The sequence below is a fragment of the Rosa chinensis genome, chromosome 5, assembly GCF_002994745.2.
Source record: "Rosa chinensis cultivar Old Blush chromosome 5, RchiOBHm-V2, whole genome shotgun sequence".
Classification (NCBI taxonomy): domain Eukaryota; kingdom Viridiplantae; phylum Streptophyta; class Magnoliopsida; order Rosales; family Rosaceae; genus Rosa; species Rosa chinensis.
The window spans coordinates 16102889-16246288 of record NC_037092.1 but is presented as its reverse complement, the minus strand read 5'-3'; the positions used below and the strand labels follow the sequence as shown (position 1 = coordinate 16246288).

At 38.8% G+C, this 143400-nt stretch overlaps 9 protein-coding genes, 2 long non-coding RNA genes and 1 other non-coding gene across 23 annotated transcripts; 7 read left to right on the top strand and 5 right to left on the bottom strand.

The window, feature by feature from the left end:
• Positions 1–22418: 22418 nt before the first annotated feature.
• Positions 22419–24812, bottom strand: LOC112168329 (transcription initiation factor TFIID subunit 11). Of its 5 annotated transcripts, none has more exons than XM_024305452.2 (5): positions 24391–24812; positions 23966–24053; positions 23724–23823; positions 23422–23583; positions 22419–22663 (listed from the first exon to the last, which is right to left on the bottom strand). In XM_024305452.2, exons 1-4 carry the CDS (start codon positions 24783–24785, stop codon positions 23456–23458), a joined length of 711 nt encoding a protein of 236 aa, XP_024161220.1. In that variant the 5' UTR covers positions 24786–24812; the 3' UTR covers positions 22419–22663; positions 23422–23455. The 5 variants fall into 5 exon arrangements, with proteins under 5 accessions (XP_024161220.1, XP_024161222.1, XP_024161221.1 ...); XM_024305454.2 differs by having other exon boundaries at positions 22419–22658; XM_024305453.2 differs by lacking the exon at positions 22419–22663 and adding an exon at positions 22769–23230.
• An 8991-nt stretch (positions 24813–33803) lies between these two features.
• On the top strand, positions 33804–38081 carry LOC112168304 (leucine-rich repeat receptor-like serine/threonine-protein kinase BAM3). The gene is made up of 2 exons (XM_024305425.2): positions 33804–36609; positions 37417–38081. The coding sequence occupies exons 1-2, from the start codon at positions 33999–34001 to the stop codon at positions 37752–37754; spliced, it is 2949 nt and encodes a 982-aa protein (XP_024161193.1). The 5' UTR covers positions 33804–33998; the 3' UTR covers positions 37755–38081.
• Positions 38082–45230: 7149 nt separating this feature from the next.
• LOC112168569 lies at positions 45231–45381 on the top strand. The gene has a single exon (XR_002924330.1). It is a non-coding gene; the product is annotated as a small nucleolar RNA snoR135 (small nucleolar RNA).
• Positions 45382–64663: 19282 nt separating this feature from the next.
• On the top strand, positions 64664–66750 carry LOC112203273 (palmitoyl-monogalactosyldiacylglycerol delta-7 desaturase, chloroplastic). The gene is made up of 5 exons (XM_024344262.2): positions 64664–64951; positions 65059–65199; positions 65408–65551; positions 65885–65991; positions 66366–66750. The coding sequence occupies exons 1-5, from the start codon at positions 64664–64666 to the stop codon at positions 66637–66639; spliced, it is 954 nt and encodes a 317-aa protein (XP_024200030.1). The 3' UTR covers positions 66640–66750.
• Positions 66751–79215: 12465 nt separating this feature from the next.
• Positions 79216–83542, bottom strand: LOC112203272 (pre-mRNA-splicing factor ATP-dependent RNA helicase DEAH7). Its single transcript, XM_040505740.1, has 3 exons — positions 83480–83542; positions 82796–82942; positions 79216–82620 (listed from the first exon to the last, which is right to left on the bottom strand). Exons 1-3 carry the CDS (start codon positions 83540–83542, stop codon positions 79390–79392), a joined length of 3441 nt encoding a protein of 1146 aa, XP_040361674.1. The 3' UTR covers positions 79216–79389.
• Positions 82606–85370, top strand: LOC112164716 (methyltransferase N6AMT1). 2 transcript variants are annotated; one of them, XR_002922461.2, is made up of 4 exons: positions 82606–83154; positions 83527–83629; positions 83735–84635; positions 84761–85370. XR_002922461.2 is itself a non-coding variant. In XM_024301010.2 (3 exons), the coding sequence occupies exon 3, from the start codon at positions 83747–83749 to the stop codon at positions 84506–84508; it is 762 nt and encodes a 253-aa protein (XP_024156778.1). In that variant the 5' UTR covers positions 82606–83154; positions 83527–83629; positions 83735–83746; the 3' UTR covers positions 84509–84662. The 2 variants fall into 2 exon arrangements, 1 of the variants encoding a protein (XP_024156778.1); XM_024301010.2 differs by lacking the exon at positions 84761–85370 and having other exon boundaries at positions 83735–84662.
• Positions 85371–85392: 22 nt separating this feature from the next.
• On the bottom strand, positions 85393–89448 carry LOC112164715 (transcription factor GTE1). 4 transcript variants are annotated; one of them, XM_024301009.2, is made up of 9 exons: positions 89297–89448; positions 88947–89051; positions 88518–88715; positions 87603–87680; positions 86996–87211; positions 86775–86873; positions 86553–86611; positions 85859–86009; positions 85393–85734 (listed from the first exon to the last, which is right to left on the bottom strand). In XM_024301009.2, exons 2-9 carry the CDS (start codon positions 89049–89051, stop codon positions 85546–85548), a joined length of 1095 nt encoding a protein of 364 aa, XP_024156777.1. In that variant the 5' UTR covers positions 89297–89448; the 3' UTR covers positions 85393–85545. The 4 variants fall into 4 exon arrangements, with proteins under 4 accessions (XP_024156777.1, XP_024156776.1, XP_040362592.1 ...); XM_024301008.2 differs by having other exon boundaries at positions 88947–89057; positions 89297–89447; XM_040506658.1 differs by lacking the exon at positions 87603–87680 and having other exon boundaries at positions 88947–89057.
• Positions 89449–90118: 670 nt separating this feature from the next.
• Positions 90119–91733, bottom strand: LOC112164719 (plasma membrane-associated cation-binding protein 1). Its single transcript, XM_024301013.2, has 5 exons — positions 91574–91733; positions 91263–91405; positions 91054–91143; positions 90868–90952; positions 90119–90736 (listed from the first exon to the last, which is right to left on the bottom strand). The coding sequence occupies exons 2-5, from the start codon at positions 91374–91376 to the stop codon at positions 90381–90383; spliced, it is 645 nt and encodes a 214-aa protein (XP_024156781.1). The 5' UTR covers positions 91377–91405; positions 91574–91733; the 3' UTR covers positions 90119–90380.
• Positions 91734–94902: 3169 nt separating this feature from the next.
• Positions 94903–100918, bottom strand: LOC112201691 (DNA replication licensing factor MCM6). Of its 3 annotated transcripts, none has more exons than XM_024342602.2 (17): positions 100603–100918; positions 100365–100487; positions 100097–100259; positions 99787–99980; positions 99492–99687; positions 99330–99407; positions 98640–98869; positions 98445–98559; positions 97347–97421; positions 97116–97256; positions 96705–96908; positions 96452–96613; positions 96315–96370; positions 96025–96197; positions 95816–95941; positions 95405–95535; positions 94903–95284 (listed from the first exon to the last, which is right to left on the bottom strand). In XM_024342602.2, exons 1-17 carry the CDS (start codon positions 100827–100829, stop codon positions 95147–95149), a joined length of 2532 nt encoding a protein of 843 aa, XP_024198370.1. In that variant the 5' UTR covers positions 100830–100918; the 3' UTR covers positions 94903–95146. The 3 variants fall into 3 exon arrangements, with proteins under 3 accessions (XP_024198370.1, XP_040375565.1, XP_040375566.1); XM_040519631.1 differs by having other exon boundaries at positions 95816–95938; XM_040519632.1 differs by having other exon boundaries at positions 96046–96197.
• Positions 100919–102689: 1771 nt separating this feature from the next.
• Positions 102690–112679, top strand: LOC112202747. Its single transcript, XR_002937558.2, has 4 exons — positions 102690–102832; positions 103005–103066; positions 103836–103899; positions 112516–112679. It is a non-coding gene; the product is annotated as an uncharacterized LOC112202747 (long non-coding RNA).
• A 943-nt stretch (positions 112680–113622) lies between these two features.
• On the top strand, positions 113623–115926 carry LOC121053069. Of its 2 annotated transcripts, none has more exons than XR_005810640.1 (4): positions 113623–113840; positions 113961–114043; positions 114864–114930; positions 115626–115926. It is a non-coding gene; the product is annotated as an uncharacterized LOC121053069 (long non-coding RNA). The 2 variants fall into 2 exon arrangements; XR_005810641.1 differs by having other exon boundaries at positions 114864–114935.
• Positions 115927–135255: 19329 nt separating this feature from the next.
• On the top strand, positions 135256–136738 carry LOC112201459 (probable purine permease 4). The gene has a single exon (XM_024342333.2). It carries the CDS (start codon positions 135415–135417, stop codon positions 136507–136509), a length of 1095 nt encoding a protein of 364 aa, XP_024198101.1. The 5' UTR covers positions 135256–135414; the 3' UTR covers positions 136510–136738.
• Positions 136739–143400: the final 6662 nt, after the last annotated feature.

Genomic DNA, 143400 nt, shown 5'->3' with positions numbered 1-143400 from the left:
GGTTTTTCCCAGATAAGCTGGAGAATTTAAAATTGTTTTCTTGACAGCTAAAATCTCTTTTTCCCCTGTGGGATAATTCAGTTCTGCAGGGCTGAACTTGCCACTACAAAATTTGCAGATCTTTTCAATGTTAGTTCCAGGCGCTCTCGCCAGAACAACACCGGACCAGTAATTATCACTCGCATCTGTCTGGAGGATAATTTCATCATTCTCTTCTGGTTGTTGAAGAGGAGGGAGGTTTTTGCAGAGGTCTTTTATCTGCTTCACAATCTTTTCATCATCTTCTGTGAAGTTCCATTTTCTTTTGGAACTTGTCTTGGGAGATAACATTGCTGTTAACCCTGAGATTCTAGGGATGAAATCTCTTCCATAATTTATGACACCAAGGAATCTCTCTAGACTCTTAGCATCAGGGATTTTGTCTGGGAACTTCCAGATCTTTTCAAGGATGTGAGGTTGGAGCTTTATGACTCCATTCTTGATGTTTAATCCTAGGAAATCAACTTCATCGAGGATAAAGAAGATTTTCTTCTCGCCTAGGATAATTCCATGCTGGACTATCAGCTTTGCTACCTCGTGGAGGTGCTTCATGTGTTCTTCTCTGTTTTTGGAGAAGACCAGGATGTCATCTATATAGACGACGCAGAACTCCGCTACATGCTTGAAGATGTTGTCCATCTTTCTTTGAAAGATTGAGGGAGCTTGCTTGAGACCAAAAGGCATTACTAGCCACTCGTAATGACCTTGTGGTGTTCCAAATGCAGTGAGAGGTACACTCTCAGGATGCATCTTGACCTGCCAGAAACCCGACTTTGCATCGAATTTCGAAAAGACTTTAGCTCCTCTGAGCTGGTTGATCAGGACTCTGACTTGAGCAATTTGATATCCGTCTTTGACAGTCTTCTTATTGACATCTCTATAGTCAATAACCATTCTAGCTTTTCCTCTTAGATTCTCTGCATGATTTCTCACGTAGAATGCTGGAGCATGATGAGGGCTAGTGGAAGGTTGAATTAATCTCTTCTTCAGGAGATCTTCAATATCACTTCTGAATTCTTTTTGATCTTCCTCTTTGTACTGAGGAATGGCTTTGACATGGCAGATAGCATTCATGTCATGCAATCTCAATTCACAGACCACTGGGTCTTTTTCCCAAAACTTCTGAGGATTTGTATCCACATTCTGCTCGAGTAGTTTCTTGATTTTGTCAAGAGTGGGAGTTTGTTGAGACTCAAGCTTGTTCTGAAAGTGCTTGAGGTTGTGCTCATGGATGAAACTAGCTTCTTCATCTTCACTAGCTTCTTCTTCTTCTTCTGAAGATTCATCAACAAGCAGTTCTTCTTGTTGTTTGATTTGGAGTATGGGTTGAAATTTGGGTTTGTAGGGGGTAAGATCACCACTATTCTGTTGCGATCTCTGATACTGAGTAGTAAAACCGGGACCGACTACACTGAATGCATGTGTGAGGCGGTCAGCCCAGAACACCCGTTCTCCTTTTCTGAAGCCTATCGCTTCTTCATCCTGAATGAATCGTTGTTGGAGAATAAAATCATTGCCCAACAAGAAATCAGATCCTTGGCCTTCAGATTGCCAAACATTCTGGATGATAAATGTTCCTCCACCAATGGTGATATGAACATTTTTTGCTACTTTCTTCATGGTGAGATGGCTTCCATCGAATGTAACACCAGTAGCTGACTTTTTCTTGTCTTCGTTCCAGAGTTCTTCTGGAATTGCAAATCTCTTTGCAACAGTAAAACCTGATCCATTATCTACAAAAGCATGTAGATGATATTTCCTGTGATCAGGGAACTTGAGTCCGATCTCTATGTAGTTGCTGTATCTACTTGTAGAGACGACTTTCGATTGGTGAGGCTCATTTTCTTGAGCTTGTTCCGTTGGAATGAATGGTTTACATTCTTCTGGAACATTTTCCTGAGTGGGTGATTTGTCATCATCATCCCAGTCTGTAGGAGTTATTTCCTTGCTGTCTGGATTACTGAACCAGGGGGGAGGATCATATCTGACTTTGTAATCAAACTTGCCGGAAGGTTGGCCAAGTAGATCCCATGTATCAGTATCCGCAGCTATCTCTTGTCTTTCTAAGAGATGAACATTTCCTGGTATTTCAACCAGTTCAATATCTTCATCGATTGTTTCTTCACCGATGATTTCTTCCTTTATTTCTGAGGAAGATGGTTGTTCCATAGTCATTTCTTGGACTACAGTTGTTGCAACATTCTTTGTTTGTTCCATGGTTTCCTGGAACAGAGTTTCAACTTCTTTCGCTTTTTCTCAGCAAAATACTCTTCATATTCTTGCTCAACCCATTGGCTGACAAGACCATTCTTGGTTTTTCTTCTTGCTTCAGCTATGAAGCATTCTTTGTGATAAGTCTTCTTAGACTCTTCGCAGAACATAGGGAGACCATTCTTCTCGTGACATAAACAGTAGTCACAGACGAATGAACCAGGGTTGACCTGATAAGAAGACATGAAGGATTCTGTCTTGCTTTCTTCCCAGTTTTTGACTTTCAAAACGTTCATTTGTCTGGGTTCGAAGTACTCTACTTCAGAATCAGACTTCTCTGATGAACTTTCTTCTTCTTCGGACCAGGCAGAATAGACTGACCTATCGTCATCTTCATCATCAGAATAGGCTATTTCGTAGCCTTTCATGTTTGCTACCTCTACTATTTGCTCATATTCTTCAAAGAGAGCTTTAGTAGATCTGTTACCCTTTTCCGGGCATTCATTGGCATAGTGCCCTTCAGCTTTACACAACCAACATCTGCAAGCTTTCTTGCTAGGTTGTTTATGCTGCTGAGTATTCTTCTTTTTCTTGAAGAATTTCTTTTTTGGATCTTCATCCTGTTGCTTCTTGTAATTGGAGCTTTTCTTGAATCTCCAATTCTTTCTCTGATTACTCTTTTTGAATTTTTTCGAGTAATATTTTTCTTTTTTCTTCTTTCTGTGGAATTCGGATTTATGACATCCCCAGTTTGTGGGCATATCCAGTATTCCGTAACAGAAATTTTCAACTCCTTTGAGTTGCTTCTTGGCCATCTTAGCTCTAAGATTGGCTTTGCATTGCTCCTTCAGTAGTTGCCGGATTCTGTCGGCAATTCCTCCAACTGAAAATCGTTCAATTGGTTTCTCAGCTATACTTTCTCTCACAGCTGTTCTCCATGGTTCAGGGAACTTTCTGTGCAACAGATTAACTAGATCAGTATTCTCTAGTTCACCAATTGTACAGTAATATTCCTGAAATTCATTCAGGTATTCTTCGAAATATCTCATGTCACAGATTTTGAGAGCATAGATATTCGACTTTGCCGTTTCTTTGGCTTTCTCACTCAGATTTGAGAGATCTCCACAGAATTGATCGTACAGGGGTACTGCAAAATCATACGGAGACTTTGAATTTTTTATCTCTTCAAGCCAGTCTCTTCCTCTGGTAGTTTCCTTGAAAGATAGGTAGTACTTTTTTGCCACTCCAGTGAGAGTAGTTTCATAGTACACCTGCAAATCTGGTGCTTCAAATTTGCCAAGGGTAAGTGCAGAGGCCATCATTAGGCTATCTACCCATTGGTCAATGGTTTTTCTTTTGTCTAGACTCTTGTCTAGATTCAACCAGATGCCATAGTTCGTGATCGGAACTCTTGGCAGATTGTCCTCGGGGACGAATCTTTGAGAATTTCTTTCTCCTTTTTTCCCCGTGGGGGCTTTCTGAACTGGGAGTTTCATTTCCCTTGTTTCTTTTTTTATGAAAGTTCTGGAGCTTTCTCCATCTTCCATTTCAATATCTTGATAAGGAAAGACTTTTCTTGTCTTTCTGAATTTGAATTCTTTCATTTTTTCGATTAGTTTTTCTAATCGTTCAGGATTTTCACAATTCTCAGCTTCTTCATAAAGATCATAGAGTCTTTTGGCTCTAAACATATGGACTGGTCTGTTTAGATCAGCTTCCAGATCTTCTTCTGATATCGGCTCTTCTACAGTGGGTTTTGTACCACTGATACTTGCTTCTCTGGTGCTATAGCTTCTTCTCAGAAGATTGCTGTTTATCCTGAGGTTCTCAGGACAGACATCACTTTTTCTGTGATTGTCGAAGTTGAGGCTGATTTCTCCAGTTCTTCTACTCTCGTAGATTTTTGCTTTTGCTCTTTCCGGTTGCTTTTTTGGACCGGATAATTTCCATTCAAGAGGAAATGTTACTTCATTCCAAGTAACTTTGTGGATCTGCTGTGAATGGTTCTTCTGATTGGTGAGGAATCCAGTAGTAAGACCTGGGATATTTGTTATCCGTGTCTTAGGGGCTACTGTAGTACTCATCAATTTATAGTATATCCTGTATACTATTGCTAATTCTTGCATATCTTCTTTCATGGATATGCCATTTGTCTTGACTCTCAGTCTGAGACAATGAGCTGCATCTTTCAAGCTGGTGGTGAAGTTGGGGAAGCAATTGAAATATGCCACTTGATCACATAAAGATGCTTCGAGTGTTCCCAACAGACTAGCTTGGAAGTCTGTTAACCTGTTGTCCTGTAGCACACAGAGGACTGAACAGTTTATACCTTCTCGAGCAAGCAGATTTATGCCTACTTGGACTGCTCCAATATGCATAAATTGATATTTTTTCGCTTGTGCTCTGGCAACTTCTGCTAGAGTGATCAGTAGAAGATCAGTCTCTCCACCGGCGGTTGCTGGGGTTGTAATCTCCAGTAGTTTAAAATAATGGCTGTCCATTAAATCAAACTTTCCTCTTTTGTAGATCTGTTTGAAATCTAGCTTTGGGATTGAGGAATTTTTTACTTCTTGTTCAATCTCATTGAACTCAAATTCTTCGGCATTTAGAAGTTGAACTCCTTTCTTTTTTCCAAAGATGCTTAACATCTTTATTTCTCTTTTTTCCGGGTTTTCATACCGGATACTAGTCTGACTAGTAGATGGTTCCAGAAAAATCATGTTTGGAACACGATTTGTGTCTGGTTTTTCTAATGGTTTGAATCCATTAGTCTTCTTTTTTACTGTAGGCAATTTCTTGTCCTTCAGTATAGAATCCAGCGTTTTTTGCTGTTCTTTGATTTTTCTACTAACACTTGTTAGTTTTTCTTCTTCCGTTTTTGGAAGCTCTTTGATATAATCCAGTTTGTTTTCCAATCTTTCCAATTGGTGGATTATGGCAGGAAATTTTTCTAGAGTCGACTGACATCTAGATATTTCTAGTAATAACTTCTGATATTTCTCATCAGAAGATTTCAGTAGAGAATTTATTTTCTCTAGTAACAATTCTGACATTGTCCCCATTAAGGAGGGGTTCTCCTTGAGCTATTTTATAAGCTCTGATACCAGTGATGTGCGGATCTAACCAATGCTCAAATAATCAAGAGGTTTTTGTTCCTCTTTCAGAACATCTAAGAGATTTTCTATCTCTTCTTCTATTTGATAGATTCTAGTCTGTAGTCTATAGATAATATCCCAGTAATTGGGAGATTCTCTATCAAGGCTGTCCCGATAGGTTTTTAATTTTCTCAGTTTTTCTCTCTCTTTCTGCAGTTCTTTAGTAGTATGTTTGCATATAGCAACAAGCTCAAGTCTGTCTACAATTGAAATTATGAATAGTAAATTGTACTGTTTACCTTTCGAATTTAGAGGATGACTGTCAGCTTCATACATATATTCAAATGAAACAAACTCTGATGGGCCCACCACGTTTCTAAAACAACATATATAGATTTATGAAAGAGACATATGCAGATGCAGACTCTAACAGACCAAAACAACAAAGGGGTACTAATGGTAGAGATTTTGAAAAGACGGGTAGGTAGGAAAGAAAGTGAGAAAAAGTTGTGTAAAAGAGAACAAAAATAATACACTGGGGTGTATGAGAAGTATTTTCCCAAATTTGGGGTGTATGAGCATTAACCCATTACCCATAAAACAAATACAATGTCATCTGAATCACGTAATGAGTTACTTTATTACGTACTTAAGACTCATGATCCCATTTACTTAGTTGAAAAAGATAGTATGATTGTTCATTTCATTCAACAAGTCTCTTTCAGCACTGTAATCCTCCTTTGTAATCCAAGGCAGCCATTACTTCCATAACATCATCACCTTTCAGTTTGATTTTCTAATTTTATATGCATCCCACGCCTTTCTCCTCTTTAATTTCTTCATATATTTTCTCTTTATTTTTAATTTAAAAAAAAACAAACAAACAAACAAATGAGAGCATTTTTAGCAGATTCTCTATTTCGATTCTTCAATTATTTTAGAGAATATGTTTACCTTTTTATCAATTTTAGCAGTTGCATCAGACGCTTACATTGCTCTCTATTTTGACTTTTAGTTATCTCGCTCATAAATATAAAGAGTCAGATGAGGCTCTATATTATTATTATTGTTAATTCAAAACATGTTAAAGTAAATTGAGATTGGAATTGGTCCACTCATTTCATTTCATAGTCCCTTTATATAGGGAGAGAATTACAACGGAAATATCAATTACAATGATGACATTAAATGCTGATTGATCCGTAATTGTGCTGATTGATGGTAATCGTTGATTCCTTGATTCCCTCTCCGTCAATTGCTTTGACGAAGACACATAATATGTTTTTCCTTTAACACTCCCCCTTGTGCCAAGTCAAAGACGAAATGGTGCATGAGTTGTTGCCTCACTAAAAACATTACCAAGTAACAATAAAAATCATGTGGGACAAAAAATACACCTTAGTTGAAGGAAAAGAGCACAACGCACCTTTTACATTTGAGGATGACATGTGTGTGTTAGACTCCCCGAGAAGTCTACACCTCCCCTTGATCCTTACATTAATCAAGGGAGCTTGGAAAGTGTTACACCCCACACCTGTTATACCCTTTTTACTGAGTTACATGAAATTCATTATGGTTACCGTCGCGGTTATAATTTTAACGTTTAGGGGGTGGTTAAAAATTGACTTTTTATGAGTTAATAATTTGAGAAATTTTCCTTCATGAAAGTTGTAGAGGGCGTTAAAACGAGCGCGTGCATATGTGGTACGTAAAAATCGGAGTTCGTATGCAAAAGTTATGAGGGAATTACGAAAATTACTGTTCATGGTAAATTTTGAATATATATGGAAAGTTACCCGGGTAGGTTTCCAAAACTGGAAACCCACCCCTCTTTCTCTCTCCTCTCCCCCGATTCTCCTCCCTTTCCCTTCGGGTTCTCCTCTTCCCCTCCGATTCTTCACTTTCCGGCCATCATCCGGCGTGCAACCGGTCACCACAGGGGCGCCTCAACCCGCTCTTGATGTCAGTGACCTAGGATTGGGGAGTTTCAGCCGTGAAAGTCCGGATCGAAGCAAGAAGTGCTCCGGTCGCAGTTTTGGGATTTTGCCGATTTCCGACCATTCCGGCCACCTCCGGCCACCAGATTCACATCGAAGGTTTGGTTTTTGATGGAGATTATTTCCCCTAAGGTAGTTCATTCCAATTTGCATTGTAGAGGTCGAATTGACAATTTGTTCATTTCTAGGGTTCTTGAAGTTTCTGGGCTTTCCTTCACCGGCTTGATTCGACCACGTCGAGGTAAAATTGGTTGATGTTGTAGTTGAGAAGTTGGTTGGGCTTGTGGTGTAGATGCTAGTGCCGGAGTTTGGTGGTCATCGGAGGAGGTCGCCGCCACTGTAGGTAGCGTGTGGTGGCGCGTAGACTTGTGTTTTAATTGTCATTTTAATCCCATATACCCTATAATGATTGTAGAATGTAATGTATGAAGTTTGGTGGGAATCGGAGGATTTACAAATTGAGTTTAATTGATTAATTATTGATTATCGCGAATTCGATCGCCGAATTCCTTTCGAATTCACTCTAGGTATTGCATCAATGACAGATTAATGTTGGAGCATTAAAGATGGATGTTGTAGAGAGTTGAGGAGTCGGATTTTTTGGAAGGGGGATGTTATGAATTTCCAATTATAAGTATCGTAAAATAAAAATTCCGTCCTGTGGATTATATATATATTTATGATTGTTTTTCGTACAGGACGAGAGGAGTCTCCATACGAGGAGAATCACGAGCGATGTCAGGATTGACCGCTTATTGTGAGTGGACCTTTGATTTTAATTGATGCATGCAAATTAAATTCCGCAAGTTTTGAGTTATTGATTTATCAACTTATTTATCGAGCATTTTATTTTGGTTTGGATTATTGAATGTTTTATTGGTTTGAACTTTTGAATTAAGATTCGTTATGCTCGATTTGAGGATTTTGTTTTATGCGGATTCGGAAATTTATACTATTGATTTTATATTTATATTCAGCTCTTGGAGCTTTTTAAGAGATTTACGAAATAAGAATTCGAGGAAGCAAAACTTTATACTTCTTTATACCCTACTTATTTTAGAACTTGAGATGATCTTGGCGTGCGGGGTCACGTCTTTATACACTTGGATTCTTATTTCGTGAGATATGTGGGGAAACTATACAGATTTATTGGCTTTCTACGATCTTCTTCCTCACCATACGCGGGTCATGTGAATAGGTCTCCTCCTCACTTACTTTGTGTTTGTGAGTGGCAGTGAGGTAGCTTTCTCCTCCTCACGTGGGTGGTAGTCGAGGTGATATTCTCCTCCTCACACAATCTATGTGTGAATGGAAGTTGAGGTTATTAGTTCTCCTCCTCGCACAATCTATGTGTGAGTGGCAGTCGAGGGTAGGTTGAGCCTGAGGGGCTCCATTCCCGTATGGTGAACCCATTTTCCCCATGTTCTTTTGTTGTTGTTCTTGACTAGCGGGGCTAGTCGGTCGTTTCTTAATTATTGCATGCATCGGGAGTTTTTAAAGAAATAAATGTGGGAAAGTATAAAATCTTTTTTGTTTAAAGTTATTTATTTTTGTCCACTCACGCTAACGTTTTTATATACTTTTCCCTGGGCCCTTCGGTTTCAAATGCCCAGATTGCAGTGTTGTTGCTCGGTGTTCGAGTGTGAGCCATAGTGACCGCACCTGCTTCCGCCATCACATTCTGTAGGTTACCTGGTTAACCTACTATATTCCTCGTCTTTTTATATTCCTAGAATGCTCTGATTACTAAGGGATATGTGACCCAACTTATATGTATTATATTTGAGGTCTATGACCTAACTTTGGTGATTGTAGTAACTTGTACCCTTTGGAGATTATGTACGATGATATTAGCTTTGGGATGATTGTTTGAATTTGGGAGCAGGGTGGCTCCAGGAGTTGTGGTTGGATAATTAGAAGTGAGTTTTGGTTTTCCGCAGGTTTTTGGGTTAACCATTTTTTAAGGGAGGTTATGCCGAAATTTTTTGGTAAATCTCCTTTAAAGATGGGTCCCGCAGGGCCACTTCGGATTCCAGGGTGGAATTCGGGGTGGGTCTTGTAAGAAAGTCTTTGCATTCCTATTCTTTTCACATATTTCTCAAATGTGGCCTTAGGCAATGATTTGGTGAACAAATTTGCCACATTCTCCTCAGACCTTACTTGATTCATTTGAATCTTGAGGAGGGCCTGTTGTTGCTGATTGTAGAAAAACTTTGGCGATATGTGTTTTGTGTTATCACCCTTGATATAACCTAGCTTCATCTGTTCAATGTAAGCTGCATTATCTTCATAAATGCAAGTAGGCTCTTCAGTTGTAGAACTTAAACCACTAGTCCCTCGAATATGTGTAATGATAGCTCTTAACCATATACACTCATGAACCGCCTCATCTAGAGCAATAATCTCTGAGTGGTTCAAGGAGGTAGCCGCAAGGGTTTGTTTGGTTGATCTCTAAGATATTGTTGTGTTCCCAATGGTAAATACATAACTAGTTTGGAAACGACCTTTATGTGGGTCAGAGAGGTACCCAGCATCAGCAAAACCAACCAAAACATCATTTGGCTTTTCGGTGTAATGAGTAGCATTTTCGCCATCAACATTTTCTTTAGGGATTGCAGTTCCTTCTGCGGTCCCTCTTGTCTCTCTGTAGGAAAAGAACAGTCTCAAGTCAATGGTTCCTTTTAGGTATCAGAAAATGTTCTTGATACCATTACAGTGACGTTGCATTGGCGCTGAGCTAAATCTAGCTAACAAGTTCACTGAAAATGCAATGTCTGGTCGAGTACATTGGGCTAAGTACAATAATGTGTCTATTGCACTTAGATAGAGAATTTCAGCTCCCAACACCTCATCGTCATCTTCCTTTGGACGAAATGGATCTTTCTTTGCATCCAAACTTCTACCGATCATGGGAGTGTTAGCAGGATGCGCTTTGTCCATGTTAAATAGGCTGACTTTTGGACATACTCAGACTGGTGGATTAGTATTCCACAAAATCGATGTTCTAGTTCAAGGCCTAGACAAAATCGAGTTTTCCCAAGATCCTTCATATCAAATTTGGATTTCAAGTATCTCACAGTTTCTCTTATTTCATCAAGAGTGCCAATTATGTTCGTATCATCGACATATACAGCTACAATTGCAAATTCGGAACTTGTTTTCTTTATGAATATGCAAGGACACAATTCATCGTTCTTATATCCCTTCCCAATCAAGTAGTCACTTAGACGGGTATACCACATCCGCCCGGATTGTTTTAATCCGTAATGTGAGCGTTTCAACCTGATTGCAAACGCACTTTGTGGTTTAGAGTCACTTGACTTGGGTAATGTAAGGCCATCAGGTACTTTCATATTATCTCTTAATCAAGATCTCCATAGAGATATGCAGTAACCACATCCATGAGCTGCATTTCCAGTCCTTCTGAAACTACCAAGCTAACTAAGTAGCGGAACGTTATAACGTCCATTACGGGAGAGTATGTGTTACACCCCATATCTGAGATACCCTTTTTACTGAATAACATGAAATTCCTTATGGTTACCGTTCGCGGTTATAATTTTAACGTTTAGGGGGTGGTTAAAAATTGACTTTTTGTGAGTTAATAATTTGAGAAAATTTCCTTCATGAAAGTTGTAGAGGGCGTTAAACCGAGCGCGTGCATATGTGGTACGTAAAAATCGGAGTTCGTATGCAAAAGTTATGAGTGAATTAAGAAAATTACTGTTCATGGTAATTTTTGGATAAAAATAGAAACTTACCAGGGTAGGTTTCCAAAACCAGAAACCCACCCCCCCCTTCTCTCTCTCTCCCCGACTCTTCCTCCCCTCTCGGCCGAATTTCTTCCCCTTCGATTTCTTCCTCTTCCGGCCGACTCCGGACGTAATCCGGCCACCCCCAAGCTCGGTTTCTTCCCCCGGTCACGTCTGTGGAGGTATCTTTGGACGATTTGGCCGGAAAAGCTCGGATCGAAGGAATTCCTCCCCGGTTGCAGTTTTGGGATTTTGCCGATTTCCGGCCATTCCGGCCTCCTCCGGCCGCCATATTCCCATCAAAGGTACGGTTTTTGATGGTGATTATTTTCCCTAAGGTGGTTCGTTCCAATTTGCATTGTAGAAGCCGAATTGACAATTTTCCATTCTAGGGTTCTTGGAGCTTCGGGGCTTTCCTTCACCGGCTCGATTCGGCCATTTAGAGGTAAAATTGATCAATGTTGTAGTTGAGAAGTTGTTTGGGTCTGTTGAGATGATGTTGTTGCCGGAATTTGGTGGTCATCGGAGAAGGTCGCCGCCGGCGCGTGGTCCCCACGCGCCGCCACTGTAGGTAGCGCGTGGAGGGGCGTAAAGCGGTGTTTTAATTGTCGTTTTAACCCCTTATACTCTATAACGATCATAGTTTGTAATGTATGAAGTTTGGTGGAAATCGGAGGATTTACAAATTGAGTTTAAATGATTAATTATTGATTATCGCGAATTCGATCGCCGAATTCCTTTCGAATTCACTCTAGGTATTGCATCAATGACAGATTATTGTTGGAGCATTAAGGATGGATGTGGTAGAGAGTTGAGGAGTCGGATATTAGGAAGGGGGATGTTATGAATTTCCAATTATAAGTATCGTGAAATTAAAATTCCGTCATGTGGATTATATATATATTTATGATTGTTATTCGTACAGGACGAGAGGAGTCTCCATACGAGGAGAATCACGAGCGACGTCAGGATTGACCGCTTATTGTGAGTAGACCTTTGATTTTAATTGATGCATGCAAATTAAATTCCGCAAGTTTTAAGTTATTGATTTAACAACTATTTATCGAGCATTTTATTTTGGTTTGGATTATTGAATGTTTTATTGGTTTGAACTTTTGAATTAAGATTCGTTATGCTCGATTTGAGGATTTTGTTTTATGCGGATTCGGAAATTTATACTATTGATTTTATATTTATATTCAGCTCTTGGAGCTTTTTAAGAGATTTACGAAATAAGAATTCGAGGAAGCAAAACTTTATACTTCTTTATACCCTACTTATATTGGAACTTGAGATGATCTTGGCGTGCGGGGTCACGTCTTTATACACTTGGATTCTTATTTCGTGAGATAAGTGGGGAAATTATACAGATTTACTGGCTTTGGACGATCTCCTTCCTCACCATACGCGGGTCATGTGAATAGGTCTCCTCCTCACTTACTTTGTGTTTGTGAGTGGCAGTGAGGTAGCTTTCTCCTCCTCACGTGGGTGGTAGTCGAGGTGATATTCTCCTCCTCACACAATCTATGTGTGAATGGAAGTTGAGGTTATTAGTTCTCCTCCTCGCACAATCTATGTGTGAGTGGCAGTCGAGGGTAGGTTGAGCCTGAGGGGCTCCATTCCCGTATGGTGAACCCATTTTCCCCATGTTCTTTTGTTGTTGTTCTTGACTAGCGGGGCTAGTCGGTCTTTTATTTCTTATTGCATGCATCGGGAGTTTTATTGAGATAATTGTGGAAAAGTATAAAACCCTTTTTCTTTCAATTACTTATTTTTGTCCACTCACGCTAACGTTTTTATATACTTTTCCCTGGGCCCTTCGGTTTCAAATGCCCAGATTGCAGTGTTGTTGCTCGGTGTACGAGTGTGAGCCATAGTGACCACACCTGCTTCCGCCATCACCTTCTGTAGGTTACCTGGTTAACCTACTGTATTCCTTGTCTGTTTATATTCCTAGAATGCTCTGATTACTAAGGGATATGTGACCCAACTTATATGTATTATATTTGATGCCTATGACCTAACTTTGGTGATTGTAGTAACTTATACCCTTTTGAGATTATGTACGATGATATTAGCTTTGGGATGATTTTTTGAATTTGGGAGCAGGGTGGCTCCAGGAGTCGTGGTTGGATGATTAGAAGTGAATTTTGGTTTTTCCACAGGTTTTTGGGTTAACCATTTTTAAGGGAGGTTATGCCGAAATTTTTTGTAAATCTCCTTTAAAGGTGGGTCCCGCAGGGCCACTTCGGATTCCAGGGTGGAATTCGGGGTGGGTCCTGTCAGTATGTCTCCTCGTAGTCAATTCCAGGGCGTTGTGAGAAACCTTACGCCACAAGGTGAACCTTGTACCTCAGGACTTCATTCTTCTCATTACGCTTTCTGATAAAAACTCATTTATGTCCTACAGGTTTTACACTTGGTGGGGTTAGCACTACCAGACTAAATACCTGTCTCTTTGCCAGAGAATCTAGTTCTGCCTGGATTGTTTCTTTCCATTTAGGTCAATCTGCTCTTTGTTGACATTCTGCAATAGAGCGTGGTTCGATATCATCGTGCTCTATGATTTCTTGAGCAACAGTGTATGCAAATACATCATCAATGTGTATGGAAGATCTTTCCATCAACTCATACACTCTCTCATAATCCATTGAGATTTCTTTGTTCTCTGGAATCATTTCAAACATCGGAGCGTCCTCTAGTATTGATTCATGGACATAACTATAATCAGAGACAATCTCATGAGAGGAATTCTCTGCATTAATGATTAATGGATCGGTTTGTGCCTTACTCGCCCTCTTCTTCCTTGGGTGAGTGTCAATCGAACTAAGTGTCCTCCCCCTCTTCCTTTGGGGAGCCACGGCCTCAACCACACTTCCATTAAGTGTGATTGCAGTACCTCTATCTGCGGCATTGTGCCCCTTGTTGGGGACTTCTAACCTTGTAGGCACATTTGCAGCTGGTCTATGTGGTCTCGTCACTTTTGCGATATCAGTAAATGCATTAGGCATCGAATCTGCAACGTTCTGAAGATCGATTATTCTTTTCACTTCACTTTCACATTGTGAAGTGCGGGGATCAAAATGAGACAGAGTGGGGACAAACCACGACAATTCCTGTCGTTCCCTTGGAAAATATTTTTTCCTATCTCCCCCTAACGACGGGAAGACTGTCTCATCAAAGTGACATTCCGCAAATCTAGCGGTAAAGAGATCGCCTGTCAAGGGTTCCAAGTAGCGGATAATAGTTGGGGATTTGTATCCAACATAAATACTTAATCATCTCTGAAGACCAATTTTAGTGCGTTGTGGGGGCGCAATAGGCACATATACTGCGCAACCAAATATGCGTAAGTGTAAAATGTCAAACTCATATCCAGTTACCAACTAGTACGCAGAAAATGGTTGGCTAGCAGTGGGTATGAAACGAATAAGTAAAACTACGTGCAATATTGCATAACCCCATACAGATATAGGCAGCTTAGTGCGCATAACCAGTGCCCTAGCCACCATCTGTAGCCTTTTGATGGTGGCTTCTGTGAGACTATTTTGTGTATGCACATGGGGTATATGATGCTCTACATCGATCCCAATAGACATGCAAAAATTATTAAATGATTCTGATGTAAACTCTCCAGCGTTATCAAGCTTTATAGACTTGATAGGGTGATCAGGGTAGTGAGCCCTTAAACATATAATCTGTGCTAGGAGTTTTGCAAATGCAGCATTTCTTATGGACAATAAAGCGACATGTGACCAGCGTGTCGAAGCATCCACCATAACCATAAAGTACTTGAATGGTCCGCATTCTGGATGGATAGGTCCACAGATATCTCCTTGTATCCTTTGTAAGAACGGAATGTTTTTTTTTTTGTGTCTTTAGCATAGGAAAGTCTCAATCCTGTTTTTGCTAAAGAGCAGGCTTTACAAAACGAGTGATGTGCCTTTGAAATAATCAATGAGGCATAATGGGAGGGAGGTAGTGCTTCTGGTACTTCAGAAGGCAATTGCTGCATTTGAGTAGTACTAGGCCCGATACCTTGCAATGTGGCGGATTTTTCTCCCATTTTATTTTTCACTCGAAAGAAGGGATGTCCATATGAGTTCTATAAAATACTGATCATCATGTCACGACCGGGGTGCCCTAAGCGGTCATGCCAAAGCATGTATGAGTCAGTGTCCCACATTTCATTGTTGGTGACAGCATAGGATTCAATGATCCAAATCGTAGTGAGGTACAATCCACTAGATTGACTCATAGGTTTCTCTAAAATGCGTGTCCTTTCACATTCATTAGAGGTAATATTCAGTTTCATTCTCACAGTGTGTTTCTACATGATAACCGTTGGCACGAATATCTTTGAAACTTAACAAGGTTCGATTAGCTCTTGGTGCATACAGAGCATCTGTGACATTAAATATATCTCATATTCTTTAGAGTATTTCTATGTTAGGTAGAATGATAATCTTTTCATTTAAATAATTTTTGTTGTTGTTTTGCTAGATGTATTGCTTTATATCTTCATAGTGCTATTTCGAACCATGTAAATATGTGTAGTAAATAAAAGTCGAACAAATTCATTGCTTCAGAATAAGATCTGAAATTTATTAACAAGCCAACGGTAATCAAATCAAGGTTTTGTTCAGAAATCTAATTTATCAACTCTTTCCTATTTGACTGAAGGGTTCATCAGTGCCCTTTGCACCTTGTGTCCATGACCACTAGGGCCAACACCACCATCTCTACGCTATACATTGGGAGGGACTCCCACGTCTCTTACCACGTGGTGCATTGTTCCCACGTGGGTAGGGATCAGCACGTCCAAACCCCTATGCATTGGGGTTATTTCCACCTTTTATTTTTCCATAATTAGCCTCAGGAATTTTCTTTGTTCAGTGGGCTTGGCATTATGCCTCTCAGCCACTTGCAGTAGGTTGATCAGCTTATTGAAGGTTGTGATTCTTTTGTTGTCATACTCTTGCCTATATTGGTTCGCTAATATAAGTGCTGAAGTGGGAAAAGTGGAAAGAGTCTTCTGGATCATATCATCTTTTGTGAGTTCATTTCCACAAAAATTTAGAAGTGCTTTTAGGCGCATCATGTCATTGTTGAAGTCATTGGCCCTTTTGTAGTCCAGCAAGCGGATTTCATTCCACGGAACGGTCAGTTCTGGGAGCAATGTATCGTGAATGTTCCCAAAACGTCTCTTAAGGGCATCCCACAGTTCTTTGGTGTCTTGAACTGAAGGTACTCCCAGCGTAGGCCAAGATCAATATGTCGCCTCAGAAACATTAAGGCATTTGTTTTCACCTTATTAGACAGTACATCGTCTTTGGGGTTGGTAATGGTGGTAGTATAGTCTTTTGCCACAAAGGCAGTTTCTACATCGGAAACCCAACAGTGGTACTCAAGTCCTTCTGAGTCCAAAATGTCAAATTCAGGTCGAGTTGGATCAGCCATCTACATAAACAAGAGGGAAGATATAAATTATGCAATCATAAAGATATCCACGTAAATTATTTTCCAAAAATATGAATTAGATTTCAAAACCAAGATTCGTAATGGTCACATTTTTTTCGATGCTACGTGAAAATGCTTTATCACGGTAAGTATGTATTTATAATGTGCATGAATTTTCATTATCATGGCAAAACGCAATTTTTGTATAACATTCTAAATAAGGAATAATCATAGCACGTAATAAAGAATAAAACATAACATATATAAAAATAAATTACATGACATGCTCAAAATTCACAAATATACAACAAAATATATGTTACATAAATCATGCGTAAAAATAAAATATAAACAATAGCATAATATAAAGGCATGCTTAGGAATAATTATATAAGTGTTAATAAAATAAAAACATGCTCAAAATTTCATAAATAATAAAAATATAATCAATTATAAACCGTAGCATAACTAAAACATGCTTAAACATAATCAAGTAAAACATAAATAACAAGGCATGCTTAAAAGGATCAAAATTATCTAACTAAACATGCTCAAAAGTTCTAATTATAAATAATTAAATATATCAGAATATGAAATTAAATAAATAAAAGAAAACATACTTGGTTTAGAGAAAATAAAACAATGCTAGCGCACGAGCGTGTTGATACAAGCGTGCGTAGTGATGTTTTTGGGCTACTTGCATGCGCCACAAAAACCTTGTTTTTTTTTCTTTGCTTTTCTTTTTTTTTCTCTGGGCCGTAGGCCTGCTTTTTTTTTTTTTTGGGCAGCAAAGGCCTGTTTTTTTTTTTTTTTGGGCCAAGTCCTTCCTTTAGCCCGGGTCAATTTTTTTTCTTTCTCTTTTTTTTTTTCCACGTCTTCCTCCTTCTGCTATTCTTCTTTATGATTCTCTCTCTCTTTTTTTTTTTTTTTTCCTGGTTTGCAAGTGGGTGTTGGTGTGGAGGCGCTGCTGATCTGCAGGTAGCTCTGGCAGAGTGTGCAAGGCTGGAGACGGCTCGGTGGTGCAGGGCTGCTGGCCGGTTTGGATCGGTGCTGCAGGTGAGGCTGATTCGGCTGTGCAGCGATGGAATTTGGTTGAGGCCGGCTGGGTTCGCGTTGGTGGGCAGGCTAGAGGGCACATGCGGGCTCCGACGTGCAGGGCAGATCAAGTGCAGGGAGGTCTGGTCATAGGTGTGGGCGATGCAGCAACAGGAGATCGGTGATCTGTGGCTGCATGGATCGGTGATCCGTGATTGGATCAAAGGCGGTGCGTGCAGGTGTGGGGGCTAGGGAGCAGCGTCGATGGGACTGGTGGTCGGGCTGAGCGAGGAGCCAAGTTGGAGGCCCGTGGGACTAGTGGTCAGGTTGGTCGGTGAGGTGGATGGGAAAGAAGAAATCTTTTTTTTTTTTTTTTTTTGAGAGGCGGCAGAAAAGAAGAAACAGTTCTTTTTCTTCTAGGTTTTTTTTTTTTTTTTTTTTTTCTACAGGAAGAAGAAAGAAACTAGAAAATTAAGGTTTTTTCTTTGGCTATTGGCTCTGAGCGTGCTAATAACGTGTAAAAGTAAATTGAGATTAGAATTGGTCTACTTATTTCATTTCATAGTCCCTTGATATAGAGAGAGAATTACAACGGAAATATCAATTACAATAATGACATTAAATGCTGATTGATCAGTAATTGTGTTGATTGATGGTAATCGCTGATTTCTTGATTCCCTCTCCGTCAGTCGCTTTGACGAAGGCACATAATATGTTTTTCCTTTAACAAAACATTCAATTTTAGTCATTCTATGTAATTTATAAATATATTAAACTAGTGTTTCTTCATTTAATAAATAATATAAATTCAGATCTAGCTAAAATAGATGAACAACTAAATCAGTTGAACGCGCCCCACGCGCTGGTGTCTTTTTGAGAAGTGGATGTTCCGTCCGGCTGCACGTCCTTGTGGCGCTGTTGTTGGACGGGCCTGTGAGGTTACGGTGTGTACTGGCGGGGTTCTAAGGCTTAGGCGCGGCTCGGGAAAGGTGGATGCAAGGTGTATTTTGGGTTGGGCAGATCTACTCCGATCTGATCTTCTTTGGTCATGGGTGAGCACAAGGATAGAGTGGCGAGGATGGGTTGCTGGCCGGCGGCGAGATCTGGGGTCACAGTCTCCTTTATTGATCGGGTTTCTGCCTGAGTTGATTGGGTTGGTTGGATCGGGGCTTCGATCTCCTGGCAGAGGCGATCCCGAAAGTGATCTGTCGTGGCTTAAGGTCCAGCCTCTAATGGCAGTGGAGATCGTTGGTGGGCGGCGTGGAAATACCGGATTGATGACACCGGTTAGTTGGCGACGGAATTGGTGGCGGGATTGGAAGCCTGCAACTCGTTGGCGGCGGAGTTGGTGCTGGGATTGGAGGATTGCAACTCTAGAATTCCTTGGGGAGGTTGGAGGTTGGGCCGGGCTTAGGGCTTTGGGTCCTTGCTGGTGGGCTGTTGGGTTGAGTTGTTTGATTATTAGTTGTTATTTTGTTGTTTGGTATTGTTTTGTTGCTTGCTTACTGTTTATAATAAGTCACTGCCATAAGTTAGTAGGATGAGATGGGCTTTGTGCAAGTTTTTGCACCTGGTGTGCCTTGTCTGCTCTAGGTAGACTGTTAGTTCCTTGCATTAGCAAATGGCTGCAACCTTCTAGTGGCAGTAACGTGTCTGCTTTAGGTAGGAGGCGAGTTCCTTGCTTGGTCAAATGGTCGCTTCCTCCTAGTGGCAGAGTGAAACTAAGTGTCACTGGATGTATTTTCCAGTGGCAACATGATAGGAAAGCTGTGAGAATAGAAATTATGCTATGTTGTATTCAAGTTGCAGATCGTGTTATCTTTCCGCTGTGTCACAGCTGGGAAGCAAATAGAACCGTCTGGAGCGCGTTCTTTGCTAGTTGGTGCATAGTTGAATACAATTGTTTAGTAGAGACTCATATTATTATTTCAGGATGTACTTTAGGTGCATATTGTAATAAGAGATTTAGGCTCAATGTCCCCCCCCCCCCCTTGTATTCGACGGTTTCATTAATCAAGACTTGAGGGCGGCCGCATCAGCTCTTTATTCAAAAAAAAAAAGATTAACAATTCTCTCAAGATGAGGAGAGCGCTGCTAGGATTTCTTGGCGGCGTTCTAGCATTTTTGGGTGGAGGGGTTGGACATTCCAATCTCTCTGTTCACACTATGGGTGATGGCAACAGTGGAAGAGTTCTTCAAAGTCAAGAGGAAGGATTGATAGGATTTTGCTTCCTCTTTATCTCTCTAGTTGCTATTGATAGCAAAGGAAGGTTGTGTTCTTCTTGTGGTGGCGGCCCCGATCGTGTTGGAGGTCAGGCGTTAGCCTTTGGTGGTACGTGCGTTTTGGCTGTCGGTGGAGGATGGCTTCCAGATCGAGCAGCGATCAAGTTTGGTGATCAGGATTCGATCCTTGGATCCTCGGTGGCAGTGGTTTTATCAGCTACCAATGTTGATGGGTTTGAAAACCAGATTAAGATGGTGTCAGGTAGTGCTGATGTCGGTGGAGCTGCTAACATAGTTTGGTGGGCTGTGGCTATCGGACGACAGGTCTCTAATGTCAGTGATGTAGATCTGGGCCGGCTTGTTGGAAGGCATGGTGATGGTCTTGTCGTTGGTGGTGGCGCCCATTACTAATAGCAGCAGCAACATGGTGCTGGGGTGCCCAATTTGTTAGTGGTCATAGTTTTTTCCAATTGGGGCTCTAAGTCTTGTTAGGATTTGGAGGTTAGGGCTGGCTTTGGTCCATTAGGGCTTAGTTTTGTTTTGGATTTTTCTTTTTTTATTTTAATTTCCTTTAATTGGTATTCAATGACTGACATCTTTTGATTTCTTTCCTTTTAGGGAAGGAGTTGACGGACTCTCACTTTTGAGATTTGTCGCCAAAGATGTTCACTTCACTTGTGCCTCTTTTGATTACTCAAGGTGATGTTGAACAATTTGTGGATGAGCATTAGTATCCTAAAATGTGGTATTGTTTAAGTAATGGTTTTTCTGTCGGTCCTATAGGGGTAAATCGTTATGTATAATCTCGCTAATTAATAAAAGAGTTGACAAATTTCTCAACAAAAAAAAAAAAAAAAACACTGATGCAGACTTATTTCTAAAGTGGCTAATCAAAATCGCTTTCGCTCAAATTTAACTAAAAAATTGATAGCATTGCTAAAAATGCTTTGAAACAGTCACTCTACGTGTTTTTATTTTAAAATTTTTTTTTTTTCTTTGTATTAGCCAAAAAATAATTTATTCAAACTCTGATGTGCATATAACATCTAGAGCATGTGTTGAAAACTATAGAGTGAAAAGAACTTTTCCTTGGGTGAAGCGGAGGGCAGGGATGTCCATTTCAGCATCTAGATTGAAAACTCGTGACCGGTCTTTTCTATTGGGAATGTCATCTAATCGTACAAACTCATGTGTTTGAACAATAAAGCTCATGTGTTTTCCGTTCTCCATGAAACCTAATTTCATTCCAAAAATGTGCATACAAACATGGAAAACAAATCGTATATCATATATTCCTACTTTCTTTTTACCTTTTCAGGCTTGCAGTTAGTAAACTTTCAAGCCCAGAAAAGACTTTTACATCGGTTGTTAGAAGCTAGAAGCTAGAGGCAATCATTGGATAAAATACTTTTAACGATTACTTGTATAATAAACACAATCATTTCCATTGGCTAAACGAATATCAACCTCACACTCGAGTAATGAACAAAAAACATGGAACACAAACAACATTCAGCTATTTAGAAATGCAACCTGGCATAGTTTAAGGTCGAAAGCCCCTGCCTAACAAAAGAAAAATGTGATTAGGCAATCACTAATTTCCCTATATAAAATTATGTGCATCAAAATTATCATGCATTATTGGGAGAGTACTCATAGTGTTAGAGAAGCTGGAAATAGCATAAGGAATATCAATTGGGTTTAATATGATTATAATAAGGAGCTAACCATCTCTGATCCCAAGTCTTGGTAGCACCGTTGGATCATCGTATAATTGTGAATAGACGATTCCAAAAGGCGATCCATGAGGATCTGACCGTTGGATCTTCATATAATTTTGAGAGGATGATCTTAACGGCGATCCGTGAGAATCCAACTGTTAGATCATCGTATAATTGTGAAAAGATGATTCTAAAAGGCTATCCGTGAGAATCCGACCTTTGGATCATCGTATAATTGTGAAAAGATGATTCCAAAAGGCGATCCGTGAAAATCTGACCGTTGGATCATCGTATAATTGTGAAAAGAAGATTCCAAAAGGCGATCCGTGAGAATCTGACAGTTGGATCATCATATAGTTTTGAAAAGACGATTCCAAAAGGCGATCCGTGAGAATCCGACCGTTAGATCATCGTATAATTGTGAAAAAACGATTCAAAAGGCGATCCGTGAGGATGGTTCAGTTACGATCCGAATTTTATTATTTTACATTTAATCGCCAAGTTGTGAAAATTGTTTTACGGAAATAAATATTTCTCTACGGCGAGTATTTAAATTTTTTTTTTATGGAAATTAAATTTTTTTTTAAAAAAAAAAAAAAAAAAAAAAAACCTGCCCACATTAAAAATGGGTAAATGGGTGGGTATGGGTTTAATGGGTGGATAAATACCCACACCTGATAATTATTTGATGGGTATTACCCGTGAATTATTATTGGGTGGATAATACCCAGCGGGTAATACCCAATGGGTACAAATGCCATCCCTACGATAGAGATGGAGCACAATGATCTTACAAGAGGGAATTACTGGCAAACAAATCCTAGGGTCAATCTTATCCGACCAGGCGGTTCCTATTCAGTATCATTAGAAACTCATTCCCTCGTGTAAAAAAGCTTCAAGTACCAGCAGCAATTGATATTCAGAATACGCTCACAGGATCCATAGAATACCCCACTCATACCCCACTCAAGAATAATCTTGTACACATAAAGTACGAAATGAACATAACTATGCAACTTGCAGTGATTTTAGCTCTTCATGTCCCCCAGAGACGGTCGAACAAAGTGCTCCTCAAGTGGTGCCTCTCTCCCTGGGTCTATATCCCATATCCAAGTTACAGATAAGCCGACCTAGAAATAATGCCAGAAGAAAGACTTATTGAGAATAGAAGTATAACAGCCAATCAATCAATTTCTTACAGAACTCATGAAACAGTTTCGAGCCACAAAAGCTAATTGCAGAAGGTAACATACATACTAATAGCTTAAAATAAAATAACGCGTTTAGCAATGTTCACCAAATATCATAGTCAAAGCATTGTAAGAATGGACTCTATCTTCAGAATATTTGATTTGTTACAGCTAACTAACAATAATACTAATAGGTGTCCCTGCTTCAACTGTCACGTATACTCCAGGGGATCAGGACCTTTTGCTCTTGAATCCTGACCCAAGTCATAATACTTCACTTATAGGCAGGAAGCGAGGATGAACAACAATGTTCAACTCAGGACTGATATTTTAAAGTCTTCCCAGTCGTCAATCATGAATGCTCAAACCAATTCCACATGTTTTGCTCATAGGCTAATGATTCAAAGTCTTCCCAATAATGCCACCTGACATGGATAAGCCTTCAAATGGGATGGGGGGAGTCTAATGAAGGACTTTACGAGAAGAACAATGACTACACGGTCTACACTGAACACGAGAGGAAAAGCCTATTAGTAATGCAGGTTCTTAATTCTTAAAAAATAATTTGAAGGGTTTGGTGTTCTCAATTAAATCATTTAGAAAGGTTGAGGACAAAAAACACCACTAAACCTAAAGCAGTACAAAGCTAAATTGCTATGCATGTAATCTGAGTATCTAACAAGGTTTTGGTTAGTAACCTGTCAATTAGTACAGAATTTTGATCTGGTCCATCTACCGGAAGAGCCTTGAGACTGATCTCTTGGGAACTTTGCCTTCCAGCTTTAATCTTCGATAGGATTCTCTAATGTGGCATGGTCGAATTGGTCCAGATTCTCTCCTCTCTGACATAACCATTCTGGCTGCAAAAGAATAAAAACAAAATGTCCTTTGGTAAGACATAAAAACCCGAGTCATTCAAGTTCCTGTTACACTAATATTCTGGTTCATCACAATGCTGCAGTTATTAACTGAAACTGAAATGTGAGAAAAGCCATCATACCTGTTTCAACAAGTTCACCAACAAACATCTTTGCTATCCCTGAAACTACAATAGTCATTGGCACTGATATTTTCGGGGTTCCACTGATGCTTGCTAGCAACTGCACACAAATAATGTACAGAAACATTAGTGCAAAAGAAAATGATAACCACTCTCAAAAAGTCCACAGCCAATCAATTCCAAGCATACAGCTTATTAACTCCAGAAATCTTCCACAAGGTAAAATAAAAAAAGACTCGTACCCTTTTCATGTTGGATTTCTGAAACCCAGCTCTCCGAAAAGACTCATATCTACTCATCTGCTCCTCCGAGAATCGTGATAAAATAGCCCTAAAAGAGTATTCAGATACAGTAGTCAGTTTAAACGCGAAACACTAGTCATACATTACCAGCACACAATGCTAAAGAAAGCAAGCATACAAACCCCAGTCAAATCAAGCTGGTCATGAAAAACCCAATTAGCAAAACACAATGCATACATATTCTAGTCTACTAATCTACTAACCATCCATTCTTTATCTCAATTTTCCTTTTCAAATAGGATTTGAAAACTAAAAGATCAGTTCCTGAACTGAAGTAATCAAATTTAGGTTGATTTCATGAACAAAAGCTTAAATTCCCAAATGGGGTTCACAAAAAGTACCAAGAAAGAGAGAAAGCTGCTTACTGCATCTTCGCCATTTTCACAGGGTCGCCGGTCGCCGGATACTTCCCCAGCTCCACATCGACGTTGTCTTCGTCTTCGTCATCATCCTCCTCTTTGTTCTGCTGGCTCTGCTTCGTGGCCCGAGCCGAGGAGGCTGGAGTTGGCTTTGCTGAGCTTTTCTTGGTTAGGGTTTTGGTTGCGGGAGTTACAGTGGCCACGGTGGTTGTGGTGGTGGTTGCTGCTGCTGCGGCGGTTGATGGTGTGGATGAGGATGGTGGGTCTTCAGGGGGGAGACCCTCGTCATAGTCTTCGTCGAGGGCGGCGCGTATGGCGTCGAAGGCGGCCGGAGAATCGGGCGGTGAGTCGTCTTGCTCCTCGAACGCGGCTTCGAATGGGTCCTTGGATTGCTGCTTCATTCTTCTTCTCTGGCTTATTTCATTCGGAAGAGGAAGACTTAAAAATAGGTTTCCCCCAAAATCTAAAGTGTCCAGGCCCAACACAAAAGAAAAAAAGAGGCCCAAATGGGATTCTGGTTTGTTGTTTGTGAGGGTGTGGGCTTTTAGTTAGAGGAATGGCTTGATTGTCTCGGAGGGTTATTGTGTGATCAAGAATGTGTGAACATTCTTGAGCTGCACAGGATTGGGATTGTTTTGTAAGTTCTATTAAGTACGGTTTGGGATTGTTTTTCAGATACAAGATGTGTTTTTGAATTAATGAAATAATAGACTCAGGTGGAATAGAATGTCCATCGGGGGAGTTTTAAAAACATTTTGAAAGTGGTTTTGAAAAGAACTTGCCAAGTGTTTCTTCGTTTAAAAGAGTTCTCAAGCTTTTCAAAAGCAAGTTCAAATTGACTCTTAATAATTTAGTTATATAGGTAGGCATAGCTACACACGGGCTGCGGCCCGCCCTAAGTTTTGGAATAAATTTATAGCTTAATTTTATTTTAAAAATTAAATATTAAAAAGTAGTACAACCCAAATTTCTAAGCTTAACCCATATGTTAGCTCAGTGGTTTAAGCACTCACTATCTAAGATCTATGTTATGGATTCGAGTCACAATGGAAATAGGAGTGAAATCATTTTATCCTCTTTAAAAAAAGTATAAAAAACAATTAAAATGTTTTAATTAGGTGCATTTGAAAAACTTTTTGGACCTGTTTGGATAGAGTGATTTTGGACTTGAGGATTTGGATTTTGAAAGCCCAAATACAAATTAGCTCATTAGGCTCAAATTTTTCATTAAGGATTTGGATTTAATGAAACCAGCCCACTGATTGAAATGCAAATTCTAAATAACTAGGGTATCCTAGTTATTTGAAATCTCATCCTCTCTTGCTTCCGAAACACCACGGCTCCATTTCAAAACAGGTGGAGCTCGCTCTCTCTCCATTCGTGTTCTCTACGAATCACAGAGGTTGGGCTAGAGTTGATGTGAGCTATATTTGGTGAAGATGGTCTCTCTTTATTCTCTTAATTTAATCACTCTCTCTCCGCACAGCATTTTCTGCATACAAGTATAATGCAGTTGTTTGCTCAAAATTTATGTAGTCTAGTAACTTTCAGCAACTTGATTTGGTGTTTACATGTACATATTTGTGATTAATTTCTGATTCATAATCTATGATATATGTTAGCTTTTTGGAAATTTCTGATTAGCTTCTCATATATACTGATCAAATGGATAGAACCAAACATGGGTACTTGGAAATTTTGAACTGTTTAGCTCGCTGGGTTTTCATGCACATGATACTGCACTGAACAATTATGTAGACCTGCTACGTACAGTAACAAACAATCCCAAGAACTCGCTACTACATTGAGTAGTCCCACGTAAGTATTGTATGATTGCTACTGCGCACATCAAATATTGACATATATAATTGTTACTACACCGAGTAATACGACATATAAGTAACTGCATCATGCAATAGAGTAGAAATGGTTTGAGTTTAATGGTATGATCCTTTACTCACTAACTGGTTCTGAAGGCTGTGATTACATCTTACTAGATGGTTTTATTGTTGCACTTAACTGAGGTGTTCATTTCCTTGTGTGTAACTTGCAGTTAGGGCTTGACCATATCCTTACAACTGGTGTTATCAGGTACATAGTCCATTATCCATTTCTCTTAGAAAGAAGTCCACTGTTCTATCTTTATTTGATTATTTCACTCTTGAGTCGTGCACGCGCGACTAACATGAAATAAGCTTCATGGCATTAGCTGATTGCTTTGTATTGTTTTAGCTTTTGTAAATTTTTTTCTGTTCTGTGAACTTTTTCTCCACAGTATGTATTTGTTTTAGCTCTGTTTAGTTTGTTATGCCGCAGATAAAACTCAATATTAAGCCATCAAACTAGCTAGCTAGTTTCGTTTGTACTTAATCAGTTTGTTACTTCTCTTTGATTGATACCAACCCAACAGATAAATCTCAAAATGGGAGTTTTATACTGTGGATAATATGGATCATCTTTGCTCCACCATACTGTCCTTTGATGTCTGTGTAGCACTTGCATTCATCATTCATCATTCATCATCCAGGCAATTTCTTTTTCACCATGTACTGGGTTTTGTGTTCTTATTTTGTATCTAGCCTTTTTTTATTTCTATTCTCTGTCAAAGCTCTGGAAACTGAGATTGAATTTTTTAACAATACATATACAGTTGCTATATTTACATATAGATATAACTTCATACAAACAATATAGAAACTCCCCAGATGGGGTACTTGCAATCAATCTCCATTACAGGATAAGTTATGATCAGGAAAAGGTTACATATAGAAGAGACTCGAGTCTTTTGCAGTTTCCTATTGGCCATGACATATCTATGGTGCTTATAATTGACGTGTTAATGGATCCTAATACATGTGTTAGGCGTCTTTCAGATGTTGACAACCTTGTTTGCTAATCAAGTCAACAATGCCTTTTTGGATATATGTGTTTTATTTGGAGATTTGTATATCATATGAACAAATCTTTATGTATATGACATATATCACATCGTATATAATATATGATGTATGTTTTATAACAAAAATATATTGTTAATGGTCATATCGTATTCTTTTTTTATTATTTGTTTTCAGGGCAATCAATTGGAGCATGACAATCTGGATTTTGTATGAGATGAAATTATGAGATAAAACACTTACTATTATTATTGTTATATATTTTTTTAAGAATATAAGATGAAACACTTCGGATTTGTATAGTTGAGGGTATGAGATGGAATTATGCAAATGAAATACGTATTATTATTATTATTATTATTATTATTATTTTAGAATATGAGATGAAACACTTCGGATTTATATTGTTTTTGGAATTATGGAGCATGACAAATTGACAATTACCTCCACAGAAATTAAAAGCTAAAGAAAATCTTCCTTCATTAGATTAGCATTTACATAAGTAGCTTTCTTTATTAGCTTTGAATTGTTATATTCAAATTCTCATGATTCAATTATTACCCAAACAGATGAATTTTAAATCTTAGGATTTCAATTACTCAAATTTGAAATACTTAAGATTTGAAATCCAAATCCAAATCCAAATTCCATTTTCAAACGGGCCCCAATGTATTTGTATTTGAGAAAGAAAAAAAATGAGTTTTTTAATAAATAAATAAAAGCTTACATTCTTTAATAATATGATTCTAAATAATAGTGGGATCTACTTTGTTAGTGAAATGGGATGTATAATGCAGAGAGTGTGAGAATGTGGAGTGTTGTCATATATTAGACTAGATGCCAAACACACTCTATGGGTGTGGATAACTACGTAAGCAATTATTTCACAAAATGTGGAGAAATTAAAACAGCTCTACCTTTTATTTTTTTATTTTTTTTTTGTTTAATTTCTTTATATTTACTTTTATTTTGTGAATTGAGGTTTTTGTCCTTCTCGAATATTTCAGTTCAATTTTAATATTTAAGGGATAATTTGTTAAAATATTTATATTTTGATTGACAAGCTCTATTTTCTTAATAATAATATAGATAAATATAACTTTACATAAGTATTATAACGATCTCTCCACTTAATTTCAATTACTTTTTGTTTAGATGTGCAGATTTCTTCATCGTACATAGATTTACCAATCGTAAGAATTAATGCAAGGTGAGATGTTAATCACAACATAGTTGTCATGTGGTTCATATTTAGCCAAGGACATAATTAGCACTTAACTAATTAGGTTCATGGGACTTGCTAGCTCCTATCATCATCAAACATATCGTCGAGCAATATGTATTGCACTTTAGAGGTAGTCCATTGGTTTTTCGATTAAAGTTAAAGGGATGATATATCTAAAGCCACTTTTATACAGATATGGTCATTCAAAGGCAGATCTCGTGATGCAATTTTGCATTAACATTCATACATATCCTTTCCATGAAGAATTGCCCATGCATGATCCCATTAATTGTTAAAATTGGGTGCCTAATAAGGCAAAATTATCCAAAGAAATCTAAATATTTAGAGCATGTGGTGCTCTTTCATTTAGACTCCAGCATGTGGTGTTCTTTCTTATTGCAATGAGTCATGGAGCCAACAGAATCAGTCATTAATATATAAAAAATAAAAATAAAAAATCCTAGGAGAGTATTTCTCTCAACCTAGTCTTCGACGGTACCCTAGCCTCCTTCCCTAGCCTCTAGCCTCTTGCCATCGCTTCCTCCTCTCCATGGCCTCCATAGATGCCGTCATAGCAACCTTTACTGCTCCTCTTGCTCTCGCAGTGAGTGGTAGCGCCCCAGATCTCGGAAAGATTGGCGGTGGTGCTGTGTGCAGGTCCTCCCAATGTTTTCTACTTGACAAACCTTTGATCAAGAATGACAATGATGTGCCTCTTGTCACTCTGAAGAAGAAGACGAGTACACCGCCGGAAGTAAGAACAAGAGCCAACGTCCCAGTAACTGCAATTGGAGGTTCGGTTTCTAGCTCTAGAGATAAGGGCAAAGGAAAGCCTTATGCTTTCCTGGTCTCTTGCCTACCACTTGAAATTGGGTCTTCTATTACTTTCTTCTTAGTTTACTCTAGTTGTACACCAATTAAGGTCTCTAGGCGACTAAGTTTACTTTTCAAAGAGGGATTAGTAGTGAGGTTTTGATTTCTTGTTGTTTAGGCTTAATAAGTGAGCGTATGTAACGGGAAATCGTCAGATAGCTCCGAGAAACCAGCAAAGAAGTCTAGGGTTGGAAATCGCAGGGGAAAGGTCGCAGCCTATCCAGCGGCGCCCCGGGATCGATTGTGGTTCCCTGCTGCATCGACAAGGGGCGAGTGTTGCCGGATGGGTTATTGGGGTCTCTGGCCTCTCAATCTTGCTTTCAATCAGATGGTCTGGGCTGTGGACGATTCTTCTCTTTTCTCAGGTGGCAACGCTAGGGTGGATGACTGGTAATGGGCGATCGACGGCGGCGTAGGGGTGGAGCAGGTGGCCAATGGCCGGATCATGGCGGCGGCATGCCATGGATAGTACGGCATTGGGTGCTTCTTTGCCGTGGGATGCTAGGCGGAGATTGCAGTGGTGGTCTCGAGTTCTTAAGCTGAAGGACGCAGACGCTCGGAGCTCTAGGCTTCTCCGGCGACGTGAGCTCGAAAGGGTAACCTTGTGGTGGTGGTGGTCTGTCGGCGAGGCTACTGGGGAGAAGAATGAGGATTGTGGCTACTATTTTTATTTTTGTTTTGGTTTTAAATTTTTTTTTTTGTTAGGGTTTTGGTTAGGTTTTCTTGGTCATAAGCATGTCCCTACTCTGTTGAGCTAGGGTTGGGTCAATTTGAGGTGTCATGGATGTGGCGTCATTCCTGGGGACAAATGTGTTTAATTTTGGTGTTATCTTATGGACAATGTGCTGACGAGCGATCCTTGCACGTGGTCTAGTATCTTTGGGAACGGTGTGGAAGAGGGCGTTGGTTTTGGTGATTGTCAATGGGGTGGTATCAAGATTCTCGGGATTTCTTGTAGCCCGAGAGATTAGGCGTTATAGGTGGTTAGGGGTTGGGCCCTTTCGTCTCATAGAGGTCTTTCTTGATGACGGACCCATAACTGATTTAGGTTTTAGGGAGGAGAGTGGGGAGTTCATGTCCACCACCGGTCATTCCAGTATGATGTAATTTTGGTTATTATCAATAAAGGTTTCTTATTTTTGAAAAAAAAAAAAAGAGCATATGTAATCTATGCACCGACGGTGTAAGTGACCAAACCCTTATAAAATAATCTCAACCCTTGATATTTATTATCAACTTTATTTTTAATAAACAAAAAGTGTATTTAATGCAATCTAACCATTCATTTATGTTGGTGCAAGTGCACGGCGGTGCTCTAAATAATCTCCCGTGTTAACAATGAAGGTCACCTGTCTTTTGCTTGGCGGCTTGTGTCATTTAGTTTTTTTGGTATGAGACAGCATCTAATATACATGCCTTCTGACCATAAATAAGTAATGAAGTTATCTATTTTCTCAAAAAACACAATCAGTCATTATTTTCATATATGCTTTCCTCTTTGCATGTCTTGACTAGTTTCAACTTGATATCGTATACGTGTCATGGTTATCTAACATGCTATTATAGCCTTAGTTAGAGCTTCAGGGTTCGAAATTAACATCCATCTTCGTTCCCCCTCTTCTTTTTCGTTAATCAAGCTCAGGCCGCATTTAGTAGTTTATGGTTTAGATTAAAATTAAGTGGGTCCATATAGATACATGATTAGATTTACAGGAGTTTTTTTTTAATTTTTTTTTTATAAGAATAAAAAACTATTTAAAGAAAGAAGCTTTTTAGGCGACCAAAGTTTACAACTTCAAAAATTAAGGTTCCTGAAGCCTCACTCTAAGACATAGGAGAACTAACATCATGTCCTAAATTTACAATAGCATCAGCTATAAGGTTTGCTTCCCTATAGATATGCTTAAAGGTAATTTGAGAAAAGAAAGTTGCAATGGTTCTAATGTCTTCAATCAATTTGAGTAGCCTCCACGGTGGAATCACCATTCCAGTAAATTAGATTTACAGACGTTAATAAGGGTCTGATAACATGTTTTCTTACCTACTTGTTCCACTGATATTTGCAAGCTTGAATGTAAAGATGTTACAAACTTACAATAAGCAATTGTCTATCAAAAATTTTGTGAACATCTTCAAGAATCGAGTTGACGTTAATTTTGGTGGCTTCAGGAGTTCAGGGTGTCATTATATCTGCAAGCAAAAACTCTGATCCAGATCATTAACGTGGGTAGCTAAAAGGGAGCAGGGAAGATTCCTCTGGTAGCTGATGATGATGGACCATATATATGTATCTATAGTTGCATAAACCAGCAGCATCATCAACATGTGTAGAAGCCATGAATCAATCACCGTACGTATTGGCTCAGAAAAGTCACCATTGTGTGGGAGGCTTAATGAGTATTCATTTTATTCTTTGTATTTCTTATTCTCAAAACTGATTCTACATGTCATTCTGACCTAGCCAGTTAGCTAGCTATAGCTCCTTCTGCTCTTTATGGCGACACTGTCCATTATTGTGTTTCCTTTAAACCAAAGCAACCTCACGATTTCATTCCTTGCTTGAATCATCATCTTCGTGTATATTTTATATATACATATGGCTTTGAGCGCGCCTTAGCTAGAGTCCTTGATTTCAGGTGAAAATTAAAATGAAGAGTCATAAGCTTCCTAAAATGGGGTACGTGCTCTAGCTGCTCGTCAACTTTCGGGCCGCCATGGCCATACTCCAACACAAAACCAAGCTTTCACTTCATTCATAATTGTGCTTCCTGTGGATATATAGTTCTGACGCATTGACCAAATAAAAATAAAGAAGAAGATTCAAGGTCCACAAACAAAGAAAGAAGACAGAGATTAAAGTACTATGATCGATGAATCCCAACAACACTACTTCAAATCAATCCACATATGCTTTTTCTTTTCTCACGTTCTGATATAAAGTAAAAGGGAGAAGAGGGCTCACTCTCTAGAATAGTTTAGCTGGTACTTATATCTATTCCTATCAAAATAACAGAGGAAGAATGAAGATGGTCTAAAAGACCCAATTCATGTGTCCACTTTAAAAGCAAAGAATAATGGAGTTCTATGATTTCTATCTGCACAACCCAAGTTGATTCTTGCATCATAATTATTGATCATCATTAAACTCATAAAGCCCGCCTCATTAATGTTCATTGCAGCCATCTAAGTCCAAATTTGTTGTATATAATACAAAGATAATTTAATACATGGAGGACTATCTACTTCTAGCTAGCTAGCTACATTCTCAATCCCATCTTCGTTTTCTTCTCATGCTGCAACGTGATCTTATAATGGAACCGAGGTTATTGTTTAGAGATCATCTGAGGGCCGGATCCAAGGAGTGCTAGTGTAGGCAACCGTTCCTCTCGAATAAATGTGTCTATTGAAGTACTAAGTAGCTCATGTGTTTTTGCTATTTTTTAAGGGTACGTATGAGTGCAAGATATTCCTTAAGATGTCTGAAAGACTTGGTGTTCGACAAATTGTCTCATAAAAACCAAGGCATGCAAGGACAACTTGCCAAGCAAAGACAGCTAGATTTAGGCTTCTTTATCCCTCCCGGAAGAAAAATTTTGAATCGAAAAAGTAGACTTAATGGGTCATGGTTTAGTCACTGACAGATGAATACCATGTTTACACTGATAGACTGATTTTTTTGCATCAATGAGCCTCAAAGGTCCCTTAAAAATGAATAACTACGAACACGAGACCACATTGATGTGAAGAAAAATGGAGAACGTAGCTACTTTCCTGTTCCTGAAACATAAAGCATTAGCTTTACTGAGTTAAACAGCTCTGCTATCTGAATCCATATGGAAGGAATATACATAGCATACACATGAAGTTAAGATATCCCATCAAAGAACAAAGTGAGACCTAAAGAAAAGCCAGGATAAAAGGTTCATCGATCAGTCATCACAAGTCGAATTTATACTATTTCCCTCTCCTCCTCCTTTTTTCTTCTCAGTCCTTTTTATTTTTTATTTTTGGGTCAGATTATATCGCTGTCCCGAAATTAATTTATATATATGACTCCATCATTTAAAGGGTTAATTATAGCTCAAACAAAGGTCAGTGGCAATCTATATCGAATTAGTCAGCTTATCCCTCCAATCAATTTAATTATGAGTTCACTTGATGAAGTTATTTGCTGCTCACAATATTTACTTTTAAGTTTTCACTTGGGTCATTGACCTACTTTAGTATTGAATATTCTATTTCTGGGTTCTGTTCCTCAATCAGATTCAATAATAAGCAAAGTAAAGTAAGGTCAAATATGTCATTCGGCTCCAAAGGTAAAAGGAATTTTAAATATTGGTTGATCAAACGGTCTGTTGTTATGAATCTTTATATGCAAAATGCAAATGCAAGTGCTGCTTTTGCTTTTCCTTTTTATAAAGTTGAAGATGAAACCAAAAATACTGTCACAGAGCCAAAAATATTACTAGCCAAAGTTGAACAGCATCCAAGGCCTTCTCTTTCTCTATATGTCTTCGTGTATGTGAGTGAAATCAAAGTACATAAACCAAATGAAAACAATCTGTTTCTGTAAAACTCATCTTCTCTAATCCATAACCCTTCCAAGAGCCAGTTCTAAAATGAAGTCTGTCTTCCTCTCCTCTCTTCTTGTGTTCTTCATTTGCTTCCGTTGTGTTTGTTCACATAATCAGTCTCCTAGGAAACAAGCTTCAATCTTGGTTTCTCTCAAGCAAGGTTTTGAAGCCTCAGATCCTTCTCTAAGTAGCTGGAATGTATCAAACTATATGTTCCTTTGCTCTTGGGCTGGTATCAAATGTGACAACCTCAGCAGATCAGTAGTTTCCTTAGACATATCAAATTACAACCTCTCCGGTTCACTTTCTCCTGCGATCACAGAACTCAGAACCCTTGTCAATCTCTCGGTGTCTGGGAATGATTTTTCAGGTAGTTTCCCAGCCGGAATTCACAAGCTTCCAAGGCTTCAATACCTCAACATATCCAACAATGGCTTTGGTGGAAGCTTGGACTGGGAATTTGGTCTGCTAAAGGAGCTCATATTGCTTGATGCTTACAACAATGATTTCAATGGTTCACTCCCATTAGGTGTCACTCAACTTCCCAAGCTGAAGCGCTTAGACTTCGGAGGAAATTACTTTAGTGGAAGCATCCCTCCCAGCTATGGAAATATGTCACAGCTGAATTATCTCTCAGTTGCAGGAAATGATCTGAGTGGTTTCATACCAAGTGAGCTTGGCAATCTTACTAGCCTCAATCAGCTGTTCTTGGGGTATTACAACGATTTCGACGGTGGAATCCCACCCGAGATTGGTAAGCTGACCAATCTGTTCCATTTAGACCTTGCAAACTGTGGCTTGGAGGGCTCAATGCCACCTGAACTGGGAAATCTGAAGAAGCTAGACACCTTGTTCTTGCAAACCAATCAGCTCAGCGGTTCCATTCCTGCTCAGCTTGGGAATTTGAGTAGCTTGAGGTCTCTTGATCTCTCAAACAATGCACTAACAGGAGACATTCCCGTCGAGTTCTCAGCCCTCCGCGAGCTTACTCTCTTGAACTTGTTCATCAACAAGTTTCACGGAGAGATCCCTCATGAAATAGCTGAGCTACCCAACTTGGAGGTCTTGAAGCTATGGCAAAACAATTTCACTGGAGCAATTCCTTCAAAGCTTGGTCAGAATGGTAAAATGATTGAGCTTGATCTGTCTACTAATAAGCTCACTGGGGAAATCCCAAAATCTCTTTGTTTTGGAAGGAAGCTGAAGATCTTGATTTTGCTCAACAATTTTCTCTTTGGGCCTCTACCGGATGATCTTGGTCACTGTGACACTCTAGTAAGAGTTAGGCTGGGGCAGAATTACCTGAGTGGATCAATTCCAAGAGGGTTTCTTTACTTGCCTGAGCTCGCTCTTATGGAGCTGCAGAACAATTATCTTACCGGTCGACTTGATATGCAGGGAAAAAGCCAAGTGCCCTCAAAGCTTTCACAGCTGAATCTCTCAAGTAATCGCTTATCGGGGTCACCTCCTGCATCTATTGGAAACTTTTCTAGCTTGCAGATTCTTTTGCTAAGTGGAAACAGATTTACTGGAGAAATTCCATCTGACATAGGCCGGTTGAGAAATGTTCTCAAGTTGGATATGAGCAGAAACAATTTTTCGGGCAGCATCCCTCCCGAAATTGGAAATTGTACCTTGCTGACTTATCTAGATTTGAGCCAAAACCAACTTTCTGGTCCAATTCCACCTCAAGTTGTTCAAATTCACATACTGAATTACTTCAACGTGTCATGGAACCACTTAAACCAGAGCCTACCTAAGGAACTTGGGTCCTTGAAGAGTCTAACCTCTGCTGATTTTTCCCACAATAATTTCTCAGGTTCAGTACCACAAACAGGTCAATACTTATTCTTTAACTCCACATCTTTTATAGGCAACCCTGATTTATGTGACTCTTCAGTCAATCCTTGCAACTACTCTTCGAACTCACCATTAGAGTCTCACAACCAAAATGGCACAAGGTCTCAAGTCCTTGGGAAATTCAAGCTTGTCTTTGCATTAGGCCTCTTGTTGTGTTCATTTGTGTTTGCAACCTTTGCAATCATAAAGACCAGAAAGGTGAGGAAGAATTCGAACACATGGAAGCTCACCGCCTTCCAGAAGCTAGAATTTGGAAGCGAACACATCTTGGAGTGCATCAAGGACAGCAATGTTATAGGGAGAGGTGGTGCTGGTATTGTATATAGAGGAACAATGTTGAGCGGCGAGCAAGTAGCTGTGAAGAAGCTGTTGGGGATTAACAAAGGCTCTTCTCATGATAATGGCCTCTCTGCAGAAATTCAGACGCTTGGGAAAATCAGGCACCGGAACATTGTCCGGTTGCTAGCATTCTGCTCAAACAAAGAGACCAATTTGCTTGTTTATGAGTACATGCCGAATGGGAGCTTGGGTGAAGTTTTGCATGGGAAGAGAGGTGGATATCTAAAATGGGAGACTAGGCTTAACATAGCCATTGAAGCAGCAAAAGGGCTTTGTTACTTGCACCATGATTGTTCCCCTTTGATTCTTCATAGGGATGTTAAGTCCAACAACATTTTGCTCAACTCGGAGTTCGAGGCTCATGTAGCAGATTTTGGGCTTGCCAAGTTCTTGCAGGACACTGGAACATCAGAATGCATGTCTGCAATTGCTGGCTCATATGGTTACATTGCTCCAGGTACATTATGTTTCAGACATTTCTCATGAATAATTTTCTTCATTTAATTTAATAATAACCTGCTAAGTAGGCCTGTTTAGCTCAATACACCTACTTGAAGCAGCACTTAGATAAAGTAATGAAGCATATTCCAATTGTTTCTTCTGACTAGGTGAAATAAGTCAGCTAGCTAGCTTCAACAATGACAGGTTGAATTAGTGATTGGTTCAAATTGGTTTGTTTCTTCAGTTTGGTATTCAAATAGAGAATAGATATATAGAACATACCTTTTTTTTTTAACTGCTACATGATTTGTAGCATATCATATTCTTTACTTTGGACTAAAGTAGTAAGTGGTAGAGCCATGCCAAGATTGGTAAAAGCTCCACTGACATAGGAATTTTCATCTTTTGCTTTTTCTATTGCTCTCCCACACACAGTAATGCGCTATGAGCTTTTGCATGTCTTGAAACCATAAACCCATTTTCTTCAGCCCAATCACACCAAAACCTTTTTGACCAAAACCCAGAAATCCCAACAACAAAATCCAGGAAACACCCGAGACTGTGCATACCCATTAAGAATCTTGATTGGGATCTAAGCTTTACTTTCCCTAAACCCTAGAAAGGGTTACAAACAACTGTAAAGAATTTGGCCATATAGGACATAAACCCCAATTACCTTTTGCTTTTATCCACACATTCTTGCTTTACTCAGGTCATGGAGTTTTACTCCAATGTTACAAATCAATTTCACTTTTGTCTCCAATTTATGTGTATTATATGCAAGTTTGAAATGAGCTAAATGTCATTGTACTTTATAAAACAGAGTATGCATACACATTGAGAGTTGATGCGAAGAGCGATGTGTATAGCTTCGGGGTGGTGCTATTGGAACTGATCACAGGGAGGAGGCCAGTTGGAGGTTTCGGAGAAGAGGGCATGGACATTGTTCAATGGACTAAGGTACAGACTGACTCGCGCAAAGAAGGGGTGATCAAGATCCTAGATCAACGGCTAGGAAGTGTTCCGTTGGACGAAGCAATGCAGGTGTTCTTTGTAGCAGTGTTATGTGTTCAAGAGCACAGTGTGGAGAGACCAACCATGAGAGAAGTTGTTCAAATGCTTGCACAAGCTAAGCAACCAAACACATTTCACATGCAATGAAAGAATGACATCATGGATTGATTTTGGTGATGACCCAAAAACTAAAACTTCATGAATATATATAATAGATGATTTTGGTTCAAGGTGAGAAAATTTGGGTGATTAATGGTATAGATAGCAGTAGCTAGCTAGGGCCAGAGTCAACCATAGTATATAGAGCGTAAGTTTATGCATATCTTTCCATTTTTTTTTTTTTTTGGGTTTCTTTATGCTTGGTTAAAACAGCATCTTTGCCCTGTTGTTCTTGTATTTTGTTAGTTTGAAGCTAGCTCTGTTCTGGTCATCAATGGCATGCAAAAGTGAACCGGTCAAGTTCACTCTGTAAAAGTGGTAGTGCTTGATTTGTATTATTGTATCATCATAGAAATTCATGACCAAATGATGTGAGATTGCCCTTTCTATACTGTTCAGATTTTGTAGTTATTCATTTGTGTTTTTGTGATTTCGTAAATCCCATTTAATCAGACGAATTAAGCATGCTAATGGGACTTGATTAGTGAATTCAGAAATTAACACAAACAAAAGAAGGGGAGGGAAACAGTCAAACAGAGTTGCAGAAAAAACGAGTACCAAAGAACAATGATAACATCCATAGACTTCAGCTTCTATCTAATCCTCTAAAGCCCGAACCAAGATTTTCAAAAGAAGTATTCTTACTGGGGAATTATCCATCTCACCTCAAAAAGATCCACCTCCTCCTCCACACCACCCATCTTCTAGGGTGCCACTCGCCGGCTATGGGGATACAACATTGCCACCTCTTGTATACAACATTTTTTTTAAGCTATCAAATGTTTACATTCCCACCTCCCATTAACCCTAAATCGTTTGTTTCACAAATTGTGAGCTCAAGTAGAGGAAAATATTTGCATTCCCGTGTTTGGTAAGTGCAACATAATCGTTTTTCTCTTTTCTAATTCCTAGCATTAATTAGAATGATGTCTTAAATATTATTAAGGGGTTTTGTCCATTTACCCTAGTTCTAGGAATTTTTTCCCCACTTTACCCCATTGAGTCTTTTTAATTCCCCATTATCCATGAATACTCTAATAAGATCATCCCTAATACCAATCATGTTTTTTTGTTTTTTTTTTTTATAAATTATTTTACCCTCACCCCTTTGTTACATAGAGAGAGAGAGAGAGAGAGAGAGAGAGAGAGAGAGAGTGGCAGAGAGATAGAGAGAGAGAATGGAAGCAAGAGAAGCTATATGAGACTTTGCCAGATTCCCGTCACAGGTCACCCGGCCGCCACCCACCGGACTTCTCTGAAAACCTCGTCGGAGATCCCTAAAGAGATCATTAGAGATCTCATAGGTCGACAAAATTTATTGCCCCTAAATAAACGTCTATTGCCCCCAATAGACCTTTATTGGGGGGGCAATAGAGGTTTATGAAACCTCGCCGAAAGTTTCCAAAAAGGTTGTAGGAGATCTCATATGGGGCCGGAGAGGTTTATTGCCCCTAAGAATAAACCTGTATTACCCCCCAATAGACGTCTATTGCCTCTAAATAGAACTTTTGATCGCCAGAATGGGAACCAATCACCGTAAAATTAGACAAATAAAATTTTAATTAAGGAAAAAAAAACGAGGAGATTACATCAATAAATTCCCCCAATAGATGTCTACTGCCCCCCAATAGACGTTTATTGCCCCAAATAAAACTTTGTTTTTTTTTTTCCCTTTAGAGCCTTCTGCCCCATACTGAATTTCTGTCAAATCGTATAATATTTGTAAGCTTCATACAATTTGACACAAAAACACAAACCATGGGCACAAAATCTCCATCAATAAAAAAAAACTAATAAAAAGAAAGCTCTAGTTAAGGACCACATGGAAAGCAGCGCTTGGGAGCAGTTGAGCACACTCAATATTCTCAATTTCTCATCACTTCTTTGCCCTCCTCACCCGTAGTCGCTCTAAAAACAAAAGGACTGTATAGTACGCGAAAAATACGTACATGTATTATTCAGACATTTTATCAAATAGTTCATTGAGAAGTTTGGCAAAATATTTTTAATTATTTAAAGGGAAAATGGTCCTTACGGTACCCGAACTTTTCCTCCTTATAACTTTTGGTACCTGAACTTTAAAAAAATATCAATACGGTACCTGAGGTTCTCAGCCCGACTGAAGATTGGTACCTAGAGCCGTTAGATCCGTTACGGAAGTTGCCAGCTGGCAATTTTGAACTTAAAATGACTGATTTACCCTTTGTTATTTTTTTTTCTTTTCTTTAGTTCTTCTTCTTCATATATTTTTTTTTAAAACAAATTTTTTTTAATTTTTTGACCGTGAATGCAAAAGAAGAGTTTTGACAATGATTTCACAATATAGACTTAGATCGAACTGGGTTTTGCAAAAGGTTTTTGGGTTTTGCATTTTTGGGGTTTTTAGCTCAAACCCCAAGATAGAAAGATGGGTTTCTGCAAATGTGGTGTGATGAAGTTTTGGAGATATTGGGGGGGGGGGGGGCGCAGGGTGGGGTTCCTTTGTTTTTTAAGATGGGTCTGTAATGTATGTGCAGTTGCAGTAAAAAATGGCGGGTTTTGATTGTAGTGGAGGTGAAATTTCAAGATGATTTAAATGGGATTTCTTCTGGTCTACTAGAGTGAAGATAAGAAGGTGAGAGAGAGAGAGAGAGAGAGAGAGAGAGAGAGAGAGAGAGAGAGAGAGCTTTCTCTTTAATTTCCAGACTCTCTCTCTCTTTAATTTCCAGATTTGCAGAGCAATGGCTAGAAGCCTCCATTGATGCAGGAAAGAAATTATCACAATGAGCAATGTAATATCTACTGATGCAGCCACCTATTTTAAGGTGCTCTAATTCCAATATTCTTATGTTGAATTCACTCAATTATGCTCATATCCATGAGGTCTTCCAATTCATCGAAAGATCTCTCTTCATTGTATCATGGATTGTGCAACATGTTCTAGTTCTCCCAATACCCTTATCCAATCTAGAAAGCACAATGACAATAGGGCACCGGTACTGGATAACCATCTCCCAGAAATCCTCATAGGTATTCGAAAGTGGACCTTGTGTTGCGATGAATCCACATTCCCCAGTTTTTGGAATTTGATGACGTCATTATCACCATCAACATCACAATCAACCTGGGATCTCTTGGTGTTAGGCATTTCAAGTTAAATTTGCAATCTTGTATCAGAAATTGACTGGAAAAGAAGACAAGAAATAAGGAGAGAGAGGAAAAATAGCTTCCTCTATATCATACTCGTGCAAAACAACATCAAACGGACCTTGATCTGGAAGTGCCGAATTTGGGATGAAATTTCAGATGAACGATCAGAGATCAAACATAAAAGATTCAAATCATCAATCAAAGATGAAATTTCAGATTAACGAAGAGGATTTTCATTTCTTTTTGGGATTGATTATGAAATTGCAACCCAATTGGTGCTGTGTCTCTGTCAAGAATGACCCAACCCGGATTCTTGATCGTTCTTTTCAGCCTTGGAATGAGATTCAACGCAACCGGCTCCAGCACCGGAAACGGATTCTTGATGCTTCTCGGCTTCATATATGATTTACAGAAGTGAGAGGGGGGGGGGGGGGGGGGAGAAGAAGAAGAAGTACCTAGAAACAGTGTACATAATAGACTAAAATCGAATTCAAAGAAGATAGAGAGAGAATTCGAATCTGAAAATTTGTTAGAGAAAGCAAAGAGGATGAACTTGGCTACACATTCTCTTTCTTGCTAGACTAGAATCTATTTCAAAGAAGAGAGAGAGAGATGCTTAGAAGAAAAAAAATAAAAAAATAAAAATTTAGGCATGAAAGGAAGAAAATAACCTTTAAAAATTGCCAGCTGGCTGACGCCGTAATGGACCTAACGACTCTAGGTACCAATTTTCGATCGGGCTGGGAACCTCAGGTACCATATTGATATTGTTTTAAGTTCAGGTACTAAAAGTTATAAGGAGGAAAAGTTCGGGTACCGTACGGACCATTTTCCCTTATTTAAATAATTAATTTTTAAAATTAAAAATATTCATTTTTATTCATTTTTATTCATTTTTATTCATTTTTGTTCATTTTTGTTCAATAATATGTGTAAAATACGAGAGAGAAAATGTAAAAATCGTATATGGTACGCGTATAATACTTTTGACTTTAAAAGTACCGGAAATTTAAAGAGTCCCTTTTAAAAATACGAAGTACGGAAGTATTTTTGAAATACGAAAAATTACTAACTATGCTCGGGAGGAGATCACCTCGTTCATTACTACTTTTCGTTCTTGGTAGCTTCCGGAGCCCATTTACATTTGATTGCTCAACAGTTTTAATTATCAGCTCCATTACACAATTATTCACACAATTATTCTGCTCGTGTTTGATTAAGAATTTGATTGCTCAAATTTAATTTTTTTGACAGAGTAATAGAGATTTCATTTAATCCCAAAGTCAGAACGACACATACAAATAAGCCCTGTATGCTTGTACCCTAACTCAGTGGTCAAGCAGGTAAGGGAATACAAGTATCATCCACTAGTACAATGAAGCTCACATATTTGAAAGCCTACAACTATGACGATTCCATCAACACAAAGAAAACTACTGTGAATCTTCCTTCGTCAATGCACTCAATTGTGGTACTCAGGGAAATTCATTAATTAGGTGTAAAAAGAACCCATATCTTGTAGACTAAAAAACACTTGAAGTGCCTTTATTTGTCCTACGCCCATTGGCTTCCCTGAAACAAAGTTAGGGAGTTATTGGAAAGAACCAAATCCTAAAGAACCCTAAAGCCCAACAATATATCCACCCCAAGGCCCAAACAAAATAGCAAGCCTAGCTCAGACCAAGAATCAACACAGATTCATGACCAAACCCCACCGTCGAAGCATCGACACCAGACGCCCACCGCCGCACCAACTCGAATCCCAACAAGGCTGCGAAGCCTTTGCCGCCATCAAAACCGCCTGGTAGCCACCTACCAAACGCAGCTCAGCGAAAACATCCCAGTCAACACCCTCGCACAACCCATCATCAAAACTCGAAACCAAAGGAAAAACGAACTGGGTCGCCCCACTGGCCAACCACGCCTCCCCATGAGATCGCCTTGATCGGATCTAACCAGCGTGCTGCTTGCCACCACATGCATCACCCGACGCCCTCAGTTCGGCACCCATTCTGTCCATGCCTAAAAGCCTTCTTTTAGGAACCACCAAGCTCTCCTGAAAACTCCCCACACTCTACCTAGGCCAGAGGCCTAGCTCGATGTAGGAGCTCCTGGACGAGAATGAAGAGGAAGGTAGCGAAGGTTGAAGCCGCCTGTAGGGTTCTCTTGTTTGCTCAAATTTAATGTTAATGTTTCAATTGGCAAGTTTTTTTATTTTAAATTTTGAAATTATCAAAGGCCTTGCGGTCTTGAGTTAGTGAGTTTTCAGAATGTCGTATGCAACATATCGTGAGTTTGTTGATTCAGAATCGCAACATTGCGAGACCTTCTTTGAGGTGGCACATTCCTTCACAAAATACCTCCAAGACACAATACGTATTCCTCTACCCAACCATACACTTTTCAGCACCATTCCACCACATCTTCATCATTACAAATTGCCATACACTAAGAATATCAAAGGTTTAGAGACGAGGCAAGAGACAAGTGAGAGGTTGAAGAAGAAAGGGAGGAAGGACATACCAACGTCCACCTAACTGTAATGGTAAATTAATGAATGAGGGAAGAAGCAGCTTAACTAACCATTTAGTTTCACCGGGAAAAAAAATCATTTGGAAAATTAAGCAAACCATGTATGGGTTGATTTACTGTTGTTATGCTACAGCTAGTTACACATCTAGGTTTGGCTTTTCTGTTAGCGGTCGATCAAGTAGTTTTGGTTCTGCTGATAGTGAGCAGAGCGGAGCTTTCACATTTAGATCTGGCTTTTCTGTTAGCAGTGGATGAAGCCTTAGAAGGCATGATCAGGTAGTCACTGTCCACAATGTCTATATTGTCTACCACTTAGCTAATTCTATAAAAGCAAACATCATTTAGATCTGGCTTTTCTGTTAGCAGTGGATGAAGCCTTAGAAGGCATGATCAGGTAGTCACTGTCCACAATGTCTATATTGTCTACCACTTAGCTAATTCTATAAAAGCAAATGCATCCATCAACTGAGGGCAATTGCTGATTTGCCAACCAAATTGGTATTACCAATCCACTATTCATCCCAAATTAGCAATTGCCTCCATCTTACACAATGCACCAATAAGAGCAGATGCACCGGAAGGGTAATTGGGTGACCAAGTGCTCACAAAGCCCAGATTGATTGATGCACCAGTCCAGAATTGGTCGACCAATTGATGGGGCCCACGTAGTCAGGCGATTGGGTGACTAATTCTCGGTCACTCTCTAGGTCGAGTAGTTTGTAGAGCTCAAAGTGCAATAGCGGGTCCATTCTCCAAAAATTGGCTTTAATTTTGGAAAAAAGTTGCTTGATTGGAGAGTCGAACCCTGTACCCATTAAACAAGTTGAGCATAAAGCCTTCAAACCACTGAGGCAAACACTTGATCTGATCAATGTTTCAGCAATAAAATATTTATTTACGCAAACTTTTTTGATTCGTATTAAATATTGTTAATTATTTTGTCAAATGTTACCATTCAAATTATCATAAATATTTTGTCATTATTAAATGGATGTATTAATTAGTGTACCATTATTATCATTTAAAAATAACTAGTAAAATCAAATTGTAAGCTTAATTTCATTCATAAATAATTATATTGATTAATTAATATTGGATTGGCAGGCAAATTGCCTTCTATTGGTGCATTGTGCAAACCAAAGGCAATTGCCAATTTTAGATGAATAGTGGATTGGCAATACCAATTTAGTTGGCAAATTAGCAATTGCCCTTTGTTCATGGGTGCATTTGCTCTAAAAGGCAATTTGACTGCCAATCCACTATTCACACTTCAAATTCGAATAATTTAAGAATGAGTATTTATAGAATTTTAGAAAAAAAAATATTAATTTAGATTTTTTTTTTTATCTTCCAGAGAATTTTTTAGGGGTAATTCTATATACACATGCCTATTTACTTATTACACACCTCACAAATTTTTTTGCCAATCTTTTCTCCTGAATTTCCTCTTATGCCCCTTATTATATAATATATTAAAAAAAAAAAAAAACAAGTAATGAGTTTGCTTGATGGCGATGGAGGTTGCAAAGTTGATGAAGGCTGGTTAGTGTTTTTCGATGAAGGCTGGGGTCCTAAAGAAATTAGAGATGACCATGAAAATTAGATTGAATAATGAGTTATTGTAGTATAGACCGCGTAGTTATGTTTCTTGATTCAATTGAATTGTAATTATATTTGATTTGGACACTCTGGCATATGATTCTCATTAATCTTCTCTTCTCTACGCCCTGATGTAAGTTTATTAATTTATGTTTTGATTATTTATTTGTATTTATAATCTGAATCTTATAAGTTGGCAATACGATAGCATGGATTATGTGTATGAACGTATTACTATAAGCAATGAACATTGATCCCAAAGAATTCTCTACAATATTGATTTGGGGAAGATGTGTGTAGTTAGTTGATTTCATTTAACCTATCAAAATTTTCAACAATCATTGATCTCATCCTTTTCTTATTGTCCATCTTCTTTTACCATTTTTTTTTCTAACTCATTCATTTTATTATAAAATAACGAATAGCAATAGACTTAAATATGATAAATTATGCACCTCTCAATCATGATGGTCTGGACCTAAGTTTTTTTTCCCTTCTTCCTAGGTATTCTTAGTTACGAGGGTAAAGATGTATTAAAGATAATTTCAAAAAATGAGGTTGTGTATTGACAAAATAGGTAGGTGTTTTTAATATTTCTCTTTTTGAGATGAAAAAAAGTTACAATTGTCAATTAATTACAGCCGTCGGATTGAATATCCAATAGTTGCTGTTAAATGACTATTGGAGATTAAAAGTCATTATATGAAATGACTTTTAACAACGTGCCACATATTGTGGAGCCCACTGAATAAGTTGGGCTAATTGGACCAATGAATTGGTATGACTGGAGGGACCCATTAATTGGTATAACCCAATTATAGCCACTGCATTCACCAAAATCAAGTTTAAGCCAATTGGACCGCATACTAACCCGCTGGTGCATATGTTCTATGGGCTTCACTGTGGCGGGTAAGTAATCTGCGAAGAAAGTGATCTAAGAACTATTACATATATATATATATATATATATATATATATAGACACACACACACATAAAACTTTTTGTATTTTACTAAGGTGAGGTTATTGTCACCCTTTTAAATACTTTGTTCATCCTACTTGTAATTTTTAGACTATAAAGTTTCATTTTTGTCCTTGAACTCATATAAAAATAAAACAAAATGAAGTGAAAAAAATATACAAAATGTGAATAAAATAACTTAAAGCTATCATCCTCCCTTTGTCCTAGCTGACTAGACCACTATGTTCAGGGCACATTCATAAACAGTTAAACCATGAAAAGAGTAATATGTTCATATTAATCTTGCAATGATCCTAAAACAATTACCCCATTGATACACACAATATTAGGAAAGTGAATGCCTCAATCAAATGTTTCTATGTTTATGTTCATGATTTAATCTGATAATCAGAGATAATCAGAGAGAGGATGATGTCAATGTTGCGGTCTACCAGCAAACATCATAGGTTTGAGTTGCCGGCAAGATTAATGACAGCTTAAGGGTGAGTTCCTTGAATAGGGTTGTTGACTTATTTATTTATTTTATTTTCATCAAATAAACAACTCATATATAACAACTAGTCTATTGTGAGTCGAACTCACGACCTCTCACTTATAAAGTGAAGACTTATGTTATTAGACCAAATGGTACTGGGCACTGGCTTATTCATTTGATTTTGTTATCTTTAATTATTTTTATTCAAGGGTAAAATTGAATTATTATTATAAAAATATATATGTAGGGTGTGATAAGTGTTTGACAGGGTGAAAATACCCACACTGTTGTAGAGAAACTGAATTTGGGAGAAATTTGCTGTCTATTCTCATTGATAATAGGGGCCTCTTTATATAGAGGATTACAATGCATAGAATCTCAATCATACAAGGAAAGTAATTCTACATTGATTAGGATTCTAGATCCTTCTAATTAAATCATATTACCACTAGATCAAGTAACCTAGAGTTTGGACTAAACACAAATTAGGTTTTCCTTGAACACTCCCCCTTGTGTTGCCCAAACGCGGTGCTTCTCTCGTTGCCTCATTAAAAACCTTGCAGAGTAACGAAAACCCAGTGGGACAAAAATAACCTCGGTCGAAGGGGAAAAAGAGCACAACACACCCTTCACGTTTCGAGGTGAACATGTAGACATCTTCCCCTGATGTCTGCGCCTCCCCCTGATGACTACGATCATGGGAGTTCAGATAATTTTCGCAAGCCAATTCTTGCCACATGTTTCTCGAAAGTGGATTTAGGCAATGACTTAGTAAACAAGTCTGCCTCACTGTCCTCAGATCGAACCTAGTTCACTTTGATCTCGAGGAGTGTCTGTTGTTGCTGATTATGCTTGGTGTTGTCGCCTTTGATGTAGCCTTTCCTCATTCGTTCAAAACAAGTAGCATTACCCTAAATGCTCGTAGGCTCATCTGTGGTAGACTTCAAACCACAATTGTTCGAACATGCGTAATTATGGATCCAATCCATATACATTCACGAACCACTTCGTGAAGAGCAATGATCTCTGCATTGTTCGAAGATATAGCGACTAGGGTCTATTCTGTCGACCTCCAAGATGTCACGGTCTTTTCCCATGGTGAACACTTAACCGGATTGGGAATGACCATTGTGTGGGTCAGAGAGATACCCAACATCAGCAAAACCTTCCAAAACACATGTCGTTTTGGGATGGGGATAGAGAACGCAGGCCAGCGTTGGCAGCGTTTCTGGTGTGTGATGGGTCAGAATCCATCATCTCTTTGTAGGGATAGAACAAGCCCATATCATTCATACATCTCAAGTATCGAAAGATATCTTTTACACCAATCCAATGGCGTCGCGTTGGCGCAGAGTTATATCTAGCTAACAAGTTCACAACATATGAGATGTTCGGTCTTGTGCATTGGGATAAGTACAATAATGCGCCTATTATACTAAGTAAGGCACTTTTGCCTCTAGCACATCTTCGTCATCATCCTTTCGGCGAAGAGGATCCTTTTCAGGATCAAGATTACGGACGATCATGGGGGTGCTTGAAGGCTTGACCTTGTCAAAATGCCTAAGCATCTATCGACACGATGCTCAAGTTTTAAATCGAGACATAATCGTGTTCTCCCAAAATCCTTCATCTCAAACTACGGATTTCAAGTGTTCAGTGGTTTCCCTTAACTCTTTAAGGGCTTCTAATGAAGATCATGTCCAACATGAACCCCGATAGAATCCGAAACTTGTCATAGAAACGCGTGGGCATATCCCTTCCCAATCAAGTAGTCACATTAGTGAGCGTTTCAACCTTATTGTAAACGCGCTCCGTGGTCTAGAACCTCTTGACTTGGGTAAATGAAGTTCGCCATGAACCTTCATGTATATTCCGTATCTAGATCCCTATAGAGATACGTAGTGACCACATTTGTAAGCTACATGTTCAATTATTTAGAAACTACCAAACTGACAAGGTAGTAGAGTGCAATGACATCCATTATGAGAGAATATGTCTCATCGTAGTCAATTCCAGGGCGTTTTGTGAGAAGCCTTGTGCCATAAGGCGAGATTGCCATCTCTTTTTCTCATCACGCTTTCTAACGAAGACCCATTAGTCAACAGGTTTTATGTTAGGATGTGTTGGCATCTCTAGCTCGAAAACCTTCCTCTTCGTTAGAGAATCCATCTTAACCTGGATCGCATCTTTCCATTTAGGCCAAATTTCTCTCTACGTTGGCATTCATTCATCAACGGAGCGTGGTTCGATATCATCTGACTCAACAAACTCATGCGCAATGAAATACACAACTACATCATCAATTATGATGGAGTTTCTATCCCACGTCTCATGTACACTAGTGTAAGTTTCATAGAGCTCTATATTCTCAGGAATAGGTTCTGACGTTGAGGCGTCCCCCAACGATAACCATAACCTGGAAGATTCTCATGAGGCGGATTTTGAGTGTCGATGATTCAAGGATTGGTTTGTGCCAATGTATCCTTCGAACCCACGGGCCTCCCACGCATCCTAGCTGGGGCCATGGCCTGTAACGCCAGAGTGCCACTCTCTTTGGCATTGGCGCCATGCCTACCTCCATGTAGGGTGGCGCTACGTCCTCTCGTAGGGACGTCCTTCCTTGCAGGCATGTTTGCAGCATATTTGTGTGATCTCGTCACTTTGACAGGGATCGAGATTAGACATAGTGGGGACAGGCCATGACAATCCATGTCATTCCTGCTGAACATCCGTGTTCTTATCTCCCCCTAACGACGGGAAGACTGTCTCATCAAAGTGACAATCCGCAAATCTAGCGGTAAGGAGATCGCCTTGCAAGGGCATTAAGTGGCGGACGATTGTTGGAGTCTCAAATCCAACGTAGTTGCCCATTCGTCTGTAAGGACCCATCATAGAGCGCAGTGGCGGCGCAATTGGCACATAAATGGCACACTCAAATATGCGTAAGTACGTTACTTGTACCCAGTCACTAGCTGTAACGCAGAGGTATATTGAGTGGCGGTGGGTCGTAGACTAATTAGCATGGCTGCATGCGATATTGCATCACCCCAAGCGGATATAGGAAAATTGGTGCGCATTACCAATGTTCAGACTACCATCGTAGTCGTTTCCGTGAGACCATTTGGGTGTGTTCATGGGAATATAATGTCCAACATTAGTCCCAATGCAATAACCATCGAAAGTCTTCGATGTAAACTCTCTAGCATAGTCAAATCCAATTGACTGAATAGGATGATTCGGGGAGTGAGCCCGTTGTCACATGATATGTGCTAGGAGTGTAGCATAAGCAGCATTACAAGTGGACAATGGCACAACACGTGACCAGTGTGTTTGCGTGTCAACCAACATCATGAGATATTTAAACGTCCGCAAGTTGGTTGAATCAATCCACAAAATCCCTACGGATTCTTTGTAAGAACAGAATGAGTATTGTCATATCCTTTGCATAGGACGGTCTCAGTCCTAATGTCCCTAAGGAACGGGCTTAGTAAAACGAGCGAGAGGCTTTAGAAGCAACTAATGAGAATTTTGGTTAGGCCTGAGCGTCTGAAACACTATTTTGAAGCAAGTTGGTGATTGCAGCATCACCTAGGGCGCCATCACCATGATGGACGCCATCCATGGAGTCATGGATAGGGACTACGCCAGCCCTAGGCTGGTGGTGGACGGAGGCGGTGCCCTAGGCAGCAACGTCAGTCACACTTAGTCTAAGAATCAACTTTTGATTCATGCTTCATTTCGCTCGAGAGAAAAGATGTCCGTGTGAAGTCTTTTTGTAGACGGATCATCATATCATGACTAGGATGATCTATCCTATCGTGACAAACCCAATATGTGTCTAAATCCAAGAGATCTTCTCTCATAACTTTACTGGATTTAATAGCTCGAATAGTGACATAAAGTCCAGTAGAGAGAGACATAAACTTCTCTAAGATGCGTCTTTGTTCGCAATCATTTGAGGTAATGCAAAGGAACTCATTTCCGTTCTCTACATGCATTTTCGCATGGAATTCGTTGGCTATTCATAGGGTACTATTTGCCCTAAGAGCGTAGAGAGTTTCTGTGACAACTGTAATCAAGGTGCCATTTGGCGAGTGGAACTTGGGCTATTCCATGTCCTCGAATTAATACTGATGGCCCAGCCATCGTAGTCATAAAGTCATATGCTCAGAATCAAAATTGAGTCATAATGAAAAGAACTCGAAATTTTATTCATAAGCCAACAGAATACATCATTGTTTCTATAATCAAAGAAAATCTAATCCAATAAAAAGTAATATGGCAATCGCCTACATCTCTTGGAAAATAAAAAGACTTAAACAAAATCGCCAATTTCTGGGTCTTGATCCTTGTAGTCTTCCACCCTTAGATCTAGATCACCATCTTGATCATCTTGTGCCATGTAATTTGCTTCCCTTGCTTCACGATACGTCTTGTATGCGTTTGCAACATTCTGGGGTGCAGTACATGTTTTGGCCCAATGTTCAGTTGATCCACATCGAAAACAAACATCATTATGGTTAGGCTCCCTTGATCGAGGCGCCATTGGGGCGTGATTTGGACGACCTATCCTCTTGGTGGTGTTACCACCATGGTCGGAGGCTCCGCCTCTCTCTCTCTTCACATGTTGACCTCCATGGTTCCGTGCACGCCTCTCTTGGTGATTTCCTTCCTCTTTAGGGCGAACATATGGACCAGAATGTCCAGAATTGTCCCTATCCTTAGGGTTTCGCTCCTTGGGTCCTCCATTAGGGGCGCGACTATAGTTAGACTCCGGAATAGGCTTAGTTCCCACGGGTCTAGTATTATAGTTCTTTACAAGGATATTGTCGTGCTTTTCAGCTACGTTCATGGCGCCAATGAGCTCATGAAACCTTGTGATACGTCCTGCATTTACATCAATCCGATAATTCTTTGAAATCATCAGTGCAGAGACGGGGAAGGTAGAGAGAGCCTTCTCGATCAACATCGTATCAGTTATGCCTTGGCCACAAAACTCCATCAGAGACTTGATACAAAGAGCTTCCGAGTTATAATCAAGCACAGACTTGAAATCACAAAAGCGGAGGCTATGTCATTGCACTTCTAAATCAGGAAGCAGGGAGTCACGAACGTTGCCAAATCGCTGCTCAAGTTCTACCCATAGCTTTCTTGGGTCTTCCTCATTGAGGTATTCATTTTGGAGCGCGTCATTCATGTGCCTTGTCATGAGAATTATGGCTTTAGCTTGTTTTGCTTTGAAAGCAGTAGCTTGCTCAATGGAGAGCACGTTCTGACCAGGCTCTTGGATGGCTCCCAGAAGTTCATCAGCCTTAAGATGTTGGCGCACATCTCGGACCCACCTATGGTATCCTGCGCCAGTTGTTTCTAGTGGAATGAAGTTCAACTTGTTCAGGTTACTCATCCTGAAAAACAACACAAGATTAGGGTTAGTTTCGGAGCGAAAAGGCTACCACGAAAAACTATTAAATTTCTGAGCGTAGTCGCTTCTAAGAAATTAGGGATTTTCTGAGCGTAGCGCTTCCAAGAAAATCTTATTCCAAGAGGGGTTTTGGATTAGATCGAAACAACGATGTATGTGGTCGATCGTTTTCTTCTCAACAAACTTTAAGTTTGGAGGACTCTACAAGCTCCAAGCTTGGAGTGAGCACGAACCCCCACAGTTCGGCTTTTGGTCTCCCCTATAAAGAAGAAAAGGGGGGTAGAAGAAGGGATGTTGGAAGTCCTCAAGAAAAGAAGAAGAAATTGAAATAAAACTTCAAAAACCGGGAACTTTTAGAAAAGTTTACCTTAAAAGATGGTTGGAAAAGTCGTCGCTGGAAAGTTACTGTAGTTGCCCGGAAAAGTCGCCGGAAAAGTGTTGACCGGGGTGCTGACGTGGCAGGTCCGGTTGATGACGTGGCAAATGACAAGGCGCCTGCGTGTATGCTGACGTGGCGGAGTTTTCTGCGGCTTGGCGGCTTCACGGCTCGGCGGCTTCACTTGGGCTTCGCTGCACGTGGGCTTTAGGTTGTTGGGCCAAGTACTTTGGCTACAGGGGCTTGGGCTGATCGCAGCTGGGCCTAGGGTTGACCGGAGTTGGGTTTGGTTGACTGAAGCACAGATAGGAGGTGCAGGCGGTGGTTCAGCGGCTCAGTTGGTTCCGGCGGCCAGTTCGAGTCATTCTAGACCCGTTCCGGTGGTGATCTTTCGGGTCCGGTGGTCTGAGGTCCATTTGCAGCTTCTGGTGGAGTTTGGTGACGGTGGGCAGGGGGGAAGGCTTCGAACTGGGCAGAGAGGGTAACTGTATTTCCGATGGCCGGTTCGTATATTTTCCGGCCGGTTCTAGGGACAGCGCCGCCGGTTCTGGACTCCTGGAGGTGAGAGCTTCAAGGTGGGCGGCGGAGGTTTCTGGGATTTGAAGGCTACGAATTTAGGGCTTCAGGGTTAGGGCTTCGTGCTAATAACGTGTTGTAGAGAAACTGAATTTGGGAGGAATTTGCTGTGTATTCTCATTGATAATAGGGGCCTCTTTATATAGAGGATTACAATGCATAGAATCTCAATCATACAAGGAAAGTAATTCTACATTGATTAGGATTCTAGATCCTTCTAATTAAATCCTATTACCACTAGGTCAAGTAACCTAGAGTTTGGACTAAACACAAATTAGGTTTTCCTTGAACAATTTTATTATTTTTACTATACTTTTCCTCAAAAAAAAAAATCTTTTGCAACTCTCTCTCTCTCCGACCACCATGTTATCAGACTCTTTCCCTCCTACTAGGCTATTACCGCCGTTGTTTGCCATATTTCATCACCACTACAATCCATCTTTGTTGTCGACTCACTCTCGTCCCTTAGTTTTGTAGTACGTGAAACGTATGCACAATTTTCAAACTCTTCCCAACACATTAGTTCTGCCTCTGCAGTTCAACTTTCTCATCAGATTTAAACCGTCAATCCATTACAATGAAGTATATTTCCACGTCGCATAATTGATGTAAAATTCATTTGCGCCAACAGTCCTATCTTGAGTTTAGTTTGATCAGGAATGGCAATAATCAACCGACACAAAAAATCTTAACCGCTTTCTCGCTCTTTTCTAAAACCTTCTCGTCTGCAAACATTGACAATTACCTCCAAGGCTCCAACCCATCGCCTCCAATAGCCCATCCCATTCACTGATCACTTCCTACCCATCCCTTTCTCTCTAATCACCATCAATCCATCATTCTCTATTAGTCTAATCACCCTCACCCTTATTGTCTTTGGTCTTTAGAACCACTCTCCTTTTTTTTGTTGTCTCAATTACCTGGTAAAGAATTTGTTCTCTCCCATGTTTTGAGTAGAGCTTTGGTTTTCTCCCATGGTTTGGGCAAAAATTTTGTTTCTCCCATAGTTTGGGTAGAACTTTGTTCTCTCAACATTGTAGAGTTTTGGTTTTCTCCCATGTTTTATGGGTAGAACTATGACATGGTTTATTTGGACTTGTTGACGTTTTGCTGACAAGGCCAATCCTGAGGGCTGCCGCCTGAGGCGGCTGTCTCAGGCCAGCGGTTCCTGGGGGCCTCGGAAAATTTAGTTTTATATATATATATATATATATATATATATTTTGTTTCTATTTGCACGCACAAGCGTGTTGCTTCAGTGGAAGCACTGTTAATCCACTCCCCCCCCCCCCCAACCAAAGTTCGAACTCTGCTTCTTCCCTTATACCTTTTTTCGCTTTTGTCAGTTAGTTAATTCAATTCTATATGTATTTTGGTGAAGTTCGAACCTTGCTTCCTCTTTCACTTTTTTTTTTGGCAATCACTTATGAATTCTATATCTATTTTTATTCAAAATAGATTATTTTGTACTATTATTTGGTGTAAATATGTGTATGTACATGAGTATCTGTGTAGAGGCCACATTTTAATTTTTTGCCTCAGGACTGGCCCTGTAATTGCTGATCTTGATTGGCATAGTTTTGTATCCCCTGTTTCTCTGGGATGTGCATTATTCAAAGTTCATTGATCATATTCTCTTTCTAATCGTTCAATTATCAATTCTCATTATTTACTAACGTTTTATTTTTCTTTTGTTTTGCATGTTTTACGAGTAACTTGTACCAGTGAAATAGTGTTGGTTGATTCTTCGTTGTACCCTACTGCGTTGTCAATGTTTCTTAAATATCACTCCTGGCTTTGATGGAGTTTGCAGCTCATTTCGCTTTTACTTTTACTTTTTTTTGTAGGTAGTACTCTTTTCCCTGTTCGGAATTTTGCCCCACTGGGTTTTATTTGAGAAAGATTTTAATTAGACCACCTTTAGATTAGGTTTGAGAAGAAATGAAGATATTTTTCTACTGCCCAATTTTTTGTTATAAGTATGTATTTTCCTGAAGATTACAAGCAGCGCAACTAGTTAGTAGTGAGTGCGCTTTTGTTTCGTAGCTGTAATATTAGGTTTTGGATTGTCATTGTTGACTTTCCCATACTTAATTATAGGGTTTTTGACTTCAATAGTGTCTGAACTCTTCGAGGACTTTAAAATGATACTAGATTTTGAAAGTTATCAATGTGATACCTAGACTCAAGTTTCCTTATCAACATGCTCAACGGCTCCGATACTGTTTTAAAGGTCTCATTCGAGTTGGTGGGCTGGTTGTTTCAGGAGTTCGATACCAAAAGGATGAGCAGACTCGCCGGAGATGATATCCAAACATCGGGTTTAGGTTGATTTCAGAGATATGTTGGTGTAGTCGGAGGAGGAGTAGTCGTCTAGGGTGTTGGTGTAGTCGGAGGAGGAGTAGTCGTCTAGGGTGTTGGTGATGGAGAAGGTAGGGCTGAGAGGTTGAGGATTCGTTGTCGTTTTCTTTGTTTAGTCGAGGAGGAGAGTCTATATTTGTGTTTTTTTTTTTGTCGACGACAAGTTTGAGAAGAATTCCAAATTTCCTTTATAATTTATTTTTTAATAATAAGTTATAGTCAAATGACAATTTTATCCTTCAAACACCAGACACATGGACGTCACGTGCTCATAATTAACGATTCCGTAACGAAATTTTGACGGAGGTACGACGTTGATAAGAAAACTTGAGTGCAAGTATCTCATTGATAAATTTAAAAGTCTAAGTAGCGTTTTAAAGGACTTTTAAGAGTTCAGACACTGTTGAAGTAAAAAACTCTTAATTATATCCTATGTATTTGAATCTCATATGATGCAAATAAAACTTTACTTTCATCTTGAAAAAAATAAAAAATAAAAAATAATTCCTCAAATGTTAAATAAAAATTCAAACAAATATATGGTGTAAGGACTATCAGGTCTTTTCACTGTGATTCTGACAAAGGAGTTAAAACTTGCGTGTGAGCCCGACGACAGGAGGAGCACACCCGATCGAGTTATGTGCTTGACTCTGGGGATGAATAATCAAATCAGAGAGGGACTTGATCAATTATATATGGCACCCAATCAGATCGGGAAGGATAAATCAAGCCTCCACCTCGACCAGTTATGTCCCTGCTCTCCAACCACCGTGGTCACTCTATTCCACGGTGGTTACGGATTATTGGAGACACCTATGGAAACTTAAGATATGGAGATGTTCTTCGGAGTTTATTCTCTGTATGGCTAGTTTGTTTAGACGACGAATTGCTGATACATCAATTTGTCCAAGATGTATAAGGAATGAGAGAGGTGATCTAGTGGGAACATGTGGTCAAAGAATTGCTCAGCGACTCTCTCCTCTAGCCACGGAATTGTCGGTTATTAAATTAGGCCTTGAATCGTTGCAGGAGAAGGGATGGAGGTAGGGTGATGGTAGAGAGACTGGTTGGTTGCAGTTCATATGTTAAATAGGGAGGGTATCAGATTGTTATGCTGCAGAGGGTCACTTGGTTGCAACAATACAGTGGCTGATGGCCTTGCTGCAAATTCCAGGCATCTGTTACGTCCCTAGAGACCAAAATTCAGTTGCTCATGCTATTGCCTAATTTGTAGCCCGGGAAAATGGGTGTTTAGTTTTGTTGGAGGCTAGGCCTCTTTGGCTCATACATATTATCGATGATGGTAAACCTGTAACTAGTAATGATGTAAGGAATGTGTGTCATGGTGGCATTAGTACCATATATAACCGGTCATTCCAGTTCTTGTATTACCATGCAGTGATTAATAAAAGTTTCTTCTGCTCTGAAAAACAAAAAACAAAATCACCGTCCGACTCGGCCTCACCAGCTGCCACCACCCCTGCAACCCAAATACCCAATCCCTATGCATCCATCACTCCAAACCGCATCTGGGCCTCGATCATGACACTTTCGGGAGGAAAATGCTGCCCTATGATTTGGCGCGTATCAAATCCAACTCAGAATAGTCAGTATCCAAAGTCAAGATGATTTGAAATGTGATTTGACGCCATGAGATCCCCCCATAAATTAATTCACATGGCCCGACAATTGGGTTACACACTATTGATGACAAACTACTTGGATTGGATTGGATTTGATATTGCATTCACTCAAGCGGGTGCTATTGGTCGGTTTACAACTAGCTAGGATGTAGGGTTCATGCGTGTTCTAGCTTGTTCTCATTAAAGAGAGAAAGGCGCTAGGGCGTGGCCGTAGGTGGTTCGCTAGCAGTGATATCTTTTTTCTTTTTCATAGATGGTAAGCTAGGTTTTGGTCCTTCCGGAGGCCGGTACGGTTAGGAAGCTTAAAATGTGTTCATGAAAAAAATTATAATGGAGGTGTAAATACTAAGCAGACAAGTGTGAGTAGAATCATTTTTGAACTAGGACAAAATATCAATGGTACATTTTTGGATTTTCCTTGAGACATTCACCAGACAATAACTATTTTGAATACACATACATAATTCCGAAATTTTGTTTTCGATACATTTTCAGCTTGTTTTCATTATGCTAATGTACAACCCATTGATATTTCTATTATCCTCACCATTTTAGTCATTTCCCTGAACCCTAGAATTCTGGATTATTTGAAATGTGTTTAAGTATATTGGTATTGAGAGAGATTGATGAGAGAATTGTGTATCATTATAGAGAATAGGAGCCCTATATATAGGGATTACAAAGTGCATAATCTAATGTTACAAGGAATACCAATCCGTGTAGGATTGGGAAATCTAGAACCTTCTCTCCTATTCCTATTCCTAGTTTGATAAGGCACACTAAACTTGATTTTCCTTCAACACTCCCCCTTGTGCCGCTCAAACTTGGTGGTGACGCTTCATCCGTTGCCTCGTTAAAAACCTTGCCAGGTAACAAAAACCCTGTGGGACAAAAATAATCTTGGTCGAAGGACAAAAAGAGCACAACACGTCCTTCACTCTTCGAGATCGAACATGTAGACATCATAACTCCCCCTGATGTCGATATCTCCCCCTGATTGCTACAATCGTGGGAGTTCGGATAACTTTCTCAATCCGATGCTCTTCACATGTTTCTCGAAGGTGGATTTAGGTAACGACTTAGTGAATAAGTCCGCTACATTATCCTCTGATCGGATTTGATTCACTTCAATCTTTAGAAGTGATTGTTGTTGCTGATTATAAAAGAACTTAGGCGATATATGCTTGGTGTTGTCGCCCTTGATGAAACCTAACTTCATTTGTTCAATACAAGCTGCATTATCCTCATAAATGCATGTAGGTTCATCTGTGGTAGACTTCAAACCACAACTTCCTTGAATGTGTCGAATTACAGACCTTAGCCATACACATTCACGTACAGCTTCATGTAGAGCAATAATCTCTGCATGATTTGAGGAAGTAGCAACAAGGGTTTGTTTCGTAGACCTCCAAGATATCGCAGTGCTTCCCATGGTAAAGACATAACCTGTTTGGGAGCGACCTTTGTGAGGGTCAGAGAGGTACCCTGCATCAGCAAAACCCATCAAGACATCATTGTCGTTTTGATGGAGGGAGATAGGATGACGCCGGCCACCATGACAGGCGGCGGTGCCGGCGCTGGCAACATGGCCGGCGGCCATTCCATGGACGGGGGCGTTTTGCCTTTTGGGGTCCGATCCCAATTTTCCGTCATTCCTTTTCTCTCTGTAGGGATAGAATAGGCCCATATCAATCGTACCTCTTAGGTATCGAAAGATGGTCTTTACACCAATCCAATGGCGGCGTGTTGGCGCAGAGCTGTGTCGAGCTAACAAGTTCACTGCGAATGAGATGTCCGGTCTTGTGCATTGAGCTAAGTACAATAATGCGCCTATTGCACTTAAATAGGGCACTTCGGCCTCTAGGGGTTCTTCGTCCTCATCCCTTGGACGAAACGGATCTTTTCCGGGCTCAAGACTACGGCCGATCATGGGAGTACTCGTAGGCTTTGCTTTATCTTCATTAAAGCGCCTTAGAATTTTCTGAGTATATGCAGACTGATGGATCAAAATCCCATCACTACGGTGCTCGAGTTCTATACCGAGACAAAACCGTGTTTTCCCAAGATCTTTCATCTCAAATTCGGATTTCAAGTAATTAGCAGTTTCCTTTAACTCATCCAGAGTTCCAATTAGGTTCATGTCATCGACATAAACTGCTACGATTGCAAATCCGGAACTTGTTCTTTTAATGAACACGCATGGGCATATTTCATTGTTAATATATCCCTTCCCAATCAAGTAGTCACTTAGACGGTTATACCACATCCGTCCAGATTGTTTTAATCCATATAGTGAGCGTTTTAATCTTATTGAAAACGCGCTCCGTGGTTTAGAGCCACTTGATTTGGGTAATTGAAGTCCATCTGGAACCTTCATATATATCTCTGAATCTAGATCCCCATAGAGATATGCTGTAACCACATCCATAAGCTGCATGTCAAGTTTTTCGGAAACTACCAAACTGACAAGGTAGCGGAACGTTATAACGTCCATTACGGGAGAATATGTCTCCTCGTAGTCGATTCCAGGGCGTTGTGAGAAACCTTGCGCCACAAGGCGGGCTTTATATCTTACCACCTCATTTTTCTCATTACGCTTTCTAACAAAGACCCATTTATGGCCAACAGGCTTTACACTTGGGGGTGTCTGCGTTACAGGCCCAAATACCTGTCTCTTTGTTAGTGAATCCAATTCAACCTGGATCGCATCTTTCCATTTAGGCCAATCTGCTCTTCGTTGACATTCTTCAACAGAGCGAGGTTCGATATCATCATATTCTATAATCCCTTTCGCAATATGATATGCAAATGCATCATCAATTGCCATAGAATTTCTATCCATCATCTCATGTACACTAGTGTAATTTATGGAGATCTCTCTATTCTCTGGAGTTGGTTCTGACATTGGAGCGTCCCCCAATGATGTCTCTTGGACATAACCATAATCCGGAATATTCTCATGAGATGGATTATTTATATCGATGATTAATGGATTATTCTGTGCCAAACTCGCTTTCTTTCTTGGGCGAGAATCCATCGAACCTATGGGCCTCCCGCGCTTCCTGGCAGGAGCCGTGGGCCTAGCCATAACGTCACCATCATTGAGAGATGGAACGTTGGCGCCATGCTCATGCACTCTTGAGTTGGCATCATGTCCTCTACTTTTAGGGACATCAATCCTTGCAGGCACGTTTGCAGTAGGTATGTGTGATCTCGTCACTTTAGCGATATCAGAAAACGCATCAGGCATCGATTCTGCTACGTTCTGAAGATCGAGAATTCTCCGCACTTCAATTTCAGACTGTGCAGTTCGGGGATCAAGATGAGACAGAGTGGGGACAGACCACGACAATTCCGGTCGTTCCTGTTGAACATTGATGTTCTTATCTCCCCCTAACGATGGGAAGACTGTCTCATCGAAGTGACAATCCGCAAATCTTGCGGTAAAGAGATCGCCTGTCAAGGGTTCTATGTAGCGGATAATCGTTGGAGAATCATATCCAACATAAATGCCTAATCGTCTTTGAGGACCCATTTTGGTGCGCTGTGGAGGCGCAATTGGCACATAAACTGCGCACCCAAATATGCGTAAGTGTGAGACATTAGGCTCATACCCAGTCACCATCTGGGACGCAGAAAAGGATTGAGTAGCAGTGGGCCTCAGACGAATAAGCACAGCTGCATGCAATATTGCATAGCCCCAAGCAGAAATAGGGAGATTGGTGCGCATGACCAATGCCCTAGCGACCATTTGTAGTCGTTTAATGGCGGCTTCTGCGAGACCATTTTGGGTGTGAACATGAGGAACAGGATGTTCAACATCAATCCCAATGGACATGCAATAATCATCAAAAGTCTTTGATGTAAACTCTCCAGCATTGTCTAATCTTATAGACTTAATAGGATGATCAGGGTGGTGAGCCCTTAACTTAATTATTTGTGCTAGGAGTTTAGCAAATGCAGCGTTCCTGGTGGACAATAACATGACATGTGACCAGCGTGTCGATGCATCAACCAATACCATAAAATATCGAAATGGTCCGCATGATGGTTGAATAGGTCCACAAATATCACCTTGGATTCTTTGCAAGAATGGTATATTTTCTTTGGTGTCCTTTGCATAGGATGGTCTCGATCCTAACTTTGCTAAAGAGCAGGCTTTGCAGAACGAATAATGGGCTTTAGAAATAACCAATGAGGATTTTGGTTGAGCCATGAAGTCACTTTTGACTTTAGAAGCAGAAATTGGAGTCAGGGGAGCAGGGGTGGCGTCAAAGCCACCCTGGAGCCGCAGGGGGATGGCGGCGCCGGCTAGTGGTGGCCGGACTTGAAGGGGGAAGGCGCCGTGAGGCGCAGGTGCTCTTCCTTGATCCAAATTTCGATTTTTACTTCCTTTCGTTCTGAAAAAGGGATGTCCGTGTGAAGTCTTTAATATACGGATCATCATGTCACGACCTGGGTGTCCCAAACGGTCGTGCCAAAGCCTATATGTGTCGGAATCCCATAAATCATCTCTCATGACATGGTTGGATTCAATGACTCGAATAGTGGTTGCATACAACCCACTAGAGCGACACATAAGTTTCTCTAAGACTCGTTTATGTCCGTAGTCATTAGAGGTGATGCAAAGGAACTCTTGTCCATTCTCACAATGTGTTTCCACATGAAAACCATTGGCTCTTATATCTTTGAAGCTCAATAGGGTTCTTCCTGCCCTAGGAGCATAAAGAGCTTCGGTGACATTCAAAGTAGTGCCATTAGGCAACATAAATTGAGCTGGTCCTCGACCATGAATCAATTGAGATGGTCCAGCCATCGTAGTCACAGAAGATCGAGTAGGCGCCATCCATAGGAATAGCTGCCTGTTTCGAAGGATGGTATGTGTAGTGGCACTATCCACGAGGCATTCGAGCTCTCCGGGAAACATACTGAAAAATAATAAAGTTCGAATTTAGAATATGTCCAAGACATTTGAATAAAATAAGTCGATACTTTATTAATGATAGCCAATGATTACATCAAAATTTCTTGACTAAAATCTAATCCAATATAAAATCAAATAGTAGACGAATCGTAGTCACTTAATCCGTTCGGTAATTTCAATTTGGTTGTGACCAGGTAAGGTAAGGCGAGATTTTGGTGGAGCGTTGCTCACTTTTTAAAACCGTTCTCTCAGATCAAACCTTGCCTAGACATCACAAGTACTCTTGAGTACGCCTAGAGGGAAAAAATGAATACAATAAGTCATTTTATTGATTTAGGGCATAATTGCCATTACATAATTCTTGGAAAAGTAAAGGACTATACTAATCAAAATCTGCAGCATCTTTGTGCAATTCTTTGTCAGATTTGAAGTCCGCTATGGTGAGATTGACGTCGGCATCATCACCATCTTCTTCTATATTTTCGGCAAAATTGGCTTCATGCTCTCTGAAGTCTCTAAATGCCTTATAATGCGCAGCCAATTGTTTGCTTGCGTTGCATTGTTTGAACCAGTGCTCACTAGATCCACATCGATGACACATGTCATTGTGATTTCCTCCCTTTAATTGAGGTGCATTGTTTGCACTTGGGTGGCGTCCCCCATAGGAGTTGGCGCCATTCCCACGGCCCTGGGTGGTTTCTCCATGTCCTGGAGCCCCACGGCCTCCTCTCCCACGTTGCCACGTATTGCCACGTGATCGTCCTTCATTCTGACGAGTACCTTCCTTTGTAGGGCGGTTATATGGACCAGAACGTCCGTTGTGTCCCTTATTCTTAGGGTTCCGCTCCTTGCGCCCTCCTTTGGGTGCATTATTATAATTCGCCTCATGAACGCTCTTAGTTCCGATAGGCCTTGAATTATAATTCTTCACGAGGATATTATCATGCTTTTCAGCTACAGACATAATAGTAATGAGCTAATGAAATCTCGTGATCCGTCTAGTATCAAATTCCGTTCGATATTGCTTTGAGAGCAAAATTGCTGAGACGGGGAAGGTGGAGAGAGTTTTCTCAATTAGTTCTTGCTCTGTGACGGGTTGTCCATAGAACCCCAACATGGTTTTGAGGCGTAGAACTTCTGAATTATATTCAGCTACAGACTTGAAGTCGGCGAATCGTAGATTGCCCCATTGAACTTTCAAGTCAGGGAGGAGGGTATCCTTGATATTACCAAATCGCTCTTCTAGCGCGACCCATAATTCTCTAGCATCCTTGATTGCCATGTACTCCAGTCGGAGTGATTTATCCATGTGGCGCCTCATCAAGATGAGGGCGGTGGCATTGTTCGTAGCCGTACGCTCAAATATGAGAGTAGGATTAGGAGCTTGAATTAAGGGTAGGATCCCTTTTGAAGTGAGGTGGTGCTCAACATCCGTGGCCCAACTATGATATTCCGAGCCAGTTGAGGTAAGTGCAGGAAAGTCAAGTTTCGACATCCTGAAATAAGAAGAAGAAATATATTAGTTTCGGAGTTAAAACTTCCACGACAACTAAATATTAAGATTTCCGAGCTATGCTACCAAGAAATCGATTTCCAAGAAAATTGGATTAGACCGAAACAATGATGTTTATAAGGTCATAAATCGATGCTTGCGGACGCTCTTAGTCCGAAGTCTTACGAACGCTCTTAGTTCGTTAATTGCGTGAATCCCCACGATTCCGCATTGAATCGAACCCACGTTCTATGAAAGGTGGGATGAAGAAGAAGGGAGGTTTTTAAGTCCCCGAGAAAAAGAAAGAATTTCAATTTAGGAACTTTAAAACTTACGCTATTGGATACTTACTTGTTGGTTTTGAATCACGCGCGTGTCGATGCAGGCGTGATGGAGCGAAGGTTTGCAGCGGTGTCGGATTGGGGCTGCAGTGATATTGTAGCGGCAACAAGTTGCAGTAGGTGAGAAAAGGAGCTGCTGATGTAGGTGCGCTGTAGGGGCAGCAGGGGCACGACCGAGATGCAGGGGTAGTGATGCAGGGCTGCAGACGCGCGGGCGTGTGGACAAGCAGCAGCGTGCGCAGGGGCGCGGGGCTGCAGGGCAGCGACGCAGGGGCGTGTGGCTGTAGGTGCAGCGCGCAGGGCAGCAGGGGCTGCTGCGATGTGGTAGGGCTAGCTCGGGCTAGGTGGCTTCGGCAGATTTTGGTTTTTGCTTTGTGGCTAGAGTCGTGCTGATAACGTGTTTAAGTATATTGGTATTGAGAGAGATTGATGAGAGAATTGTGTATCATTATAGAGAATAGGAGCCCTATATATAGGGATTACAAAGTGCATAATCTAATGTTACAAGGAATACCAATCCGTGTAGGATTGGGAAATCTAGAACCTTCTCTCCTATTCCTATTCCTAGTTTGATAAGGCACACTAAACTTGATTTTCCTTCAACAAAATGATACTGTTAACTCCCGCATGTCGGAAGGAGTAAGAATATGTTTTACCTCTCCTTCCTTTAATGGGTGAAAGCTTGAGATTTTCCCTGCGTCTCAAATTTATGCTTTTTTGGTTAATTATGATTTTGTGGAAGCAAAGGTAGTTGAGGACTCTTCTGGAGCTTGCGATTTTCCCTGCGTATCAAATCTCAAATTCATGCCTTTTGGGTTGATTATGATTTTGTGAGAGCAAAAGTGGTTGAGTTCCTCAACTACCAACGTAATAAATAACGAGTTGCAAGTTGCAACCAGCCTTTCCACCACCCCTATATAGAGCTGACACACAAACACACTTAACCCATGCAATATTCTCATTACGTAGTGTGTTGTTTCTCCTCATTGATCTCATACGTATATAGATAAAGATTTAGAACCAAGCAGATCAAGCTGTTGTAAAAATGCTTGATTGGGATCATTGGCTGGTGATATGGCGAGTGGAGTTTTGGGGGAGGGAATGGAACTTCGTGGACATAGGCACTTTCACTAGCCTCGTCTGCTTGCACTTCCTCTCTCTTTTTGCGCCGTTTTACTTCACCTGGACTGCATTTTGGCTGGCCATTGCTCTCTACTTTGTTTCAGGTGTCGGCGTAACCCTTTCGTTTCATAGGAATCTTTCCCACAGAAGCTTCAAGCTTCCCAGATGGCTGGAGTACTTCTTTGCCTATTGTGGGGTTCTATCACTTCAGGTATGTGTCTGAAATTAATCTGATCAATCACTCTAAAAAAGATTAATGAGATGATGAGTTTTAACTTCTATGTTTTTGTTCTTCGGTAACATGTTTTCGGTTTGCAGAGAAGCCCACTTGATTGGGTAAGCGTACACAGAGCCCACCATCAATATACAGACACAGTGAAAGACCCTCATAGCCCAGTGAAAGGATTCTGGTTTAGTCATGTTGGTTGGACAGTCGATTACCGTGGTCGAAACGGAAATGTAAAAATTCTCTCCCTCTCCCCTTTTGGTGGAGTCCCAATCCTAGACCTCTTCTCTACTAATCTCTTGGATATTCTAGATATAAGCACAAGATTAACACACACAAAATCGATTAGAGGAAAATCTGGAATCCTGGAACCAAAATATATATGCCAATATAATGGAAATTCAGTTATGTTGAGCTTACAAATTCTAATTCTTTTTGCAGTATGAGCCACGACTAAAGAATGTTGGAGATTTGAAAAGACAACCATACTATATGTTTCTCCATTATACATACCCTCTTCATTATACTGCTCTGGGAGTTCCATTGTATTTTCTAGGGGGAATGCCCTTTTTGGTTTGGGGAATGGTAAAACATACAACTGCTCTTATATATTGTCTTCTTGTTAGTATCGAATTTGCTACTGTCACTAAAAGATTTTCTTTTATTAATTGTAAACAATCACCTCCAATTTATTTTAATTCATTTTCTGACCTCGGTAGTAGCTCTTGGGACTTGCTGCCAGCAAAAAAAAAAAAAAATCTTGGTGGTTAATTTCAGCCTTTGAATGATCGATTTATCGATAAAGTAAATTATTGTTTGTTTTTCCGTTTACTATCAAATTCCCCTTTTATATATCAATTGTTTTTTTAGGAGACTTTTACATTTCAATTAATTTGCTCTAGGTTCTTTCTTTTGTAGGGAGTGAGGACAGTACTTTTTCTCCATGCTACATTTGGAATAAATTCAATTTGCCATACATGGGGACAACAAGTATGGGAAACTGGTGATTTATCTAGAAACAACTGGTAAGATTTTGTTGGAGTATATATAGAATATCATTGGAAAATCTAGGCATTAATTGGAAAACATATCAGCTCTACCTCGATCGGACTCCTCTATCTGTTACAAATCAGTTTTGTGATAGATGTCTAATTTTTTTTCATGGTAGCCTGGCTAACCTTGCAAAATAAAATAATAGATTGATCTCAGATACCTTTGTCTATTGCAAATTAGTTTTGTGATAGATGCCTAAAACTTCTTTTCTCAGTAGCCTGGCTAACCTTTCAAAATAACATTTAAAGATCTTGTTTATATTAAACTTATATTCACTCTAGCATTTTTATTTGAATGAAATACACACACACACATATAGAATGAGGCAAATGTTATTTATCCACAGGTTGATTGGATTGCTGGCACATGGAGAAGGCTGGCATAATAATCACCATGCTTTTCAGCACTCAGCTCGACACAGCTTGGAGTGGTGGCAAATTGATGTTACTTGGTATGTCATAAGATTTCTCGAACTTGTGGGTTTGGCAACAGAAGTGAAGCTTCCAACTGAGACTCAGAAGAAACAAAAAGCTTTAAGCAACAAGATGATCTATGAGGAAAAGCAGCAGCAGCTTGAAACAAAATCTAAAATGGCAAACTTAAAAAAACTAAGATCATGATGGGATGGATCTGTATATAAGTACTATTTACAGTTAAAAAATCAAAGTAGTTGTGGATTGTTAAGCTATATATATACCATGAGATCGAGATTGGGTGTTTATCTATTTGTTTGCCTTGTTCTTTGTGATGTAACTCGGTCAACAATAATTTTGGTGAAATCATTGTTTCTCTGGTGAGAGCATTGTTATACTTGTGGGAAAATTATTATGCAGATCATGTAAAACGTGAAGCTGCTGGAAAAAAAAAATTATGCATGTCATATGTGAATAAAGCTCATCCTCATGTTTTGTGTTCGTTTTGTGATGCTAACTAAGAAAATTTACCACTTTGAGGACTCATGTTACTACTTTGAGGACTAATATTACTATTTTGAGGACTCATTTTACCATTTTTAAGGCAATTGTATGCATATCATACGTTAACATATTGTAGAATTTTCCAGCTAGCTAAGACGTTACTGAAAAAAAAATTATGAAAATAAAATAGGTAGCAACACAATTTAAGTTTAATAAACAAAAGTAATATGGATCGTTTGATAGAAATTCTTTGGTTGTGTTTGAGATTTCACATTTTTAATTTGAAAAGAATGAGTGGTAAGAAGAGGTACAACTTTGAAACTTGACTTGAGAAAAACCTATGATAGGGTTGAATGACCCTTTTTGGAGGCAGTTATTGTTGACTTGTGAGTCATGTTGTGTAGAACTAGTTTGCTTGCATATAATCTTGTTGAAGAAGGAAACTTGGAGGACAAGTACACTTGGAGAACAAGTTTACTTGGAGATCAAGATGTGTAATGTAGTAGTGTAGGGCTTGTATATATAACCCCATTTACACCATTGAATCAATATGAGGAAATTCATCATTCACAAATATCTCTTCCTTTCCATTTCATATTTTGACTTGGTATCCGAGCGAAGATCCGAGAGGACTTTGTCTCTTTGTTTTTCCTTCATTCTTCTTTCCTCACACTTTGGGGTAAGATTGTTCCTTCCTCTAATTCGGAGGTTAGGATTTTTCTCTATCTTTTAGAAGGTGAATTTTATCCTTATAAGGTCGAGCTTACTCACCCAACACCACTAGGTCCATCCAATTAATGCGATGTCGAGGCCAAGGATCGAATAAGAGAAAGGTAACCGAAAGGTTGAAAAGTGAGCATTACTCCACCAAAATCTCAATCCTCCTTATCTGGTCACATTAAAAGGAGTTACCGAAAGGTTGCGCGATAGGCAACACCCAAGTATAAGTCTTCTTTTCTTTTTACTTAGGAAGTACTGCTACTTCTTGACTAGTCGATTAATACCCTCTCGACTTGTCAAACATACCTTCTGTCTCAATTCCGTTGCATATTATTTTTTCGTCAGTATTCCAATGGTTGGCCCTGATGCTCCACTTCTATAGGGAGGGAATACCAACAATTTCGGTATTCAAAAAGTTGAAGTCTCAGTTCAAAACCCAGATTCTTCATCAGGTTCATTCGAAGGAGCAAAACTGAATGGACCTGGGAATTATAGGACATGGAAGAAGATGATTTCCGCTCACCTTCGTGGAATCCATAAGATGGGTCATGTCACCGGTACCATTAAGGCACCGGCGAATGAGGAAAGTGAAGAGTATGTCAAGTGGGAAGATGCTGATGGACTTGTATTGTCAATTTTGTACAAGGCCATGACTGACGAGGTGATCCAATTGATCATTGGGTGTGATACTGCTGCAGAAGTTTGGAAGACGCTCAATGATCTCTATCTGAATGAATCTAATTTTTCCCAGATCTATGAATTGTTGTGCAAGGCAACAAGGATGAAGCAGGATGGGCAGCAATTTCAGTGTTCTACACCCAACTTAAAAACATTTGAGCTGAGATTGATCAACGACGACCAAACAAATTGAAAAATGCTGAGGATATTACTTGGTACCAAAAGGAGAAGGAGTTGGAGCATGTGCACTAGTTTCTGAATGGATTAGATGCTAGACATGACAATGCCAAGGGAGAGTTATTGCGTCGGCAAGAGCCTCCTTCCCTCACTGAGGCTTTTACCTACATCCGCAAGGATGAGTCTCAGCAAGGTAGCACAAAGGCAGCTCACACTACTACACAAAAGGCTTCACACGACGGTTTAAAACTGTCGTCTCACGTTTTGCATTTCCGTGGTCTATCGAGGCGTCGTCTGATGAAACGCTGTCAGACGACGGTTTTCAACCGTGGTATACCGATCATTGGGTCGACGGTTTGCAGCTAAATTCGTCGTCTGATAGACCGGCAGATCTGCCGACATGCTGTCGACAAGTTGTCGACAGAAATATGTCGTGGTGTGACTTCTACTCATACCACAGTTTTTAGGATTCCAGCGTGGTGTGACTTCTACTCATACCACGGTTTGTAGGATTCTAGCGTTGTGTGACTTCTACTCATACCACGGTTTTTATTTTTAAGACGACGTGTAAATTGTATACACACGACAGTTCTTCCAGCATAAAATGTGGTGTGATGACTTAAAAATTCAGTGCGTGCGCTTTCACACGACAAATATAACTCTAACCGTTGTCTTGTGACATTTGAGACGATGGTTTTTGCTTACTTGTTGTCTGTGTGTGTATCCAACAATGATATCAGTAAGAACCGTCGTCTGAATTGTAGAAATTTTGTTTGATTCCACCCTATAATCCTCATCAGACGACATATTTTTCATTTTTCCTACTGTTGTTTGATTCGGTAATGGTAAGATTCAAATTAAGCTGAAACCAAAAATTGACCAAATAAACAGTAATTTTCTCATAATAAATAGCTATTACTAGCGAGGTACCCTAACCAATGCTGCGGTTTTGTTTGCTTGCTAAATTTCACATTCAATCTTAAGAAACGTTGAACATTTACATACTCTGAAACGGTGCACATTTACATATGCTTAATAGAGTTTTGCATTTATACTTGAAAGAAGATAAGGAGCGAGCATTTTGTGAAGTCTGCAGATCTGCTCTTGGTTAATACCCTTAAATTCTTCTTCAAACTCCTCTAGATATGCAGACTGCATAAAGGTACAAAATAGACAGCAATCTCGAGCCCACTATCCGTCTCTTCCTACCACATACAAAGGGAACAAAGATAACGTTACGTGCCATGGTGGGAAATGTAAAACACTAAAACTCAAAAAAAAAAAAAGAAGGAAGATTTCATATGTAAGTGTTTGCATTCTTATATAATTTAATGCTATTTGCTTGAACGAAAACAAAACAATGAAAGATAATATTGTTATCAAGGTCTACCACCTCAAGAAAACTTGATACCAAGAACAAATGAGAAACAAAATTCACAGTTCAGAAAGGAATACCCCGAGCATTACTTCAATATGCCATATCCTCTTCCTTTATATTTGTGTACACTTTCCTGCAAATAAATTTGTGACCATTGTTAGCAATATACACAATAAATGACTCATTTTCCAAACAAATCGATCAAACAATATCCAAATTTTAACAATGATATTGTATAAACAAGGTTAAAAAACTTCAAACTCATTTTGGTCTTCTTTAAACGCAATTCCATAAGCTCTCATACTTCTAACAAATCCTATCTTGTAGAAATCAGGATATGCTGGCTCTAACTATAGGCATGCTAAATAATAAGGTGCACGGGACAATGGATCACATAAAAGAACTTTAGATAATGTTCACAAGCTTGAATCGAAAGTTTGAAACTGACCTTGGTTCAACAACCTGAGAGTGTAAACTTCCCAAGTAACTCAGATAGATATCTGCACAGAAAATTAATCACAACAATCAGTTATGCAAGAAACCAATCAAGCTCTCTTGTTTGACAAAAATCAACACTACTGCAACTAAGAAGCATCAGCAGTTCTTTGAAGGCATGAGCAGATGAAAAAGAGTCTAGCAATAGTGTCTAGCTGGTGAAGGTTGTATTAGATATTCACTACACGAAAAAAATTAATTATAGATTTTCAAGAGAGCATATTTTCAGCAGCAAGCAAATCGATATTTATTTTTCCTATAATGGATATAGAGATTGGTATACTTATGAGCCACGGGAGATTTCTCATGTTAATGCTCAATAAACTAAAGCACTCAAAACACCTTTAGAAGGAAATGGAGCAATTGTAACAACCTTGAGTCATGCCAGAATGAACGTTTATCCAATTGAGGAATGACCAAGGTCGCATTCATAATGTGTGCCACAACCACCATGTCTGCAATCAAAAAATTTGAGAGCTGAGATATATGAATGTAACTAGACCAAAACGGATACAAAACTAAAAATGCAGAAGATAGGTGAAAACAGATGTAGAAGTATGGAACTTACAACAAACTATATATATTGCACAAGTATAGAAGAAATCCTAACTTATTTTATTTATTTGATTTGTGATACATATTCATATGATTCACAATTTACAACAAAAACTAGTAGCCAAAGACAGGGATAAGAGAAGAAAGAAAAATGCAAAAGAGTCAAAAACAGATCTATAAAATTAGATAGAAGAAAACTGTGCAAACAAAAGGAGTTCCAAACCTCAACAACATGACCATGGTTATTACACAAAAAGACAATGACCTACACCAAAATGCACCTGAGATGGCCTTTTTAAGTCTGAATCTGTGATGCATTTACAATATCCAACATTGAGAGACTGTAGTCTCGTCAAACCTGCACAATCATAACTCAAATGATTTAAGAACAAAATCAAGGTATATAGAAAAATTATGCAGCAGACTGTACACCTTAATTACGTCTGGAAACAAGATGAAACCATAACTGGCACTTGGAGAAGAATCTCACCCTTAAATGACTACAATTAACTACTCCTGCTTATACCTGCACAACAAACAATTTTGTTAAATACAAACTTTGAAGCAACCAATTCCAAGACAAACTTGATGCACAGGTCTTTACATTTGCAGAAGGCCAAAATAACCAAAACACGATCCAAGGCTTAATACCAAAAGATGACAAGTATAGGATTTTGGGGTGCAATCTATCAAGATACAAATAAGTATATATGACAAATTGGTCGAGTGCAATAAGCAAGCTGCAAATTCATCCTAACGTTGCGGCATCTTTGGACCAATTTCAATGCAAAAAGCTTAGACGAGGTGCCGTCATTAAAAGCTAAAGAAGAAAACCCTTAGCGGTGGGATTCTAAATTTATCTTTCATGTTTAAGCAAATGTCCTCAGTGTGGGAACAAATTCCACAAGTTGACATAGCACAAAGTTACCAAAAAATAAATAAATAAATAAAAGAGTGCAGTGGTCATGTTCCACATTGAAGGAAGAGGTTTTATTGAACAAATGAACAAGATAAAAACCACAAACTAGTGGCTTCGAGTGCAGGAATACAAAATGAAAATCATATACCACAAACTCCCTATATTCATTGCATAACTAACCCAAAAGAGATTTGTGAATTGATCATTACAAATGTTCTCTATTTTTACCATATAAGCATTCAAGCACACACAAATTTGAAACAACCTGATCGGTTTCTTCCCATTAAACACAACATCAGGTCACAAAAAAGAGGTTTTTCCCGTTTGGTAGTTTCCATGATGTAATGCAACCACTGAATAGATACACATCTCCCTCACTGCAACCCAACAAATTCAATTACCATCAGCATAAAAATATCAACTTTTCATTCCCATATGAAAATTCAGCTACACATTCAATAACCTATTAGTACAAAAATCTAAACTTTTCAATTGCATATGCAAATTTAGCTACAAATTCAATGACCCATTAGAATAAAAAGTCAAAATTTCATCAGCCTTTTCTAAATTCATCTAAAACGTAAGAACCCACAAATCATTAGAATGTACCTGCCATTTGAACCGGTCAGAACTCAGAACAACCTTGGGTAAGTTTATGTCTTCTTCTGTAAACTACACTCTAGAAGTAGTAATCTTCTTGTGTGAACTTCTTGTGTGAACTCGCCATAGCAATAACTGGAGACCTTTGAAAACAATACTTGATTAAGTTCAAAGGAACAATCGCAATGGGGGACAAGGAGGCTTACTATTTGATGTCAGTAAGCACTTCTGCAATCAAGCCCAAAAGCCAAAATTGCACAAAGTCTGCTGAACTCTTACCCAATTCCTGCATACCAAAAAATGTTAATCATAATATCATATACCCAAAATCATTGACAACCCGAAACCAAGCTCAAAACCCCCAAATTTTTACCCAAAATCAAATGCCCAAACTTTGACACGAAATCAAACACCCAATTGAAGTTACCAGATTCGAGAGGACGAGAATTTATCATATTCGAAGACAAATCATGGATTGGTACCAAAGAGGTTTCGGAGGCGGTGGAGTCATGGTCAAGGGCTTCAGGGATTGGTACCAGAGAGATCTCAGAGGTGGTGGAGTCGTGGTCAAGGGGCTCGGAGTTGGGGATTGGTACCTGAGAGATCTAGGAGGCAGCGGATTCGTGGCCAATGGCTTTGGAGTCGGGGATTGGGAAAGGGAGTGTCGGAGTAGCAGTGGAATTCTGGAAAGAGAGTTAATGCTACCACGAGAGTTGGGGATTGGTACCAGAGAGTCAAGGATTGGTACCAGCGACTTGGGATTGAGGGATTCAGAGGCGGTGGATTTAGGGTTGACGGCTTTGGTGTCGGAGAGAGTCGGGCTCGGTGGAGTTTTGGAAAGATACTGCTGTGCTACCGGAGGCTCTGGGGAAGTCGAAATTAGAGCACTCATCTTGGGGTGGTGAAGATTTGGAGTGAATGCCGCCGTGTGCCTGTATCTAGGGCTGGTAGTGATGGAGTGCGTGTGTTATTGGGGGCTTTTTTTTTAAATTTTTTTCCTCTAACTTGGTCTAAAACGTGTAGTGGTTTAGGACACATGGCTAGATAAGTCATTAGTTAATGCATGCATGTACAAGGCATCAGACCATGGTTTTTCACATACACGTTGTCTGAATGCCATTTTTTAAATTTTCAGTTTGCCTCCTCTTGTTGCGCATGGGAGGGAAATGGGAGAATGGAGGGAAATGTTAGGAGGAATGTTGGTAGACACGTTCTTTCTGCTTCTAAAACTATGGATACATACCACAGTTTTAAACTAACTGTCGTATCACCGCTATATTTAAGTGCTGCCAAATTGTGGGAAACTTGCCATATAAGACTTCAGATCACGGTTTTTCACATATATGTTGTCTGAATGCCACTTCAAAATTTTCAATTTTGCCTCCTCATATTGCCTGCTGAGAGGGAAATAAATTTGGGGGGAAGACAATGGAGGGAATGCCAGTGAACATGTTTTGGCTTGCAAATCTATCAATTCACACCACAGTTTTAAAGTAACCGTCGTATAAACACTATATGCTGAGGAAATTTAACTTGTGCCAATTGGTGCGAAACTTGCCGCCTCTATGACAATTTAACCTCACACCACGCTTCCATTTATAAACGTCTTCTGAAGCAATGCATAATTTCAGCATGAAAAACACCCGTTGGTTGAATTCATATTAGAAGACGGAAATTTTACAACCGTCGTCTCAATAATGAGAAATGATTCACACCACGGAAAACAGTATGGCGTCGTCTGAGAGGTGTCGTGTGATTCATTTTCTGTAGTAGTGTCATTCTGAAATCTCCAGCCTAACAATTAAAGCTAAGCCCCCTCAGGCTCAAGGTCCACCTCCTGGCTTTAGTACACCACAATCAGGATTACATCCCATGACTCAGGGTTCTTCTCCAGGCAAGTCTGTATGTCAACATTGCAAACTGACTGGACGCATCATGGAGACTTGTTATAAGTTGGTTGGGTACCCTGCTGGATACTTCAAGAAACCCAAACCAACTGAACCTCGAGGTAGAGGAAAGGCAGTTGTTCATCTTGTTCAGAGTTCAAAGTACTTTGGAGTCGCTGGGCAAGATCATTCCACAGGAAGTGATGGCCTTCCCTCAGTCTCAATGGTTGCTAAAGATACTGGTAAGATTGGTATGGCTTTAAAAATTTCTAACTTTGTAGGTTCAGATACTTGGATTATTGATTCTGGTGCTTCAGATCATATGACCTATGATAAGAAATATTGCATTACCTTATCCACACCTAATGTGTCATATGTTACAAATGCCAATGGTGAATCATTTCCTATCTTAGGTATTGAGTCTATAAGAGTCACACCTACCTTAGTATTGCATGATGTATTGTATGTACCCGACTTGTCTCACCACTTAATCTCAGTTCCCCAATTGAATACTCAATCATTGTGCTCTATGACATTTTTTTCCCATGTATGTGGTGTTTCAGGATCTTCTGACTAGGGAAGTCATTGGCAAGAGGTATATGAGGGGGAGACTGTTTCATCTGGATCAAGCTTATGCTGGGGAAAGTCCAAGGAAGAATGTCCCAGTTGCTTTGACTTTGACTTCTAGAGAGCTTAATGAAGTCTGGTTATGGCATAGACGCTTAGGGCATCCTTCATTCAGTGTAATGTGTAAAGCTATGCCCTCTTTATTTGTTGGCATTGATGAGTCGTCCTTACATTGTGAAACTTGTGTTTTGGCGAAAAGCCATAGAGTCAACTACCCATTGAGTCTTTCTAATAAAAGTTCTATGCCTTTTGAGATTATTCACTCCGATGTGTGGGGACCTTCCAGAGAACCCACTGTTTCTAGAATGCGTTATTTTGTCTTGTTTATTGATGATTGCACTCGATTATCATGGGTAGCATTGCTTAAATCTAAGGACGCTGTGTTTCCTTCTTTTCAAGCCTTTCAAAAATTGATTCAAACACAGTTCAATGGTCATATCAAAAATTTTCGTTCTGATAATGGGGGGGAGTTTATTAATCGTGATTTTCAGGAATATTTCCAAGAAAAAGGTATAATCCATCAAACCACTTGTCCTCAAACACCTGAACAAAATGGTGTGTCTGAGCGTAAAAATCGTCATCTTCTAGACATAGCACGAGCATTGCTATTTGGTGCTCACATGCCCAAGTATCTTTGGGGTAAGGTGGTTCAGACTGCCTCACATCTTATTAATCGTCTTCCTTCCAGTGTTCTTCAAGGGCGCATTCCCTTTGAAGTCCTATAAACCCATGTCTCTATTCCTTCCTTTCATAATATTCCTGCTCATGTCTTTGGTTGTGTTGCCTTTGTCCATACACCCAAAAATCAGAGGTCAAAGTTGGATGCCCTAGCTCTCAAATGCGTCTTTGTAGGTTATGGTTCTCATAAAAAGGCTATAAATGTTATCACCCACTGACACAAAAGTTCTATGTCACCATGGACGTATCTTTTTATGAAGATATGTGTTATTTCTCCCTCAACAACACCACTCTTCAAGGGGAGAATGAGTTTTTTGAAGAGATGTTTGTTGGTGGAAAGTTGAAGATGAATAAAGACGCAGAAGAAGAGAGTACTGACATCCCGAAGTTGACTAGTCAAATTTCCCAAATCGACCAGTTGATAGGGGGAATCGACCAATCGAATGTGGAAACTGGTGAAATGGGCAGAAGTGTACTAGACTAATCGAAGGAAATTCTCGACCAGTCGATTTCTGAAGAGGACTCTATTCCAGCTTCCCCCTCATCTGCTACTTCACCCCCTAATGCTGAACTTTCTGGTCAAGAAGCTTCATCTCAGGTATGTCCAGTATCTTCACCTGGTAACCCTGTAGAGTCTGTATCTTCTACATATGTGTTACCTAGTAGGACTACCCGTGGTCAACTAGTAAAAAAGTATGAACATTCCATAACTGCTAAAGCCAAATATCCAGTAGCTAACTTTGTGTCACACCATAGGTTATCTAAACCTTATGCATCATTTGTGAATCAAATATCCTCTGTATCTATTCCTAACAAAGTGCAGGAGGCTTTGGGAGACCCAAAGTGGGCCAAGGCAATGGAGGAAGAAATGGAGGCATTAGAAAAGAATCACACCTGAGAACTTGTACCACTTCCTCGTGGTAAAAAGATTGTTGGGTGCAGATGGATTTTCACTGTCAAACATAATGCAGATGGCACAGTAAGTAGGTATAAGGCGATGTTGGTGGCTAAGGGGTTCACTCAAACATATGGGATTGACTATGATGAGACTTTTACTCCGGTAGCCAAGATGAATACTGTTCGGGTATTGTTGTCACTTGCAGCTAATCTGAATTGGCCTCTTCATCAATTTGATGTAAAAAATGCTTTCCTTCATGGGGAGTTAACTGAAGAAGTATACATGGGTCTTCCTCCTGGATATGCATCAAATACACATGATGATGTTGTTTGCAGATTGAAAAAATCCCTCTATGGACTTAAACAATCACCCCGGGCATGGTTTGGCAGATTCACTTAGTCCATGAGATGCTTTGGATACAAGTAGAGCAATTCAGACCACACCTTATACTTAAAGCACCAAAAGGGGAAGGTAACTATGCTTATTATATATGTGGATGATATGATAATAATAGGGGATGACTTGGTAGAAATTGAAAGTCTTCAGAAGAAGTTGGCTTCTGAGTTTGAGATGAAGAATTTGGGAGATTTGAAGTACTTCTTGGGGATTGAGGTAGCTAGGGGGAGAGATGGCATCTTCTTATGTCAGCGAAAGTATGTGTTGGATCTCTTGGCAAAGACAGGTATGTTGGTTTGTTCTCCAATTGACACTCCAATCAAGCAAAATCACAAACTAGCAGAATATCCTGATCAGGTTCCAACTGATAAACCAAGATACCAGAGGTTAGTGGGACGCCTGATATATTTGTCACACACTAGACCTGATGTTGCTTATGCAGTCAGTGTTGTGAGTCAGTTTATGCATAATCCAAGTGAACGGCATATGGAGGCAGTGATAAGAATCTTGAGGTACTTAAAGTCAGCACCAGTAAAATGTTTAATGTTTTCTAAATGCCAGCACCTCGATGTTAGTGGATATACAGATGCAGGTTGGGCCGGTTCTATCACAGACAAGAAGTCTACATCTGGGTACTTCATCTTTGTGGGTGGAAACCTTGTTACCTGGAGAAGTAAGAAGCAAAAGGTTGTTGCAAGGTCAAGTGCTGAAGCTGAATATAGAGGTATGGCACATGGAGTGTGTGAACTTCTGTGGCTACGAAAATTACTTCGAGATTTGGGTTTTAAGCCTAAGTCAGCAATGCAATTGCACTGTGATAACAAAGCAGCTATTGACATATCACATAATCCTATACAACATGACCAAACGAAACATGTGGAAGTTGATCGACACTTCATTAAGGAAAAGCTGGATGCAAAGTTAATCTCCTTTCCTTTTGTTCCAACCGAGGAGCAATTAGCGGATATACTTATCAAAACTGTATCTAGCAAGTTGTTTCATGACTCACTAGGCAAGTTGGGTCTTCATGACTCACTAGGCAAGTTGGGTCTTCATGAAATTTATGCCCCAACTTGAGGGGGAGTGTTGAATTGTGAGTCATGTTGTGTAGAACAAGTTTGCTTGCATATAATCTTGTTGAAAAAGGAAACTTGGAGGACAAGTACACTTGGAGAACAAGTTTACTTGGAGATCAAGATGTGTAATGTAGTAGTATAGGGCTTGTATATATAACCCCATTTACACCATTAAATCAATATGAGGAAATTCATCACTCACAAACATCTCTTCCTTTTCATTTCATATTTTGATTGTTATATGTTGCAATTGGGTTTCAGCGGTGTTTGGATAAGCTGGATACTTGGTTTTGTTCGAAACGTGTCTTATGAGTTTGTTTTAAATGGGGAAACGCGTGGAAGAGTTCTACCTGAACGAGGATTGCGGCAAGGACTCTTATCTTTCTTCTTGGCGCAGAGGTGCTTTTAAAATTGATTTCCTAGGCTGAGACACAACAAAATTTACACGGAGTCCAGGTTTGCAGCGCTTAGTACTTGCTCTTAATTCTTTAGTACATGTGATTGTGATTCTCGGCCTTTGATCTACCACGTACGACTATCAAACCCTCTTTCCCTTGAACCAAGATTTTCCGTATAAATAACAAATTTATATTTTGGTTAAGTTTTCCTAACTACCTTTGAATGTGATTTTTATATTCATTATCTGCTAACATTAAAACTTAAATTGTGAATACATGAACCTCCTACACAAGCTACACAAGCTGAAGTTTTAATATTACAGATCATATATGCATTAGTTTTCATAAGCACCAGCATAACAATTCTGTTCTTTTTTTAGAGAGAATTTCACAAATGATCACTCAACTATGACTCATTCGACACTTTAGTGACTTAAGTGATTGACAGTGTAATAATTGAGTGACCAAAGTGATATATTTGAAACTTCAGTGACCAAAGTGTCGAATGAGTCATAATTAAGTGATCATTTGTGAAATTTGTCCTTTTTTTTATTATTAAAAAAGACATCTAATTAAGGACCAAGAAAAAACAAATACTCGTAAAGAATAGCGTCTACCTTGCTATGCTGACTTTAGTTATCTGATAGAAATATAAGCATCAAACTACCATAGATTGTGCCATTGAACATCCCAATCTTGAAGTCCCCAGCCATCTTCTCCATCCATGAACACAAATTCACAATTCTTGAGGCGCTTTTCCTAAAAGCTTGATAAAAACAGAATAAAATAAGATCAATCTTACACACACAAAACTAGTATTTGCTTATTCACCCATTTTCCAGGGTGAAATCTGTTATTTCCACAAATTGAATAGGCAAAGGAAGATTTCAATGGCAAATAAAGAAATTTTTTTTTTCCCGACTATTTACAACTTGTGCTTTTAAATCAGGATCCAATAACTAATAAGTACATTTACAAGCCAAGTTTCTTGGGCCTCAGATATGTAGAAGAACCCTGGTGCAAACCCGCCAATGAGACTTGCTGCTGCTGCTGTTTATACCTCTTTTCCCTCTCCCTCTGCTTGCTTTCTGCCTCTGCCCGTGCTTGAGCCTTTCTCAGATTGTCCATTTCCTCCTCCATAGCTGTTTTTTCTTCCTGCCGTCTCTTCTTATTCTGCAACACTGATGTATCCGACTCCTTTACAGAAAAGAACATGGGTCCCCAATCAGCCAACCACTGCGGCTCCACTGCTGTTACACACTGCATGTACTCCTTTGTTGTCAGAATCTGTTCATGATAAACCACATACTCAGGGGTGCAGCCCATACCATAAAGAGCACTACTCGGGTGTAAATGGCATGGCATCCCAGTCCGGCAATTAACATACTCCCCCACACCCTTAAACTTTGCAGCATTTTGAAAGTATGCAGAGCAAATAGCTTTTCTCACAACGTCAGTATCAGGCCAACAAGATGTCAGTGGAATTTTCAACGTCTTCAGAATCTCTAGCAGCTGGGACCTAACCTCTCTAGCCTTTTGTAACCCCTTAACATGCAAAAAATGGTCACTGCACCAGTCCCCCCGATACTGATGTTGTTTCCACTGTTGATAAACATTATAGAATGTCAGGTGATCGGACTCCGGGACTGAAAATTTTTCCCGAGCAGCATCGCTCTCCTCTGCCCTATCTTTGGGCCTAAAGAATACTGATGGCACTGAAAGCATGGATACAATTGTCAAAATTTCATCTACGCATCCTAGCTCTTCACCCATCAACAACATCTTAGCAAGTGGAGGGTCCAATGGGAACTCCACCATTCTCCAGCCTAAGGCAGTCAAACCTCCCACATTGTCGAGAGCTCCCAAGACCCACAGCTGGTACATAGAATTGAGAATATTTTCCTGGGGAGGTGGGTCCATGAAATCAAAATCAAGCAAGTTATCAACCTTCAGAGACTTGAGCAACAAGACCACGTAGCCAAGGTTCGTCCTCTGGATCTCTGGTACAGGACTGGCAAGCATTTCATTTAGGTAGGCACTCTCTGTGTACAGCCGATAACATGTTCCAGGCCCAGTTCTACCAGCACGCCCAGCACGTTGGTCAGCAGCAGCACGACTACTAGGAAATACTTGAAGAGCATCCATACCCATCCTAGGGTTGTAAACTTTCATTTTACCATAGCCAGTGTCAATGACATAAAATATACCATCTACGGTCAAAGATGTCTCAGCAATATTTGTTGCTATAATGCATTTACGAGCCCCATCTTTAGACCTTTGGAATATCTTTGCTTGCAAGTCAGCTGGCAGCTGTGAATACATAGGGAGTATCAAGAGTTTTGACATCCCTTTCTTTGAGGAGGAGATAAGTTGTTCCATTCGCTCTGCAAGAGAATAACAGGCTGCTTCAATCTCCTCTTGGCCAGTCATGAAGATGAGGATATCACCTGGAGGGCTGCCAATGTGAATTTTCATGGCCTGTGTCACTGCAGCTTCAACATAATCTTCACATGGGGTATCCAAGTACTTCTTATGTACAGGAAATGTTCTTCCAGGAATGGGAAAAATAGGTGCACCTCCAAAGAAATCTGCAAATTTCTGAGCATTAAGAGTAGCAGATGTCACAATGAGCTTAAAATCACGACGCTGGGCGACGACTTTTTTCAAGATCCCAAACAGCACATCTGTATATAGTGACCTCTCATGGGCTTCATCCATTACAACTACACGGTACTTGTCAAGGTCAGAATCTCTAAGTGTTTCACACATAAGTACTCCATCAGTCATGTACTTTATTACAGTTTTTGGCCCCGTCACATCCTCAAAACGAATAGCATAGCCAACTTTCTCACCAAGCTCAGTCTCCATCTCTTCACTAACTCTTTTAGCAACACTCATGGCTGCCACACGTCTTGGCTGGGTGCAACCGACTATACCGTTCACAGTGTAACCATCTTCATGCAGATATTGTGTCAGTTGAGTTGTCTTTCCAGAACCAGTTTCTCCAACAACTATAATAACCTGATTTTCTCGAATTTTCTGCAGTAACTCATCCCTCACAGAATATATAGGCAGATACTGGCGTTGTTCGGAAATGGTTTTTGACTTTGTGAATTCACTCACAGCCTCCCCATTCTTCATATGCTGAGCAAACTTTGCATCTTCTTTGAAATCAACTTCACCGTGTTTACCTACTACAGCAGTATCTGCATCAATATGCTCTGCTGTTTTCTCAACACCAAGAATATCACCAAGTTTGGAACCTGCAAGCTCCCAAAAACGTTGACGTGATTTATTCGAACTTTGCTTTTGATGGATTTCCCTAACTAGAGCAGACCCTTTGCGTGAAATTATGGCCATATCAGACGTGGGATCCTTTACTGGCATAACTGGCTCCGCTTGCTCGGTAAAAACAACTCTCCCATCCAGGAAAGGAGGCCTTGTATCATGAACAAGAAGCATAACTTTGTTCTCATCTTCATCATCAATCTCACTCTGCACCTCAGTACCTCTAACAGCACCAGATCGCAGTAGCTGACGATCCTCCCACTGAGCATTATCCGCACTGTGCTGAGACAACCTTTTGCTCTGAGCAAGGCTCATCTTAGTTCCATCTCTCCGAACCAGTCTCTTCGCCAACTCCGTTTCCTTCTTTCGACAAAAAGCATCATCCCCATAAAACAAAGACGAACTATGACTCGTATCAACCGCTGTGCTTCCTTCTTCTCTATCATACCACGCACGGTCACAATCATATTCCATCTCTAAACGCATGCTCTCATCAATCTCATATCTAACCGAATCACCCTCTTCTCCTAGCGTACTATCAAGCTGATGAGAACTCCCACCACGTCCCGAGCCCGAAGACTTGACTGGCTGTCCAGAAGCCCGTATCTGAACCGGAGAGTAAGAGATACAATCCCAGGCAGAAGCAACAGATTGAGCTCCCCTCTTCGAACCTTCATATCTACTCTTCTTTCTTCCATAATCTCCACCATATCCATCTTCCTCATATCTTCCTCTCACCCTACTCCTACTACGACCACCACCATCTCTGTAATCTCTTCTTTCACCACCATCCCCATCATCATACCTACCCTTATATCTCCTGACACCTCCATCAAACCCTAATTTCTTCTTCTCCGGCGGCCTGAAAACAACTCTCTCCGTCCCACGAACATGTAATCCTCCACCTCCTCCGCTCTTCTCGAGTTCCGATTTCACCATAGATTCAAAACAATAGAATGAATACACAGTTATGGCAACCAAGTATTGGTTTTTATATATACAAACCCTAAATCCCTATTTCAATTGGAAATTGAACAGATTGAGGAAACAAGGGAAAAAAAAAAAAAAAGCCAACGCAAGCAGAGCAAACCTGGGTCTGGAATTGATCGGAAAACTGAAGCTGAGAATCGGTGGGTTGGTCTGAAATTGATAGGAGAACTGAAGATTTTACGAACGCCCAAATCGCTCGTTCAACGCGATCATGACTCTTGCCGTCTGCGAATAAATAGGGATTTTTCTAATTTTATAATTTCTGTTTTTGGGCCTTGAGTGGGCCGGATCGGCCCAATGTGGAGAAAACACAGGCCCATCCAGCTGATGACTAACAAAGTTCCCGCTTTCAGGTGAACTGAAGCCCTAAAAAGAGTTTCAGAGCAAGGAGGAGACTGCGAACAGAAAAAAAAAAAAAGGGGAGGAATCGGTTTTTTCTTCTTGAATTGATTGTTTAAGGTACGAAATTTTGATCAATTTCTTTACTTTTTGTATTAAAGGTGTCTGCTTATGCTTGTATTGATGTAATTTGCTTATATAAAAAACTAGATCATCGTGTTGTGTTTTGATTTAGTTTCAAGCTCCATTGTTATGTTAAATCATCAATTCTGGAATACCCATTTTGTTATCTTAGATTTTCTTGAATAATTTTCCCCTTCACTTATTGAAGATTTGATTTTTTGCTTGTATTGTGATTATCAGATTCTGAGTGAGTAGGAATCAGTTTCTAGTTTCTGTGAGTGAAATTGTTATTAGGGTGTTCCAATAGGATTGCATAACCCACATTTGTTTCAAGATAGAAGCTAATTTTTTCAGTTTTGCATCTTCTAGTATACAATATGGCCATTTAAGCTATAAAGAGCTGGAAACCATTAGAGAATCTTCACTTTCGGTCCGAACTACGAGCCAAGGCAAGCAATGGAGTGATGGGCAGGTAAAATGGTTTCAGAATTATAATCATACTCTCGGTGATTTTGGTTATGGTGTTAGCATCAGTATTTATGTCTCTCATATCTTACTGGATACTTGGTTATGCTAGGTCCTATACAAGATGTCCCCCAGAACTGCCCAAATCCGTCTTGTCAGCTCACATCGCGAGGTTTATGAACCGTGCGATGATTCATTTGCTTTAGTAGATGCTCTTTTGGCTGATCAAGCAAACCTGTTACGGCATCAACCAAAATTGTGCCTGGAACTGGGCTGTGGTAGTGGCTATGTTATTACTTCTCTAGCTCTTATTCTTGGCAAGGAGGGGCACTATATTGCAACTGATATCAACCCCCATGCTGTGAGAGTGACTCAGGAGACACTTGAAGCACACGGGGTTCATGCAGAATTGATAAACACTAACATTGCATCAGGACTTGAGACGCGTCTGGCAGGATTAGTTGATGTAATAGTTGTGAACCCGCCTTATGTGCCTACTCCTGAAGATGAAGTGGGTCGTGAAGGGATTGCATCTGCTTGGGCTGGCGGAGAGAATGGTCGTGCTGTGATTGATAAGATACTGCCTGTTGCCGATAATCTTTTGTCAGAGAAAGGCTGGTTGTATATGGTCACACTTTCAGAAAACAATCCATCAGAGATATGCCTTCAAATGAGAGAGAAGGGCTATGCTTCCAGAATCCTTGTCCAGAGATTGACAGACGAAGAAAGTCTCCAGATCATCAAGTTCTGGCGGGATTTTGATTCTCAATTAGAAGAGAAGGAGATGGCAGAAAACAAAACAGTTCCGTCAAGGGTCATGGAGTCTTTGCTCTCTCAATTTCCTAGAATGCCATTTTTGAGAGGCAATAACAGCAACAGTAGCTGATGAATAGACAAGGTTAAAACAAAAAGTTTTCTGGTGTTTACATGTTTGATAATAGTTCCTCTTCTTCTCTGATTGGTGTAAACTTGTAGAACCGTCTGCTTATGTGAGATTTCAAAAGAAATATTAGGTATGCAATTTATGCTTGGTTTTTTAACTAGAGGCCAAGGTCCCTATTGCTTTTTGGTTGAATATATTGATTAGAATCTTTTCTTTAAATATCTTATGGAATGTGATCATTTGTGTAATTTGTAGATTTGTGTTCCTTTGCTTGAGGTTGACGGTTTCAACTGCCTAAATCAAAGCCTCTGAGTCACTCCTGTAAAGAGTTCAATGTGTATGCAACTCTTGAGAGATGGACCCTAGAACTTCTTTTTAGCTGCTTCTTTACTGTAAGAATCATTTTCCACTTTAGTAGCAATGGAAAAAACTAAGATTCAGTTGCTGATGCCACTCTACATGTCACTCATCAGTTTGACTCAAGCTCAGTGTTCGTTTTATTGTTGAGATTGGAGTCATTCTACTCAGTTTTGTTGTAATACTAACCTGCTGGATTCAAAGCAGCGACCTCATTTCACCCACTAGTATCATCACCAATGAAATTGGCATACACGAGATGATTATTTTCTGATGCTTGAAGTCGTGCTGGTAAGAAATTGAAACAAATTTGTTAAGACTTGAGGCATGTGCAATTCTTCAAGTTTGGTGGATCATGGATTGCTCAGCCGAAATTACTAGACCTTGTAAATGATAACGTAACTTAACAACCTATGGGGTGCCTGTGAAAGCTGCCGTCTGGCTGTCTGCCCCATTAGCAGGTGGGTTTCCTCTCACAAAAGATAGCAAAAGAAAAGTAGTCTGATTGTATATGATCTTTACACAAAATGAGAAGTTTGATTACGTATATTATATATCTAGACACGAATGGATCCATGGCTCTTCCATTAGGGAGATGTACAGAATTAATGTCAAAACCTGCACATATTTACATTCTAATTTTTCTTGTAAATGAAGTCACCTGACATGCAAGCAAGATTATATTACATAGTGGAGATTTTTTTAGTTCGTTTAACGGCAGGCTTGGCAACAGCATCAGAGGGCTCCCTATTTCTTTTGGAGGTTGCAACTTTGTTGCCACCCATGGCTTCAGGAATTTGTGCAGCAACTTGGGCCTTAACTTTTAATGCATCCTTGACAAAAACCTTTAACCTCCATAATGTGTAGTCGCTCTGTGTAGAGGAAAGAATGAAAACAAAGAATAAACTTCAATCAGATGACTGATATAGCACTAAAACAATCCCTTTAAACAATTGCCAAATCATAACATAGCCAAACAGTTAAGATAATAATTACCTGAGTATCAATGTCAAGATCCACCTCTTGCGCAGTTGCTTGGAACTCGGGATTATCCTGAGCAACTATATCCAAAGCCTTGCTGAGATCTTCAGGAGATAACTGTGTAAGAGCTGTCCCAAGTCGTCTTTTATCATCAAAAGACATTTTTCTACATATATTCACAGTCAAAAGACCAAACCAATCAATAAATGTAGCAAATACAGGCCATGCACATGCTGCTGCAAGAAAAATGCTGCATTCAGTGATGCCCATTCATAGTTCAAGACCCAAGAAATAAAGTCACAAATCCCAGTTTGGCACTCATCAATCGATGCAATTTTGTAATACATGAGACCCCAGTGACCCAACTTTAGTAAGAGGATGAATGCAAATGAGCATGCTATGAAAAGAAACATTTAACAGCGTAATAAAACTTTCATAAACACTAGTTCTCTACTTCTCTGTGTTTTTGTACTCAGAAGTCTGAACTGTCCAACTACAGTAGTTAACACTATCAACCTCAATTATAATAACCTAAAATAAAACAATTGAAGGGAAAATAAAATAAGCTTCTGATATCCCCACCAATACCATCCCAGTCTCAAATGCTATCCTTTTATTTATCTATGATTACAATATTTTTACAAGTATATATTATCCATGATATAAAAAAAAATTAAAAATAAAATATAAAAAAAAACAATGAACAAACCTGCACTTCTGAACCACCACTTTTTTGAGATCTTTCAAATACTTATCAATCTCAAAAAGCTGAAAATAATTTAAACGAAAAAAAGAATCAGATCAAAAAATGTGTACAAAATTTATTACTCAGAATAATTAAAATTATTTATTGGATTTCTGCATGTCAATAAATGATGCCTACTAGAACTAAAACAAAGAGAAAACATAAGGAGTTTAAAGTTTCACATACCTCGCTGCTTAGATCCTTGGCCATGCTGGCATAAGCAACCTCCTCAGCGTGTTTCATGTCTACCTGTGCCTGTGCTTCCTCATCTGCTTGTCTTTTCTCCTGTAAAGACATAGGTCAGAGTTAAAGAGTATAATGAAAATCACTAATGAATTCTCTAACAGGTTATGGTAACAATATCCAGGAAGCCCTCATAAGATACTCATATTGACCAAGCAATTTACCTCTTCAACAACTTTAGGCAAGAGTTGTAGCCACTTTTCTTCTAATTTTTCCAACAGTGTTTGGGCCATCACGTGGACATCATCTTTGTCATCATTGTATTTGATTGCGTTCTTGAATACCAACCTCACATCAGCATATATCTCTCTAACACTCTTATACCCACCAGTTTCCATTTTACTTTGTACCGTACCAAGGTCCATGGGCTTCTCAATAACCTAATGTAAGACACTGAAAACAAGTTAGGTATACCATCAAACAGAATATATATAAAAAAAAATTTATTATTATTAATATTATTAGAATATAGGAAGAAGAAAAAAATTAGAATAGAAATTCACTGAGCAATAAGGAAAGACTGCTACCAACAGAAAAAAGACTGCTACAATTAGATATATGTCAATTGAAGTTGTAGTTGTAGATGAAAGTTTTTATTATATTTCATTTCTAATACTCTCACGAGGACTACTTTTTAGTCGGTATATTATACATTCACAGCAATGCAATAACGACCAAATAGTGGAAACAGATAAAAAGACTTGGTCTTTTATTTAAGCAAGAAGACCATAAGGGTTAGTATTTACAAAACTCCGAAGAAAGAAGCTTTACTTGATAATAGTCATGCAATCCCAGACTTTCAACATCTACAGGCGACATAAAGGGCCACGACCACTTGTGCTGAGTGATCTGCAAAATGCCCAGCAGAGCTATATTAACTAGTGATTAACCAAGGACAAATACTTTCATCACTTTTGAAGCAGCAAAGCTTCAAATCGAAGAAATAAAGCAAAGTCTTATACAAAGTAACCATGAAAACAGATAAAGTCTACTGGCATGTGTAGTTTGTAACCCTCACCGATAGATGCAGCAGTAGTAATATTAGATATAAAAAATTAAAAAAATAAAACCATTATATGAAGGAACTCAGTTTTCTAGCAGCAAGAGAAAATTTCATCATTATATAAGCTCCTTGGCTCTGCTTTTTGTGAAACTTAATATCCACCTAAGAGATAATCTAAAAGTGACAATCAACATTGTCCTGTTTAGCTTGTGATTGTAGAGATAAACATGAACAACTGATTGCAGAATATCAACCATGATATTATGTAATAATATCAACTTATTACAGTCTATAGCTTTAAGAAATATATAAACAGCTGCTTTTATTCCTTGGAATAAGAAATTGACATGAACATCCAAAAATTGGCATTATCCTTCAAACTTGATAACAGCATATAGCATTTTAATTTCACCATCCATATATGAGTTTGTTCCCAGCACTTCATCATCTCAGTTTCCCCCTTCTCTAGGAAATAACTTTAGATGTTGATTTTTAAAATCAAAATATTCAACAATATTATCAAGAGCAAGCATAATTAACAAACATATAAAACACTCATTTACGTTACAAAACAATCATTTACGTTAAGAGAACCCTGGCATGTAAAGCAAATATCTTCATCATTAGATACCCAAGTACGTGCATCCATTGCCAGTGACCTATACCATGAGGTTAGTGCGTACCTGTTTGAAGATTGCGGAAAACTTATTCAACAGATCTCGCATTCTCTTTGCAGCAGCGGCTTCCCTACGTGCTGCATCTTGTTGCTGCTTCTTAATGGTGTTAAAATGTTTATCCCTGTCTTTCTCCCTCGAAGTGGTTGGTTGCAGACTGCCTTTCCTCAAGTAATAGTGCTCGACCTCATTCACTCTTTTCTCAAGCTGCAAATCCACTACAAACTAATCAATCCAAGAAATGCAAAACCATATAATTGAAGAATAAATCATAAAGACAACTGTTTAAATAGAGATAATAGCTGACAAAAAAAAAAAAGCGACAGTAGCTGTAATCAATGCGAAAACCCATTGGAGTTGCACAGCATGCAACACCAATCAGATTAGATAACAAAAGCAGCATCATATCAGTTTCCAATTTCTGGGCATAAAACTCACCGTATTAACTTTTGCTGAAATTTCATTGACAGAATCCCGAAAACCCTCCACTTCAGCCGCACCAACGCTTCTAGAATCTGGGTTTGATGAACTCATTGGCTCCATCTGCAACTAAAGAAGTCAAATTCATGAGAAAGATCAGTGAATTTTGACGCAAATGAATCAGAACATGAAAACGAAGCAACCGAAAATCGAAGGGCTATGGTAAAACCCTAAACCCCTTTGCTTTTGCATCAATGTAATGAAAAAGATATGAACTTTTTTTTAACAGGAAAAGTAATTGAGCCCTAGAATTGCAACATTGGCTGTTCGCTAGCATATCGATACATAGATAGATGTAATGGGTGTACCTGTAGGGACTGAGATGCATAGTGAGTCTCAGAGATGAGCTGAAGAAGAAGAAGAAGAAGAGCTCAAATGCCTAGCTTTGTGAATCGGGTCACTTTAGAAACCCGAGTCTCTGAGTTTCGGGCTTGTATTTATACTTTTTGTGTTCGTTACTGGGTCATTGGGCTTCCCCAACCATACTTTAGGCCCAAACATCGGTTTCTATTCTCTTCAGAAAGAAAAGAAATTCCTAAAGTGGAAACATTTTTTCTTTGGAATTCAAATCATTTTCATTGGTAGAGGTGTAAATCTATTGTTACTTTTGTAAGTATTGTGGTGGCATAGATCATTTAGTACGGATTATTCGGTTAAATCAGAAAGGTTGGTTAGTGACAGTTTGTGATTCGAAAAAAATTAAAGTTTTAGGTATGGTGGTTAGTTTCGGTTGTTATGAATTGAATCATCCGTTATTATATCATTTGGACAATTAATGTTAGATAGTGTACATGACGAATGCCTATAGGAAATGGTTAATATTTTGTTTATATTTACTCCACCAGTCTATTGTTTTTACTACCAATCATATGTCAAGCAACAATTTATCAAATACGATGAAGAAGAGAGCTTTAAGGGAGCGACAAATTATCTTCAATCAAAATGCTATAGCTAGGTATGGCATTAATAGATGGTAGGACATGTATTAAATGGATAAAACACTGACATATAGTGACAATGTGACATGATAGCCCACACAACAAAGATCCAACCAAATAAGATTGTAAGGATTCAAGCCACAGGAGACATCAGAGAACAAACAGGGGAGAAGGAATTAATGAACACATAAATAACAAACAGTACTTCATTCCCTTGCAGCACTGTAAAAAGTGTTACATAGTAATAATTCACAGAGATATCATCTGATTGATTGACCAATACATACAAAGAGACACATGAATATAAACTGAAACACAGCTTTTGGAAACTCATCAAGAACAAATATTCCCAAATAGATTACAAGTATTTTAAAGAATAACAAATCTCCAAATTAAACTTTTTCACAAACAATTGGGGTACTACTTCATCATGTCCTTGATTTTCAAATGATCCTCAAGGCTTTGCTGGTTCAGCAGCAGGAGCAGCTTCCTCCTCCTTAGGCTTTTCCTCACCACATGATGCTTCAGGCTCTTCCTTCTTCTCCTCCACCACCACCACCTCTTCTTCTTTCTTCACCTCTACAACCTCTTCCTTCTTCTCTTCTTCGATCACTATCTCCTTTTCTTTTCTGGAACTTGTTTCCTCTTCGACTTTAGCTGGTGTTGGTTCTGGTGGCGTTGGCTCCGCTACCTTCTCTTCTGTCACAATATACGTTGAGACCTTCTCAAACACAAAGAAGACTGGACCTGAGACGTAGGCCGGTCCATACTTTGATGATGCTTCTGAGACTGGTTTCGATCCTGGAAAGTCTGTTACATCCATATATTCATATAACCAATTCAGTATATATTACACTCGAGAATTACAAAAATTCATCCCAAATTAAAAAGTACATGAACATGAAAAATATAAATATTTATGATTGAGTACATATATGTACCTATCTTGGCAAGCTCTTCAAGGAACTTGTGGACTGCAGCAGAGTACTTCTTCAACGCAGCCAGCTTCCGCTCCTTAATCAAAGTCTGTTTAAGGTGACAGTAATTTAACATGTTAATAAGTTTAATAATTTTGGTTAATTCAATCTTTTAATTAATTTTCTTGAAGGGGTTTTTATGTATCTGACCTTGATTTCAGCAGAGGAAGCTTCATATAATTCAACTACTTTTACTTGATACTCAGCCTTCTTCTCTTCAAACTCCTTGGCATAACTCTCCTGCAACCACACAGATATAGTTCAGTGTATATATATAATTCATTCACATGGAAATAAATATCTATTTGATGAAACCAAAATATTCTGATATTAAAAACAAACAAAAAAGAGTCACAAACCTTCGACTCATCAAAGGTCTTGCAAGCTTCAGCAGCTTCAGCCTTTTTGATACTGCCCTTGTTCTCAAACACCTTCTTGATTGTGGGAAGCACCTTTGTTTTCCAGTAACCCATCTTTGAATTCTTCTCAAACTCGAATACCCCTGAGAACCATCCAAACAAAGGCAAAATCTTATATATACATGAAAAGTTGATCATGAAAATTTTGTAATATTTCACAGAACCCAAAAACACATATATACTTGAGCTTGATGAATTAAGCTAAGAGACTCAGAACCCTATTAAGAAGATCATGCCTAATCTTTACTTACTCAGTTGTATGTCTCTTTCTCCTTCTGATCTTTCTGCCTGTTTGTTGATGAGTGCAATCAGAACTATCAAAGTCTGCCTCAATATGTTTCTGTAGCAGCCAACTGTCCCTCCAAAACAAAGCCACAATAAAAAGCTTTGGACTGTGGCTTCAACATATAGACATACTCCAAATTCAAAAACCCCTACAACTCCACCTTAATTACCAAAATACCTAGTTATCCGTTGATGCCACCCAACCTCCCTTTGCACAAAAGGACCTTACTGTCCTCATCAGGGGGATAACTTTAGGGGCATAACAGTCCCAACTAAAATTCCAATGTGGCTAGGTTTCTGGTTTGGCTCTTGCCTGCATGATTCAAGGCCAGGGTAGTCAGTGGCATGTGGGTGTAAATTAATCAGGAATCTCAGGGGTAAAAGGGGGATTTGACAGGTAGACCCTTTGGAAGAAGGTGACAGCTGGCAATCACCCAATGAGGAAGAGTATGATAATATTAATCTGGGCCCTTAACGGCAATTGGGTTTGCCAATTTGTATTGTTGATGTGATCTGGAAAATTAAATTCCAACGCATATGCAATTCTTTCTCTTTCTTTGGCTTCTCCAACCTTTCCCGAACTTCACAAGCTTCTCCCTTCCCACGTGGCTTTGCTGTTACCAACAAATCACGCCGTCAATCTGTCATTGAGAGATTTTATAGGTGAGTTTTTGTACACATATAAATGAGACCGCTAGCGGTGGATTATTCAACTCAAATGTAGTCACATGTTTGTTTCTTTTTAGTTAAACATACTAATTATAATCTATAAATTCTTACCGATCTAAATTTTTATTTCAAAACTTATATTTTAGTGAAACGATACATGTACTACTCACATAGTGTATGTGATATGTGCCGTAGTTTTCTAAAACCATGACCCCATGAGAAGGACAAAATGCCATGTTACTCTTTGTTTGAATGTTTTATTGTTTTAATGTGTAATGTATGTACAGTCAGTCACAAAGGGTCATAATGAATCAAGAGAAAAAACCCATGTATTGTCTGCATTCAAAATGCATATGTACATAGATGGCTAGCTGGATAGCCTAGCTTGCACCCACATGGGGGGCTTTGCTTATATTTCTGTGCTGGGGCTAATACAAGGAGTGGAAGACAAGAAACTTGGGTTAGTTTTATGGTAGGGTACTTGACAGGTTTATAAGTATTAAGCAAATGGAGCTGTATTTATATATTGGGAATTCAATTTGGTACCATATATAAAGGGTGATAGCATATATATTAGATCTTTTTTCCCAAGTGAATGTGTGGTAGATGACATCTAACACATGAATCATAATATTGATCCGGTTGATTGTGCAAAGAGAACAGCTGCATATTTGTTTGAATCTGCAGGTAAACTAATGCAGCAAGTTGAAGAACAGAGATTTTAGAATATATATAACATATAAGAGCTACATTGAATCATTCATTAGTTTGACAACTGGGTTTGCTTTACATCTCTGATATTATATTAATTATAAGGTCAGTATCCATAGGTGAGAATATCTTTGAAGGTGTAGAGGGTATTTTTATTTAACAAGTCAGATTTTTTGCTGCAACAGTTCCCTTAACACAGTTGAAACTTGACTGTTGTAAAATTCTCCAACATCCAGTTGCAGACATCATCACTTTAGCTTTAAGATGCAAATAAGAATTAATCCTCCTAATCAAGAATGGTCAAGATCAATCCAAGAGTGGATTAAGACTAGGAAAGGGATTAAGATGAAATGGAGGGCCTGGTCAAACAGATGGCCTTCATTTTCTTCTTCTACTCTTTTTTTTTTCTTTTGGTTATTTTTTTTTTAAAGATGTCATGGTGAAAATCTACCCGCAGCTTAAATTAATGTAATTTGATAAATGGAAATAATCTGTGAACAAGCCCAATCCAGTCTTTCCTAATTAATATAAGAAAAGGCTGGTGAGCAATCTCAAGCAACCTCATCACTAGAAGTGATTAATTGAATATTATTGTGCTAATTATGATAAATTGATTTATGTACTATAAATAGTTTATGTTTACCATTTCTGTTTTCTGGTTTCCTCTAGAATCAAGCTATTGAGTATTGACTTCAAACAATGATGAAGTGAAAGGATTATAACAGCCATGAATGCTAATATCAAAAGGGTCTTCTGAGACCGAGACTTATTCTTGCTTAGTTTGTTTTTCGGGCTTCTAGCCCTCCTTGTAACCAAAAAAAAAAAAAAGGATTATAACAGCCATGAATGCTAATATCAAGGAATTATACAAACATTCATTCTTCTCTTGGGACGAATAAGGGGAAAAGTATGAACACAGTGCCAATATAGTAGCCAAAAGTAATTGGTTCTTATGATAGAATTGCTAAATGAAAGCTAATCAATGATTGATCAAACTTACACAACTGTTAGCACTATGTTTGATGCCTTTAATAATGGTACTCTAATATAATCTAAATGTACTAAAACTCTAAATTGAATCTTTAATAGATTGGCTTTCAAAACCAATCAAACAGCTGTCAATTCTTTATAAGAATCAAACCAAACCAACCAATAATTGTTGAGTGTAATCAAACTAAATACCCTGATATCTACTGTTTATGAGGTATCATTAAGTTTGGTGGGGTTTTAGTATTCTCCTTTAAGGAGAAGGGTGTTATGTCATAGTAATCTAATTAAATATATTTATACATAAAAAAAAATATAATTAGTGAATAAAATTTGCGATACTTGAGTTACAAGAATACCCTCCCAATTGGCAAAGTAAGGATGAGAGTACTCATACATATCCAATTATCCAAAATAAGAAATATTTCCAAGTGTCCTTAGATATTTGTCTGGAAATGGGAATTTGGACCAATTCACCATCAGAGGTAATGATCAAGAAAGTTTCAAAGAGTGCAGATCAGGTACTAGTAAGTACCCACAGAAGTTCATCAAAATATGAATTGGGATGAGGATCATATAAATCAAGTGGTCTTGGTCAATTGTTTCAGCTAGCATAACATATTATCAAAACATTCAAGAAACACAAGCCTGACGTACGGTAGCGTTTGAGTGCAAAACTCTACTGAAAATGACATTAGCATAATTATCAAGTACTCTATCTATGTCACTCAGAAAACGAAAGTAATTAGCCTTGAGACATGTTAATTAATGTCGCGTTTTGTTTTGATGCCTAATCTCTCATCCATTATCCAACTTCCAGGTGCTTTCCAACCTCAGCAAGCATCTCGATACAAGACGTTTCTGTCTTCTTAGGCTTCATTTTCAGTGAATAGTGCACCAATGGCTTAAAGGAACATTAACACATGTATTGCACAGTCAAGCTAATCATAAATAAGTTCTTCACTGGTAACTTGGGTGAGACTAGCAATGTTCTAATGACACTACCAACTTTTCATCTCTAATGAATTTACGGGCGCATCTCTTTCTGCAACAGATTTTCCCATGACACGAAAAAGCCGAACCTTGCGCAGAATGGAGAACCAACATACATTCAGCAGATTTTGGAACTTATGGAATGATTTTGCGGTTTGCTGCTGAATAGCATAACCACATCAATCAATGACATAGTTAGGAGCCACAGCCAATATTCTGTCATTTCTGGATACTGGTGGCTGTGGTGCTCCTTCACCTTCTGCTGCTTGCCTCTCATCATCAAGGACTATCAGATGCCCTTCTCTTCTTATTAAGCTCTGCATGACAAGATTGACTACTATTATATCCATCTCATATGATATTCTTTCTGGTGAGAAAACGGTAAAATTACGTCATCTCATATGATATTCTTTCTGGTGAGAAAACGGTAAAATTACCTCTATGATAGCTTTGATTTTAGAAACTTCAGCAGCTGCTTCCTCCACGAAATCGTAATTATTTTTCTCGTTCTGCTGACTCACATACCACTGAATCAAGTCCCTCTGCCTCATTCCAGCCAGCCCTGTCCCTGCAGAACAAGGAATATTCAGATATTTTGAAGAAAATGAATATGAAATTCTCTTCTTCTTCATGAACACCTCTGCGATAGAAGTATACAACTTGGTGATTTAGGTAGAAATCGGGGCTTCGGAGTATGAATCATTGCAAGTAAAAAAAAAAAAACAAGAGTATTATAAGACACGTAGGAATGCCTTTGTAACTGGAAAGAACATTCTAATAGCAGACTCACTTACAATTCATAATTATATAAAGCTATATGAAAATAATAAACAGAGCATATGGCTTACCGCTTTGTCTAACATCTTCTTCGTGCTGTCTCAGACGCATGATAAGGGCCTGGGTAACCCTCTGAAAATATTCATCACTTATTATAAGCTTCTTTCCTTGTTGGTTTGCAGAACCTGACCCACCTTCTGCACCATCATAGTCCACATACTTTAGTCATGTTAAGACAGTTTGAAGAAACCATACATACATAAAGGTCTTATAATCATACCACCATTCACAGAAGCTCTGCCATTGGTTGTTTGATCATCACCTGGACCCGTACCATTATTTCCATCGTCATCACCGTTATCAGTACCATTATTTCCATTGTCATTGTCATTGCCCTCAACATTGTCACGAGAATCTTCAAACTCTGATAGATCAATCTCACTAGACTCCACACTGGATTACAGAAGAAAACACTCATTATGGCCACAAACAAGTGTGTGTGTGTGTGTGTGTGTGTGTGTGTGTCTGAGAGAGAGAGACAGAGGATATTCAACATCGGCGCTTTCGTACCTAATTATTGAGGTTTTTAGCAATCTCACTGCTAAACGGACATGGTGTGGCTTAACCTGTAAGAATAGTCTTTTTTAAGTCCAAGAGAAACATGTATATCAATCTTAGTTCCGAATAAAAATAAATCAACTTGGCACCTGAATCTCTAAATAACTTCGAGCAATGGCCTCTGAGAGTCTGATTAATGCCTCTAGTTGCCTAACTGTCATGCGATAAGCAACTCTACTACCAGGAGCAGTATCACCTCTTCTGAGAGCAACATAAGAGTCCACCAACAGCTTTCTAGCATCTGAATTTAACTGCACAGTTTATTTATGCTCTGTTAAAACAAACCTGAAAGCAATAAGCTTTTTGAAAGAGGTCGTGATAGTGCGAGGGTAGGTAGCAGACCTTTGGTTTGAGAGTTTTGGCATATGCAATATACCGCTTCAGCTGTGCAGTAGTGAATGTAGGACTAAGCGCCTCTTCCCGTTTTTGATGTACTCTTACAATATGGTGGGCTATGTGGTAATCAGTTTGATCATCTGGGTCATCGATCATGACATATACCAGATCAAACCTTGACAAAATAGGAGGAGGAAGAGCCACGTTATACTGGAAAAACATAGAAGTGATTAGTCCATACTCAAAAGCTGCAAGATCTATAAATTATAGTACTGTAACTGACTAGGACATCATCTCTATCAAGGAATAAGCACTCCCATTCTAAAAGTGATTGTCCCCTTGGTATATCACCCATGCAAAACTGGCCAGCACTTCTTAAAACAGCTACTAGCCTTTTAGTTGCAAGAACATAAATACCTTGAGGGGTTTAGATTTATCATAACGGCCCCCTGTGGGGTTCGCAGCAGCAAGAATTGATGTTCGAGCATTCAGTGTTGCCTGTATTCCTGCTTTTGTAATGCTTATTGTTTGCTGTTCCATTGCCTCATGAATTGCAACCTTGGAGTACATTTATAAGTCAGATATTGATAGTTCCTGTATGCAAAACATGTTCAGTCTTAGGGGCATATAAAACCCTTTAGAAGATACCTGATCCCTAACGTCCATCTTGTCAAATTCATCAATGCAACAAATGCCATTGTCGGCGAGCATTAATGCTCCAGCCTGAAATAAGATCAAATGTGATATATCAGCAATTTTATAACAGAGGTGCTATGAGATTACCAAATGGAAAGCATCTCCTCATTTATGCCTTGTCAAACATCTGCTTCTCAAATGTAAATCTCGATTTTTTTTTTTTAAATCACACCCCATGCACTTCAGATTGTGCATGGATCAAAACATTATTGCATCAACAAAACTAGCATACACAAGCATATCTGTAACTTGTGCTTCCACTTTTATGCATTAAATAATAATGTCAGTCCTCTTAGGCATATCCTGACTTCTAAATTAGCACATCTAAGCACCAAGTCTTCTGTTTAACTGATTTTCCCTTGTTTCCCTTCTAATTGGAGTTTGAACCCAAAAACCATGTGTGTTATTTACATTCACAAGCATATACATAACTTACATGAAACTAAGATGAAAATGTTTGCACTAAATAGGCTATACTGCATCTTTAGGTACATTTTTAATGACAATTGACTTGCAATAAAACCATATTGCAATTCCTAAGTTGTGACAATAACTAAAAGCAAACAGTTTAGCCTGAAAACAAGATGATGGAGTTGATGAGTTTGACAACAAGCATCGCCACTATGTTTTGACATATGGGATGGAACATAATGAAGATCCCATGCTGCTTGAAGTTGAAATAACTTGACAACCTGGAAATGGGCATCTCAGAGGTCTTGTTTTAAAAGAATTTTATTTCTAGTTAAGTTTATATAACAAGCACTAATGTCAGATGACTGCAATGTAGAAAAACTTTGGTTTATGAGCTAACTTTTTCAAACTATGCTTATCTGAAACACAATATCACATGACAATGAAATAAACTATGGAGGTTTATGCATAAACTTAATAATTCACTTCAGGTCATATCTAAGACCTCTTTCTTGATCTCAACATATCAACTCCATATAGCAAAAAGATAAGGAAAGAAAAACTAGAATTTTCAGTAGTAATAATCTAATGTAGGAGCCATCTATCATGGTTAAGATGCATAATGTATTTAAGTGATACCTCAATACAAAATTCCCCAGTTTCTGGTTCTTTGGCCACAGTTGCAGTTAAACCAGCAGCAGAGGAGGATTTCCCTGATGTGTAAACAGATCTTGGAACTATTCCAGCAGCATACCTGCAATTGATAGAGTAGCATTAAATCATGGGGTGTGATGTAAACTACAGAAACTGAAATGGTAAGTAGAAGGAGCATACTTGAGGAACTGCGATTTTGCACAACTGGGGTCCCCTACTATACAAACATTGATATCTCCTCTCAAGTTGATACCTTCATGAGTAAACTTGTGGACACCACCCAGGAGCATAAGTAGGATTGCTCGCTTGATATCTTGGTGGCCAAATACAGTTGGGGCAATGCTATCAACGATCTTATTGAAGAAATCAGGTGTATTCCTCATTCTTTGAACTTCATCTTGCTCTTCTGCCTGTCAAATTAATGAATCAAAACAGTGGCTAAAATGAGTCTTCCCCAGAAATACAAGTACATGTGACAAGAAAGAACAAACACAGTGAAATTCTGACTTCCAATGAAACCCACACAAGAAGCAAGTGCAAGTGACGATCAATGGATAAGAGAAGATATATAATGAAATGTACTATGAATGCTGCAAATAAAATAAAATATGGAAGCAAGCTAAAGTATGTAATTGCATGATCTCCAAGTTTCTTTGACATTTTGATCTCTCATCATTTCTTCTCTTGAGACAGAATTTGAAAGGTATAAAAATTTGAGCATGCTTGTATAAATTGAGAATGAGATTCTATGATAAAGAAACTCAAGTGCAAGTGGATAGATCTTATATATTTAAAATCAGAAAGCTAGTATTCCGTTAAAGAGAAGCCTAGCAGTTGAAAAGAAAGAAGGAGCGCAGCAAAAGAACTAACAGTGAACTGCTGGTGATCATCATCGTCAGCATCCTTCTTTCTATTCCGTATGTCAGTATCCTGCCTACCATCAGAAATCTGGAGGAAAGAAAAAAAATTATATCAGAGAAAAACAGCAGTTCAATATACAGAATTGCAAACACAGTGCACTCAATGACTGACCTGAACTGAATTCGCAATAAAGGCAAGGCGGTAGGAGAGGTCTCTCACTCCCAATGCTCGAAGACCCCTGACTCCTTCATGCCCAGCCGCACCATTACTGCGCTGGGAAGCTTGGCGAGAAACTTCTGATCTCTCTCCGGCGGCAGCCAAAGCCAATATGTCTGGTATCACAACCACTGTGCCGGTAAATATGACCCTGCAAGTGCATGTAGGAGTGAGCAGATATGTAGCTTAGACACAATTAGTATGTTGAAGAGAAGATACTGCTACAAGTAAAGGGTTTGGCTTGGCTTACGTGTCACCAGCCCTGGCCTTCTCAACAATCTCATGGCGGATTATAACATCCAGCGATCTGGGAAGGGAGCCCGCAGGTATCTCCTTGGAAGTCTCCTGCATCCGTACCCTCTGCCAATCCGCAAATTTGCTCTCTTGCCGAAGTAATGCCCACCTTGCTCTATTTGCGCAAGTGGCATTGACACAAATTGTCGGCTTTAACCCCACAATCACAACAACATATCAGAATCATCCAATAATAATCAACATACAGTATCTCAACTACATTATGAAGCCCAAAAAATTAATGGAATCACTAAATGTACACTCACCTCAGTGTACTTATACTGCTGTTCAACATTCTTAATGACACCTCCACACTCCAAGCACTTAAAAGTCCCGTGGAGAAGCTCGGGCCGGACCTCACTCGTCCGAGTCACCACTCCTTTCACCGACACCAGTTTCCCTATTTCTGCCGTCGTCAATTCCCTCAGCCTATAACGAATTCAGAACAAGAAAAATTAAACATTTCATACTTCCTGTTTGGAAAATGAATCAAAACTCTTACAAGCAACAACATCATATAAACAGTGACATCACCTCTTGGAGGCTGGAAGATTGAAGAAGGCAACATTGATGTCCTTGTTAACATCATCCGGAATCGCGTTGGACCGCCGCTCCATCACAAATCTCTTGCACGCGTTCTTCAAGTATGGCTCAAACCTAATCAATTAACCAACCAAATCAACCAAAACAGCAATCAATTTCCCAATTTGACAAAAGCGGGGCTAGGGTTAGGGTTTTGGAGAAATCGAAAGAGGGAAAAAGAGGACCGGACCTCAAGAACTCGTCGGAAATGGCCTTCTGGAGAAGATTATTGAAGAGCATGACGTGAGAGAAGTCGATGAACATGGTGGTGGACTCGTTGGCGATCATGGCCTCGATCTCGGCCTCGTAATAGACCTCGCCTTCGCCGCCCAGTCTGAAGCTTTTGAGGAAGTCCAGGAAGATGTTCTCGACCCGAACCGCCTTCTCGTCCACCAAGAATCCACCGAAAGCTTCCATCTTTTCTTCTTCTTCTTCGCGCTCTCAGACTAGTCTCTCACTTCCTGGTTTTTTTTTTTTCTTTCTAAAGCTGCTTCTATCTGTCGCCGCCTTCAGGGGTTTATGGCGCCAAAATTAGGACCGACCCCAACGCGTTCCCGCCAAAAACACCTTGTACTGTCCTATTGGGCCAACATCGTAAACGGGCCTCTCGCCGGGTCTCTTTTTCAATCAAGGCAAAAAATCACCAACAGAGAGACTCTATATTTTCTTTGGACAACAAATTCGTGATCATTAATCCCGATTAAAATAAAATAATTTAACCGTTTGAAATTTTTATTTTTATTTTGAGTTGAAAAGGTCATTCATCTATATAACTCAGCAAATAGTACAATAACGGCTTGTCCATAGAGCCGTCAGAAGAAACCATTACATAGAGGACACTACACTAGCACCAGGGGCGACTCTGGTGGTGTTCAAGTAGAGCAGCCGCACAAGGCCACTGGTTTTCAAAGGCTTGGAATTCAATTTTGTAATGTCTTTTGATAAAATATATTCATCAAGTATATATGTTGAAAGCTATTGAATTGTTGTTTAGTTCAATTGGCAACTCTACCTTAAGTTAATTGGCTTGGTTGGTCTTGGGTTCTTTTTTCTTTTCATTCCTAAGGCCTCTCTACTTTCTTCTCTGATCTTGTGTTAGGTTTCTTGACGTTTTTTTTTTCTTTCTATTTTCCTTCCTTGTTTATATTTTTAGGCCTCCACTATTTTTTTCTTCTATTTATACCAAACATCTTTTCTTAATTCTTCTAATTGGGGTTGTGATTAATAAGACATCATTTAAATCTTCGCACTAAGCCTCTTAATTTTCAGGACTGGCCCTGAGCAGCACACACCTCACACAAGCGCATTACTCAACACACCCATCTTTTTTTTATTAAGCACAAAACAAGAAACTAATTGAACTCTGAAATTAATGAATTACCTATGAAGCTACTAGCTTCTTGTCGATCTTCCCAAATCAAAAAAAAAAAAAAAAGGAACCAAAAACTATAGTAAAAATAAAAGTTTGTGAGCCCAAAATAGTAGGGCTGGGCAAAAAAGCCCGAAAAACCTACCCGAACCAGTCAATTCGGGCCGGTTCGGTCCTTATTTTAAAATAAAATTTAATAATTTTTATGGGTCCAAGCCGATGTCTATAACTTTTTGGCCAGTCCCGAGCCTTGATATTAATTTGACGTTAGGCCCGCTAGGCCCGAACAAGTGGCCTTATATGCTTTTTTTTTTTGGTCTGATTCCTTCTCTTCTTCTATTAGGTCCCGTCTTGACTCTTGACTCTTCCATACGTTTCTCTTTCTCCAACTTCTTTCTCCAACTTCTCTTCACTACTGGGTTCGAGCCTTACGGTGAAGCTAAACCCCTGAGCTGCGTCCAATGGCGTCGTTTTTATGTTGCATACTAGGTCATGGATAGGGCTCTCCCTAAGGATGCTTATGAGGACACGCCCAATATCTACAAAGCATGATTGCATGAAGCGTTAATTCATGATTGCATGATGCTCTGCTGAAAATAGCAAGCAATTTAATTGTAATACCCCGTACCTTAAAGTTTTTACTATTTACTTTTTACCGTTATTGACCAAGGAGTTGACTTTTTCCTCGTCCGTTGAGTTAAGAAAATTGTTTGAGAATGTTGTAGAATACGAAAAATCGAGTTCGTGGACACGAAGTTTGTTTAAATCGGAGTTTCTACGGAAAAGTTATGACCAAAAATGGAAATTTACTAACATGGTTTCTATTTTAAAAATGTGAGTTCTTATTTGTGGAAAGGAGGAAATAAAACAGAAAAGGAGGAGAGAGAAATCGGGAAACCGATTCCAGCCGCCCCCCCCCCCTTCCTTCTTCTTTCTTTCTTTTCTCTTCTTTCTTTTCTTCCTCTTTTCTCCAAACCGAAACCCATTTTTTCCGGTGAAACCACCGCCACCGGCCATTAGAGGATCTTCTTTTCCTCCTCTTGCATCTAAGGTAAGATTTCTGACTTGGGTAGCTTTGGTTTTTGAGATTTGAAGAGGAAATTTCCAGAAATGGGAAAATTTGGTTTTTGCTTTGATCTTCGGTTTCCGGCGATTTCCGGCCGGATTCTTTGGGGGTTTTGGTTGTTGGGGAAGTGCTGAACTTGTTCCTAACCTTGTTGCAGCTCGTTTTGATCGGTGGAGGAAGATTTGAAGGTGTTTGAGACTGTGAACAGTACCGTGAACAGTAACTCTCGAATTCTTGGGTTCTTGTTTGATTTTTCTGGATATTTCTACTTGAATTTGGTTGTTGTTGCAGGTATAGGAACGGTTAGTTGCAATCTATGAATTTTTGTGTTAGATTTAAGGTTGTTGGTTAATGAGTTTCCTTGGAGTTTTGATGTTGGTTGTGGTTCTAAGGTGGTTAAGATTATTATCTTGGGTTGAGAACTTGTTGTCATGTTTTTAGTGTTGAGTTGAGAGTGTTGAGAGGTTGGAGAAGTATATTGGGTTTCGAATGTCAAAGAGAAATTTGGAATTTTGGATGTTTTGAATGTTTTAGTTGATGAATCTTTTGGCTAAATATCTTGATAATTTACTATCAATGTTATTGTGGAATTGATCTTTTTTGTTGAGGAATTTGGTGTTGAGATTGTGGTTTGGAAAAGAAAATTTAGAGAGGATTTGAGATTTAGAGATGGATTTGTGAATGGAAATAGGGAAAGTTAAGAAAGAATTCGGAAATTTTGGAAAGGATATTATGTTTAATTTGGTAATCGATTTTGGTCATGGAATCGAGTTTTACATTGATTAGATTATCGAAACGATCCTTGTGAAGGTTAAAGATTAGGCTTGGACGTTAAATTGTTAGGAAAATTTCCGTATTCAAGAATGTAAATTCCAAGTTGAAGAGTGAGTTTTGCTTTATAGAAGGAATACTAATTTCTCGAAGTAATGAGTTTTGATCTTGAGATTGTTTCCTTATTAAGGTTAATTATTATGTCCATTTATTATAGGACGTACTGAGCCCTCGAGCGAGGAGGACACGGGCAGGCAGCAGGTTTAGCTGCGAGACTACTTGTGAGTGGACTTTTATTTTGTTAAAATAATGCATGCAGCATGGAAATAAGTTTTCAGTTGATTTATTATTTGAGAAAATGTGACTATGTGGAAAGTAAAGGATTTAAAAAGAAAGCAGTTGATAAGGAGGCCAGTTTTGGCGCATGCGTATCTTACCTAGTTGGCAGTCCCTTCTAGGTAATAGTCTGGTCGGCAGTCTCGTCCAGACTACAGCTCGGTTAGCAGTCCCATCCGATGCGTCATCTGGTTGACAGTCCCTTCCAGATGACATGAGGTAGTTAGTCGGCAGTCCCGTCTACTACTTGTGGCTAGTTGGCAGTCTCATCTAACCACCGCCTCCTATTCCTGTTGGCAGTCCCTTCTGATGCGTCATCTGGGTGGCAGTCCCTCCCAGATGGTATGAGATGCCTAGGAAGCAGTCCTTCCTAGTCATCAAATGAGTTTTCTTGGAAAAAGGATTGAGTTGGAATTTTATGGAGTCTCGTTGCATGATGGTTTTGTTAAAAAGAGAAATGGGGAAGCATTCCATTAATTGTTTCGAATTTTGTTTCGGTTTTTTCCACTCACGCTAATGGATTTTATATGTTTTCCCCTGGGCCCTTCGTTTTCAAATACCCAGATTTCAGATTTGCCGAGATCGCGTCCAGGCTCTAGAGACTTTGGAATCAGCGCTTCCGTTTTTGTCCGTAGGTTATTACTTAACCTTCCTTGTATGATATCGGCTTAGTTATTAGTGTTGCTCTGATACCAACTGACAGGACCCGACCCAAGAATCACCCCGAAACCTGGATACGAGCCTGCGGGGCCCACGTTAGGTGAAATCCAACCGAAAAATCGGCAGAACCTCCCCTAATATTAATCATATCCAGGTTTGTGAACTATTTGGGTTGCCCATATTAAGGGAGGTTCTGCCGATTTTTCGGTTGGATTTCACCTAACGTGGGCCCCGCAAGGTCGTATCCAGGTTTCGGGGTGATTCTTGGGTCGGGTCCTGTCATTAAAACCCTTTTTGTTGTCAAGTTGTAGTAGTGAAAGTAAGGGATCGTTCTACGCCAAGGATCAAGGGTTCACCTTCAATTTATGTAACCTACAAAACAAAGAAAACTAGAATGTTAAACTACAATATGAAACAAATTGAAAAACACAATTGGGGGGGAATTGTTGATTAATTATGCTGAAAATAAAGCAAAAACAAAAGATGAATCTAAAGTAAAGTTGTGAATATGATGATGAGCAGTTAGGAGTTCATTATCCACCTCTAAACACAATCCAAGTTCCAATTTTTCTTCCTATGTTTATTACTAAGTCATGAGAATGAGATTGACTAAGTTACAAAGCTAGAAGCAAGCTAAGTACCTTATATTACTTCCCTATAATGTTCTAACAAGAACAAGCGCCATTATTAGAACCTTTTGAAAACATGCAACATAGAGATCACAAGCGGCTCCTACATTTAGCAAGTTCTAAAGCATTAAGCACATATGGAAGGATGTCAATCTACATGTACAAACTAGTACAACAAGCGTGTCTAGTTGCATTCCTCATCTTTGGTACACACCTAGGCGAGAGGCTTTACTACTTCGGTTAAAATCACAAAACTATTAGGTGAATTGCTATTTAACCTAGCACCAATTACATGCATGTCCTATATGTTTGGTGCCACATAAAACATACATATAAAAGATTCATCTAATCCAGAACCAAAGAACAATCTCATTGACAAAGTAACTAAAACATAGAAATTTATTATGAAACTTGAACCATAGTTTAGGGCTTCAAACTAGCCCCTAACACAAAAGTATTTAGCTACTCATTGTTTTAAGGTAAACACACAGTAACATATTGAAAATAAGAAGACAAAGTCACAGAAAAGGGAGTGAAGAGGCACGGTGGATGTTGCTTGAAGATGGATGTTCACGGTGGTGGCAGATGGCGACTTTGGTGTCTTCTCTTCCTTATGCCTGTATGGAGCCTCGAAAATCAGAGAGCTAGGGGTGTTTTTAGGCGTGAAATCTGTATGATCTAGTCTTCCAATGACGCAAAGAAGCCTCCTATTTTTATGGTTTACAAACCCCTAGTTTTTCCCCTCAAAACCGAGATGAGTTCTCCTTATTCTTCTCTAATTCCACTTGCTTAGCTGCCACACAATCTTTTGAACCTTCCTTAAGTCTTTCTAACCATCTCTTCATAAGTATAACGCAGCAAAAATCCAATAAAATTCGTCCCAAAATTTGCCAAGAATATCTTCAGAAAATATAGCCTTTAATTCACTTTCCTTTCTCAACTAGGATTGATTTTCCTCTCCATGTTTGACAATGATTCCTAGCAGATTCGAAGGTGATATTCTTGGCACATAATACTCCTGATGTCACTCTTCAAAACCGTGCAAAAACCTTCTAGAAAGCTTCTTGAAACGTGGCCTAACAACGGTCTTGAAAATGCTTCGCAGAAAGACTTGTCAGAAATTCCAGATTTTCCTTATCTTCTGCTCATCTTTGCAGCATCTTAACTTATGCTTTACACCACCTTTCTGGATTATTCTTGATTTTTTACTTCTCTACAACATGTATTCTTTAAATCTGGGCAGAGAAATTCATGATTTTCATCCCTTAAGTCCAGTAGAAAAGTCCTTGAAAAAGCTTCCTGAAAAGTTGATGGAAACAGTCTTCTAACGGTACCAACTTGGAGCACAGCCTCCGGCTTCCTCTTTATCATTCTGAACCAAATCTTGGCCTGTAGTTATAGTAGAACAGGTGGTCTTCAAATGTTGTTAGGCCTTTCTTCATAATTCCACTCCAAAGTTATTCAAAACAGCTTTCCAAGACAGAAGAAAATAAGGCAGACTCTAGTACTCTGTTTTCTGCAACTGTTTTTCATGACAACTCTCTCCATCTTCTCTTGAGTTTTAGGACCAATGAATGATCAAAATCCATCCTTTGCATCACTACTTCATGTGAGGTGTCTTGAGTTCCCTATTGAAGCTCTCTTTTCTCCTTAACTGTTTCTCAAAGTATCTAAGAAAATAACAAAGTTAAATTGATCTTTTTAAGGAATAAACTAAGCAAAAGTATAAAGGTTTGAACTATAAATTCGTCGCCTTTTATGCTCCTATCACATGAAGCTTTCATAATTGCATAAAGCTTTGGCAGACCACCACCGATTCAATTCTTCTCTTCCTATTACTCTCATCTGATTCAATTTGCAGCAACTTTATTTTCTGTCCATCTCTGAATTATGATTCTCATGTATATTGGAATTTGACCATCTAGGTATGTTATCTGGGCGCCTTATAGTTTTCTAGATTACTATGTAGATCGGTCATCTGGGTATCTTCAACTTCTTGCTATCTTATCTAGATTTTGCAGAGATCACATCAATGAGATTTGAAGTCGGATACTTGGATCTGAGCTGAAAGCCTTAAAGCATGTTTTTTTTTTTCTTTTTTTTTTTTCTTTCTCACAAGGCAAAATGGGTCCGAAAGCTTGGAAAACCGACCCAAAAAAAAAAACGATCTGGGTCTAATATGATCCCTGAAATTTAATAACAACATTTGAGCCGCCTCGAAAATTTTAGTCCAGGTTCGGGCCCTTCTTATTTGATACATAGCCCAGCCCGTGCCCAGTAAGGATGGCAATGGGCCGGGTTGGGGATGGGGATCACAATATCATCCCCATCCCCGGGGTCATTTTCTACCCTCATCCCCGCCCCAATCCCCAATAAAAATATATTGGGGATTCCCCGTCCCCATCCCCATTGGGGACTAAGCCTCCAAACCCGCCTCAAATCCCCAATAAGAATTTAATAAATAAAATAATTTTTTCTCATATTGCCTTTTTTAAAATTAAAATCTACAACAAATAAATTTAAAATATGATTAAATTCATAAATCATAATTCAGTGAGTGCAAAAGTAAAAACATCATTAAAATAAGAGAGAATTTTAAGAACAGTACATGAACTTAAGGCCACTCCGAATTAAGGTGGCCAACGTTTATATAACCCAGAATAAGTACATGAACTTTTAATCCCGACCCAGTTTTCATACATGTCGTCACTAACACTATTAACATCTATGCCACATGGCATATTAATAAGGCATAGGTGTTAACGGTGTTAGTGACGGCATGTATGAAAACTGGGTCGTGATTAAAAGTTCATGTACTTATTCTGGGTTATACAAACATTGGCCACCTTAATTCGGAGTGACCTTAAGGTCATGTACTGTTCTTAAAAATTTCCCTTAAAATAAAAGTGTAGCCATTAAAGTAAAGTATCAAATGTATATATTTGTGATTTATATTATAAAATAAAAATATAAAAATATATATAAGTTAAATATATGTATATATTATTGGGGCGGGTTTGGGGATGAGGATCACAATCTCATCCCCAATCTTAGATAGCGGGGATTGGATATCCCCATCCCCATTTAGGGCTGGGCACGGTCTCAGACCGGCACTATATTTTTAGGGATCGGGACCGAGCCCGAAATATTCGGGCCGGATCCAAAACGTGATATCCATATTCTGAGACCGGAGTAAACCCGGACTGAAATTTTTTGGGTTAGGTTTCCGGGCTTTCGGGCTTAAACATGCCACAAAAGAGAGGATGAGGAGGGGACTCAGTGTCTCAGTCCGATGGAGACCATGGTCAGATTGCAATTAGAAGTGGGAGGAGACCGTGGTTGAGAGGAGAAGTGAGACAGAGAGGACGAGGAGGAGAGCTTAGTGTTTCGTGGCTGGGATTGGGGTCGCTGGAGTTTGATCATAGAGGTGGTTGTGGTGGACGGCGAGGCAGGTGATCCTGGGGGAGTGAAACTGAGTGGTGAAGCAGATGTGAGAAACGGAGAGGTTTGAGGCGTCGCTCTCGAAGAGCATCTTCCGGCGGCAGATCTCGACGACGGTGACTTAACCGTTCAAATCCGAAACCTCAACTAGTTTTCTATCTGGGTTGGGTTTGGAGGCTGCGCTTCCACCAAGAGAGAAGAGGAACTAAGGGAGAGGAACTGCCGAACCGAGGGAAGAGGAAGATGGGAAAGAAAGAAGAAAAGGAGAAGAATAAGATAATGATTTTTCTGAAATGAAATGGGAGACAGAATGATTGATGAAAGAGGAAGATGAAAAAGCAAGAAGAAAAAGAGAGAAGAAAAAGAAAGAAGAAAAGTGAAGTCGTGAGGAATAATGAGACAGAGGAGAGAGAATGATTGATAAAAAAAAATAAAAAAGATTAAAGAATTATGCATAATAAAAAAATATATACAATATTCGGGCCCAACGGGTTTTTATGTATTTCAAAATTCAGAACTGGGACCGGACCGGCACACTGACTACAGGGACAGAACCGGCCCGAAAGCCCTTATTTTCAGACGAAAACCCGACCCGAACCGGCCGGTCCGGATCGGTTCCTTCCGGTTTTTCAGTCATTTATGCCCACCCCTATCCTCATTCCCCATTTGTCCCCGAATTCTCCCCCCATTAGGGGCAGGTATCCAATAGAGCTCTGCCTCGCTGGGGATTTTTGCCATCCCTAGTGCCCAGCCCTACAAAATAGCTAGGCCCACCAAGGTCCACAAAGGAATCCAATAAGCCCAAAAATGGGAACTCTAGTAGACATTGTAATAACCCGAAAATTAGTGTCAACTATAGAACACTATATTATTAACTATATTTGAAAAATCTTTGTTATTGAGCTCAAGACTCTCATCTATGTTATATTTTTTTTATGCATGTCATTTTAGTACTAATAATTGTAATTTTTTTTTACCTTAAGAAAGCACTAAAGTTCTTTACTTATTACTTTGGGTAAATGTGCATATGGATATGTGTGTGTTACATACATATATATATATATATACACACACACATATAAATATATGTATATATATATATATATATTTAGCAAGTGGATTTATGTTTTCTTTCTTTTATTACTTTTTTTAATTTTATCTTATCATTTTAATCATTCAACCTAAATAGTAATTAGTCACTCACCTTATAATAATTTGTCATTTACTTATTTTATGCTTAATTCTAGCCTATTTAAACACATGATCTCTATCATATTTCCTACAAGCTTAAAAATCAAGTGCAAAACTGATTTGAAGCCTCCTTAGTTGTAGAGAAAACTCAAGATTCCCACACAAATCCTTCATCCTTTCTTCTCTTTAGAAGCTCCCTTTGTTTTTCTTAAAAAAGTCCAAGCTTGAATTCAAGACCAAAATCTTCACCTCACCCCTGAGTTTCTTAAGTAAGTACATGAATACATTTTTATGTTCTTTTGTCTTTAAGATTTATCAAACTACATAATCAATGATAAGATGGAAAATGATCTGCTTTGCTGCAAACCAGTATTTTCGTATATAAAAAAATCTGTTTTGTCAAAAATAATTATAGTATTAAATTCCTCATCAAAAGTTTTTCAATTTAGGCTTTTGAATCACTAAAAAAGGTTAAGAAATGAAGAAGTTATGGCTAATCAAAGTTTTCAACTTTTAAACTTGCTGGAAATCTCATACAGCTATCACAACTTCAAAAATTCATATCTCCCTCATTTCTTATCCATTTTCTACAAACTTTATATCAATTTGAAGCTTAGGACCTCTACTTCTGATCTGGAGAGTTTGAGAAGTAATGGTAAAATACACAGTACGTAATTACTTAGACATCAAAGGACAGTATCAAAAATATCGGTTTCTGCACTGTTATGGTTCTTCACCATTTCTGGACTATATCACTCTGATCTGGACTACATGACTTATTCCATTGCATTCCTTGTGAAAAACCCTTTGAAACGGTGTACTCATTTGACTAATTCGGACTTGTGATGGATAACATAACACATCTTGAAGTTTGATGACTCTAATCGGAGAAACATGAACATGGTTGATGAACTTCAATGGATTTGGACATAAGGACTGAAATACTAACTATAATATAATTTTGTTAAATTGTATATAGTTACTTATTTAATGCTTGTGCTTTATTATTACCTATTTTACTTGATTTCAATTATGTATAAGCTTCTTTTTAATGTTTATACTAACTATAATTTAATTTTGTTAAATTGTTTATAGTTACTTATTTAATGCTTGTGCTTTATTATTACCTATTTTACTTGATTTCAATTATGTATAAGCTTCTTTTTAATGTTTATACTAACTATAATTTAATTTTGTTAAATTGTTTATAGTTACTTATTTAATGCTTGTGCTTTATTATTACCTATTTTACTTTATTTCAATTATGTATAAGCTTCTTTTTAATGTTTATACTAACTATAATTTAATTTTGTTAAATTGTTTATAGTTACTTATTTAATGCTTGTGCTTTATTATTACCTATTTTACTTTATTTCAATTATGTATAAGCTTCTTTTTAATGTTTATACTAACTATAATTTAATTTTGTTAAATTGTTTATAGTTACTTATTTAATGCTTGTGCTTTATTATTACCTATTTTACTTTATTTCAATTATGTATAAGCTTCTTTTTAATGTTTATACTAACTATAATTTAATTTTGTTAAATTATTTATAGTTACTTATTTAATGCTTGTGCTTTATTATTACCTATTTTACTTTATTTCAATTATGTATAAGCTTCTTTTTAATTATGTTGTTTGTTAGTGAATTTATTTATTTGTGATATACAATTATGTTATACATGTTTTCATATGAGATTATTCCCAAGTATATGTATCTATATGTGTGTGTACATATACATACATTACGATCTAAAATTTATAAAGATTGTATGTTGTGAATTTGATTATGTCTGAAAAGTACAATTGTGAAGCCGGGTGATTACAACAACCCCGTGCTTAAGTGAATTACTGGTAAATGTGTTTTGGTGCTTCGTGGTTATGCTTCGTGGTTGTGCTTCGTGGTTGTTAAGCTGTGGGCTCTAGTCCCTTCAGATAGTGCACTATTATACTCTTAGGAAGTGTGCTTACTTTGAGTATACATGCCTTAGTTGTGTCTTTGGTATGCTGCGGCTTACCCGTACTTTGGGAATAGTACGTCGGTCCCTAGTACGTGGATTTATGATTTGATACCAGTCAACCTGGTTTTCTCGTGTTTTGGGTATAGTACGTCGGACCCTAACACGTGGATTTGTGATTTGTTACCAGTTAATCCGAAAATTCACTAAAAAGAGAAGTGTACTTATATTATTTTGATCAAATATCTATCTATGATATATTTTGAATATGTGAAGGTGTTAGTAAAAAGAGAATCAAGCATGTGTTGCTTTAATGTTATTTCACATATTAATGTTGCAATATTTGTTGGTTGTGATCAAGCATGTATTGCTTTAATGTTATTTCACATATTAATGCTGCAATATTTGTTGGTTCAATAAGGAGATGTGATTAAGTGATTAATTTATTACCAGTCTCATAAATCATTCACACGAATGAATATATTTGTATATATGTGTGTATGTATTGTGTGTATATATATACATATTTAAGAATTTTGTATGAACATATAAATGGTTCTTGGTACATTTTAATTGGTTGTTCAGTTTTGATTTCTTATAAGACACATTAATATAAGAATGTAAGTTGTGTACTTACTGGGCTTGTGTTGCTCATGATGCTACACCTTCTTGTTTTCAGGTATTAAGTAGATGCTTGGGGAAACGGGGTGAACCTACTAGATAAAATAATATTTTTCTTCTACTATTTCTAGTGAATACCTGTACTGATTCGAATTTTGCTTAACTTTGGTTATGTAAATATATTACCGATATTTGTTTTCTAATAAAAGTACTATTCAAACATGTATCTATTTTCTTTTACTTCCTGTTGATTTATTCAAGAAGAAAATTTTATTTGTTTTGACTCACGTCACAAATTCACGAGCCATATTTCAGTATAATATTGGCCTTGGATTTGGGGTCGTGACAGACATCCCAACCAAGTCCAAGCCCGAAAGAATCGCCCAACACAAACCCTAAGGAAGCAGGTCCCCTCCTCTATAGTATGGCCGCCACCACCATCTTGGTCGCCTCATCCACACTTGTACTTCCCTCTGGGACTAGATCCGCCACTCCAGTCTCAAAAACCAGTCAATACAAGCAAATAGCAATCTGAGAAAATCTAGAAACACCTCCGTCACTTGTCACCGATCAGAATTTAAAATCAACATTGAAAGATCATCTCTACACAAAATCAATGCGAACAAAATTGTTTACTCATTCAATTTCATCATAACATTTCATTTGTTGGATGCAATTGAATGCATATATGATTTTCGTCATTGATTTTCTTCAAAAATGATCTTTAAATGTTGAATTTAACTTTTGTAGACCCCCATTCTTTTTCTTGTTTATTTTAATTTGTCGTATAACGTATGAAACTACATATTCGTAAGGTACAAAAGTATTCGTGCTTAGGTTAAGACTTTGAGGCCATTTAAAAGGATTAAGAATTTAGAGAAAATCCAATTTGGGTCTAGGAAACTATTTTTAAAAGTATCAAGGCTTAGGACAAGCCCGAAAAATTTTCCTGAAAGGATTCGGTGAAATGTCGGAGAAATAAGGATATTTGAAGAGGTGTTTTCGGATTGGGCTTGAGAGAAATTAAGAGAAAAATAAAATGGAGCAGCCCAAGCCCACTTGGCCCAAAAGGAGGGGCAAATTAGACTTTTCACAATTAAATTTAGGGAGAGGTATAAACGCAAAATATTCTCCAAACCCTAGCCTCAACCCTCACATTTTTCATTTCAGCTTTCTCTCTCTACGTCTCTCCCAAAATAGCCCCGCCGCAGGCCATTGGAACCCCATTCTTCACCAAAATTTCCAGATTTTCTTCTCTTCATCCCCTCTTTCCATTTCTCCAACCAAAATCAAGAAATTTGGCCATTTAATCCTCCAAAACCCCTAGAACCCGAAGCCAATTTCGGGGTTTTTGTGATTTCTTCTTTCCAAGTTCAAATCAAGGTAATCTTCCTCTTAATCTAGCCTCTATTCATCCGATCTATACCTATTTCTTCCTAAATCCGAGTTTTTGATTTTGATTTGTGATTTTGATTGCATGAACCCTATTCTCCCTAAATCAAGAGGCTAGGTTACGGGTTTGGCAAGGATTTGTGGTGAAGAAGGCCAAGGAGGAGGATTAGGCCATGAGTTTTGAAGAAGAAAGGGTAAGGAATGAGTTTTGGACAAATGCTAGAATTTTTAGAATTTATTTGGTTGATTTTGATTTTGTTGACATATTGTTGTTGTTGGAAAAATTGTGAAAATTAGATCTTTGATAAGGGTTTAATTAGTAGAATTTTATTAGCCTAGTTTCCAAAATGTTGGAATTTTGGTATTGAAGATTTGGTGATTGTTGTTGTGTAATTTTGGCCAAAAGAAAAAGAAAAGGAAGAAGAAAAGAAATGGCTTTGTTTTTGGAAGAAAAAGAAAATAAAGAAAAAGAGTAAAAGTTTGATTAAAAGAGTTTTACCGTGGTAAAGTGGTAAAAAGTGAAGAAGGTGAAAGTAAAGGTAAATTCGGTAAAAAGGAGGTAAAAAGGTAAAAGTGAAAGTGTGGAGGTGAAATTCGTGGTAAAAGTGAAAGGGTAAAAAAAGAGGAGTAAATGGGTGAAAGTATAACTTTATTTATAATTATTTACTTATTTATTTTTAATAAATAAGAAATAATGGTAAATAAAAGAATACTTGGTCAGAAGTCAGAAGTCAAAGTCAAAGGTTAAAAGTCAACTCCGAAGTTGACCAGGGTTGACTGACCTCATAAAACGTGAGGATCGACTCGACTTTGGTTGCTCGGATTGGCGAAAGTTTAGCGGAGCGATAAGGACGTTTTCTTTTTTAAGAAAGAAGTTAGTTTTTCAAATTGGTAAAGGTTGAAAGAAATAATTAATGACCTCATTGAAATAAAAAGGATTTAGTGTGTGCGATTACTTAAAGTTGATCATGATGTTTACCTGGATAATTACTTACAAACTAAGTAATGGTTCAGGAAACACGATCGTTAATGAAGCTTAAGCGGAAAGCATCAGAGTGTGGAATACGCCGGCATTTTCCAGGTAAGGTGAGCTGCCCCTTCCTTGTTAGAGGCTTTTTGATATATGTGGAATGCTCTAGTATAATATTATGTTGCCTACAAGTACGTTTTTGGTTGTTCATTATTCGATGCCTCGTGAGACATGTGTTTTCATAACTGATAATTGTTGATTGTGAAAACCGAGGCTAGACTTGGATGTTGAGATACTATACCCTTTGTATGTTTGTGCTTGTGACCTGAAAGTGAATGGGACCTAGATGTGTTGACTCCTAGGGATCCCACGGTGTCGATAACCGTGAACCTCCGAAGGGGGCTGTGCTCCTATGTTTGTCGAGGAAAGGTGAGTACAGACAGTGAACCAGTCATAGGAGACTCAGAGCCAAGAAATGGACACTTTCGCTACTTGTAGTCATAAGGACTACAGAGTAGTTGGCCGGTTCTCGAAGGATGACGAACCGGGTCGATCACCGATTTATTTTAGTTTAGCCAGCAGGTAAGTATTTCGGAGCTCCAAGTTGTGTGAAGCATGCTGCATATGATTTCCTGAAACGAAACAACAATTATTGTTTTTGTTTGCATTTGTTTTACTCGATTTTACAAATACGCGCAATCTATATTCTAGTAGCTATGTTTTACTTATTAGTTTTCAAACCTTACTAAGGTTGGGTCGGCCCCTATTGGGCTAGAGAGGACGAAATGCTCACCCCTACATTTCAGGTTACAACGAGGTCATTCCGGACGATTTGGATTAGAAGTGGGTCGTTGGCCGAGTCCGTGTGTTGCTTAAAGTTCTTCCCTGTTGGTACTTTATCGATTTACTCGCTTCTCTTTCAATGTTGAACTCTGTGAGGTCCGCCTACCTAGGAGCGCGCCTCACCCCTTTGTTTTATTGTTATTGTTGAACTCCTTTCATTTCGGTTATGATGTAAGCCTTAAGGCGTCACAGTGCACTTGCCCACTTTATTTTGAAGCATTTCCAGACTTGTTAATTTGAATGTTGGGTTGTTGATTTAAAGTCCTTCCTTAAAAGTTTTCTTGGTCTCCTATCTTCTAAAATTTGCATTTTCCAAAGGCCTTGTAGTATTAAGTTGGTAGGTCTACGGACGTCTACGACGTATCGAACTCCTATTGGCTTAATATTACGGCGATATGGTATACCCACTTCGGGTCGCCACAACTTTGAAATGGTTAAATTATGAATTTAGATCGCTGAATATATGCAAATAAGAGAGAAAGTTTTTGACATATAGGTCCAAACTGGTTTGGATGTAAGTATTTTCCTTTACTTGGATTGACCATTGCAATATTAACCATAAAAAGTACTACATATTACAAAATATTTTACCAAATATGAATCTCAAATAATGTGGCAAAAGCCACCTCAACACTTTTGTTTATCAATACAAGTGATGTAAATTTTAACCAATTTAAGAAGACAATTTCTTTAATTATTCGATTAGGAAAAAAAAAAAAAAAGGGAAGGAGAACCCTACGTTAGCCACCATGAATCCTAGCTTCTCTCATGAAGTACCAAACTACCAACACAATGGGAATTGTCACCATGTAATTCTATGAAGCTTCACGTGTGATTTGTAATAACAGTGTATATAATACCTGATATTCATGAACAAGAATGTTAAATGGTGTTGTAAGTATTGGGTACATTGAGGTCCCCAAGGCATGAAGAATTGAAGAACTTCAACTTTAATTGGACTTGGAACTTCCAATTAAATCATGAAACATGGGCTACTCACACCAGTAATAGATTTTCAACTGGGGAGCATAATTGCAAGAGCTCTACATAATTAAAACCCTTGAACTAATTGTAATGTTCAATTATAAGTGTATTGGACATCTTCAACCGACTAGCTATCTCTTAAAAAAAAAAAATTAAGAATTTGACTAATTTGAGATAGTTTAGCACTCTAGTTGAATAGCTATATGAAAGTCAAATTTGACATTTGCTAAATTCTCTAGTTAAATTTAGCTATAAATGAGAGAGAAAATAACAAAAAACCAAACACTCCATGTTCAACTTTTTCTAGTTTAACTATTGGAGCAAAAGCTAGAAATTTACTAAATTTAACTTTTAGATAATTTAGCTTAAAAAAAATAGTTTTTACTATTGGAAATGCTCAAAATTCATGAATTGGGTTAGTCAAAAACTTAAAAAAAATCTATGAAGACACCAAGTGAAACTGTTAACATGGAGTTTTATAGAAGAGAAGTAAATTCTTTTTGGAAATTTGTAATGACATAACAAAAAAAAATTAATTTTAGGAATTCAAATACATGTATGAAATGATGTGACACTGCCACGTCATTTGGGATATAATTTTGGTACAAACTATTGGGCTCTCACACATTTTTCATTAACTATAGACTCATAATTCTCCTATAAAGTCCTTAACATGTGTATAATATGCTTGGTTTTCAAGTATTCATTACTTTAGATATGTTTCCATCTCTTTATAATACTACCTTCGTTTTTTTTTTAATCAAACCCAAATCAGATGCCAATATATTGCATCACAAACTAGAATAGGTTGTTACATACTCTTCCGCAGTAGACAAGAAGATAGTGGTAGTACCCACAATGGTACATAGCTATAGCCCCACTTATTAGACAATTAAATACGAAGACATAGCGATAATCCTCCTTTGGTACTACTACAGAGGCGTTAAAGGTACATTGAATGCACATAAATGCATAGCTTCCTAATACAAGGAAATTATTGTAATTAGATCAACAAAAAAACATAGGGATGGGCCTAGGGCAAAACACTCTAGCCTAAAATAAAGCCCAAGAGGGCAGTCCCAAGAGAAGGGGCCCAGCACAAGGCCCATCATAGAAGGGTTGACTAAGCCCGACACACCATCACCAACATCCATTAGGCGCACGCACAGTTGGTGCACCGCCGCCGACTACTCTGCCAGATCTAAAGCCGCCGCAACCCCCCTAACACGAAATAGCCCAGAACCGCCTAACCACATCGTCACCACGATCTGCCCAGATCCTCCATAGCCACACCGCCACAGTGATCCTCCTAGACGTCCAAAGGCAAGCCACCACAATGATCCACCCAGAAACCGCCATAGCCATACTGCCACCACTAGTCCTGGAAATCCCATGAAGAAGACACCCGCCACCGCATGTCTTGGAAGCTCTAGACTAAACTCGTCATCCCTGCATAATCTAACTGCGAGTCAGAGATGTTGTCCGGACTCTTCCGTCACCCATTTCGCCAAACCCTTGAGCCAAACCTCACGCATGAGACTACCAAGCATTAGCATTCAAGTACCCGCCCAGCAGCAACCCAATATGGGCATGGTGAAACCAACGCCGATCTCGAGTACCGCTGGACTAGAAGAAAATCTCAAGCCTAGAGGCAAAGTCTGAGTTTTTTGGAGCTTCGAGGAGGAATCTCTTTATCTTAGTATAATACTACCTTAGTCAAAACATTACACACAAAAATAGTGAACCAATTACATAATTTATTTCATTTCTAATTTATAAAAATAAAAATAAATAAAAACACACAAATGTATGTATTTTTTTTTACAAAAGTGAGCTTAGTTAGTTAGAAGGATTATTAAGGCTTCTAAAGCCATAATGATAAACATAATTAATATGATAAGAGCATAGGCCGAGGAGGATATTGGGAAAATGACTTTAGGGGAAAATGGATGAGCATCATTTATTGAGGGTAGTAGTCATAGTTAGCTTCTTCTTTCTTTGAGCGAGAAAGAGTCCATCCAAATCTCTTAGAAATTGGTTGAATTGTTTTTTAGTTTTGATATGCATAAAAGAAACTATAAATCCTCCACAATCTAACATTTAATGAAATCTGTTGAAGAATGTTAACATTTAGTGTGCCTTGTCAAACTAGGATTAGTTTTATAGTTGTAATAGGAGAGATTTCCTACTCCGAGTTAGAATAGGAATACTTGTACTCTAAGATTATATACTTTCTAATCCCTATATATAGGCTTCTATTATCAATGAATACACAATTCTCTCATCAATATCTCTCAATTCTCATATCCTAAAACGCGTTATCAGCACGAGCCCTAACCTTGAATCAAAAGCCAAGAATCATTCTTTCTTCTTCTCTATGCTGTGAAACCCTAGAGCCCTACCGTAGGATTATCTAGTGCGCCTCCCTGCGTCACCACCCGTGCCTACCTACACACCTATGCAAAATCAGATTAGCCTTGCACGCCTGCATCAACACGCGCGTGCATCAGCCTTGCTAAGCAAGATCAGGTAACAAGAAAACACCAGGAAAGTTTTTTATAAAAGTTCCTGCTTCTTTCAATTTTTTGTTTTCTTGTACTCGGGGACTTCCAAAATCTTTTCTCCTACATCCCACTTTTCTTGTAACGTGGGTTCGATTAACAAAATTGGAACCGTGGGGAGTTCACGCTAAATTACGAACTAAGAGCGTTCGTAAACCACGAACTAAGAGCGTTCGTGAGTATTGAAATATTACGGATTAAGAGCGTTCGTAGGCTACGGACTAAAAGTGTTCATGAGTATCAAAATTTGACCATACAAAGGTCATTGTTTTCAATCCAAATCCAAATTTTGGAAATTATCAACAAAGACAGTGATTATAACTCTTTCTCACTAGGCTCATCCAATTAATTGTGATATCTAGGAAATGTTTGAACTGAGAGAACGGTTTTACAAGTGAGTATAACTCCACCAAAATCTCGCCTTACCTTATCTGGTCACAATCAAATTGGAGTTACCAAAAGGATTGAATAACGACTACTTGTCTAAGCTTGATTATCATTTTGGATTAAATTTTGATTTAGAAACTTTGACGTAATCATTGGCTTTCATTGAAATAAAGTGTTGATTTTGATTTGAACTTTATTCATTCAAGTATGTTTCCTGGAGAGTTGGAATGCCTTATGGATAGTGCTACTACGCACACTATACTTCGAAATAGGCAGTTATTTCTGGAGATAACGTCTGCTCGATCTTCATTGACTACTATGGCAGGGTCATCTAAATTGATTCATGGTCGAGGACCAACTCAATTCTTGTTGCCAAAAGGCACAATCATTCATGTCACTGAAGCTCTCTATGCTCCTAGGGCCGGAAGAATCCTTTTTCAGCTTTAAAGATATAAGAGCCAATGGTTTTCATGTGGAAACACATTGTGAGAATGGACAAGAGTTCTTTTGCAGCACCTCTAATGACTACGGACATAAACGAGTATTAGAGAAACTTATGTGTCGTTCTAGAGGGTTGTATGCAACCACTATTCGAATCATTGAATCAAACCATGTCATGAGAGATAATTTATGGGTTTCCAACACATATAGGCTTTGGCATGACCGCTTGGGACACCCAGGTCATGACATGATGATCCGTCTATTAAAAACTTCACACGGACATCCATTCTTCAGAATGAAAAGAAGTAAGAATTAAAAATTGATTCGAGGAGAAGCATGGCACCCCCTACGCCTCACTGTGCCACCATCATGCTAGATTGACGACCAATGGCCGGCACCGCCTACCGCTTGCGGCCATCACTTGGCTTTGAATCCAAGAACCCCAATTCACCTTATCTTTTTACTTCTAAAGTCAATTGTGACTTCATGGCTCAACCAAAATCCTCATTGGTTGCTTCTACGGCCCATCTTTTGTTCTGTAAAGCCTACTTTTTAGGATTGAGACCACCCTATGCAAAGGACATTAAGGAAATAATTTCATTCTTACATAGAATCCAAGGGAATTTTATAGATTGCTTCAACCAACTTGTGGACTGCTTAGATGTTTTATGGTGTTGGTTGATGTGCGGACACACTGATCATGTGTCACGCTATCGTCCTCTTGTAATGCTGCTTATGATAAACTCCTAGCCCATATCATATGGCTATGGGTTCACTACCCGGATCATCCTATTCAGTCAATTCCACTTGATAATGCTAGAGAGTTTACATCGAAAAATTTTCGATGACTATTGCATATCATTGGGAATTGATATTACGCATCATATTCCCATGTACACACCTCAATGGTCTCACGGAAAAGCCACCATTAAACGACTACGATGGTAGCCCGGACATTAGTAATGCGCACAGATATTTCTGTTTGGGGTTATGCAATATCGTATGCAGCTATGCTAATTCGTCTACGACTCTTAGCCACTCAACTTTTATTTGCGTTATAGCTAGTGACTGGGTGCGAGTCTAATATCTCATACTTATGTATATTTGAGTGTGCAGATTATGTACCAATTGTGCCGCCACAACGCATCAAAATGGGTCATTGCAACAAATGCACATATATATATATATATATATATATATATAAACAGTCAGGCTACGGTGCGGACGTCCGTACCATGCGGATGGTACGGATTTCCCATGTTCCCCCACTTTCCGATCACATTTCATATCTTAATCGTTCAGTTTTTAGGTCCTAATGTATAGATCATCTCTGCAAAATTTCAGCCAATTTGGTGATCATTAAGGCATTCAAAACTGCAAATTACAACAATGTACACGAATGGTTCCGGTTCTTCAGATTCGGTTCGTTCATGTAAATTGCAGTTTTGGATACCTTAACGATCACCAAATTGGCTGAAATTTTTTAGAGATGATCTATACATTAGGACCTAAAAACTGAACGGTTAAGATCAAAATATGTGATCGGAAAGTGGCTGAAAACGGGAAATCCGTACCTAAATTTTGGTATGGACGTCCGCACCTGAGAAAAATCATATATATATATATATATATATTTGTGTTGGATATAAATCTCCAACTATAAGTCCGCTATGTAGAATCCTTGACAGGCGATCTCTTTTCCGCTAAATTTGCGGATTGTCACTTTGATGAGACAGTCTTCCGGTCGTTAAGAGGAGATTAGAACGTCAACATTCAACAGAAACAACAAAAATTATCGTGGTCTGTCCCCACTATGTCTCATCTTGATCCCCTAAAAGTGACGAAATCACATATACCTGCTGTAAACATGTCTGTAAGGATTGATGTCCCAACAGGAGGACATGGTGCCACCCAGAGGAGATGGGTATGGCACCACTACCATGGATGGTGGTATGGTGATGCCACAAGGTGGCATAATGGAGTGATAGGCCATGGGTTCCGCTAGAGAGCGTAGGAGACTCATAGGTTCGATGGATTCTCACCCTAGAAAGAGAGCGAGTTTGGCACAACTTGATCCATTGATCATTGATACTCAAAATTCGTCTCATGAGAATATTCAGGATTGTGGTTATGTCCAAGAGACATCGTTGGGGGACGCCTTAATGTTAGAACCAATTCCTGTGAATATAGAGTTCTCTACGAACTACACTTGTGATTATGAGAAGACATATTCTCTAGTAATAGATATCATTGCACTTCACTACCTTGTCAGTTTAGTAGTTTCTGAATAACTGAACATGCAGCTCACAAATGTGGTCACTACGTATCTTTATGGGGATCTAGATACGGAATATAATGAAGGTTCTTGTGAACTTCATTTACCCAAGTCAAGTAGCTCTAGACCACGGAACGCGTTTGTAATGAGATTGAGACGCTTACGAAAGTGACTACTTGATTTGGAAGGGATATTATAAAACATGCTCGTGCATTTCCATGACAAGTTCTAGATTTGCAATTGTCCTGGTTTATGTTGATAAACATAATTGGAACCCTTAAGAGTTAAGGGAAACCGCTGATCACCTGAAATCCGAGTTTGAGATGAAGGACATTGGGAGAACACGGTTTTGTCTAGATTTAGAACTTGTATAATGTGTCAATGAATGCTTTGACATTTTGATAAAGGCAAGATGCACTCTCATGACCTTCTGTAGTCTTGACCCTAAGAGGGATACGTTTCGTCCCAAGTATGATGACGAAGACGTGTTAATTGGCAGAAGTGCCTTACCTAAGTGCAATAGGCGTATTATTGTACTTAACACAATACAAGACCGGACACCTCATTTGTAGCCCTCGTCAACGTGATGCCATTGAATTGGTGAAAAGACAATATTTCGATACTTAAAGGGTACGATAGATATGAGCTTGTTTTATCCCTACAGAGATAAGAGGAATGACGAAATTATGAGATCGAACCCCATACGGCAAAGCATTGCCGTCTACACTGCCTTGGCAGGCCATGTCGCCGCCTCCAGCACTGTTGCCGCCACAAAGGGTAGCCGGCCTCACCCACCTCCCTTACAACAAAACGATGGTGATGTTTTGATGAGTTTTGCTGATGCAGGGTATCTCTCTGACCCTTGCAAAGGTCGCTCCCAAACAGGTTATGTCTTTACCATGGGAAGCACCGTGATATCTTGGAGCTCTACAAGATAGACATTTGTTGCTACTTCCTCGAATCATGCAGAGATTATTGCTCTACATGAAGCTGTGTGTGAATGCATATGGCTAAGATCTATAACTAGACCTATTCGAGGAACTTGTGGTTTGAAGTCTACCTCAGATGAACCTACATGCATTAATGAGGACAATGCAGCTTGTATTGAACAAATGAAGTTAGGTTTCATCAAGGGCGACAACACCAAGCATATATCGCCTAAGTTCTTCTACAATCAGCAACAACAATCACTTCTAAAGATTAAAGTGAATCAAATCCGATTAGAGGATAATGTAGCGGACTTATTCACTAAGTCATTACCTAAATCCACCTTCGAGAAACATGTGAAGAGCATCAGATTGAGAAAGTTATCCGAACTCCCATGATTGTAGTAATCAGGGGGAGATGTCGACATCAGAGGGAGGTATGATGTCTACATGTTCGATCTCGAAGAGTGAAGGACGTGTTGTACTCTTTTTCTCCTCCTTGAGGTTTTTTTTTTCCCACAGGGTTTTTATTAGTCGAGCAAGGTTTTTAACGAGGCAACGATCAAAGCGTCACCACCAAGTTTGAGCGGCACAAGGGGAAATGTTAGAGAATGTTGACATTTAGTGTGTCTTGTCAAACTAAGATTAGTTCTATAATTGTAATAGGAGAGATTTCCTACTCCAAGTTAGAATAGGAATCCTTGTACTCCAAGATTATGTACTTTGTAATCCCTATATGTAGGGCCTTTATTATCAATGAATACACAATTCTCTCATCAATCTCTCTCAATTCTCATATCCTAAAACAAAATCCTTATAAATCTGTATACTTTTGAATATTGCCAGATTTGAATAAATAATTTTAAATTCTAATTGAATACAATAAAATTTAAAAGATTTCTTTAAAATCTAAATTTCTTTAAAATCTCAATTGAATACTCATAGACTTTTATAATATCAAAAACTCTTGTAAATGCTTAAATGAATGCAACCCACTAATTAAGATATGACACAAACAGATTTGGTGTATGAAAACTTTAAGAAACAAAAATGGTGTTAATGCATATATGGCATCAAATTTATGTGAATGACATTTATAAAAGTTGCTCATGAATTAATATGCGGTTAATGCATTGCAGTATTTGTTAACTTTAGGAAACAGAAATGGTGTTAAGAAAGCACTAAAGAAATTTTATTTATTTTATTTCTTAGGAACATTTCCTATAAAGTTAAGATCTAGATCCTCCAACTCCCCAGAAAAAGGTCATTAGAGGATGCAAGGTAAAAATTAACCAGATCTTACCTAGCTATCAAGTACTATTTCTAGGCTAATCTATGCATAGGTTGCCAATTACAGCTAGAGTTGGCATTTATACCCATTGGGTAATACCTACCCAATGATAGTTCGTGGGTAATACTCATCAAATAATTCGTGGGTATGAATATTTACCCAACCCATTTCCAAACGAGTAAACTCATACCCACCCATATACCCGTTTTCAATCAAGTTTGCATTTGTACCCATTGGGTAATACCCACCCAATCATAATTCACGAGTAATACTCATTAAATAATTCGCGGGTATAGGTATTTACCCAACCCGTTTCTAAACAGATAAACCCATACCCACCCATTTACCCGTTTTCAATATAGGGTTTTTTTTTTTTTTTTTTATAATAAATTGAAGGCCTTAGCTTTCAGCCTATTAAAGGCTAGGATTTTTTTTTTTAAATACTTACTACTATTTTTTTTTTTAACAAATACTATTACTACTTTATTGTTTTTCTTTAGGGTGGTAGACCTCTTAATTTGCTATTTGGACCTCCCTTATTTTTTGTAAATTTTTAATCACAATTTTACCCCTTAAACAAAATTAAAAAAAAATGTTGCAACTTTGTATCTGAGAAGTCTCTGTTCATTCGTTCCAAATGCTCCACCTACAATAGTTATAATTGATCACTCTCCCTAATCCCTACAAACTCAAAACAATCTCATTTTCTCAAATTCAAACCAACCAAGGCGACCTTTTCCTTGTTCTTATTCAATTTTTCACACAGCCTATGACTTTCACAAACTCATGTCAAAGGACCCCTCACTTATCTATGACCACTGCAGGTCTGCAGCACTGCCATCGGAATTCACTTCCAATATAAACTCTCTCCATCAAGGTGTTAACCCACCAAACCGTGGCCGCTTCACGACAAATCTTGGCTAGGCAATCAAATGGTGGAGATGAATTATATATGTGTGTGTGTGTGTGTGTGAAGATTTTGATCTCGATCATAATTCACCTTTTAATTCGAAAACATGAATTCAGTAAATGAGAAAATTATCAAAAACTTAAATTGATTGTAAGTCCAGTTTCATATTTGAAAGACCCTAAACCCAATTAAAAGATTACACATGTCAATCAAGAAATATGGTGGAATTTTAAGATGATTTACAACAAATTAATAAGGCTAAAATCCCAGCATCTGTTGATTAGACTTGTAGAAGACCATGCAATGAAGAGATAGGTTGGAGATGATGATCGAGATAGTTAGTTTCCAAAGTCAGTTGAAGGAAAACTGAAAATTCTTAAAATAAGAATGAGGGTAAATTAGGAAGTTTGATGAAAAAAATTGAGAGGGAGGTTTAAAGAGTAAATTGGGAGGTCCGAATAGAATCACCCTTTTCTTTAATCTGAATATTTCTACTTTAGTGTTAAGTTGATAAGCAAAATTAAATTCGTTTTTCAATACCGACTTAGATAATGAAAATGACTATAAATAAGTGAACTCAGTCTTTGCATCAACAATTGGTACTCATGCAAGATGATCATATTGGCAAGCTCAGTCTTTGCATTACTCTCATCAAAATGACCTAATTTGATTGTCCCCTCGCTCCTTGTTGATTGAGGCTTTAGTCCTTTACCTGATTTAACATGTAAATTCAAGGAATTAGTTCCATTTGTAGACTTTGCACTTAGGATCTCGCCGCAATGCCTACAAATTGCTTTCTCTTCCCCCTTGATCACTTTTACTTCAAACTTATCCCATACTGCTGCTTTCCTCTTTCTTTTGCGTGGAACACTTTATTCCACATCCTTATCCATTATGTCATTATTAGCACAGCTATATGACATATCTTCCATACTGCAAGAAGTAAAATATATGTTTCAATGAAAACAGAAAGAAGAACAAGTCCTAGCAGCTTAAACAAATTAGATGCACAAAGTGGGAGAGCCTTTGTGGCTAAAATGCAAAACAAGTTAGATACACAAAGGTTCATAGCAATTAAAACATCATGCACAAAGGTTCACAGCAAACTTAATAGGTAGTCACAGCAAACTCAACAAGTTAGTGTCCAATAGTTACTGTTAGAACAACTTCATATTCTCCTAAACTTCAGCCATCTGATTCTCCTACATTAACTACATAGTCTATTATGATTCTTGTGTATCAGTTTAGATCAAAACTGTAAATAGGATTTAATCACAGTATTGTAACTGCAGCAGCTAGCTGCATATATATATATATATATATATATATATATATATATATATGTATGTATGTATGTATCCTTGCAGATATCAATACATTGAAAACTTACATTTTACATGGTATCAGCCTAGGTCTGGGATCCTCACCTGTCGTTCCTTTTTTTTCCTCTAGCTTCTGTGTCTCTCCTACTCTAGCTTCTGTGTCTTCCTCTCCCAGCTTCCATGGCCACCCAACTTCCTCAATTACTCCTGCCCAAAATATTGCCCAATTCACCAAATTAGCCGAAACCAACTACTTAACTTGGCTTTGCCAACTTAAACCTTACCTTCATGGCCAAAAACTTTGGGGCTATGTCGATGGGTCTATCCCTGAACCTTCTCCCACCACCACCACAACTGCCACCGAAACTGCACCAGCCAAAACCATTCCCAATCCTGACCATGAACAATGGTTCACCATTGACCAACAAATTGTCAGCCTTCTCACCACTTCTCTGACTGAGAGTATTGCCCAGCTCACAATTGGCTACGACACCTCCAAAAGAATCTGGGACTGTCTTGCTCTCTATTTCTCGCAGCGTTCTGCTGCCAGCGCCTCCAACCTCAAGTTATAGCTTCTTGAGCTTTAAAAAGGCTCCCGATCAGTTGACGATTATCTTCGTCACGCCAAATCAATCGCAGACTCTCTGGCGTCCATTAACAAACCTGTTCCGGATGACGATTTGGTGCTTTCAACGCTTCACGGTCTAGGGCCTGACCACCTTATGCTCCGGACAGCGCTGACTCAGAATTCCTCTATCCCAGACTTCACCGAACTGAGAGCCCGCATTCTTGGCTTTGATGCCCATCACATTCCATCTCATGACTCTTCCTCTGCTACACTCTATTCCATCACAGCCCAGCCCCCTCTAGCCGTGATCAGCCACCGCGGTCCAGCACAGCAAACCGACCCTCCACGGGACATCGCCAGAATTATGGCGGCCGCAACAGACGCAATCATCAACGTCCTTCGTTCTCACCAATACCTCATAGTCACCCGGTTCCATCTTTACCTTGGGTTGCTCGGCCTCCTTGGACTCAGGGTATGCTTGGCCCAGTGCCTCAATGGTGCCACAATTGTCACACTATCAACATGGGCTGAATCAATGCCCTTACAGGTTCAGTGGACCAAATTCCACTCCTTTTGCTGGTGCCCATTTTTCAAGTGATCCGAATTGGTATCCTGACACCGGTGCCACACATCATATGACATCCATGCCTCTGCACAATTCCCAATCCTATGGTGGCCCTCACAATGTTTTTAGGGGAGATGGTAGCTCACACAAGTCTCTATGGTCAATCTCCTTCCTACTCTTCCCTTCGTGTTTTTAGGTCCTCATGTTTTCCTTACCTCGGAAACACTATTTCCAATAAATTGTCCAATCGTAGTATAGAGTGTGTCTTCGTTGGTTATAGTCCCCACCATAAAGGTTATCGTTGTCTTGATCCAAAAACGAGTCGTGTCTATGTCTCGCGTCATGTTATATTTAATGAAAATGATTTTCCATACAAAAGATTACAGGTGCAAAATCACTCAGCTTCGGACACATTTGAACTCACTCTTTGCACTCCAGTTCCATGTGCACCTCCGCAGGCCATCCTGCCGAGCCCTTTGCCATCAGGCCCGGGCCCATCTGACCAACACCACATGCCTCCAACTCCCTCCGCTCACAACGACAATTCCTCTCTGCCTCACCTCCCCACGACGACCACTCAGCTCATCACATATCACCGCCGTCCTCACCCGACGCCTCTATCTCCCCAGATCACCACTGAGGCACCTCCTCCAGCCAGTGATCCTCCACCACCCACCATCCCCTCCGTTCAGTCTGAACCGACTCCATTACTGACATGCAGTAGTCATCCAACGAATCCGGCCACCACTGACACACCGTTACCTTATGTTCAGCCCGCCAACATCCCTACTTCAGACGACGCACCATCTCCACACGCTCCGGCGCTTCCAGTCCGGGCACGCCCTCTGCCCTCCACACACTTGATGCAAACACGGCTCTGAGATGGGATAGTTCAGACCTGACTCAGAACCGATGGAATTGTAAAGTACCCTATCCCTAAAGCTCTTCTTTTTGTTATTGATGAATTGGAACCCACTTGTTACACACAAGCTTCCAAAGATGCAAAATGGAGAGCTGCCATGACCGAAGAAATTAATGCCTTGTTGAAAAACCGTACCTGGTCCCTCGTTCCCTCCTCTCCTTCCCATCATGTTGTCGGCTGCAAATGGGTTTTTCTTATCAAGCGAAACTCTGATGGCTACGTCAAACGATACAAGGCAAGGCTTGTCGCCAAAGACTTCCATCAGTAACATGGCATTTATTACGGGGAAACTTACAGTCCTGTAATTAAGCCAACCACTATACGAATTGTCTTATGTCTTACTATTTCTCGGGGTTGGTCTCTTCGCCAACTCGATGTCAAGAACGCCTTTCTCCATGGCTATCTCCAAGAAGATGTCTACATGTCTTAGCCCCCTGGGTTCACTGATCCTTCTCAGCCCTCCTATGTGTGCAAGCTTCATAAGGCCCTCTATGGCTTAAAACAAGCTCCATGTGCCTGGTTTCACCGTATGAGCTCATTCCTTTTATCTGTTGGTTTTCGCATCAGTAAAGCTGACTCTTCTATGTTCATCTTTCACACTAGCCCGCACACCATATATTTCTTACTATATGTTGATGATATTGTGGTTACGGGTAGTCATGATCGGCTTCTCCAGAGCTTCATTAATGCTTTGGGTCGTGGATTTGATATTAAGGATCTAGGTCCACTCCACTACTTTCTTGGCTTACAGGTCACTTCTCATTCCCACGGTATTCACCTCAATCAAGTCAAGTATGCACATGACATCCTCACCAAGCATGACCTATTGCTAAGCCAACCCACGCATGAGCACACCTCTTTCTGCAAAGTCTATTCTCACCGCTGATGATGGGGTTTTACTTGATAACCCTACTGTGTTCCGCGAAATGGTTGGCTCATTGCAATATCCCACCATCACTTGCCCTGATATAGCCTTTGTAGTCAATTCTGTGTCTCAATTCATGAGTAAGCCATGTGTTCCTCATCTTATAGCTGCCAAACGTATCCTCCTCTACGTCAATGGCACATTAGATCATGGTTTGTCTTTCAGCCCTCAGCGCCAACCTGTTCATCTCTCTGCCTATTCGGATGCAGATTGGGCCGGCTATCCGGACTCTCGTCACTCCACCTCTGGCTACCTCATCTATCTTGGCAGCAACTAATTAATCTCCTGGTGCTCCAAGAAGCAGCCCACAATTGCTTGCTCAAGTGCGGAATCCGAATATCGCTTCCTTGCTCATGCAAGTGCTGAAACCACATGGTTAGCCTTCTTGCTATATGAACTTGGTGCTCATATTCAATTCCCTATCTCACTTTACTGTGACAACCTTAGTGTAACCTACATGGCATCTAACCCGGTTTTCCACGCCCATACAAAACACATTGAGTTAGATTATCATTTTGTCCGGGAAAAGGTCGCACTTGGTAGTCATCGTGTTAGTTATATACCTTCGGTGGATCAACCTGCTGATCTTCTCACGAAACCACTTCCTAAGCATCGTCATCTTCTTCTCTGCACAAAACTTGTGCGTCCAAAACCGCCCAGTTTGAAGGGGGTGTTACAACAACTACATCTTCTCCTAAACTTCAGCCATCTGATTCTCCTACATTAACTACATAGGCTGTTATGATTCTTGTGTATCAGTTTACATCATAACTGTAAATAGGATTTAATCACAGCATTGTAACTGCAGCAGCTAGCTGCATATATATATATACCTATCCTAACCAGAGCGGAGCTCCGCTTTGAAATTAACGTGTGAAGTTCGAGTTTTGGGTCACTTTTCGGTTGCATATCCACATCTCGACCGTTCAATTTTTAGGTACTAGTGTATAGATCATCTCTGAAAATTTTCAGCCAAATTGATGATCGTTAAGGCATTGATAACTGCTTTAAAGCTGGTACGGTTCAGGTTGACAGATTCAGTCCGTCCATTGGTTTAAGCGAGTTAGATACCTTAACGATCATCAATTTGGCTGAAAATTTGCAGAAATGATCTATACACTAGTGCCTAAAAATTGAACGGTCGAGATGTGGATATGCGACCGAAAAGTGACCAAAAACTCAAACTTCACACGTTAATTTCAAAGCGGAGCTCCGCTCTGGATAGGATCTGTATATATATATATATATATATATATATATCTGTGTGTGTGTATCCTTGTAGATATCAATACATTGAAAACTTACATTCTACAGTTACTTTTCTTCTTAATCCACCTGAAAAGATGTTCCTTTCTTCTTCACTGAGCTCAATCTGAAACTAAGTAATTAAATCCAAACATGCCAAGACCCTCATTCACTAACTAGCTATACTTGTCAAATTTATGTGCAAACTAGTCCTAGCATCAATATCAACAAATCACAATTATGGCTGATGCTTCCATCATAAGTAAGAATGTCAAGTAACCAGAACAAACCCGGAACATAAAAAATAATTACAAAGTTTAATTCCATTATTTGGCCTCAACTTATTCAAAAATCCTAGAGGAGGGAAATCTGAATATGATGGTTTTGATAACAGAAAGAGGGAGAAATTGGAATAGGGAAAGTGCGTTACCCTCTGTAGCTAACTTAGCTTTATTTGTTTTGGATGTTCAGTTACCTTTATTTTCAAAATGATAGCATTTTCATTGAAGGAATTGGATACGAAAACCAAAAGGAATTGGATGATCAGTTCCCTTCTACTTCTTCTACTAGAATATCTCATTCAAATTCAAGTTAACAAAACCCAGAATCCCTTTGCAAAAATTAACATAGAATCAAACTCTATTCCAAAAAATCCCACAATCAAAAGCCAAAACTCAAATGCACTTGCTCAAATCCACAAAACTACGATCTTTAATCCCAATATGCTTAACCAAAACAAGAAAAACCACATGAATCACAAAACCCACTTCCTGAAAATACTTTTTCCTTCCTAAAAATCAAATCAAGCATTGCAAATTGCATATATACAGACAATAGGTACAGATATAAGAGAGAAGGAAGCGAGTACCTTAGAGAAACTTGAGTACGAGTTCAAGCTGGTGAGAGACAAGATGGAATAGAACCCTAGAAATCAACCAGACTGCGAGAGAGGAGAAACAATGCCGGAAATTGAAGTTGACACCGGAAATTGGTTCTGAAGGTTTTGAGATGGAGACCAAGTTAGCTCTGACGACTCCTGAAATTCACAGAAAGACGAACTTCGCCTCGTCTCCGCCGATGAAATCCACCACGTCCTAGATGCCGGAGTAGCCGATCTCCGTTGAGATTGCTGGGTTGAACAGAGAGAGAAGAATCGGAGAGAGAATGAGGGTGGGTATGAAGTATTAGAGACGGGTAAGTGAATACGATTTGGGTATTGGGTAAATTTTAGTACCCGTGGGTAATATCCATACCCACCAGTTTCTATACGGGTATTTTATAAAATACCCGTACCCACTCAAAATTCATAAACGGGTACCCATACCTGTAAAAAAAATACCTGAACGGAATAAATACCCACGGGTTAAAATGCCATCCCTAGTTTTCAATATGGGCAGGTTTTTTTATTTTATTTTATTTTATTTTTTATAAATGTAAGGCCTTTAGCCTATTAAAGGCTGGAATTTTTTTTTTTTTTTAAATACTCACTATTTAAGCGCCTCCATTCCCCATCTGGGGATATTTTCAAATGGGGGATTCCCCGCCGCCGCCCCTGCATTAGTAATTTTCTCTATATGAATTTTTTTATTTTGAAATTTTCTATTTTCTATCTTTTCAGTTTTTTTTCCTTTCCTTTTTTGACAAAAAAAATAAATTTTTTTATTCTTTTTATTTTCATCATTGTTTTGGTCGATTGAGTATTTCAAATACTTGAGAGTGTTTAAGAAAGAAATTGTTGGTTTAGTCACGAGGAAGCAATACGTTTAAAACAAATATTTATTTCCGTAAAACAATTTTCACAACTTGGTGATTAAATGTAAAATAATAAAATTTGGTTCGTAAATGATTTTCACAATTATACGATGATCCAACAGTCGGATCCTCACGGATCACCCTTAAGATCATCCTCTCAAAATTATACGAAAATCCAACGGTCGGATCCTCATGGATCGCCTTTTGAATCATCTTTGCACAATTATACAATGATCCAACAGTCAGATCCTCAGGATCGTCCTTAAGATCATCCTCTCAAAATTATACGATTATGCAACGATCGGATCCTCACGGATCGCCCTTAGGATCATCCTCTCAAAATTATACAAAGATCCAACGGTTGGATCCTCATGGATCGCCTTTTGAATCATCTTTTCACAATTGTACTATGATCCAACAGTCAGATCCTCACGGATTGCCCTTAAGAGCATTATCTTAAAATTATACGAAGATCCAACGGTCGGATCCTCATGGATCACATTTTGAATCATCTTTTCACAATTATACGATGATCCAACGGTTGGATTCTCACGGATCTCTCTTAAGATCATCGTCTCAAAATTATATAAAGATCCAACGGTCGGATCCTTATGGATCTCCTTTTAAATCATCCTCTCAAAATTATACGAAGATCCAACGGTCGGATCCTTATGGATCGCCTTTTGAATCATCTTTTCACAATTATACGATGATCCAACGGTCGGATCCTCATCCGAGACCTTATTACGCCAATATATCGAAACTATATTTCGTAACAATTGAGACTTTATTAAACTTACGCCAAACAAGAATTAATACCAAAAATCTCGGTCATTACATTTTGGGTCTCAGAGATTTGGCTGCACAACACCTCCAGTCATGGCAGCTCGTCTCGTTAAAGACTTGAAGGTGTATTTTAGGTGGGAAAGAGAAATACCCCGTATGGGTTTTCTGTTTTTTTTTTTTAGAATAAGAAAATTATAAAAATGCTCCATATGTTGGTTGAAAAATAATAATTCTCAATTAATAAAAAAAAAAAAGGGGGGGGGGGGGGGGAGCCCACATGGGTAATGGGAAACCTTGCCCCCGCCCCCCGTTTGCCCATTCCTAGGTGGAACTGGATTTGGGTATTTGGGTGTGGTTTACAATTTTATATGGGTATTTGGGTAAAATTTGGGTACCCACATGTATACCCATACCCAATCCATTTTTATACAGGTATTTTGTAATTACCCATACCCATAAACTAATACCCATATCCGTTAACAGATACCCAAAAAAAAAAATTACCCACGGGTACCCATACCCGTGGATTTTAATGCCATCCCTAATCACAGCTGGTAAGAATTTATTCCTATCGATCGAGCAGCAAGCATTATCACAACGAGGCTTTTCTTTTTTCAGGTCCTTTCTGCGCGCTAAGCATCATGATTCATAATATTGATGACAGATTAGGAACAGAGGAACTCCATCGGTGCATCCTATACCTCTTTAATGCTGCTAACCACCAACGCGCCAATGAAGCCCAGGGACACGTGGTAAATACGTACCCAGCTTAAGGCTTCAACTGAAATATCAGACATCGACTTGGCACTTGCCACCTTCCATTTGAGTCTCTGACTCACACTTTGCACCCTAGTCTGCATGTAAAAGCTGGGCTTAGCTTCTGCAAAGTGGAAGCTATCCGCAGCAAACAGGTCACAATCTATAGCCGTTTCAATTCGTAACTCTACTTTTATCACACCTTCCTGAGTTTCATCCCGACTTTTCGCGATCATGAATAATGCCATCGAAGATTAGGGAAGGGGAAAATATATATCAAGAGGATATGTTTGAACTTAATTCTTCCTTCTCTTTTCCTTTTTTTTATTCAAGTTTTACCTTCATTAGGACAGAAATCTTAATCAGTGTCTCCTCTTTTACTTTCTATACCATCAACATTGATATTGCCATTTATCAAAAGGAACCCGAAAGATGAAAAGGAACAAAGATTAACAGCTGTTGTGTTATTTATAAAATACTTGTCCATGATCGAATTCTGTTTAGAATATGATTATATGAAACTAAGTTCGGTTGGAACACAAATGGATCGAGAGGAGGAGATCTAGGGTCTTTACAATCATTGGATATATCCGATCAGCTTCTCATTATATCAGTTTGAAAACCTTTCAAAGACCCCACCCATATATATCTTGTCATCTTGATACCTATATCAATTCTCATGGATATCAAATAGCAATATTACACTAATTGGTAACCACGAAGCAAAACAAAATGTCAAAAACAATCGATACTTTTTCAATAGTGAATTTCTTTTTGTTGATTGTATGTGTCCATTTATATTTTTGTCTCTTTTGTTTATCTGGCCAGGTACATCAGAAATGTAAAACGTGAGAGTCAAATTCTTGTTTTTATATGCATACTCTTTAAATTCATACTTTTAAAAATAAGATAAATACTGTGTACCACTTAAATATGAAGAATCATTCTATAATCTCATTTTTTCTTAAATTGAGAGATTCATCCCCCTCTCTCTTTCTAGATCCACATTCCTAAAAACCCATCATCTCCATCCTCTCCTCACCTTCTACACCTATCTTCTAAACTCTAATCACCATTAACGGCCATATTATCCCAACCCATAAAGGAATTCTCCCATTACCCACAAGCTGCTAATAATGCCCCCATCCGCCGATATGACCCCCCACACTCCCAAAAACAAAGGCTTTCTCCCCTTGTTGGTGATGAACTACCTCCTCCTCTTTGTTGGCTCCGTCTCAGCCACTCTCCTCTCCAAATACTATTTCATTCATAAAGGCTCAAGCATTTGGGTCGCTACATGGGTTCAGTGTGCTGGCTTTCCTCTTCTTCTCCCCCCAATTATCCTCCCTTATGTCCTCAACCTCACCACCAGAAGACCCTTCACTCAATTCACCTCCAAAATCTTCTTCATCTCCATCTTCGTGGGCCTTATGTTGGGCCTCAACAACCTCCTCTTCTCCGTCGGCAACTCCAACCTCCCGGTCTCCACCTCTTCCCTCCTTCTCTCCTCGCAACTCGTCTTCAACCTCCTCCTCTCCGTACTCATCGTCAAACAGAAGGTCACATTCTCCAACCTTAACTGCGTCATCCTCCTAACCGTCAGCTCCATCCTCTTAGCCCTTGGCTCGAGCCACGACAAGCCTCCCGGTCTGACACGTGGAAAGTACTTCGTCGGATTCTTCTCCACCATCGGTGCCGGCTTGCTCTTCGCTCTCTACCTCCCCATCATGGAAAAAGTCTACAGAAAAGTCGACTGCTACTCCATGATGATGGAAATGCAGGCGGTGATGGAGGCCGCCGCGACGGCGTTGTCGACGGCCTTGATGGTGTGGAACGGTGCGTTTGGTGGCATGGTGAGGGAGGGGAGGGAGGTGTTTGACAAGGGAGAGAGGGTATATTGGGTGACGGTGGCGTTTAACGTCGTGACGTGGCAGCTGTGCTTTATGGGGACGGCGGGGATGGTTTTCTTGACGACGTCGCTGACCGGCGGGATATGCATGACGGCGTTGATGGGGATGAACGTTTTGGGGGGAGTGGTGGTTTACGGGGACAAGTTTGGTGGGGTGAAAGCGGTTTCGACTGTGCTTTGTGTATGGGGGTTCTGTTCTTATGTATACGGGATTTACATGAAGTCGAAGAAGATTAGGGAGGACGACGACGACGAGGACCGCACCGAGATGATAGAGATGGGTAGAAATCCGAGTGTACGTAACGGTGAAATTCATGTTTGATTCGATGTAAATTGTGTGAGTGAGAGAATTAGTAAAGTTAAAGTGCTGCGTAATTGCGTTTGTTTGCGTAACTACTTTTGGAGGTACACAAGGGACTTGAGGCGAGGTTTAGATTAGAGGGGGATTGGCATGGGAGTTTGGGAATCATTGCGAAGATGATTAACATTATCATTATGTGCTTTCATTATTGCAAAATGGTCATGTCAATTAACGCTTAACACCCACTAAATATGACCAAATATCATTATTGCCAAATGGTCATGTCAATGAACACTTAACACCCACTTAATATGATCAAAAATCCATAGAGATATATATAGATGCATATCTCTCTAGTGTGAGTGTGATGGTGAGTTTGACCTTTGTGTATACGTAGGTTGCACTTGCACATCAATTGGATTAATAGTCCGCGCGGACGTAATTTATCTGAGACTTATTCTGAAGTCTAAATACATTAATGATTGACAAATCTGACAATTTTTTACATGTTGACAATATTTAGTTGTGCGTGATATTTATATAAACTTTACATAAACCACGGTTATGATTTTTCCTTTTGTAAAGAGTTGAAGACAAAATCAATCATAACAATCAAAACCAAATTCAATCATCAGCAAGAGAAGAGAGCCACAAAGTAAAGATGAATCTGGAAACAAATTATCATTAAGGTGTCTTGCATATGTAACTAACTTTAGTTAACCACAGGGAAAAAAAAGAAAAAAAGAAGAAGAAATTTCTCACCCCACTGTTTTTCAGTATCCGCTGAAATTTTATACTCTTTCTTGCCCAAAAAGGCAAAAGCAAATCTGAATTAATCTCTCAAGAACGAACAGTATGCAGAGCCAATGTTGGACTTAAGTGAAGTGACTGATAGTGCATAATTATGAGGACACTATATAAACTTAATTTTGAATATGCATATTAGTTTGTATGTGTGATGATGCATGACAATGTACTGGTTCATTGAAGCCTCGCTGCTTATATTATATATGGTGGATGCTTAATATATAACTACAATAAGTACATGGTGGGATTCACTACTCATTGGGCTTACTAATTATAATACACACCATGTTAAAGGATTGGTAAGAAAATGGACAATTATCATTTAAGCTTGGTGATAATTATATACAGGGACTGACCGACTTTTTGGTATATCTCATTTAAGTTACTAATTTTTAAGTTTTAGAGCCTCCAAATTTTTCATAACCAAGAGTTAAAAAATAGAAATTAATAACATTAAGGAACAAAATTATTAAATTAACTAACCAATCAAAGAAAGTAAAGTAATTAATTATTTTTATTAGGTAAATAGCATAGTAATTAAATGATCAACAAAAAATGTAAGGTAATAAATGTATCTATTAGTGCATTTATAATAAGCATGGAAGCATGCATTTAGGAAAAAAAAAAACATATAACTTTGAATTTAGTACTTTAGTGCTGAATTTTAACATTACAATTTGTATATTAATATATATGTCTTGACCCCCACAAAACTTCAAATCATAGCTCCGCCCCTAATTATATATCTGTATATATTATTTGCATGCATAATTTTTTATTTCTTTTTATACATTGGAGGAGAATTGAACTTCTAATCTACTATAATCCTTACCAAATTCCGCTGCAACTCAACACAATTTCTCATGCACGCATAAATTTAAGTTAAATAGTTATTCAATATTGGAATAAAAGGAGGGAGCGGCACCTAGGTTTCCTCCGAGGTTCAGCCACCCCCAGAAAGTGAAGTGAAGCCTCGCCCAACTTTGTGGCATGCAGGAGGAGGTTAATAATAGTTTGATGCCCTTGAATAGTGATTTCTTCTTAGTCCATAAATCGAATTATTGATTTATTGGCATCGGCTTGATTGCCCTCTGTGATCTAGACTTTAATCTGATGACATCTTATTGTCTTATTATATGGTATAGTATAGGATTTCCATATCACTATTATTGTCACTCCCTTCTCAAGAAACGAATCAGACAACTTAAAACAGAAAACAAAAGGTGATGCATATTGGAGATCCAAAGTACTTTTCGTTTCTGTCCATATAGGCATATATAACATTATAATGTGTTTCCTTTCGATCATATGGTAAGGAGCCAAAAAATTGTGCAAATCTTTAAAAGAACATGCGCGATTAAACTATGAATTGAAAAGGTTCGCATAATTAAGGAATAGTTAACTGTGTTGACCTTTTTAACTAATTAAACTTAAAAAATTATCAGTTTGTTGGAGCTTTGAAATGTCATTTGTGTATATTGTTTGTATCCATGAAAGGGATTTCCACTTGCCAAGGAAGTTGTTTACGAGATGATTAGTGGTAATTCTTTCATAATTATTTAATTTTGAGTCTTCTTCCTATACAAACTGTCTCATCCATATAATCCCCTTAGTCATTTTACTCCATTTATCGACTTCATTCAAATAGTCACCTTGTATTTCTTATGTTGTTATGTGTTATTTTCTATATAAAACTTCCCTAGCCTTTTCACATATTGGTTAGGATCGGGCCACATATAACCCCAACACGTCTAATCTACTTGGATAAAGAATTAGACCATACACTTTTTGTATACTCAAAATTTCCTCATAGCTTTTTAAAAATCAAAATACACTAAAGATTTTAATCATTTAAACGTATAGAACAAATCGATGATTTTGATAACAACGAAGATTCTCAAGACGAACTGACAATTCATTTGATATATATAAATGATTTTAAATTTGAAAACATAAGTTGAAATTTCATTAATTATAATTAGGGCGAACGAGCAAGAGTGAACTTGAGAATTCCTATGAATCCTTTAATGATCCAAAGTATTAATTCAAATGAGAGAACATTACTAATTTTACATGACGAGATACAGTACGTGGATCCTCTTCAAATTCATGGATTATTATAGATCATTAATTAAGTTTGACATGTCATGCACTCATGCGTGCTCTAAATGGATAAAGAATTTCTGATAACAAATCACATGTACTTTCCATATTAGCAAAATGAGAATTTAGCAAACCACAAGAACTTCCATAATTCTCTTTTCTCGCCATGAACTTTGCTATTCGATCTACATATATTGGCTGCTAAATGATAATATTGATGGAGATTATTCTAATTAGGTGTGAGTGTGAGTGTGTGACTACTTAACTTGTCTTTTTAGTAGAAACTGAAAACAAGTCCCTCTCTATAGAGCAGTCTTTTGTTCCTCGTAGCTTTTTGATCGCTTTTTTAGTGCTAAGGTGTGGGGTCATAATCAAAGCGTAAGATTACAACTTGAAAATATTTAGAAAATAGAATGACAGTGATAGAGGGGAATATTCTCTCTTTCCCTTATAGTTTAAATCAAATCTTGTAAGTTAGTAATCCTGTTTTAATCATTCCTTTTAAGTAAAATAATGAATAAGTGGATCTATTTCTATATACCTATCTTCAAGTGTTCTTAAATGTTTGGAGGATATATCGATCTCCCAATCACACGCCCCCAACCCCTCAAAAAAATCCAATTCCACCCAATCACTTCAACTGTCATTCATGCCCCCAATTATGCGTACAAACACTTGTATTTCAATAGCGAAATATGAGTGTTATAGAAAGCAAATGTAATGCATTAAGAGCTGCAGCTACGATTTGAAAATCAAGCCAGAGAGTATTGCACGTCTCGCCGAGCGAGTTTCGTGAAATAGTTGATTATGAAGAGCTACAACTGTATGGAACCGAGTAAAGCTTTAAATTAAAAAAAAAAAATTATATATATACACCTATGTATACTAGCTTTAGGATTAATGAATCGTATATATATTTGTCATGGAATGTACGATAAGGTACTCTGATTCCACATTGGTCTGATTAATTCACATATAATTAAGTTATTGATTCTACTAAACAAAGAAAGACATGCGCTTCTTCTCTGTTTAATTTATACATATACAGAAGAAGCATGAATGGAGAGGCACTGTGACTGTGTTGTGTCCATATGTCTGCTTTTGGTGATTGGGAAGATAAACTCGTACTTTATTTTGAAACCAATCATAGTTAAAAGGTGTTGAAAGGAAACTTTTTCTTCTTTTTGTCACAATGTGACTAATTAATTGTTGTTTAATTAGTTGCCCGATATCTCTTCATTAATTTGCATTTCTATCGTGGCAAAAGCGTATCTCTTTTCTCTTTCGTAAGCAATAAAGGCCTGTGTTTACAATGGCTCCAAATACTTTGTGCGAGAGATAACGAGATCCACTCACGCTGTATTAGCTTAGCCCATTCTAGAATAGGACAGGAAAATTCCAGAATCGGTCACTCCTTCATAATCAATTACAAGACTTCTATCGATCTTTCATCATGTTTGTATATCATTTAATTTCGAGTACGATGATTTCTATACACAGAAAAATAAATTTATTCAATTAATTTATAATGAGTAGTTTAAAGTTATGAGTTTTAGAGAACTAATACTGTGTTATATTAATGCACGCTATATGCATGTATTGAATAAGCTTATTAGTGCATAAGTACATCTGAAAAAGTCAAAAAGTTGCTCGAAGCATCTCAATTAGTTGGATCCAATAATATTCTAAACCCTAAAGCCCCATGAGAAGCAAAAACAATGGCTAGGAATGCTGCAATAGTACGAATACTATCTGTCGGACATAAATTCTGCAAGGCATTGCATGCTCTTGTTCTAGTCTAAGACCTGACGAGGAAACATGAATGGGGAATTAGATGTCTTTGTTGTTCAAATCTTGTATATTATGATTCCAAATTGGTGCATTGGGGAAGTTAGCAATTGGAATAATATCCCTTTGAATGATATCGCCTGATGCTGCATGCACATGTATCATGTACCAATTCATATATGTACCACTCTATGTAAAGCTAGCTATCTATATTTGTAAAACACAATCAGAGATGGCATTGGCCAAAGATGAATGCATGGGGTTTAGCTTTGAGCATTTGTTCTTTATTTTGGACTTTTTTTCAAGCTTTGGGCAAAGAAGGTAGGAATTTCCATCACATCACAATCCACTTTGCGCAAAATGACATCTTGATCGAAAGATTCAAATTTTGTTTATACCCCTAATTACTAGATTGCAGGTTTTTTTTCAAGGTAAAGACTTGTTTTTTGTCATCCGCTTTAAGAGAGATCCCGATTGCATGAGATGCTATATCGATCAGTCATAATAAAAAAATAATAAATAATAAGAAAAAACTCTATAATTAACAGGGGCCTAATATCTAATATTCACAAAAAATTATGTGTTAAAATGGCGTCTTAAACAACTAAAAAAACATTGTAAAGATTAACATTACATACACTTATGAGGATGTTGAATTGTTGAGCCATATGGGCAACAAAAAAGACTTCGCTGGAGTCTAAAAGAGGAGGCCGTCACCGTTTGGAAATTTTCAAAAGGCGATTATAATATATTTTCTTTTTAGAAAAAGAAATGAAGAATCCTATAATGGATCGGGCTTTAGGCTTACTATTACAGTTGGACTAGACGTCCAGAATACAATTTAGTCCTACCTCCAAGGCCATAGCCCATGGTTCACAAATCACAACTAATAAACCTTTACAACTCTTGCTCGTCTCATATTAAAAGCTTAGCCGCGTCCCCAATTTTGGTCATATTTCATATAGTAATGGGAGCTTACACATCGTTATCAAGTTCCCATTTTAGTATTTGGTGGTTACCTTTCGCCACCGCCGAAGATAGCATTCCTCGGAAACCAGCAAGACCAAGATGATAAAGACGATGACGAAGAAGAAGAAAGTGACCCTACCCCTGACGATCTCGAATACATTAGCCATATCAAAAGGGTATGCTGCTTTCGTTTATAGCTTAATGGGTTACTAAATTTGTATTAATTTGGCTCTGTTACTCACTCTTACTGTTGATAGGTGTAAGCCGGGACATGATTTTCAATGAGTATAATACAACATCGTTGAGCAATTCTTTTGATGATTTTCTCAATCTCGATTGACTTTGTAATGCTTTGTCATATGGAGGTTAAGTTCACCATCGCGATTGAGGACATAAGAGAAGTTGAGCACAGGAAACTCCTTGCCTTCAAAGATCCAAATGGTCCCAAGAGGGAAGAGTTGGCTGCTGTTCTTGAAGAAGTCCCTCCTTTTAAGTTCCTACGGATATTGCCCATTGTAAAAGAATTTCGAATGCCATGATTCATGAAACTGCCATGTGTGGGTTAAAATTAATATTGACATCACATGTGATGTCACAGAATTGTCATTTATTTGAACAAGAGTCCATGAATCCAATGAACCTAGCAAAGATCAAATGGTGGTTGGAGCCTTAAATTATATCAATTGAAGAAGAGTACTTGAAGCAAAGCCGGTGAGTTATGACATGTTGGTAAATTATAATTCCAACATTATAAAGACTATAGATTCGATTCTAACTGACATATGTTACTCTAGAGTTCTTAGGCTTCTCAAATGAAACAACAGTGATCATGAGTAAACAATTCGCAACTGATTAATTTCAAACCATTTTCTTGCCCTATGATCAAAACACGCCATTATTTCACTTTAGAATTTTGAACATTTTTCTTTTAAAGGGGTTTAGAACCCAGCCAAACTAGAATTTTGAACATTTATGCAAAGATAGAAAATGAACAAAATGAGAACATCAAGTTAGCATCATACTATTCTTGATTTGATTTATTGTGTGCAAGTATATTATGTGAGCCCCAGAAAAGTTTATTGAGCTTAATTGAGATCGTTCGATAAATTACTTATCGATCTCGGTAATTATAAAAGGTGCTTGAGAATATTTTCAAAAATTTTTACAAGGTGAAATCCGTAATGTAAGAGTTGGATAATAAAGTACACAATACGACGAGTTCGTGGGAATTTTCGGGGAATTTTT

Bases quoted from the DNA above. Each gene is read 5' to 3' on its own strand.
- LOC112203272 (XM_040505740.1), bottom strand. From the start codon at position 83,542: ATGGCCATATTGTATACTAGAAGATGCAAAACTGAAAAAATTAGCTTC. The intron at 82,943-83,479 runs GTGGGTTATGCA...TTATAAAATTAG, and splicing joins GCTTCTATCTTGAAACAAAT to AAAAATCCCTATTTATTCGC. The intron at 82,621-82,795 runs GTTTGCTCTGCT...GAACTCGAGAAG, and splicing joins CCGATCAATTCCAGACCCAG to AGCGGAGGAGGTGGAGGATT.
- LOC112203273 (XM_024344262.2), top strand. From the start codon at position 64,664: ATGCTTGATTGGGATCATTGGCTGGTGATATGGCGAGTGGAGTTTTGG. The intron at 65,200-65,407 runs GTAAAAATTCTC...TTCTTTTTGCAG, and splicing joins ACCGTGGTCGAAACGGAAAT to TATGAGCCACGACTAAAGAA. The intron at 65,552-65,884 runs GTAAAACATACA...TTTCTTTTGTAG, and splicing joins CCTTTTTGGTTTGGGGAATG to GGAGTGAGGACAGTACTTTT.
- LOC112164715 (XM_024301009.2), bottom strand. From the start codon at position 89,051: ATGGAGCCAATGAGTTCATCAAACCCAGATTCTAGAAGCGTTGGTGCG. The intron at 88,716-88,946 runs GTGAGTTTTATG...GTGGATTTGCAG, and splicing joins TTTCAGCAAAAGTTAATACG to CTTGAGAAAAGAGTGAATGA. The intron at 87,212-87,602 runs GTAAAGCTTCTT...GTCTTACATTAG, and splicing joins GATTGCATGACTATTATCAA to GTTATTGAGAAGCCCATGGA.
- LOC112201459 (XM_024342333.2), top strand. From the start codon at position 135,415: ATGCCCCCATCCGCCGATATGACCCCCCACACTCCCAAAAACAAAGGC.
- LOC112164716 (XM_024301010.2), top strand. From the start codon at position 83,747: ATGTCCCCCAGAACTGCCCAAATCCGTCTTGTCAGCTCACATCGCGAG.
- LOC112164719 (XM_024301013.2), bottom strand. From the start codon at position 91,376: ATGGGTTACTGGAAAACAAAGGTGCTTCCCACAATCAAGAAGGTGTTT. The intron at 91,144-91,262 runs GTTTGTGACTCT...GTGTGGTTGCAG, and splicing joins AGACCTTTGATGAGTCGAAG to GAGAGTTATGCCAAGGAGTT. The intron at 90,953-91,053 runs GTCAGATACATA...CACCTTAAACAG, and splicing joins CTTCCTCTGCTGAAATCAAG to ACTTTGATTAAGGAGCGGAA.
- LOC112168304 (XM_024305425.2), top strand. From the start codon at position 33,999: ATGAAGTCTGTCTTCCTCTCCTCTCTTCTTGTGTTCTTCATTTGCTTC. The intron at 36,610-37,416 runs GTACATTATGTT...TTTATAAAACAG, and splicing joins ATATGGTTACATTGCTCCAG to AGTATGCATACACATTGAGA.
- LOC112168329 (XM_024305452.2), bottom strand. From the start codon at position 24,785: ATGAAGCAGCAATCCAAGGACCCATTCGAAGCCGCGTTCGAGGAGCAA. The intron at 24,054-24,390 runs GTAAGCAGCTTT...ATACTCTTTTAG, and splicing joins GTGAAAATGGCGAAGATGCA to GGCTATTTTATCACGATTCT. The intron at 23,824-23,965 runs GTACGAGTCTTT...ATTTGTGTGCAG, and splicing joins AGAAATCCAACATGAAAAGG to TTGCTAGCAAGCATCAGTGG.
- LOC112201691 (XM_024342602.2), bottom strand. From the start codon at position 100,829: ATGGAAGCTTTCGGTGGATTCTTGGTGGACGAGAAGGCGGTTCGGGTC. The intron at 97,422-98,444 runs GTATCACTTAAA...ATCTTATTTCAG, and splicing joins CTGGGGAATTTTGTATTGAG to GCTGGAGCATTAATGCTCGC. The intron at 95,942-96,024 runs GTATGATTATAA...ATGATGGTGCAG, and splicing joins CAGAGCTTCTGTGAATGGTG to AAGGTGGGTCAGGTTCTGCA.